At 30.5% G+C, this 119736-nt stretch overlaps 2 protein-coding genes and 1 non-coding gene across 5 annotated transcripts; 2 read left to right on the top strand and 1 right to left on the bottom strand.

Annotated features, from left to right (window-relative positions):
* Positions 1-3679: 3679 nt before the first annotated feature.
* LOC129968898 (arylsulfatase B-like) lies at positions 3680-31852 on the bottom strand. The gene is made up of 10 exons (XM_056083233.1): positions 31762-31852; positions 25895-26030; positions 24639-24798; positions 20514-20626; positions 15661-15792; positions 12578-12700; positions 10709-10835; positions 9097-9393; positions 7604-8055; positions 3680-4063 (listed from the first exon to the last, which is right to left on the bottom strand). The coding sequence occupies exons 2-10, from the start codon at positions 26000-26002 to the stop codon at positions 3878-3880; spliced, it is 1698 nt and encodes a 565-aa protein (XP_055939208.1). The 5' UTR covers positions 26003-26030; positions 31762-31852; the 3' UTR covers positions 3680-3877.
* A 13785-nt stretch (positions 31853-45637) lies between these two features.
* Positions 45638-45709, top strand: Trnaa-ugc (transfer RNA alanine (anticodon UGC)). Its single transcript has one exon. It is a non-coding gene; the product is annotated as a tRNA-Ala (tRNA).
* Positions 45710-58659: 12950 nt separating this feature from the next.
* LOC129968573 (arylsulfatase B-like) lies at positions 58660-119526 on the top strand. 3 transcript variants are annotated; one of them, XM_056082593.1, is made up of 10 exons: positions 58660-59077; positions 89963-90115; positions 93360-93519; positions 96509-96621; positions 102873-103007; positions 107951-108073; positions 110035-110161; positions 110235-110531; positions 113368-113819; positions 118215-119526. In XM_056082593.1, exons 1-10 carry the CDS (start codon positions 59003-59005, stop codon positions 118371-118373), a joined length of 1794 nt encoding a protein of 597 aa, XP_055938568.1. In that variant the 5' UTR covers positions 58660-59002; the 3' UTR covers positions 118374-119526. The 3 variants fall into 3 exon arrangements, with proteins under 3 accessions (XP_055938568.1, XP_055938570.1, XP_055938571.1); XM_056082595.1 differs by lacking the exon at positions 58660-59077 and adding an exon at positions 65465-65706; XM_056082596.1 differs by lacking the exon at positions 58660-59077 and adding an exon at positions 71641-71658.
* Positions 119527-119736: the final 210 nt, after the last annotated feature.

Raw genomic sequence — 119736 nt, 5'->3', positions numbered from 1 at the left:
AAATATTTTAAAACTTCAAATTTTGATTATCATATAATTCATTCATAATATTATAAAGGCCTTCAGTCATAACGTAATATGTATCTCTCTCATTTTCTGTTAGCAAACGTAGAATTTATGCTTTAAATTAAAGTGGAAAGAATTTATCTTCAATTAATATAATAATATTTTTTACTGAAACAAAGCATTTTTTTATAATCTGATTACTGAAAATAGAGTCACTCAGCGTTTAAACTTTATGGGCACTAAAGAATATCTTTTTTAGTTTATGTAATATCTCAAGAGTTGGTCAACAAAATTTTCTTAGATTCATTATGAGCAGATCGATTAATTAACAATGTTTAAATTTAAATGCATCAAACACTAAGAAAATAAAACGAATCGTTTAAAATAAACGGTTGAAAACAGGTTTTAAAAAACTACTTAAAAAACGATGTACTTAAAACTATAAGCATATACAAAAAATATATAACTAACATAAATACAATTTACTTACAAAAGCATGCAACTAACCCAAAAATTATTTAAATCATCCATTGATAACGTTGCCATGGCAACAATCAGAACAGAATGCGCATGCGTGAATTTTCTTCGCCGGTTACGTAACGCAAATACGTGATTTTTTCTACGCCAGTTGGGGTAACGCTATGCGGATTAGAAATTTTTAATTTCCTTTATTCTGTTTTATTTTAATTCAAAAGTACTTCAGAATGAATCTGAAAGATTGATTCATTAACAATGTTTAATTTTAAATGCATCAAACATTAAGAAAATAAACAGAACCGATTGAAATAATCCGCCGAAAAATTTTAACCCTAGCCTCATTACTGTTGGGAGAAAAAAAACTGAAGCCTTTCTCGTTTGGCGCTGTGGATAATGGAAGATTTTTTTGGCGAAAAAGTTGGTGGTGGGGAAAATGGAAGATTTTTTTGGCGGGAAAATTAGTTTTTAATTAATAATTAAAATTCTAATTAAAAATTCGAAAAAAGAAACCCCAGGTGCACATTCCCAACCTCCAAGGTATGCATGTACCAAATTTGGTAGCTGTATGTCAAACGGTCTGGCCTGTAGAGCGCCAACACACACACACACACACACACACACACACACACACACACACACACACACACACACACACACACACATTGAGCTTTATTATAAGTATAGATTACTATATTTTCTCTGCATTACGTATACAAGAAAATAATAACAATAAAAAAACATAATGTCTGCCAGCTTTTGTTGAGGCTTTTGCTGCCAGCTTAACACAGAACAGATTTTAAAACTCTGTATGAAAGCTATTTATCAGGAGTTAAATGGAAATAGGTCGTGATCCTTTATGAAGCAACTGTTTACCAAAATGATTGTAATATAAGTAGATCTTTTGGCTCTTGATTGAAGAAGAAAAAAAACCCGGTTCCATCAATGCAAAGAAAATTTCAGAAAAGAGTTTCTGAATATTGTAGAGATCTCTTTCAACGAAATATAAAAAAAGTGAAAAGATGTTAAAATCTACTCAACGTATTATCAAGAAAAATTTTACGTTCGATATTTACAGAAGAAATCCCGTTTCTTTTTCTTAATGACTTTCAATAAGTGAAATTTTATAAGAACAAAATTACAAATCATACTTCGAAAAGTACCATTACATTCCTTGAAAACATGAAAAAGGATATATGTATCGCATACATATCTTTTCAATATATTCCTGCTATGTCTCCCGACATTTTACCTCTAGAAAATAGCTTTTTTTTTGCCCAAATCCACTAACATTGATGAACTCTAGAAAGTAGCAGAATAGGAATGGAAATTTTATGAAAAGCGATTTTATACTGGAAATAGCAACACAAACTTATAGTTTAAGCAGGGAGAGTGGTTTCTCCGAAACAGTCTCGCATTCGTTCCAATAAAGTTCTTATCTCCCCTTCTTCTAGATCGCGGCCTTGGGCAAGGCCGCGAATATCTTTCATGGCATTGGTGAACAATAGTTTAGAAATATAGATTTTTGGCGTGAATCTAGCATTTTTACTGAATCTATTGGGAGAATATAAGTTGTGGACACTTTTTGACGACCGATTGTCATCACAATTTGACAGATAACCAAGGTTATTGTTATAAGATAACATACAGAATTTCAATGATTTAATTCATTACGCTTAAGAGATATTATGTTTACATCATTCGAATGCATAGATGAACAGGCGGTCAATTATTCGATGAACTTTGTGTAAAATTTGATAAGAAACTATATTTTATATGTTAGACCTACATACCAAATTTTATCTGTCTAGCGTCTTGAAGTTTTCCAGTACACTCGAATAGTTAAGCAGACAGATTTCTTGCGAATGTTGAAAATTGAATTGATTGAATTGAATTGAATTGAAATTGAATTGATTTCTTGTGAATTGAAAATTTGAAAGAAATATACAAATTGGGTCGTTATTCCTTATACCTAATTTCAGTTGTCTAAGCGAAAGTAGTTTTAGTTATCTCTTTCCCAGACAGACAGACATAATGTTAAAAAGTATTTTGCGGAATTGGGAATGTCTCATATGTAAAGATTTGTCAAAAACTCAAATTCTGAATTTTTAGCAATTACAATACGTCTTTTATACTTCGAAAAAAAGTAAAAGCACTTAAAATAGTAGGAGAAAGTTTTAAAAAAAGGCTATCATACTGAAACAAAAAATAGTCTCTAAATTTTAAATATTAATTTAATGACTTCAGAATCGCTTCTAAAATGTGTATAAAAAGCTGCGTGACAAAAACAAAAGTTAAAAAAATATTGAAATCAACCCATTTTAAGTTATCATGTTGAGAACATTACTTTTTCAAGTCACGTGATATCAATCCGACAGAAAAACATCATGTTCTTACAGGAATCCTATTTCGCAATCACCGACATCTAGAAAAGCGATGGCTTTTTTTTCATTTCAAAGTAGTTCGAACTCCTAACCAAAACAACATCATGTCTCACATAATAAAAAAAAAATAGGTTAAATGCTCATTTTCAGCATTCAAAGTGATTATTTGGAAAACTTCGCATATTTAAATGATTTCTGTATATCAAACACATTACCATGCTATTACTATTAGAATTATTGGAAATTTGCACACTCAAAAGTTTTCGATGTGTATATTTTATGCTTTTTACAATTGTTGTTGTTGTTTCTTATGGCACTGGCCACGGAAAAGCCCGCTGCTACGAAGACGGCCGATTTAAGCCGGAGGGGGAGGGTCTCTTGTTTTTATAGTAGCGGCAACTAGGGGCAAGAGTACGACTTTGCTACTCACGCATCACTCATTCGCTTGCACAACCCCTTTTTATAGGAGAGCACATTCACACATCTCACAGATAGAACAACCATGCCCAAACCGGGAAGCCCAGATCACGGGGAAGAAGCGCTACCCCTATGCCAGGACGCCGGCTGCTTTTTACAGTTAAAGGATTTTTTGTTGATATCTTCTTGAGTACCTGTATCGAGTTTGAGCATGTGTCACTAAATAAACAAGCTTACAAATAAGGTAGATATTGCTGAGCCCAACTTAAAATTTATTTCTAAGAAAATATTGCAATAAATAATTAAAGACTGATTAAAAAGTGTACGAAAGAAAAAGATTGTTAATGATTGTGACTCATTTATTGTATTCAACGACAAATAAATCAGGAAAAAATTATAAAAAAGGTTTTTATTTTAGCATTGAGCATTACATGATTTTAAACAATTTCATTTGTATAGATTAAATCCTATTCTTTTTATAAGCGTTTTTAACAATATGAAGAAGTCATGTTTTTAGACATAAAATTCTTCAACAAAAATCGAGGATCCAAGAGAATTTTGCTGGATTCTGTAACATATTGCTGATGGGAATGCCATCAGTATGTCATCACAGACTCGTCATCATACAAAAAATCGCATTCTTGACTGTGATCTGGATCCATCCATGGCACATATTGGAAGTGATGGCACATAGGGTTAGCTGCAGGATCAATTTCCTTTGATTGGGGCCACATCTCTTCTGATTTGTACTTAAGGATCTTATCCAGCATTTCCTCCACAACCTAGATGAGGAGGAAAAGAAAATTAATAGTTTTATTTACGAATTTACGATACATGCGAAGAACATCGAAATACCTAGAATATCCCTTTACGAATTCATGGTATTGTTAGGAATATGTAATGCAGTTTTTCTATTAAGTTAATCTTACATTAAGACTATGGGGAACAATAGTTTCCGACATTGTCAACTATTTGGCGGTTATTTGACAAATTGGCGATAAATTTGGCACGATTGGTGGCAAAAAAGATTTTGCCTAATGGAAGAATTTTGGCTTTAACTCTACTGGGAACACAGATATAAAGAAAATTCTGGAAAATTCCACATTTTTCAGAAGACTATAAAAAGCAAAGCGTTGAAACAAGTGCCAATGCTTTATATGGAGATCCATTTGTGGCGTGAGCTCTTTTGCTGTTTTCTAATTAGTTATTTGCTGTCTACTTGTTCTTGAGTTCCTGCATGTGCTGTTCTTTATGCGTTGTATGCCTAGTCTTTGTTTTGCAACATGTTTTATCCTGTTTTCATATAAAATAAAGCTTCGCCTTGTCCAACTAAATTGATTCTTATGCCCAACGGAGGACTTTCCGATGACTCATTCTGTGTAATAGTGATTCGTAATCTTTCTCCTTTTGTTTCCGCCACCCTAAGCAACTTAAATGGTTGCTAGACCTTAAGCCCCTTAAGATATGGTCGTAAATCTGTCATCTGACCCATTGTAGGACCACCCCTGCCAATGGATGTCGATCGAGAGCTTCCCACAAACTATCGTTAAAATGAACAGGCATCAAAGAACCCCGAAAAACCTGAAGTGAGGGGAAAGAGGGCAAAATGCGCCTGTCTCAAGACGCGCACAAATGAGTTTAGCTAACTGCATATTAAACTGTTGGTTAATCGCATTCTAGAACTCTAGATAAAAAGAGAAAAACCTTTTATTACTGCATGAAACATTGAGGCGTATCGAATTAAAATCATGTGCTATCTGATTTCCAGTTTTGAAATAACCTTATCTGTGCCAAATATGCATTATGAAACAATGATATCATAAGGAAAAATGTAAGGTAAATGGTCATTAAGGTGCTGCTTCGAGACGAGACTATTTTCTAATTTAAAACAAGGTTAAAACTGCTTATATAATTCAGCTAAAAGACCAAAACTTCCAATGTTTTCAATTGAATTTAATAATTTTTATTTTATTAAAAGTTAATAATAATTTTTACTATCTCAATATGAAGAAAAATTGCAATCTTCAGCAAAATTCTATTTTGAGATTTTGATGATTCGGCAAATTTTTATGTTTTTCCTGAGTAATAAAAAAAAAAGAAGCTTATAATGAGCATGATAATGCAGAACACCTACGTTAGTACTATAACTCAAAAACACAATGAGCAATACCCGTGAAATGTGGCATGTGTTTTTATCACTAAATTTTAGATTTTTATCAATATAGTGGCTTTTTGAGATGGCGATCAATCGGGTTTACCTGTTTATCTATTCGTTCACATGTAAATGCAATAACTTATTCGGCGACGAACTAGATGTGTGAATTTTGGTAAATGATGCTGTATTTTAGAATTCAAACTATCTCTAATGTTCTCCTATATCCATCAATTGAACAGATTACCTGTTGTGTATATGATGCTGGTAATTCCGAAGCGCAATGATTATGTAAAGGATATACATATGTAAACATAATTTTGCAGGTGCTTGGACGAAAAAAAATGTTTGAAATTATAACTTCGATTTATTTTACCACAGGACATCGCTATATAAGAGCAAAGGAGCAGAAAATGTTCCCTCCAATGATTTAACCGTGAAGTTTTACAATGATTTCTTTGCCACATGTCGGTTTAGGAAAGGGAATCTTAGGTATTTTTTTAGATATTTATGAGTGACAGGGATTTGTGTCCTTTCACTCGGAGGGTGAGAAAATGTATAAATCACCAATCAATATATTTCTAGAGCGCTTGTTAAAAACAATTAAATAAAAAGTGGGAATTGGAGCAAGAAATAAGAAAACATTAAAGAATAAATTGAAGCAAAAATTAAGGAATTAATTGGTATTTAAATTAGATTTAAAAATATCACTACACACGCACAAACAGTTGCGTCATCAGTGTCGGATTCTTATTTTCTACAAATTTTTAACTTAACCCGCATGTAATTATTCTATAATTTTTTTAAATCTAATAATTTAATAGTTTTTATACATTTTGTTTATTTATTTCTTTAATATAAAAAGAATGACTCAAATAATAAAGTTCCAGAAAAATTAGTGAATTAAATAAACAAATAAATTTATTTACTTAACTAATAAAAAACATTTAATTACTAAGACAAATTGTAAGGAATTAATAAACTTCATGCAAATATAATATTAAAAAAAATATTATTTCAGAGGTCGTCAAATAGAATATAACAATAAAAAAAAGGCTAATTAACATTCCGCTGTATTATAAATAATAAATAATATTTCAAATTAATATTTTACTATCGATTTTAATAATTCAAAGTAATACATTGCGTAAGTTTAATATATTATAATTCAAAGAAATCGTTCTGTTAACAAATTTGTTTATTTGAAAACTATGCCAACAACAATTTTTTATCTATTTTCTAGTGGTCGTTTATCAACCCAGAGCTTCTAAGTAATTAAGTTGGAAATTACAAAATTTCTGCTAAAAGGTGAACAGTTTATATCCTTCAACTTATTTTTTCACTAATAAATTCTTGAAACAGGTTGTGCAACAAACTTTCTTTTTTAATTCGGCACGTTACCTGGAACGAACGCTTCTATGATTCATCGGGCCGCGGCCGCGCATACGTTCTGCGTGGCTTGAGGTAAATGGAGGTCTTAGTACTCAATAAGAAATGAGAAAATACGTGTTATAACACTGGTTGTGAGTTTTAGTGGCGCAAGAGCCAACCTTGGCTAAACTGCGCCAGTCGTATGGTTAGAATATTGACGATCGTGGAATAGAAACAACGTTAAAATAATTGTATCAAAAGATTTTAAAAAGAATTACATTAAAAGCTTGAATTCCACACGGTAGTTATAACAGTGAGTTTTGGTATAAAAACTTTGTCTTCTGTTATTGTTGGACAAAGAAATAGAACTCCGATAGAAATAGAACTTCATAGAACTCCGGCCTATCCGGGTTTTTTTGTTATCCAGTTTGCCTTTTCGCCACTTTAGGCCGGATATTCGGAAGTGTACTGTATTTATTATATATAATGTATTATTACCACCTAAGTAACTCTTTCTCCCTTGAATGCATATGTGTCCCATTCCTGTCGCATCTATTTGTTGACAATTTATCGGTTGTTTTACTTTAATATTCCTGTTTAAATTACATATTTGCTATTAAGAAATTCATAATTGCTAAGACGATTATGCTAATGAGATGCATATTCCAGTTGGTTTAAATAAAGAATGAAACAAATTGTTAACGTATGAATTTGGGGACATTAATTTAAGAATCAGTCAATTGAATCAGCTGATTCATCTACAATATGTATTCTGTTCATACTCTATCGAAATACTTACATCTGGATTTTGGTCTGCTATATCATAGTATTCACAGGGGTCTGCAGTTACGTTGAAAAGGCACGGTTTGACTAGTGGATCGCACTCGAATGCCTCTTTGGGAGGGGGTTGCTCGCACGTAATTCGAAGATTCTCATAGACGTCATCCGGATCTTCAACAATCCACAATCCCATTTCCTGCAAGACATCCCTCACAACACTTCCATTTTTAAAAACCCATTCATAAGTAGTAGGTCCATTGAAGTTTTCAAGTCCAGAAGGTCCTAGCCAGACGTTGAAATCTGAAGGAATTGTACCATTGGTGACCTTCAAGTGTCCTTGTCGGAAAGCCGATGTTCCAGCAATAGGATCTAAATTTTGTAGCATGTCAGTTCTTGGAGAAGGAGAATCATCTACGAGGGATTGCCACATATCGATGCCATCGATGGGGCCAAGGTCATCGATGCTTCCTCCTGAAAAATAAAAATAACCTTGTGACCTTGTTTGATCTGTGATTATTAATTCTTTGACTTGCGCTCTAGTGAACTGGCGTAGTAGTATAAAAGTAATTAATTCTCCCGTTTGAAAATACCTCTTAATTATTTTTAATTAATTGATATCTAGTAAAAAATATTGGAACCCCTGATGATTGTATTTTGCCTAATTTTGATGTTTATTGCTTTCTTTAAAAACATTTTTATTATCTAATATAGTCATAGAAGATCTAAATCCTGTGTAAGACGAAGTCAAACAGGTAAAGATAGACAGGGAGGCATTAAATATTTACTGCAAAACAAAATTGACAATCTGTATAAATGCAGCATGGTTTTAAGACAACTTTCTTAATGCCTAACTGTATAAAACTGCAGGAAATATTAAGCTGTTTGTATTATAATGTATGAACATACATTTAAAAAATAAATTAAATATTAACTATAAACGTATGCTTCATTTTTTTTCCAGAAATTCTCAGTATAGATTCAATAAAAATCCAAACTCGTGCCAAATGTTAACATTTCGTAACTATTGTACGCCACTTGCTAAGCAAAAGGTTCTCAAGGATAACATTTTTATTAGAGAATATGCGAGAAAGTTTTGAGGAAGCCATTATCATTAGTTAACTCTTTCATTACTGAACCGGCCCAATCGGCCGTGAAAATAGCAGGTTCTGTTTGAAAAGAAGGATGCAAGATGTAAAGTGAGAGCATTCTTGGTGATACTCATTTTACATTTTACACCCCTCATTTGCAGTAGAAAACTGGCCTGCTCAGATAAAACTTTCACGGCTGGTTAGAACGATTCTGTAGTGAAAGGGTTAATCCTTCAAGAGAACTATTCTTATCAACAGCTATTTCAGAAAGCTTCATTTGCTCTGTTTAGTTTGTGACACTAACTACATTTGCATCGACAAAAGAGCATTCGCAATCAGTCGCATGCGTTTTTTGCGCTATATATTTGGCACATATTTAATCCCACACATAAAGTCATAGTATTGGCGATAAATGCCGACTTACCTGCCAATTTGTATAAAGTTGGCAGCCAATCGGAAACGTGCATGAGCTGATTCGAGATTTGAGGCTTCTTGAGATTCAACAAAGGACTCCACATGATGGCGGGAAGATGGATGCCGCCTTCCCAATAAGTGTATTTGTTACCCCTCAGCGGATAGTTGGTCCCAAAGCCTCCATGCATCGGGTTTACTTGACCACCGTTATCGGAAATGAAGAGAAAAATGGTATTTTCAAGCATATTCTTCTCATGCAAAGCCCTGAATACAGATCCCACGCTATCGTCCATCACTTTTACAATGCCTGAAAAAACAATACTTATTCTGTATATCGGAATCTCAACGCTGGATTTTCAACCTTTATTAGAAAGGATAGGATAATAAAATAAAGAACAATTGAAAAATATTAGAATGGTATCGCAACAAAATATATCAAATAAATAGAAATTATTTTAAAAGATGAATTGAAATTGTGAAAATAAGAATCCTGAGTAGATGCTTTCAATCAACACACCTAATCCAACAATTATTATCAAATCAATGAAGGAACTATTATCAAATTATGAGGGAAAATTTAGAAGTTAAATTAGCCAATAATATAAATTTTTATAATGCTACAAGGAAACAATGTAGTATATTTTGTCATTGCTATCTAATATTCTTTCAAAACAAATGAAGGCCTCAGATTTTAATTACTGCCAGAGAACTTTCTCTCAAATATTCGGACTCACATAGAAATATTTCCTTCGAATCTGAATACAAATACACTCTCATTTACTGCTGATTGATTCCATTGACTCCACTTTTTATAGCTTCTGTGACAGGACATTGAATGTTCTAGAACAAATGTTGGAACTCGAGTTTTAATGATACTATCGCTTAGATTCTCGAATATTCTGGGTTCATTTTTATCCCCAATGTCACTGCCAAGGCTAGGGGGTCATTTATCCTGCATCCACCGAGCAACCTTTCGAGTTAACTGTAAAACATTTTTCCTTCCCAAGAAACCTATTGCGCAGGAAAACAATATTATAGATCCGTTATACCATGTTACAATTCTTTTTTATGTAAAATATAATAATATAAGTAGGCGATAAGTATTTAATAATATAAGTAGAATATAATTCTCGTTCAGTCAAATGAAAGTCTATTGGAACAAACTAATTCTGCATTGCAGTGATGGAATGACATCAATATTCGTCGATTTCTATAAATCTTCACTCCAACATCGATGCATTGGCACTAAACAAAGTGTCCTAGAGAATTATTACGGGTAATAACTCAAGACGACTCCTCGTGCGTAAATACTTCACACGCTTGTTTATGACTGAGTGCTTGGTTTGTTCTTTAACTCTGCGGCTAATTGTGATTGAAATGTAATTAAACAGCAATGTTCTCTGTTTGCATAATCTGAAAAGGAAAAACCTCCAAGTAAAAAGTTTGAAGAGAATGGACCTGAATTTCCTTAAATCTTTATAAGACGTGAAGATATTATAATGATAAAATTCTTGATAAAAATCACAATGAAAATGATCACGACTGCATGACAGACAGTTGGAAATAAAATTCTTTGTTATATCACAGGTTGGTAAAGATTACATCAATTGATAAAATTTTACCTGCATGAATTCTTCGGTTAAGATCTTTCACGTATTTGAAATTTTCAACGACATCTGGTGGAGCTTGCATTCTCTGGTATCCATTGCCAGCATGGGCTGCCAATTGAGCAAAATACATAAAGAGAGGCTGAAAAAAAAAAAAATAAATGAACAATGTACAACATGTCACTCGATTAATTATCATTCGATTAACTGGATCAGGGGTGATCGTTCTCTGATTGAGGTCTAAATTGCGATCTGTGGATGAGTGAATGAAATGCATGAATGAAGTCCACCCCGTAAAAAGGGTTGTGACGTGTGTGTAACTAAGTCGTACTGTTGGCCCTAGATGGCGCTACTGAAAAACATGAGATGCACCATTGGCTTAAAATCACTGATTTCTAAAAACAGTGGGCTTGTTTATGACAAATGTCATTAGAAACAACAACATATTAAGAAAAAAGACAGTTGAAGTTTCTTCAGATCTAGGAGATGGATAAAATAACCACCATCGACTTTCGCCAGTGCCCCCACAGCATAGGAGATAGAAAAGATTAAATACTTGTATGGCGTAATGTTTTCCGAGGAAAAGGTTCGTGTTCATTATCTAGCCATAAAAAATCACTATAAATTTCAATTAAAATCAATGATCAAAGTTGATATTGATTTAATGATAATTCAGCATCAGTTTCGCATATTATTATTTATAAGCATATAAAAACTGAGAGAGGGGTATAAAGTCAGTGAAAAAAATCCATCCGGGAATGGTCTTCCCAAAACATTCTCGCATGCTCTCTAATAAACTTCTCATGCCAGAGAACGCCTTGCATGGCACTGGCATACAACAGTTACGAAATGTTAACTTTTGACATTAATTTTTCCTTTTTATCGAATCTATCGTGTCCTTCTTGGAGATTTTTATAGCAATTCATTACTGACATACGATTAATAGTATTCTAACGTCGAATTTGTGCTTTACATGGGGTTTTCTTCATCGATTGAAACAAAAATTTGACGCAAAACTTCACTTGTAATCACAGAATGACATACCATAAATTTACATATGAATGACTTAAATATGAATTTGATATATTTAATTCATTGCGCCTATGAATCATCACGTTTACATGTTTCTGAAAGTACAAACAGACAGACAGTCAACGCACGGTTGATCTTGGCTCAAAATTTGACAGGTGTCTACATTATAGACTGATGTACACTGGTACACTGTAGACTAGTGTACTGATTCTTATTTATCCAGCTCCCTCTGTTTTATAATTATCATGTTAATTTATATTCGAATAGCTGACTTCCTCTCAACAGATTTTATTCAAACTTGATAGGAACCAGCAAATGAGGTGTAAAGACCGTATACGAAATTTCAACTTTCTAGCTCAAGGCATTTTTGAGTTATCATTATCACAGACAGACAGAAAAAAGGTTTTTTTGCGAACTCAAAGAGGTTTAAAACATAAAGATTCGCCAAAATCTCAATTTCGAATTCCATACTACATATACGAGAAAGTAAAGTAGGATTAGCAAATATTGACAACCCCCGGGGGGCACCTCGAAATGAGGATGAGATGCTTCCGGCATGGTGGTTGGATCTCGCCACCCTGGAGGGTACAAAAATAGGTGGGGGATCTGACTCCTCCCATCGATGACGTTACGTACTTCCTTCGGGGAGGGTTGTACCATGGCCGGTGATGGCCCTTAAGACTCAACCACAGTTCCCGCCAGTGTTGCTGTTGCGGCGGTCCGGTCATTCAGCCTTATGGTTTAAACCCCTGTGCCTTCGTGGCGGGTCGGAGAGTCAGTTGGTTGACTTACCAAATATTGACTTCGATATGGACTCGAAACTTTTGAGAGTATTCGAACGCCATTTCTTACCTTCGAAGTGTCGTGCTTCTTGATGACTTCCTCTGCTTTTTCCGTGAAAAAGTGGGTCGCGTATTTGCCCTGTTCTGATTTAACAGTATCCATGCCGTCGTGCAAATCCAGGCCGAAATAGGGCTAAGAATAAAATATCAGACATGTTTATTTTTTAAAAAAATTAAAGAAAGGAAAGGAAAGAAGCACATAACATTCTTATAGATCGAAGTAAAGTTTATATTTAGCATTGTTAAACACATAAGAAAAAGACCGAAAAAAATAAAAGAAATATATTTTTTTTTCGATACTTGCTTTAGTATCTTTTTTATATAAATAATCTATTACCCTGAAAAATACAGGGGGACTTGGTCTCCCTAAAGCTTTCTCGCACACTCCTTAGTAAATTTGTCATGCCAAAGAAAATCCAGCATGGCACTAGCGTACAATAATCATAAAATTTTAACTTTTGGCCTGAATTTAACATTTTTACTGAATTTACCATGTGATCTTTGTTGATTAATCCTTGCCGTGCTCTTAATAGTCTCAGAAAATTGAATCTGTGTTTTAACCACGTTTTTCACAAACCGGTTAGAACATAAATTTGACACAAGACTGCACTTGTAGTTATTCCAAAATCACATAGCGTATTTGATATGTTTAAGTCATTGGATTTTTTGTGTTATTGTGTTTACATGTTTCTGAAAGTGCGGACTGACTGGTGGTCAACCCATTGTTGGATTTTGTTCAAAATTTGATAGATATCTATAGAGTAGTTGTTAAATTTATGTACCGAATTTCATTCATCTTGCTCTTTTTTTGTTGTGTAGTTATCGTGTTAATTTATATTCAAACAGCCGGACAGACCTATTCTCTGTACAGAACTCAAAATTTGATAGCAATTTACAAATTTGGTGTAAATACCGTATACCAAATTTCGTTCGTGTAACTCCAGTCGTTTTGAGTTATTTTTGTCACAGGCAGACAGACGAATATTTTCCAAAAATATGTCTTTCGAACTCAAACAGGTCTGAAACGTGGAGATTCGTCAAAATTTCCAGTTCGAATTTTTGACAATTACCATACCTTATCTATACTACGTATGTGAGAAAACCATAATGTGTTTAATTGTGCTTTTCTCCTGTGTCCAAATGAATCTGTTACATTTAAAATAAGTCTGTTTATTTATATGATATCCAGACGAATATATTCAAAATATTTGAGACGATCACTCAATGCACCTGGAAGACTGGCTTTAAAAATTTAATGGAGAATTCTTTTTATTTCATATTTTGTAATGTTTGGGTAATTCTCACACTGATTTGTCCTTGACCTCAATTCAAATTACCACAAAAAAAATTGATTAATCATTTGATATAACAAGCAATTGTTGTTCTAATGAAATTGGTTTTGAGTTTCTAATGTAACAAATTGAATATAGAGCTATTTTTAAATACAGTCACTATTTTGGGATAAAAGGTTAAAAATCAAAACTTGCGTCTTTTATTGTTTTTTAATTATCTTTAATAAATATTTTTAATATAAAAAACGGAACATTCTCCTCCAATTTAAAAGAATAGTAGAAATACTTTTTTATTGATTTCTAATTAATTGTTGGAATAAAAAACGCATAAAATATTTATCGTTTGCTGGATTATTACTGGCTTAATATGTCACATGTTTTTCTAATTTGATATGAAAACTAGCCAATTGAAGATTATTGTTTCAAGTATCATGCCATGAGCAATGCAATGGTAATACTTTTTTTTTAATTTACATTCGGTCCCTCCGTTACAAAGAACTAAGCCATATAAACAGGGATTATTGTGAAGCAATGATGGTACTACTGGTGTTAAATAAATTATCTATCAAATTATCAAACAAAAGACAGATTATTTAATTTAAAACATACAAAACTATTAAACTCTATTATCTGATACAAATAATTTTTCAGAAAATCTTGAGTACATTTACAGGTGTCTACCACTATACGTTCTATACATTTACAGAATAATAGAGTTATATCTTATATTGCTCGTTTCTGGCAATTATCAATCTCATAATGGGTATTTGCTAAGGAAGGAAAAGAGCTAAACGGAGAACAAATTGCGAGAAAATAACTGGGTTATAAAAATATAAAGGCAATGACTACAAAACACCCAAATTCGATATTTCCCTCATGCTTAACTTCTCAACAGTCTATTCATGCATGAGTTTTAATACTTTAAAACAGTTTACTTTAACAGTTTTTTAATACTTTAAAACAGTTTACTTTAACAGTTTTTTAATACTTTAAAACAGTTTACTTTAACAGTTTTTTAATACTTTTAAACAATACCAGTTTTAATACTTTAAAACTGGCATTCCTTCTATTAATTCCGTGAGGTAAAAAATGCTACAAACTCAAAACAACAGCTATAATACTGCCGTAAGTTCCAAAAAATAGATTTGAAAATCAATTTAAAAAGAAATGCTCTAGAAGCATATCGTTTGCGGCCTTAGTCTCGGGAAACTAGTGAATTTTCTCTTCCCAAATTGCAAATTTAGCTAACATTGCCATTGATAAGTGGCGCTGCAAAATAGGAAAAATAAAAACCTGTAAAAAAATGCCACAAAAACTATTGCAAAAAAAAATTAAACTATGAGATTTTCAGTGTAGCTCCGATTTGCAGCAACAACGGGATGAGTCAGAATCAAAATTTCTTGATGCCAAGTACTTTATTTTAACGACTACTGCTGCAGATCGCTTGTAGCTCCATCTGTCAGTGACAATTTTAACTAAATTTGCAATTTGGCGGGATGAAATTCCTTGACTTTCCAAGCATAATCCCGCAAACGATACATTTCTATCGCATTCCGTCATTTTTTAAAATGATTTTTAAAACCCATTAGTCATTTTTGAGACACTGGTATCAAACTGGAAGAAAACAAGAAAGAAGCGAAGATTATGTTAAAAAGCGAAACATTATCTTGCTTCTATGTTGCGGTTTATAGAATCGAACCTCATTCAATGCTTTTATTATTAGCTAACCAAATTAAGAAAACATTTTTCGTTTTCTGTAAAATAAATAATGAAAAAATAAAAAGTAAAATAAATTTCTTACTTGTCCGAAGGACGCGTTGAACTCTTGGTAAGTATGGTCATAATAATCAATCAATCCATTCCAATATCCAAAAAATGTATCAAATCCTCTGTAAGTAGGAGTGTATTCCTTGGTTTGGTATCCTAGATGCCACTGAAAGAGCAAAAAATAAAATAAAAAACATTAACAATATTATTAAATTCAGAAAATAATAACTAATTTTAAATTTCTTTGAATTTGAAATTTGGAAATTAATAATTAATAAATTAATAATTAATTTTGAAATTTGGATATTCGTGGTAGACAGCTTTTGGTTATGAAGTATTTTAAAAATCAAAATCGAAACAGTAGTCTCTAATTTTTAAATAAATCAAAATAATTAAGCCAATTAATTTAAGCTAATGCATAAGAATAAAAAGTGGAGATTAAACGCTAGATAACGCGTTTTCTTAGTACTTTTTGAATACCATTCTGCCAGCTGTGAAGTAATGAGATTAAAGGATCAAAACAAAGGAAAGAGTCAAAAGTCAACAAATGCAAAATGATTATTCCCAACATAACGAATTTCTTCTTTTAAAACTATGCATATTTTTTTTTTACTGTCGAATAAAACATTAAATTTTAATTTTTAATTGAAACTAAAGGGTGTTCCAAAATGAACACAAGATTTGAATTTTCCACCATTCGTGCAGTAAAGTGTTGGAAACCCTATTAAAAAAACCTTTTGGCAGCTGATAGTTTAGGATTAGTAAATATGGAGCGTTACACGATTTGAATTAAATAAAAAACACAGTTTCTTCTTTAAATTGTGATAGTTTTATTGAATCGTAAAGTACACAGGATAGGGTTGTGCATCGAAAAACAATAGGGCAATTGACCTCCACGTCTTTGCTGGCACATATGCACTCTTTTGTCGAATTTTCCATGACCATTTTGCATAAATGTGGTTGAATTTCGTTGATGCAGCGTTGAATTTCTTCCTCCAATGCACGCGTGCATGTGGGCTTATTGTCATAGACCTTTTTCTTCAAATAACCAAATAAAAAGAAATCCAGTGGTGTTACATTACACAATCTAGGTGACCAATTCTCAAATTTTCGAACTGTGGCTACCAGACTTTCATAATTTTTAAAATATTGTTCTACAATAAAAACACGTTGTTCTGTAGTATAACGATCCATTTTTATAAACCCTAAACTATCAGCTGTCAAATGGCTTTTTAAATAGGGTTGCCAACACTTAACAGCACTAACCCTTAACTGCGGACGTGCGGTCTGTGAGACCGCTAGCGATGGATTTTCTATCACCCCTATTCTATTTTTAGCTCCATTGAATGGATTGACCCTGCAGCTTCCTGTTTTGTGACCTTCAATACACGTGCACTTTTTCAACCGATTTCAGCAGATGCTTTTTACAATAATTCAGTTATTTCCTCGAGCGCGGTCTCTATGACCGCATCTCCCTGTTAGTGTCCCAGTGATTAACAAGGCTTAGTAAATGGCTAAAACTTGGGGCCCGAAATGCCACCCAGTTTACTGATCCTATTATGAAGCAGTGCTCCAAACACTTTTAAATGAAGCAGAAAGTGATTTTAGTGATAAGGATAATTGTACAGAAGAGTTTTTCGATGAAAGTTCGCATTGATATGTATGTTCAAACATAATCAATTTTTCTAGTGATAATGTATTTTGAAAAAAATTATAAAATGTATTAATATACCAAGATATATATATACAGAATTTATAGATTGATTTTTATACTAGTTCTTAACCTGTATGTTTAAAATGCCCTAGGAAACCGAGCTATGAAAGTCACACAAGCCGATAAAAAAAGGGCCAATTTTACCCATTGTCATTTTTTTTATTTTTCATATAATTTTTGAATTTTAAATTATATTGTCTTCTATATACCTTCATATACTGTGAATATAAATATGATTTAAAAAGTAAAAAGCAATATGCTTTTTCAAGAATATTATTTATTGTAACATGTCATTTGAGAAGAAAATGTATGCTCCAACGCATTTACTTTTTTCAATGACAATATATTTTGAAAAATTTCTAAAACATATCTATATATCAAGAAAAATTTCTGCAAAATATAATGGCAGTTTTTCATATTAATACATTCATTAGAAAATTTAATTTGAGTCTAAATAATATGCGTTCTCGTAGACCGCACCTCCCCAGTTAAGTCCTAAAATTTCACCTCCCCAGTTACGGGCTAATTGTGGTGAATCCAAATCTTGCATTAATTTTCGGACACACTAAAACTTTTATAAACGACATTACATCTTCTGAAAAACTGTCTACTTGTATTAAGGATTCCAATCTGCATTTCTTTTTGTCTTAATATTTCTTTCCCCTTCATTCATTATTCAAAATGAGCTGAATTGTTATTCTAACTTATTCTAATGAGTGAGCGAAAAGTTTAAACAAAAAGAATTATGGCAATTATTTGAAACTTCCGAAATAGTTATTCGAGAATTCCATTTCCTGTACAGTTTCACCTTCATTTTTGATTATCATGATGATCGCATGAATTATTTTAATATCATTTGCTAAGGAGCGAACGAAATAATGCTGAATAAACCGAAATAATCATAATTTATTCTCGAAATGTATGCTGATTTTAAAAGATAAATGAAACGAAATTTTAAAAATGACGCTAAATTTTTAAAAATAACAAACAACCATTTTTTTGCTTCGATCCAGCCGTTAATGGATGTCATCTTATTATTGATGACAAAGCAGTTAATTAACTAGAAAATTATTATTATATCACCATCATTATTAACATTATCATTATTATGAAATAGATAATGACAATGACAAGTAAGTTCCTCTATAACTAAAAAAGCGGCAATGATTTCAAGCAAAGCTAAATAAAATGAATGCAGTGCATCATATGGTTTGAGTTTAATAAAGTAGAGGTAAGTGACTGTCTTTGATTAAAGGCATAGGGAAATTGCTATTAAGAAATCAATAGGGAAATTGCTATTAGGAAATCAATAGGGAAATTGCTATTAATAGAAGAATTGTTTTTGTATCTCTATTCATAATAAAATAATATTTATTATAGCTAGTTGTAGATTTACAGAAAGTTTTCCACATATCAAGAGATTCAAACATTCTCACTGGTGGCCGATTTATGCATTTTATAACCCTTGTCACTGCATATTGTTGTACTTATGGAGAGATTCACGTATTCACAGCAATGGTATAATGTGCACTGCCTAGATTTGCCTCATGCGAATCTAAGCAGTGCACATTATGGAGCTTCTCTGTTAATAAAATATTCAATTTTGTCCAAAATTTCAATATATTTTAATGCAATGAATGAATAATGATTCATAATAATTGATTCTTCCCATGGGAAGGACTGTATCGTGGCCTGTGATGACCTTTACGAATTACTCCCTGCCAGTGTTACAGTCGCTGTCAATCAATCAGATAAATGTATGTGCCTTAGTGCCCGATCGGAGTAGCAGGTTAAGGTTAAAGTTATGATAATTAATCATAGACATATATATTTGGTTAATTTTTTTATTCTGTTGATTTTACTAAAATGAATGTTTTTATTTATTTATTACATATCAAGACTGCTCAACATCCATTTTTTAATGAAATATTATTGAAATAAAATTCAGTTATTAAAAATACTGTATCAAACAATTATTAATTTATCTTATCACAACCTAATCGTTGTACTTTGCATAAAAAATATTAATAATTGATATTTTATAATTAACAGAATATATATATATATATATATATATTATAAATTTATTTATTTAGAAACTGAGAAGTTTTTAATCGACGTTTTTAATCTCAGACTAATGCCCTAGATAGCTAGTTGCCTATTTCTAAATCCGTTATAGATCCACATAGTTTGAGTCCAGCATAATCGACAGATGGTTATATTTGATTGAAATCATTAAAATCCTTTTCATAGAAGAAACTACTTTTCTAAGTACCTTTCTCTGTTTTATCGATGGCATAAAAGTGTTATAGTGCATGGAATTAATAACTTTGTGGTGGTAACTTCATAAGTCAGACAACAATCTCCGGACAGGAGCGCTCACTTTTGTATAGTGGCTATGTGACTCAGCTATGAACGCTAACGTTGCTAGATCGAACCTCAAACAAGCACACCTTTATGTGTATGTGTCCAAAACCACCAGCCTCTTTGAATAGAAGAATCTATTTTTCCCAGTAAGAAAAGTCTCTATTTCTCTGGTGGCATAAAAATGATGTAGAAGTGAATTAATTTCTTTATGCGTGTGCGATTGAAGTCACGAAAGCTCTCTGCATAGAAAAAACTACCTTTCCCAGTAAGAAAATTCTCTGTTTCATTGGAGGCATGAAAATGATGCTGTAGCGAATTATTTTTTTTAAACATCATTAACAAGATGCATTTCACTTATGGAAAGATCGAAGCACAAAATGTTCGCAATAGATTTGCAAATATATTTTTTAATTTAATGATATTTTTGGAATTTACTTTCTTTTATTGTTTAAAATCAATATAGATGTAGAAAGTAAATCCTTTAACTCGTAATTTTGTGCTATCATTTAGTTACTGTTTAGGAAATAACATTACATAACATTTCACGAGAAGTTATAGTCAACAATATGAATGATTATTGCAATAATTCTTTGGGACTGAAATTTTTTTATCACCCATTGGAAATTTCTAGATAAGATTTGTAATCAAAAAATATAAAAAAATTTATTTCCATATCGTATTTCAAACATTATTTTCCCATAAAAATGAATTCACGAGATTGTTTCTGAAAGTGGAAACAATATTCAGAACGTAATTATATTCTTTACACATATTTTGAATTTAATAAAAGGAAATGAAGAACTTACTTTTCCTATCATATGTGTTGCATAACCAAGTTTTTTCAAACGCTGGGCCATTGTGGTTTCATTCAAAGGCAATCCCGAAGCCTCTCCACCCCTGATGACAAAATGTTGAAGACCTGAAATATTATTAAAACTTGTTGACACAGAAAATTGTTTCCAGTAAAAAAGAGCCTTGTCAAGGGAATTTTTTTCTAATAAAGAATTCCTTATCAATGAAACTTTTTTCCATTAGAGAATGTCTTATCAATGCAAATGTTTTCTAATAAAAATGGCTTATCAATGCACATTTTTCTAATAAAAAGGACTTATCAATGCAAATTTTATCCAATAAAGAATGACTTATGATTGCAAATTTTTTCCAATAAAGAATGATCCAATGAAGAATGACTTATCAATGCCAATTTTCTCCGATGAAGAATGACTTTTCAATGCGCATTTTTTCCAATAAAGAGCGACTTATCAATGCAAATTTTTCCAATAAAAAGCGACTTTTCAATGTGCATTTTTTCCAATAAAGAGCGACTTATCAATTCAAATTTTTCCAATAAAAAGCGACTTATCAATTCACATTTTTCCCAATAAAAAGTGACTTATCAATTCACATTTTTTTTCCAGTAAAGAATGCTTGAAATAATATTTCCTAAATAAAGTTTTGAAAATTGTTATATGATTTTGTCCTCTCCGGTCATGGCCTAATATCTAATTTTTAAATTTTTAATGATAAGCTTATATTAGAAATTGGAAAAAGATTTAAATGAAGTTGAAAATTGTGCTATATTTTTTGAATTAATAAATATACTGCTAAAAATTACAAGCTCTAAATTTTTATACAATTTTCTGTTATGTCCTATTCAAAATTTTTAATACCATACCATTTTAACTTCAAAAGCTTCAATACCATCGCGATTAAAATAGATTGATTTATGAAACTTTGAGATGGTTTTTATTACTATCCAAGATGTTTTAAGATCTTTTTAATGTTCACCTATCAATCAATCAGCCATTCATCAGTTACTCGTTGACTGATTTACATTGATTTAATTAAAACAGTCATAATAAGGAGGAAAGTAAGTTGAATGAAAACAGTCATAGTAAGTAAGAAAACGTTTTCTGCATTGTGGCCAGAAAATATTACAAAATATCACTTATGTGATTGAAGAATAATGCAAAAATTAAGACCTCGTAATTGTTAGCAGTAGCTTTAATTATTTAGATTATGTAAAATATTTTTCCATACGTTATTAAATTTTTCATAGGTAATTACCAGAATATTATGCCAAAAATGGCATCATCAATTTGAAATTATACTCTTCTGAAGGAATTGTTCCTGAACTATTTGTTCATGAAAAATGAACCGTCACTTTCAATTTCTCAAAATTTCTGACTATGAAATTCAGAATTTTAGAAATAAAAATAGCAAATCGAGGTGAATTCAAGGAGATATCCATTAAATATTATGATAAACTGAAAAATTTTAAATGCAAATTTATATATTATCGATCAGAGATTCAGGCAGACTCAGAGATTTTTTTAGTGGACAGCAATGGAAAAAAAACTTTAATGAAACTTAATATCGAAAATACCGTTTAATTGTTAAAAATCATATAAATTGGTATTCAAGTTCTTGATTCAGAGGGGGGGGATGTCATTTGATCACTGTTTGCACTTGATATGTAACACACTTATGCTGTGGAGGCTGCAGGGGTTGCAAATAGCCACATTACAAAGGGAGGCAAGAGAAGCAATTTGTTGCGTACATTCGTTAGCATAAACGTTAATATAGCGACCCAACTGTTATATCAGAGGCATCCTTCACTGCACCATACTTCCTTTCTCAAATTAATCCACAACTACAAGAAACAGCCATCTTCTGGCAATACCATCGTGATGCAGCAAAATCATATAATTTAAACAAATCTAAAATGGAAGAAATCGTACAAGATTCGATTTATTAATTTTCCGACAAATGTACAAGTGGTTGCAACTGAAATTTGAAAATAAAATGATTGCAACTGAAATTTGAAAATGCAATGATTGCAACTGAAAAATGAAACCTATATATAGGCTAGGCTATATATAGGTTTTAGAACGTTCTGCATAGTTGAAAGGCATAGTCTTTCTACATCAGACCATATTGTAACCGCGCTTCGGGGTTCATGTAGATTGAGAGTTGATAAAACAATCTCTCGAAAATCACAAGACGTTAATTCGTATAAATCTCTAGAAGATGCAGGCAATTACAGCAGTTACGAATCGCAATTACACAGCTCCAGTTCAGCTTATACAATAAGAAACAGCTTCCAAACACAAAGGTCACTAATACCGCAGGCAGATAACAGCTTCTGTGCACTAGACTAACACTCAAGTTTTCACTACTCTCTAATAATCATGGTCTACTGATGAATACTACGGAGCACCCGCCTTACGCAGGAAGGCTATCTTCAATGTCCTAATACATGAGTGTCCTGGCAGCGTAATTGCCCTGAGCTGTTGATGGTAATGAGAGCAGTAGTTCGGTGTTGTTACTTTCAAATCCAGAGGTTGGGGTGTGGGAGCAGGAGTGCGAGATGTTAGACAATGACGATCCGTCCTTCTGTAGAGGCGGTGGGGTGGGTGAAATCTGCTTGAAGAGCTGTGAAGCCCAAGAGAGCGTAGCTTGTGTACAATTTAGATGTTATTGCTGAGGCTAGACTATTGTTTTCTGTGGGCGAAGCAGGTTGCTTTCTCCAGGTGGTGGGTTGTGCGAGACAAGAGAACTTTGAGTAGCTTCATTGGATTTATTCTATGAGTAGTAGATTTCGGGGTCTTTTAGTTTTGATATTTGGGATGTAAGAATTAATTTCTTCTATTGCTTCATTATGGTAAAATTTAGTCCATATTATGATAAAATTTAGTTGAAAGCTTTTTAATGGTTTCTGTGAACGTGTTGTAATTGATTGCATTACATACGTCAACAGTTCTTATGAATCGCCTGGCTTTACAAATTTGCCTGAGGATCTGATTGTGTTGTTGTAGGATTATTTTAATCCAACAACAATTTTGCGGCATGACCCCATACCAGGCATGCGTATGTTAGCACTGGACACAAACGGGCTGTAAAAATAAGTATTTTCATGTCCCTATGAATTTTTGAGTTCCGGCCTATTAGGGATCTAATAATCATGGTCCGTGAGGCGGTGGTATTTATACCTGACTTGGCGTGAAAATCTTGGACTTTCGCCAATATTCTGGAGGGCTCTAGGCTATCTCGCTTAGTAATAGTCTCAGAGCTTAGGTGATGGAATTTTCCAGAACTATCTATTTTTCTCCAAGAATCTCGCCAAAAGGTCGCCAAGTCACTAAATCACTAGAAATGCCGTTTTTACGTAAAATACGCCTAAATTGCGTGATTTTTGCCCCAGAATCTGAGTATTTCAGATCTGTCTGAGATATTTCAAGAGGAATATAATTATTACAAAGTGGAACATTACGCTTTTTAACAAAATGCCTACCTCTGCTGTGCTCTTGTAGTTTAAACCTATTCCAGAATTTCTAATTCCCTGTTATCAGAATATACTGTTAGAAAACTTAATGCAAACTTAACTTAATTGAACTTAACAACAAGCGATGAATAATTCTGCTTAACGAGAAATGTTGTTAACTCATCGTGTATGGATGATCTTGAACCAAATTACAATTGTATAAATTTTTTTAAGATATAAGTTCCATAGTAGCAAACTGAAAATTATTATTAGGATGGAAATTCCATTAATTATTCTCTTGTATTTAAAATAAATGCAATTGAGACTAATAAAAAATTAGCATTGAGTTTAATTTGAAATACTCATTTTGATTCCAAGAAATTCGATTTTAGTTATTAGTGTAATATTTATTCGAAGAAACGAAAGAAGAAAAACCTCACCGAACACGGAATACCAAACTGTGAGTCTTCATCAAATGGACAAAGTCTGAACCTAAGTCAACATGTTCTTGTTTACCCTTCCCCAACATATTGTTGCTCTGTTTTGTAAGTCATAGGTAATGAAATAGGGTTTATTCAATACATTGATCAAAATGTCCAATTACGATCAGTAACAGATTTCAGAAACATCTGCGATATCAAAAAACAAATTGAGTTGTTAATCATACCTAGCCGCATAGGGTATTTTCCAGTGAGCAGTGACGCCCTGGACGGCGTACACAGCCATTCTCCGTAGTAATTCTGCAGAGTTATTCCGTTCAGTGCCAAGGCGTCAATATTGGGAGTGGGGATTTGTGGAGATCCATGATAGCTGATGTCATTCCAACCCTGTAATGAATTTCATTGGAAGAAAGGAATTGCTTTATATATATAAAAAAAAATCTCCGAAATCAGCAAAATAAAATTCTTGAACTTTCTTAAAGCATTCAAATTAACAAAACAAAAACTAAAGTAGATTGAGAGTATTATTTCAGGAAATCTCAATGTTCTTTGAGTGAACGGTGGAAAAATCCATTAAGTTTGTGATGAATAGCTTATAAGCCAGTTAACAGCTAAACTACCCGAGCAATCGCTTTTGTATCGTGGTCATGTTAGTAGGCTGCGAACCACAAGGCCCCAGGTTCTATCCTCGCTCACATCAATTCGCAACATTGGTGACCTCGGACGATGAAACTTCCACCTTCGTACAGTTGTTGTGGCGCCATCTACCTACAGCAAACCAAAGTCGTCAGATTCACTTGACGCAGCAACACAAAAAAGCCGTCAGACTCACTTGACGTAGCAACAGCAATCACTCACTCACACACGCTCGCCATAACGCTTGGCGCTACTCAAATGGGTACAGGCATATTAGACTCAAGAGAGTCTGTGGTGAATAGCTTATAAGCCAGTCAATAAATTATAGCGACGCTTCACTATACGAATACATAGTAGCAAAATACAACGAAAGCATACATAAGAATATCAACTTGTAATGAATAGCAACTTACAAATAGTAAGTGGTGTTAAAAAAGACTACGACATAAAGCGCTCAGATAGAACTCGCTGGAGATCACTGTTTCAAGAGATTCGCTCAACTACTTGATTGAGCTCAATTCAACTGGTTCCTATTTACCCTTGACTCACTCAAATGCAACATTTTTTACATCTCCTGTTACAGAGCATCGATTGCTCTAGAGTAAATGCCAAAACTCAAGTCATAATGAAGCGATCGCCAAGATTCTCGAATAATTTGGGTTGTTCCCGCTTGGCACCAGAGTCAACGATTACTGGAGTCATTGTTAGTAACCGTTCATTATCTGTTGGAATTACCTGTAAAAGTTCTTTCCTTATCGGGGAATTAATTTCGGAAAAAAGCATTATCACAAATTCGCAACACTATCAGTTTTAAAGAGGAAATATGAAAAGGCATTATATGAATTACCAGATCATCGGCATATATAATAACAATGTGAGGTTGTGGTGAGCCATCAGACGTTTGTAGGTATACTAGATGAACCAGTAAAATTATCCATCCGAAAAATAAATTCATAATCTCAGCATGTAGTCAAAGCAGTAATCTAAAATGAAAAAAAGAAAATATTACAGTTTATTTGATACAGATATTGATTCGTTGATTCTGTGTTTGATACAAATTTTTTATTATTAATACAAAGATACATTTGTATATCCTTATAATCTGATAGACATTTATTTAACGTGGATTTGGAAACTTCAATTCATTGACTAAAAACAATTAAATTAAAGTTTGAGTTAATAAGATTAATAAATTAAAAATCATTTCATTGTTTATATTTCCAAGTATTTCTGGAAAGGATTATATATTGTTCTATTTGTGTTAAAAAAATAGTAGATTAATATAATATTTTAAAATATCATCGGTGATTATATTCTGAAAAATTAAATCAATTTGTATTTATTGTTCTTTTGAATAAAATTTTTAATCTAGTACATATTATAAAAAATTCTTTGTTTTTAATTTTTATTTATTAATTTTTTTTGCCATTTTACCTTTTTTGTACGCAAAAACATAAAATGTTTTTAAGAACAAAAAAATTTAGCATCGACATTTTGGAGATTTTTTATGACCATGATGATATGGGCTAAATTTAGAATATACTTTTATTATGAAAATTCTTAATGAAAAGTTTCAATGGTCATTTTCTTAACCTTTTAAAAGGCCATTTTTTTTCTAGTCATGGTATATTAAAATATTTTTAGGATTGAGATTGGTTTAAGAAAAGTGATTAATTTAACTTATTAGATAAATTTAATTCAATTTTTTAATTAATTTGGTTAATTAATAATTAAGTAACAAATCAAAACTTGGCATTTTATGTGAGATAAGGAACTGAAGTATCTAAATTTCTGTCTTATTGAAAAATGCGTCAGAACTTATGCCAATCTGCAATCCAACTTCCTTTAAAGATTGATAAATTTGGTGGGAAGCATACTTCCCTTGGCCCTTCAAAGGGTTAAAGAAAGTTATAATAATTTTCGTAGTGCTTAGCATCGAATATAGGAAAGGAAAATCAATAAACCAAAATAAAATGAAATCATATTTGGTTAAAAACAAATCTTATAATATCAAACAGCTCTCAAAAATTTTCCCTAACTGTCATAAAAATGTTCTATTTGTGTTTTGCACTTTGCAGGTTTTTACTTATAGCCTCTATTGTAAAGCCAATTTAAGACATTCGAACTGGCATTCCAAAATATTGCAGAATTATTACGCATTAGATTTTATTTGTCTGGGTTGATGGCATCAACCGTTTGATGCTATGATTTATAGTTTTGAAATCATATAGAAAGCCAACATTAAAACATTAATAAACAGATTAATAAAATGGCAAAAATTTTCCATCGTGAATTCCAAAGTAGTTGCTTTAAAATTCAAGTACAAAAAAAAAGCAATTTCTTTGTTATAAATCGAATGTTGGAAGAAGAAAAGCAAAAAATTTTCATGAAACAAACAAACAAGAAAAAATATGAAATTCATAAAATTTTATGAATTTCATATAACAATGAAAAATATTATTACAAACTGAGTTTAAAACTAATTTTGAAAGGCTTATTTAAAATAGAGAAAAAATAAAATTCAATTTGTGTCAATGGAAAGCTAAAATTTAAGATGAAAGTAAAAACTTTTAATTTGACAATATGAAACGGAGATTTTGTAATAAAAACATTGAAATTTTGATTAATTAAAAAAAATAAATTTGAGTGGCTGATGCTGTTTTTTTAGGCAGTAACTAACACCGATAAACAAATTTTTGTTAAATTTTGTAGCTCTAGGTCTAGCAGTCTGTTTCATTGAAAAAGGAATTCTATGTGAGGAATTCATTTTTATGTCACGTGCTTTACAGAAAAGATATCAACTGAAAAATATTAAGATTTAGGGGGAAAAAAACCGACGCTTTTTCTTTTTTTAATCATCCAGGTTTATTTCAATAAAAGTTTCAAAAAAATTTGAGTAAGCTGGAATTCTTTGAATGTTTTGTGCTTTAGTCTAATAATTTATAGTTAATGCTGCAGCGAATTTATATTATTCTATGAAAAATTATGTATAAAGCATTAAATGAAGGTTCCAGTTTGCTCAAACTGTTTTAAAATAGCATTAAAAAATTTAATTAGACATTTTCAGAAACATTTTATGAAAAAGGCTTTCATTTATCTTGTTTTTTGTTGCATATTCAAATCAAGCAGAGGTCGGTCCCAGAGGAACAACATTATTGGATAATCATTTTGTAACCGGAAGTACGTTGTATTTCCGGATGAACTGTCATTGGATGTTTGTTCTTTTTAAGAAAAAAAGAACAGACACCGCCTGTGTGTATATACCGTAACTGTATACTCTGCAAGATGCAGACCTTTTAGTTTTCATTAAAAGAATTTGATTTTAATCTAAATGCATGGTCTTATTTATACTCTGCTATTTTTGTTGAGAAAAACTCCAACATTTTTATTAAAAATAAATTTTACTTTCCACGACAATCTATTCTAGTCTGCAAAAATAGGCTAACAAAAAATATCGTGAAAAAAACGTGAAAAATTTACTTTGCAATATCAAGATGCAGCCTTTATGACCAATCAGGATACTGTTTTTTTTAATGAAATGCCCACACCCCCCACCTTTCTCTTATCACGTTATTTTAAGAGAAACTGACTATTTTAAGATAAACTGCTCTATTTCTAAGGTATTTCGAGTTTAATAATTTTTTTTAAAGTACACATTTTTTTAAATTTATTGTTTCATATTACATATATTACGAAATGTTGCAATGAATTTATTTCTTATGTCTACAATGACTCCCAAGCTATGGAACCGAAATTTTGTTTATTCTTATAAATTATAATCAGCTTTTTTTTTTACTTCTACAAAAATTAAAATTTAAAAACTATGTAGTATAACGAAACAAATGAAGAATAAATTGTTAAATCCATTTTTACAAACATGAAGCAAATCAAAATTAACAAAAGTGAAACAATTAAAAAAATTTAATAGAAAATTATACGTATTTTAAAATAAGGAGATAGAGAAAATACGAATGTAACTTTAAGCTGAACAATGAGAAATAAATAACGAAAATTTTACATGAAAATGATTTTCTCTGCAACATTACAGCTAAAATCAATCAACTTTCATATAGTGAAATTCAATGTTAACAGCTTATTTAAATAAATCTTCAAAACTTGCTGACATTTTAAATAAAATTTAAAAATCGCTATGATTGAAAATCTGTTCACCTGTTGCAATATTGTCACCAATACCTGTTGTTCAAATTTCACCTGCAGCAATACATAATTAGGATTTCGAATCAAAATTCATATTCATGCTAAATAATTTGTTTTACAGACAGCAAAATGTGTAACACGATTTAAAAGAGAGTCATTCTCTGAAAATATGATGCTGAACAGGAAAGTGGAAGATGTTTAAACGAATCCAACAGAGAGGTGATAGCAGGTTAGGATTCTCTTCACTAGCTTTCATTTTTACACAATATATATATGTGTGTGTGTGTGTGTGTGTGTAGTGACGAACGCCTGATGACGAGCGCCATCTGCTGGCCAGCAGGTGTTCATGCTAATTAGACAGAGTGCAGATCAGACGGATCTGAACGAAAGTAAAGACGTGCGAGACGAGACGGGTCTCTGAACGAAAGACGCGACGTATTCGACGAAATCTATTTAATGTTCAATTCTTTTATGTTAATGTATATATATCCTAAATGTCCTAATCGTCCTAAATGTAATTAAATGTGCGTTCTAAAATAGTAGTGATTTCTGAGTCCTACAAATATATATATATATATATATATATATATATATATATATATATATATATATATATATATATATATATATATATATATATATATATATATATATATATATATATATATATATATATATATATATATATATATATATATATATATATATATATATATATATATACTGAATAAACGTTATTTGAACCTCTATGTTTTCTGGTAATTTTTCATCTACTTAATGCCTATTATCCTTGCTCTGAATTTGTCTTTCGAATTTGACAACGCTCTTCACGAACATCGGTACTGATATTGCAGCGATGTTTTCTGGTTCCCATTTTAGTTTTTCTTGAATATCTTTAAAACTTTCCAGTTCTCACACTACACATATCAAATTTGCAAATATGGGTCCTAAACTACTTTTACGTTTTCAGTAATTTACGACCTCCTAGGTAATCAAATCCGCATGTTACCAGCATGAAAAAAAAAACACTTTAAGAATGTGCTTTCATTTAAAAAAAAATCGTAGTTGAAACAGCATTTGTTATTTTCTTATTAATTTTTTACAGTTTCCAACAATTCCCCGACTCTCTATATTTTTGCGATTTTCACCAATTAAACGTCACTACTTTTTCGTTTTCAGTAATTTACGACCTCCTAGGTCATCAAATCCGCATGTTACCAGCATGAAAAAAAAACACTTTAAGAATGTGCTTTCATTTAAAAAAAATCGTAGTTGAAACAGCATTTGTTATTTTCTTATTAATTTTTTACAGTTTCCAACAGTTCCCCGACTCTCTATATTTTTGCGATTTTCACCAATTAAACGTCACTACTTTTTCGTTTTCAGTAATTTACGACCTCCTAGGTCATCAAATCCGCATGTTACCAGCATGAAAAAAAAACACTTTAGGAATGTGCTTTCATTTTAAAAAAATCGTAGTTGAAACAGCATTTGTTATTTTCTTATTAATTTTTTACAGTTTCCAACAATTCCCCGACTCTCTATATTTTTGCGATTTTCACCAATTAAACGTCACTACTTTTTCGTTTTCAGTAATTTACGACCTCCTAGGTCATCAAATCCGCATGTTACCAGCATGAAAAAAAACACTTTAAGAATGTGCTTTCATTTAAAAAAAATCGTAGTTGAAACAGCATTTGTTATTTTCTTATTAATTTTTACAGTTTCCAACAGTTCCCCAACTCTCTATATTTTTGCGATTTTCACCAATCGTAACGTTGCGATTTCAAGTTGCGAATTCACCTCGTAATTTTAAACCGCGGTCAGATAAAGAGGACGACACCTGAGCTGGCACCCCGTCTCCAAACCTCCACACCAGTAGGAGGACGTTTGGCTTCGACGGACTTAGCGTGCACCGGACCCACTTACAAGATGGTTCTTCGGTGGAATCGGGTTTCGAGCCTGCAACCCTCCGGTTCCGCAGCCGAGACCTTACCACCAGGCCACCGAGGCTTGAAAACGCGTGCTAAATCTTTTTAATCTAAATTTAAAAATCTTCCTGTGAATGTAATTTGTTCAAAATTTGAGACTAATCTATAAGTTTTGTGAATCGACCGCACATCAAATATTTGCTGTATAGTTCAAAACATTTTTGAACTGTAGTGCTCAACGGAAAAAAAAAATCATAATTCCAAAAATGGGTTTTTTGGATTTGGCAATATCTGGAGTTCCAGTGTTTCGACGAGTACAGTATTTTATCTTTGTATAAGCTGTATAAAAAAATTAAGCGATTGATTGAGAAATAAGCTCTGAAACAATTAAAGAAATGCCTTGTCATAGAATAAATATACAGTTGTTTCAAAACTCATATTCATCAGGAAATGAATGAAAAAAAAATCATTTACAAAATTCCAGCTACACAAACATGAAACGATCCAAGTTAAATAAATTAAAGTTTAAAAAATAGCTTTAAATTACCAAGCAAAAACTATAGATAAGGAAAGGAAGTTAAATTACGCATAAATCATTAAAAAAATATGGAGAAAAACAACCTACTTTTTTTCGGTAGCTCACTTGCGTTATCCAAGAGACACTATTTTTCGCGAGTACTCCCTTATATCTTCGCAGTAACTGAAGAATAATTTCAAGTAACAACAAAATAATACTGTTGATTGATTGACAAATATCATTGCGTTTTCAATTTTAAAGGATGACTCTCCTAAATTTAGAAAAAAATAAAACTTTTCCATCACCAAGTGATGTCATTGGATGATTCAAGGACATAAGTTCTAACAAATTTTTTTAGTAAGTCAGAAACTTAGATGCTTCAGTTCTTTATCTCAGACAAAATGATATGTCTTGATTTGTTGCTTAATTATTAATTTAGCAAATTAATTAACTAATCAAATTAAATTTATCTAATAAGCTAAATGAATCCCTTTTTTATTCTAATTGCAAGCCTAAAAATATTTTAACATAATATGACTAGAAAAAAAATACCCCTTTAAAGGGTTAAACAATTTCTTAACTTTTATATCAGTAAAATGTAAAATCAGAAACAAGACCACAGATGAAAAATATTGCTAGAAATGTTTTTTTTTTAGTTACAATAGCTAATTTAAATTATTTTTGATATTTTCTTTAACTAAGAATTTTTTATCTATTTTAATTAATTTAAGACCGTTATATAACTGCTTTATTTTATTTTAAAAGCAAGGCATTACTACAATGTATTGTCTCCATTTTAAACCACCGACAATTGTCGCCCTGAAGCTTTCTCGCATAGATAATAGATAATGACATTGCCAGAAGTATTTTTTTCAGTTACAAAAGCTTATTTGAATAATTTTCAAAATTTTCCTTAAACTAAGGGTTTATTTATCTATTTTAATTATTTTAAGACCTCTATACAACTGCATTCTTTTTTTAAAAAAATCAAATCATTGTTGCATTATTTTTTTTTAATTTCAAATCACCGAGCGTAGTCTCCCTGAAGCTTTCTCGCTTAAATAATGACATTGCCAGAAGTATTTTTTTCTGTTACAAAAGCTTATTTGAATTATTTTTGAAATTTTCCTTGAACCGAGGGTTTATTTATTTATTTTAATTAATTTAAGACCTCTATACAACTGCATTCTTTTATTTTAAAATCAAATCATTGTTACATTGTTTTGTTTGAATTTTAAACCACCGAGTGTAGTCTCTCTGAATGTTTCTTGCATAAATAATGACATTGCCAGAAGTATTTTTTTCTGTTACAAAAGCTTATTTGAACTATTTTCGAAATTTTCCTTGAACCGAGGGTTTATTTCTTTATTTTAATTAATTTAAGACCTCTATACAACTGCATTCTTTTATTTTAAAATCAAATCATTGTTACATTGTTTTGTTTGAATTTTAAACCACTGAGTATAGTCTCTCTGAAGCTTTCTTGCATAAATAATGAAGGTATTATGCTACTCTGTATAAAACAATGGAGATTTGAAAAGATCATGAGCGCTACGATTACTCAGAATTTTATTTTCTGATTCGCTCATATAAGCATTTTTTGCTACCTAGTGAAGAAAACCGACTGTGCACTTTAAACGTTTTTTTTTAGCTCGATTGAAACGAAAATTTGGTCCACAATTATAATGTCACATACAAAAATTCATTTATTTAAGTAGATTTAATTTTATTACTGCATTTATATATATGAGAATTTACAGAACGACAGACGGTCATTCTTTGACGGATTTGATTTGAAATTTTCTAAAAATTTACTGATTAGATGTTAAATCTGCGTAACAAGTTTTATTTATGTGAAATATTGAATTTTTGAGCTATTATATTTATACGAATCCGAAAGTACACACTGACAGACCGTCAACTTTTGGACCGATTTAATTATGCCAAAACAATATACTAAAATTCATTTATCTAAATCATACGGCCAATTTACAAACAGTACAATATAGCCGTTGCTTTTTTAATCCTTATTTGAACGTGCTTCCAATTTTAAAATGACATGGCATGAATACTTTCATTCCTTTTTTTTTTCCTTTTTTTTTCATATTCAATACAGTTCCAGCCTTTAAGTTCGAAAATAGCAGCTTAGAAAAATATGAATCTTGCAACAATAAATCGAATAACAACCATTAATGAATTTTCATGAAAATTCTCTTTGAATTTTATTTTTCTCGGATATGAAGTATATAAAAAGAAAGTACTGTAATCGTCAAAAAATTCAAACTCGAGATTTTGACGAATCTTATAATTCAGACAAAAAAAAAAAAAAAAAAAAAAAAAAAATACATTTTTGACATTATGTCTGTCTAATTGTTTTTAAATACGATGACTCGAAAATACTTTGAGCTAAACGAATGATATTTAGTGCATAGACTTCCGACCAAATGTATAGATTTCTATTAAATCTTGAGCTAAATTTATTTTCAAGAAGTCTATCTGTCTATCTGTTTGTGAAGTCTGCCTGTTTATTTGTTTGAGAATACAATTAGTTAGACAAATGATATTTAGTATATATACTTCCGACCTAATTTGTAGATTTCTATTAAATTTTGAATGAAATCCATTCTCAAGGAAGTCTGTGTTTATCTGCATGTGAATATAATAACTCAAAAATACTTTGAGTTAGACAAATGATATTTAGTATATATACTTCCGACCTAATTTGTAGATTTCTATTAAATTTTGAACGAAATCCATTCTCAAGGAAGTCTGTGTTTATCTGCATGTGAATATAATAACTCAAAAATACTTTGAGTTAGACAAATGATATTTAGTATATATACTTCCGACCTAATTTGTAGATTTCTATTAAATTTTGAACGAAATCCATTCTCAAGGAAGTCTGTGTTTATCTGCATGTGAATATAATAACTCAAAAATACTTTGAGTTAGACAAATGATATTTAGTATATATACTTCCGACCTAATTTGTAGATTTCTATTAAATTTTGAATGAAATCCATTCTCAAGGAAGTCTGTGTTTATCTGCATGTGAATACAATAACTCAAAAATACTTTGAGTTAGACAAATGATATTTAGTATATACTTCCGACCTAATTTGTAGATTTCTATTAAATTTTGAACGAAATATATTTTCAAGGAAGTCTGTCTGTCTTGCTGTTCAAGTATAAGAGAAACCGATAACTATAAAATGCATAAAGGTAGTTTAATAAAATTTGATACACTATTTTAGTATCTAAAATATATATACTTATCAAATTTTGAGCCAAATTCTTCAAACGTTTGATTATCTTGGTCTATACTTTCGCGTACATGTAAACATAGTAGCTCATAAACGGAATGGTTTATATCCATGACATTTGGTATCCTATCTTTCGTCTACAACTGTAGCTTTAAGTCAAATTTCGGTTACAATTGATCCAAAATATGCATCTGCACTATAGGTTCAGTAAAAATGTTAGATTCACACCAAAGATCTATATTTCACAACTGTTGTTCGCCAATGCCATTCAACCTTGCCCCAAATCCACAGTTTTATGCGGAAAAAGGGAGATAAGATTTTTATTGGGGAGCAGTCGAGAAAACTTTGAGGGTACCATTCACCAGTCCCGCTGTTTCTATATACACACTTCTATGAAAATAGCATTGTTATAAGAATATGAAAAAAAATAATTTATAAGTAATTTTTATAAACTTTACCTATGAGGAAAATAGCATTAGTATAATTCATTAATAGGTAGAATTTCTGAAAAAAAGTGTTTATATTCGATAAAATCTTCAGCTTGCAATTTATCGATAAAGTATTTCGGCGTTAACTTGTAATTTCTAAATCTTATTTATTGTTTCTAAAGTTGCAAACGTTTCTAAAGTTATTTTAACCAATTTAGTGTATTACAACGTATCACAATAAAAGTAACGCAATTTTGAGTTGCACTTGTACAATAAATATTGAGAATTCTGATTGGTTGGCTATTGGCGGAATTAATTCGGATGAATAACATTGGTGGAGCCGTTGCAGACAATTGAGCATGGAGGCCTTGCTAAAATGTTACTTTACATTATCTGTTGAGAATGGAGAGCAGTAGATACAGATGAACATTAATATTGAATCTAGGAACCCTGAGTTTAATTATGCAATAAAAATTGGCGAAATTAGAGAAATTGTTAGAGCTAGAGGGCTTTTTCACAGTTTTTTCCCCTATAGAAATTGTATAACAAAGTAGTGTTATTGAGATTTCTCTAAAAATGTATTTGGTGCTTGACAGGCTACTACTATTGATAGCATAGGGTTAAATTGCTAATTTTCAAATTAAAGCACTGACGAAATTGGTCCAGTGATTGGGGGAAGACGGACACATTGTTAATGTCCATTAAGAATGTGTAGTGAATTAGGGTTTTAGATATTTCTTCCGAAATGGAGAATACTTGAAAGCAAATAACAATCGATGACACATTTAGGGGTCGTAGGTTTTTATATGAAATAAAAATTGGTTATAACAGTAAAGTTATTGTTGCCAGGGTACTTTTTATTTGGTTTTCGTTAAATATTTTAAGTATATAAAATCTTAAGGAATGTTTTATAGGCTGAGAGACAAATTTTTTTGTCCATTTGATACAGTTTAAATGTACCAGCAAGTATATAGCTAATGAAAACCAAGACTTTATATCAACCCTAATAATTTTTGTTTGATCTTTCCTTTTTCAAACTGCATTCTAGAACTTTAAATAAACAACATCAAAACATCATTTTCTTGCCATTGCAAGTTTCAGTCAGTTTTTAAGGAAGCAATATGTTTATGTCAAAAAATTGCAATATTTTCTATTTATTATTTAGGTTATTCTCCTTAATATTTCAATATTTAAAAAACTTTTTTTACACATTTTTTGCATTATAGGATCTAATATTTTAGTACAGGTAAGTATTCCTTTACCCGGATATTATCTGCAGTGTACATACACAAGTTCAGAACTTTTAAACTGAATTGATATGTAAATAATTGCTTTTACTTATACAATATTTTTGTAAGTTAGAGTTGTTTACTTTAAACAAAAAATAACTCTGACTTGCAAAATAATCGAGTGTAGAGTGAAATTTGTGATCTCCAATAAAATTGCATGAATATCTATATTTTGTGAGCTTTAATGATAAGATATTTTTAGAAGATTAATGTAATAAATATTATTCTTCCTGATTTAATCCAAATTTATGAAATCGGCTTGTTTTTGAAAAGATATATTTCTGATAATATGACACATTATTAATGTCATTTCACACTCTCCAAAATAGATAATTTAATTACACATAATAGCATACATCACTATAGTCTTTATTCTTCATAGTATTTGAATAAAAATTTAAAAAAAAATATTCTGCGCTTTGGATTTCTAAAAAGTATGCATTGTTTATGTTTCATTTCTATAAATATTGTACTTAAATTTAAAAAAAAATGACTATCTTGCCATAGACAAAGACAAACTTCAGCAGATTTCATTATCGAAATTCATTTTCAAACATTTCCAGAATAACAACAGGGATTGCGGTGGTCAGGTAGTAAGGTCTCGACTCAATTTGGATTGGAGGGTTACAGATTCAAGACCCGATTCCACTGAAGAGCGTCTAAGCAGGTGTGGTTCACGTTAAATCCGATGGGGCCAAACGTCCTCCCATTAGTATGGTGAAGAAATTTTGAGAGGGCCTTTCCATCTCAGGTGTCGTCCTCATTATCTGCCCCCGGTTCAAAATTATGAGACCCATCCCTAAATAGCCCTAGTGTTGTTTTAAAAATGAGATATTAATGTAGCTAAAATAAACCAGAGTGAAAGAAAGTAGTATCCAACAGAAGGCGATTACTATCTCAAGAAATTTGGATTATCGAACACTGATCTATCTGTGCTCTTGCAGCGTGGGTGGAGTTCAAAATGTCGAACACTTGCTTTTTGATTGCTCCAAACTTACTGAAGGGAGAAGAGATTTTATTGTGGATCTCGATGCCTGTAATATTAAGTTTCCACCTCCGCTTCATGTTTTGGTCGACCACAAAATGGCTTTCTTCTCATTCTGTAAATTTATTGCCTTTGCTGCTTCCATTTTTAATTAGTTTGTTGTTTATTTTTCCTGTTGTTTTTATCCTTATTTTTATATTTACATATTTTTATCTATGTATGTAGTTGTTTCTACTTACTTCTTCTGTAAGCCTTGTGATGTACTTTGTGGTGCACAAGGACTGACTTATTATTATTATTATTATAAAAAAAACAGATGGCGAGACTGATAGTTATGTCCGTTGCAGATTTTGATTAATAAAATAATTGACTATTTCATTAATTATTACAAAACTTTCACTGAAACTACGCTTCATATCATTTATGAGAAAAATCTGCTCGGTGATTCAGATTTCTTTAGAGCACAAAATATTTATTGTTTCACTTTTACTTCTATAGATGAGCTATCTTTGGAAACTAACTGATTTGCCCAGCTTGTTATTTACTATTATTCATTTGTACAAATCAATCCTTATAAATTCTATTCACTACTGAAGACTAACTGGCTTACCGGAAATATAATTGTGTCTAATTTCAATTTCATTTCTTATGCATTACTTAATGTTCAATTCTTTTAACGAGTATTTAAGCATTAAATTATGATCAACATATAAGCTTTGTTATTTCCATGCCGTTATATCTATTTTGTTTATTATGGAAATGAACCTATTTATTGGGGTTGATTCCCACGACGTCATAATATCATTACAAACGTAACAAAGGTAATTTATTTCTTATTGCAGAATTCGCGAATTCGAATTCGGAATTGTATTACTTCAGTTTCTTATACCGCATATTAATCGCCTCAGGTGAACCATCTTGTCCTCCTGGAATATAGGTTACATTTAATTTCAGATAAATATAAATATACAGAGTGTTTCAAAATGATATAGATAGATGATATGATAAAATAATGATGGGAAAAATTAGTATATCGAATCATAGAATAAATTAACTTTAATACGAATACAACGATGTATCATTCTTTTATACATATTTTAAAAAATAAACTTCAAAAAGGCTGTTCCAAAAATATATATTGATAGATAATGAAAAGAGAACTTATTATAACCATCGTATCATAATGAAAATTGCATATTCTGTATTTTGTACACGTGCCATAACAATTTTTAAATACAAAATAACTACTCGTTATTTAATTCACAAATTGTTACAAAATCCCTCACAACATTCAATTCTCTGCAATTGATATAGTTAAATCTGACGTTTAAAAACACAGAAATATTAAAGAATCTGCTATTTCTATACAAATGTAGTAAACCTGAAATTAATGAAATTATATCGAAAGAAGAAAATGCAAATACAAAAGAGCGTTTTGGTCGATTATAAAGATATGGCAAGATACAGAGAATTTGGAAGCAGCTTCAATCCAAAATATGTCTGTTCGAGGAAATTACAAAGACTTTAGCATTTCCTATTTTATGATCTATTGTTCCTTGTAGTTTACATGCAAGCAAATTTATAAATGTTGCGGAATATGTCAGGTGGTGCCTATACTGAAATTGCACTTTAGAAATAATTTAAAAATCATGTATAGGAAGAAAGAATTATCAAATGTTTTTGTTTTTTAGAGTGATGTAAGAAAATTCAATTTGGATAGTCCTGGGTACTGAACATACTATTTAATGATCTAGAACGAGAATCTCGCGTATTCTTCAATCATCAACAAGGAGAGGGTTCTCTCAGTGAGAGGTGTTTTCTATTTAAATGGAACAACTTATATTGCTTTTCTTATTGTTTGATATTGCTCTGAGGATTATCAAAATATCAGTAAAAGTCATCGACTTCCAACTGGAAACATAGTAGGGAGGGAAAATTGAAAATTCCAACAGGATGATGCGTTTCTTCACATCTCTTATTTAACAAGAGATTGATTTATGCAGAATTATTAAGTAAATGTGATGGATTGTCCAACCAGCAATCCAAATATGAATCCAATTGGAAACCGTTGGGGAGTACTTGTAGGAGACGTGTATGCTCAAAATACTCAGTTTTTGACTGTTCAGAAATTAAAGCAGTGTGGTGAAAGCTTATAAGCCAGTTAACAACTACGCTACTCGAGCAATTGCTTTTGTATCGTGGTCATGTTACTGGGCTGCGAACCATAAGGTGCCAGGTTCTATCCTCGCAAAATTCAATCCGCTAAAGCAGCAAGTCCAGCAAAGTTGTTTCTTGTTACAGTTACATAGCACTATTACACCAAGCATGCTTGATAGGATTTTCATGATAATTTAAAGAAATGGATTCAAAATTTGAATTTAAATACGAAATACTCGAAATGTCCATATATTTTTGGGACAAACTTTTTTTCTATTTTCTTTTATTTACTGATTTTTTTTCCAACCATTTGTAAAACTTACGGTTATTTCTTGGGTTTTATATATTCATGTACTGATTCCAAATGTTTATAGTTTTTTTTCTCAAGCTGCTACATTTTAAAAAAAATGTTATTTCCGAAAGTTATGGATCCATATAATTTTGAGATGTACTGTAACTTCATGTCCATAATTTCTTTAAATTGGCAGACATTAAAGACTTGTGAGTTGAACTGTCTTTATTAAGTTATCTTTGTCAAGCATGGAATTATTAAAAACGTAATTGTTTGACATATCAATCCTCTGAATTCTGTGGCATTGTAACTTTTTTTTTTATTTGTCTTATACACTACACTATACGGATAATAAATACAATCCTTCTTCTTTAGTTTTCAACAATGAAAGAAAGTCACGTGATAAAAAATTTAATGAAACGACGGAAACGGTTTTGATTTCAGGGAAATAATGCAATCTGTTATTAAAAATTATGCAAAAAAATATTTTTAAAAAATTGTCAAACTTTAGGAGAAATTTATGTAACTATTTAAGTGACTTGTGTCTTTAAAAAAGACACTTTTTTAACTTTTGAAATGGTATCAAAGTTATTTTTATGCAGTGATATTTTTAGAAATTATCACGAAAAAACATGATTCCAACATATATATATATATATATATATATATATATATATATATATATATATATATATATATATTTAAATGATTCAAAATTCAGCAAAAATTTATGCTATTATTAAATTTAAATCATTGAAATATTTTTTAAATTATAAATTTATATATATAAATTTTTATAGATATAAAAAGTGATTTAAAAATATTTTAGTACATTAATGTCTTCGTGATATATGAAGGGAAAATACCAAAATTTCTTTTCATTTTTCAATAACTTCCTTAATAAAAATTAGAAAAAAAAAATCTTCAAACCCTTTTAACTGTGCCGAAATTAGTAGCTCACTGTCAAATTTTCTGATCTTTAGAACGCCAATAAACAGATACGCACACAAATTCTCGTTTATTATGAGTAGAGATTATTAAATTTATGAATCCGTATGTTGTAAACATTTTTTTTTCTTTTTTGTATTATTTAGTTTATTATACGAATGGTAATTTTTTTTTGTCATTTATGTTATGTAAATGCTTAAAAACTATGACAAAGATTTATTTTTATTATCTATTTATGGCATCAGCATCCTACTAAAGATAGAGACTTTAAAAGAAAGCATTTTATGAAGTAGTTCATTGCTCCATTATCAGATTTACTATGATGAAGGTTGTTCAGGTACGCTTCCTTGTTCTCATTTCACGAAGAACAAGGAATTAAATTATAGTTTACATTTTTAGAAAGCATCTAAAATATGAAATGAAACTTTAAGTGGGATTTTAGATAAAGAATCGAATTAAATTTTAATTTCAAACAAAATAAAGTGGAAAACACTCAAATATAAAACACTGTGGCGGATTGAGAAGTGCGAGGATAGAACTGATGACTTGTGGTTCGCAGTCCAGTAACATGACCATGATACAAAAGCAATTGCTCGTGCAGCGTAGTTGTTAAGTGGCTTATAAGCTTTCATCACAGACTCTCCCTCCAGCGAGTCGGAGGTGAGACGAACAATATGGCTGTTGAGTGGTGATGTATTAGCTGTTGATTCTAATGCGCCTGTATCCATTTGGTCATTTGAGTTGCGGCGAGCGTGTGTGGGTGAGTGGTTGTTGTTGCTGCGTGAAGTGAATCTGACGACTTTGGTTTGCTGTGGGTAGATGGCGCCACAACAGCTGTACGAAGGTTGAAGGTTCATCGTCCGAGGTCACCAATGTGGGGGATTGATATGAGCGAGGATAGAGCCTGGGACCTTGTGGTTCGCAGTAACATGACCATGATACAAAAGCAATTGCTCTTGCAGCGTAGTTGTTAACTAGCTTATAAGCTTTCACCACAACACATGTAAGAAAGCTTTCCTAATACTTCAGCATGATGTACTAAGGGGGATTGATCCCTACTTAGGAGGTAGAAAGAGGGTAAGGGATATAAAAATAATAAATGAAATTTTTTAGAATTCGATAAAATTTAATAGTTGAATTAATATAAAAAGAAACAAAAAGTGAAGAATAAGCTTTTAGTAGCCGATTAAAAAATACTGATAAATCATTAATTTTTTAGAAAATACATAAATTTGTAAATTATTCACTGCAGTGATGATTTGAATTTGTTATTTATTATATTTTTAACTAATTTAGTTAATTAGAGTATTATTTTTCAGAAATATAGGAGTTTGTCGACCCTACTTATAAAATTATAAAATTTGGTAATTTATGTAAAATAAAAATGAAAGAACGGTAATTTTCTTGAACGGATCATAGTATGAAAAGCTAACATGAATGCACCCCGTACTGGGACGGAACTTTAGTAGTTCTGCCAGGGCGCAAAATCACCTTGATACGACCTTGGCTCATAGTGTGAAAAATTAACATGAATGCACCCCGTACTGGAGCGGAGCTTTGGTAGTTCTCTAGGACGCAAAATCACCTTGATACAACCTTGAATCGTTCTAAGGTAAATTAAAAGTAAGCATCTAACAACCGGGAGATGCCCTCAAAACTTTGTCGCATATTCTCTGCTAAGTATACATTTCGTACTTATTATCTGCATGATATTGGCGAACAATAGTTATAAAAGAATCTATTAAAGTTGAATCTTGAAGACTGAAGTTGAAATTTGACACAGAATTACAATTATATTTATAAAATTGCACACTAGACAAAAATCATATACTTAAGCCATTACGATTTTAATTACCGCATTTACATGTTTGTGAAAATACTGAAAGACAGATAGTCATCTTGTTGATGGATTTGGTTCATAATTTTATGTAAATCTGTATTTTAAATGTTATATATATGTGTATAAAATTTTATCCAAATGTCTCACTTCGTTTTGTAGTTAACACGCTAATTTATAATCGAACAACCTGACAGACAAACTTCTGAATAGATTTCATTCAAAATTTGACGGAACTTTAAAATTAGGTGTAAAGAGCATATACCAAATTTCATCTGTGTAGCTCAAACCGCTTTTGAATTCTCATGTTCAACGAAACATGCATACATAATTCCGAAATGTGTTTTATACTTCCTTGTGTACTTTATATAGAGAAAGTATTATAATCGTTAAAAAAAATCGAATTAGAGATTTTGACGAATCTTCAGGTTTGAGAACTCCCTCAGATCGGGAAATATATTTTTGGTAAGTGTCTATCTGTCTCAAATCTGTGTGAAGATAACTCGAGAAAGCATTCCATTAGACGAATGAAATTTGGTACACGATCTTTTCATTAAATGTATAGATTTCTATTAAATTTGTGCAAACTCCATTCAAAGGAAGTCTGTCTGTCCAGCTATTCCAATATAAACTAACACTAGAACTACTAGATCTACAAAATACGGTGAACAGATTTAACATCTATAATGTAGACAGCTATAAAGTTTGAGCTAAATCCAATAAGAGATTGACCGTTTGTATTTTCCGAAATGCATGCACGACAACTCAAAATGAAATGACTCGAATTTATCAAATTTGGCATGGGATTTTCTGACTAAAAGTATAGTTTTTGCCTCAAATTTTAATTTCAATAGGTTGTAAAAACCCGTCTAGAATTCGATTTTCGGTGCTATTTACCACAAAACAGAGATTAATTGCCAAAAACTCGCCAAAGATGGCTCGATAGATTCAGTAAATGCTAAATTCCTATTAAAAAATTAATATTTTATGAATATTGTACGCCAATGCCATATGAGGAATTCGTTGTGATAACACTTTTATTAGAGAGAATGCGAGAAAATTTTAGGGAGATCACTTCCGGTAGTTGGATTTCGGAAGGCCTGAAACTTGGAGATTTGCCAACATCTTCAGTACGAATTTTCTGACGTTTACTATGTTTTCTCTGAATACTTCTTGCATCAAAAAGCAAATTTCAGTTTAAATAGTTTTTTTAAAATTTTAATTTAGTTATATTAACGTTCTGTTTTAAAGCAAACACTAGGGCTAATACACTAATTTGAGACGTGCATCGTCATTTTGAACCGCTATCAGATGACGAGAACGACACCTGGGCTGGCACTTTCTCTCCAAACCTTCACAGCGTGAGGATGTTTCGCGCCCACGGATTTAACGTGCACCAAACCCGTTTACGCGACAGTTCTTCGGTGGAATCAGGGGTTGAACCTGAACCTGACCTTGCCACCAGGCGACCGTCGCAAGAAAAAAAAAAAAAAAAACAGTGGAGAAAGCGATTTAGTCTAGAAAAACTGAGACATATTGTGTTTGTCAAAACCAATATGACTAAACATTTTCAAGTAAATACTTTCCATTTGCGACATCTCAAAGCATGCATGTCATGCAGTATATTGAAATTTTGACGCCTGTCGTGATGCATAGGTTACAATATTATAAACATGTTGAGTAAATACATAAAAAGTTACATCTGAAATTCGTAACACTTAATATCACAACCCTATTAAATCTGATTTTTTTAAAGTGACAAACGGATGGATAAGTGACGTCTCCATTTCAGTTCTAAATAGAATGTAACAATGGGACATAAAAACAGTTGACATCCCATGCCCTATTTTTATACAGATTTCTTAGGATGAATCGGCGTGTGAAATGTCAGTCAATCATCTAGACGAGATAAAAGATACTTTAAGATATCGAGATATAAGTAAATACATGTGTGTCCGTCTGCTTACCTGTGTTGTTACGGCTATGCAGGATATTTTATTAGACCTAGAGCTTCGAAATTCAGCTCAAATATACTATAGTATATGCCTTCAAAGTGAATATTTTTTAGATTTTATGTAATTAAAAATTAAGCAAAATTTCGTAGTTTGTCGGCCCTAACTTCCGAAATTACTAATCTAAATTTGGTTTTTAAGTTATTCTAAAATTTAAAAAATTGCCTTTGATATGAAATTAATTCAACAGATCTTCAATATATTTTTTTTATATTTTAACAATTGGTTTACATGGTTTTCACAGTTCGTAAACGCTACGAGAAATCATCAAACGTGAGTTTAATTTACCATCAAGGGCTTTATGTTTCATTATACTTCATTGTAAAGGAAATAAAAAAACTTTAATAACAAATATCATGAATTCATTTCGCATGAGAAAAAAGAAAGAAACTTATGAGGCACCTTAAGAACACACTTTTTTCCAAAGGAGCAACCATTGCGCAACTAATTTTTACCTTGAGTTTAATCGCCGCGTTCAGCAGGAGTCTGCTACGGGGAATTTATTTCAGCTTAAAATCCAAGCTGCGATTTAAAAGCAGACGATTCGGATGAATATTTTCTTTTCTTTTCTACTGTATCATTTATCGAAATAAAAGGTTGGTGATAGAAAGAAACAGTGTATTCATTTGCTGTGTCAGCAGCCTTCGCGTACTCGTGTTTGAATTCTAATAAACGTTTTTGGAAAAAGTAGGTCACTTCTCATCTACCGGTTAGGGTGAAGCGTTACAAGTAGAAAAACTTAGTGACACTGATTAGATGAATGCTTACCGGCAGGGGGTGTAGCTCAGTGGTAGAGCGTTCGCTTTGCATGTGAAAGGCCCGGGGTTCGATCCCCCGCACCTCCAGTAATTTTTACAGCTTTATGTGAAAGAAAGAGCACTGCTTTAAATTTTTAATTTAATAATTTTTCCTTGAATTTTGTAAATTATGTCAAGGAAATTTTTGATCAATCAATAAATTTGAATAATCATTGCCACTAAAGATAAATAATTAAAGAGGAAGGAGCTAGATTTTTTAATTGATAAATATGTTTAAAATTTTAATATCTTACGCATAAAAAAAATTAAAAATTTATGGCTTGTTTTGTTTTAACCCTTTAAAGGGCCATTTTTTTCTAGTCATATTATGTTAAAATATTTTTAGGCTTGAAATTAGAATAAGAAAAAGGATTCATTTAGCTTATTAGATAAATTTAATTTGATTCATTAATTAATTCGGTTAATTAATAATTAAGCAACAAATCAAGACACATCATTTTGTGTAAGATAAAGAACTGAAGCATCTAAGTTTCTGTCTTTCTAAAAAAATTTGTTAGAACTTATGCCAGCCTACATAATTTCTTACAAAGATTGATAAATTTGGTGGGAAGGATACTTCCCATGGCCCTAGAAAGGGTTAAAATATCCGATAATTGTATTTAGGTCCTCTTAACTGATAAATAATGTTTCATCCTTTTAGTTACTATCTAACATGTTCTTTTCTTTCGCACGCATAACATGACTTGAAAAGCCGCTCATTAATCACTGTCAAGAGTAGTGGACCCTCCCCTCTAGCGAGCATATGGTAGGCTAGTCACGAAATTCTGTCCACCCCTTAAATTCACCGAAATGTCCTAAAGGGCCCGAATCAGGCCTCTGTGGAACGGGACGATCTCGGGTGAGTTAGGGTTTATATGGTTAAATAATCCTTGTTATTATTTCATTTGTTGGAATATTATTCCATTTTAAAGATAAACAAAGGATTATCCAATGCAAACCATGTTCAAATTTTGATACAATTTTTGACCTGGGAAGAACTTTTTTCACTGGAAATTATTTTTAATAACTCTATTTTAATTTCAAAGTAAATACTTTTTTAGTAATTAATATTATTCCAAAATCGAACAACAGAAAATAGTATCGATTATATCGGTTTCATTTTTAAAGAGCATTTAATAGAATATGAAAGGTGATTTAGAATTAAATTAAATGCATTTTATTCAAATTAATATAAAACTTACTACAATAATCATAGCACGATATAAATTTTCTGTTTAATAATATACAATATAAAGTGCTTGTCATTTTACTTCTAAAGCTACACATTGTACAATTTACAATTAGTTTGGAAATCTGTTTTTGAACATTAAATTTCTCTGGGTGTTAATGAATTAAAATTTAGAAGTTACGGAGTTTAATAGAAAAATAATGCAATGTAAAATGATTTATATTCAGACATAAAATAAGGCTCTTAAAAATAAAGCAATTCCCGTGCAAAATTTTATAATTTTTTTCTTAAATTTGGGGCTGGGAAAATCTGGTATTCATAAACGATTGCCTTCTTTATTGATTTAATAACCCAATCCTGTAATTATCTTTTTTTCCAAAATTTTTATTTTTCCTTGAAAGTACTGAACCAAACACCCAAATTTCGATATATTAGAGTCTCACAAGTGAATTAATTTTTAAAATAATCAATTGTAAATATTACTATTCTCCACTTCCAAAGCTGTTATTCCCTAAGTTAGGTTGAATTTTTAAAAACATTTTATGGAATTTAATCTGTTTTGAATATTTAAACGCATATATCTGAGCAAGTTAGATTATGGTATATATGTTTACACGAATATAGAAAGTTAAGGGGCACTTGGGGCGATGTATTAGAACATGCCTACCCAATGTTTTAGTTTATCAACTTTTTTTGTTTCGAATTTATTGTTGTGAAATTTAAAAAATAAATTTTAAGCGAAATTGAGTTTATAAATTTTAATCAGCACAGGATAACAATGTTTTGGGTTTTCTTAGCTACATTCATCTAACTGAAATTTGAAATGTCTAGGTGTAATTTTACAAAAGCAAGATATTAGATGTTCGACGTTTCTAAGTGACGTCACTTTCAAACAGAGCTAAAAATTTTCATTTAATTTCTTACTTTTAATTTTAAAAAAATTTCAAATTTTGCTACTAATTTATCGGTTGGTTTCTTACTTTTAATTAATTAATTTTGAGCCACAAAAAAAAAAAATCGTAAAAATATCGTTTGGTGTATTCGAACTTGCTTTTATGCCGGGTTTACACTCGTCCAGTTAAAAGACGGGCAGTAGGCAACGCAGTTCGGTCGATGCTGTTCCGTCGATGGCAAGTAATTGTCCCGACGGGACATCAAAATGCTGCTAAAATATATTTATTTCTTACTGCGCATGCGTTTGCAGAATTTGGCGGGTTTTTTTTTTTGGCGTGAAAAAAAAATAATCACTTATCACTAATTAATTCCGATATTTTTTGCTCTTTGTTCTTTCTAATACGAAGTTGAGTTTTTTTTTTTCATTTTATTTGCCATTTTTTTCTACAGTTTTGTAAATTTAGGTATGTTGACCCTTTTTTTTAAAATTATACCATGTTTTTTTGTGTTAATATCCATCATTTTAATACGTGAAATCATTTTACAAAAATCAGTGAAAAAGAAAAATTCAGGGTCGCCGAAAAACGGCAACTTATAGCCAAATATGGAATGCATTTATCTCACGAAATTGTGGCCAACATGAATCAGTCCCTTCCTGCGCATGCGCTGTCTACTGGCAGAGTGTAAACCCTGCATTAGTTTTAATTATCACACTCTTGTAATACTCAACTTAAAACTTAAATAACATATTCATTTATGACTTTTTATATACTTTATAACCACACTTTTACGACTTTAATCCAGCTTTTAAAAATTATGTGTTTTTCTCCATAAATGTGTTGTAAATATTAGAATATAATTGTAAAATCAAGCTATATTATATGCATCAGATTTTACCACACATAAAATAAATGCCAGAATATTCAAGCAATAGTGAACGTTATAGAGTTACTTGACAGTACTTATTTCTTACTTTTAACTACAGCATCAAAAACGCATTATAAATGCTTAGTTTCTTGAAATTAGGATTTACTAATATCTTTTTTTAATACTGCGATCAATCTCAAGTTAAATTTTTCTCCAAAAATTTTGGCAGTATGTGTAAACAATTCTTCTAGAAAAAATTTTTAAATTTGCTGTCAAATATTCAAACTTTCTTTACAATATTACGTTCAAGACGGAGAAAAGTGATAATTTGGATACATTACTTCGTTGAAATTTTCTTGAACTTGTACTAGTTATTGCTAAGAATATCCTCAAGAATTACGTTAAGGCATAGTTTCCTTTTTTAGCATTTAAATCGAATCTTTATATATATATATATTTAAAAAAATTGCGATGATGTTTTAATTTAACAGGGTGCCCGAGAATTCTTGGAATTTAAATGTTGCAAAATTATTAAAATAGAAACTGTAATATACAGAAACAAAATGTCTACTTACGCTAGAGTAGCTAAAACTATAAACCTCAATGTGAGATTCTCGATTGCTCATAGCGATTGCGATGTGAGATTTTCGATTGCGATACTCAGCTTACATGCTAAATGTTATTACTAAATGTTATTATTAAAAGATTACTAAATGTTATTACTAAATGATTACTAAATGTTATTGCTAAATGATTACTAAATGTTATTGTCTTGTCATCAGGCCGCATCCAGCGCCATCTATCAGATTCTAGAAGGTTTCCATGGTATGAGGCAAAACCAAATTAAACGCACTAATAATAAGTAATTGTAATATCCAAAATTTCATAATTCGGTCCAATTTGATCATTAAAGATAGAAACGTTTTTAATTTAAATAGTTGGATTGAAAATATTTTGCAGAATATAATTAATTAGAAATAAAAGATTATATAAAATTTAAATTTTATAATTTTTGAAATAAATGTATTGGCTGAAACAAAATAAAATATTATTATTTATATCATTTTAATCATATAGAAAGTAAAACTAGAAACTGAATTTTATAATGAATCAGAGTATTTTTTTATTGAATAATTCATTCAAATATCATATACATTATGAAAATTATTCTATAGTACACGTAAGTCTTCATTGTCGAAAAATTCTGTTTTCTGTATAGCATATCCCCCCCCCCTTCCCAAAAAAAGGCATACTTGATTACAGCAAAAAATATTTTAATATTAAATTAAATTTAATAACTTGCACTTAAATTTGAGGTTCAAATTTTACCGGAGCTGACAGAAAATTACGCAGATACAGAATACAATGAACAATGAAAAGAAAGGCTGAAGGCTTCTATAATGGTATGAAGTATATGACTATTAAAATTTGAAGCTTACAAATATTATATTAAAGAAGCTATTAAGAGATCACTTTACATAAAATATTTAATTTAATATTTTAGAGAGCATTAATCCTGACCAGATGGTTGCCTAAGACAGCAAATAATAAATAATTTTGAAAAAGATGCCACCATTCCTAATTATATTTTATATAGTTTTGTAATATTTCAAAGAATTTCCGGATACCTTATATTTTCAAAAACGGAGTGGTATGGATTAAATCAATATGGAACAACTACTTATATCGCATGATTTAAAATAATGTCTTTATAATAATCTGTTAGATATCATCTGTCTGTATTATATTTGAATTTTTGTAGACAAAAATTGAAGTAGAAAATCGGTCGCCTTAGCAAAATCTGAGAAAAGTGGAAAGTTTAAAAAAGTGCATCTTAAAAGAAGAAAAAAGAAAAATTCAAGGATGATTCTATTTAAGTAAAACAGAATCTAGGTTAATTGAATGATATTTTTATAATAATATTTTTAATTAATTTTTTAATGTAATTTTATACATTACTTTTGTTTGAAGAAAAAGCATAACAGCTGCTTCTTGTTTCATTAAAGGTAAGAAAAAAATTTCACATGAATGTCATCAAAATAATAGCATTACAACGGTTATTTATTGTTCGACTTTATTACATGGAAGGAGCTTCCTAAAATTTTAAATAAATTATTATACATAATATTTTTTTTGATGTATTAAATGCAAAACAATCTATTCCAATTGGAAAAATATTTTAAGTGACGTAAAAATTTTCTTGAATCAATTGTAAATTTCTGAAAAAAATATAAAAATTAAGTTTCTACATAGTCACCTAGTCTATCAGTCATATTAAAATTTTTTTGGCATAACTATCATTAAAAATAAAAGGAAAAGAAACGCTCGCTGTTCTGAGACCCAAATCGACCAGTAAATCTAAGAACTTCATTATTTTAGTTCAATTATCTGCTACCACGAGATAACGCTATGGATTGATTGGAAGATTTTCCTTGTTGCTGATTTTGTAAAGACCTTAAATCGTCTAAAAAATGATATTCAAAACTTCACAATCCAGTCAGTTTCAGGTGTAGAAGTGTAAGTTCAGATGTAAAATACGACTAATAAGACGAGAAGACTGTATAATAGTTTAGATCTCTCAATTTTTCATCAGCTCAGTTATTGATATGCCCAACATGAACATGAATTCTTAAAAATTCGAAATATTTTATTAATATTATATATCTATCTCCAGCAGCCAAGAAATTACTGTCACACTACCATTAGAGAGAACAACTTTTATATTTTTAGGCCTGATAATTTATAAAAAAATTAAAAATTAGAGAGTGAGATAAATGATTTGAAATTTGAAACTTCCTCAATGAAGCCAACATAGAGAAAAATCAATCTGTAAAGTAAATTTTAAGGATTTAGGTATATATTTTACATACCCTTACACTCAAATTAATTATATTATAATTGAAATGTGTTTTACTATATAACTATTTAATCTTTATGCTCGACATCCTGGTTTTAAAATTATAAAATTTCGAAGTAGAAAAAATTAGGAAATTTTATATTAATATACCATATAAAAGATCAATCGAATATATTTTAAGTTTTTTAAGAGCCTGAAGTCTAATATATATATATATATTTATTTAAATTTTGAATTAACGACATACAGCATAAAGCATTCGGAGTAAAATTAAAAAACAGTAAATTTCTGAAAAAACATAGTCACATAGTCATAGTTTTACATAGTCACCTAGTCTATCAGGTAGTCTTTCTCAGTATTGTATAGCATAGGATATAAATTTCAATATCCTCTACAATTCCAGCGATCATCTTTAACTGGTTCAAGAATTCTTATTCATATAGGTTTAACTGTTTTTCTGGAAGTTTGCCGAAAAATATTATTCATATTATAAAGTTTTATTTAAATTCAAAAGTATCGTTCTTACTCCTAAAATTCTGCAATATTATTTTTCTGCACAATTAGTCTCATTGCAAAGACGACAGATTTATAGTTATTTTAAAGGATACTAAATGAATGCAGCCCCAATCACTATATCTGTATGGAAATTTAGCGACGGACTTGGGAACAAAAAATAAAAATCAGGAAAATTAAAGAATATTGGCTCTATAGCTATTAAGAATCGAGATTCAGAAATTCTTCTAGGGAATTCCATTCTACATAAACACATAAAACTCAAGCGAGTCAGTCAAATGAATTTTTTTCTTTGAAGTGTCATGCAGCCAGTTCTGTTCTATTGTCTCTCATGTTCAAATAATGATGTGATGTTTGTTCATGTATTGCTGATTTCTGAAAAGCTGCCTTAGTGTGCGTTTCGGCTGCGTTTTCCCACTAGTGTTTTATGTTTTTCGTGGAATAAAACGTCATTGTCCTGACTTTTTGCTCCATATATATCCATCAAATAATTTTCACTAAAAACCGCTTTAGAAATTTATTTTTTTAGCTTATACATATTAGTTTATGTTGGATGTTTCTTGGAAGAATGCTTTTGGGAATCTAAGGAACTTTTTTTTATAATATTGTCCTTTCCAAATTAAAAAAAAATCGATACAATGCTATTCTAGGGTATACACAGAAAATTTTACGAATTTCCTTCATTGCCAATGTGAGCTGATATTTTTCGAATTTTATTCATTGTAATAGGTAGAAAATAATTTTATACGATCTATATATAAGATCAAGAAAAGAAGAATTTTTTTTGAAACAGATCTCTTTCGAGAAACAAAGCAAAATTTTCTTTCAAAAAATAGCAGCTTTTGTGTAATTTGATCACAAAAATGTCATCTTAGAGCAGTCTTTTCCAGACAATATTGCAATCTTTTTTTTATTTTTGTCGCTTTGAACTTTTTCAGGGAAGAATAGCAAATATTTTGTGGCCCAAAAGGAACTATTATGAAGAAATCAATATGTATTTAATAATATATGTTTACGCAAATGATTAAGAGCCTCTCTGAAATTAATATGCAGATTCAATTAAACGATCATAGGAAAGAGAAGATTCTAATTAGACTGACAAGTTCGGAGATTTTGTATAGAAACATTTCTTCAAAGGAAACCCCAGAGTGAAGCAACAGACGCCTTGGTAGATGTATCTTGCGCAAAAATTAGTCGATTGTTTATATACGTCATTTATATACTGAAGTGACTCTTATTTAGTTTTATTTTATTATATTTGTTTATTTATTTGTCCTTTGACACAAGTCACTTGTTTGCGTATTGCACTATTTTTTGTCATGTTGTTACTATATGTGATTTAATGAATGTTTTAGGCCTGCATGACACTTTTGCAAGTTGTGTAAAAATGCATATACATTCATATATACAAGATATTATCACATGGTAGTAGACAATATTTTGAGGGATAAAAAGAGGAATTTTTTTGATCGTATCTTGAAAATTGGAATATTGAATCTTAGAATTTTCCAGATAATATGTTTAAAAAAAGAACGCATACGCGTTCAAGATATTATCAGATGTCAAATAATATCATAACCCACTTTAAAAATGACTCGTGACTCACTTTTTCGAAAATCTTCTTTATAGCATAAATTAATACAAATTTATGAGTAAAGCTTTTTCCAGATAATGGATCAACTATGAAAATCTTCCCTTTAATTAATAGTTTAATAACATGCACCGTATTTCTTCGAAAACAGTGCTTAATAAAAATAGGAAGTTCAGCTTGATTTTCAGGAACTCCCAATAAAATCCCTATTTGCAAAAGGAACCGTATTGGGGATCTTTAACTGTATACGTGCCATATTTATTGCCAAATGACAAATCAAATGCAAAACACACGTGCTTTTCTCTTGAACAGAGGTCATGGAAAATAATAATTGTAATCTTCAGTCTTTAGTAGATACAAAGACTTAACGAAAATAGTATTTTGGTCCTCGTTTAAAAGAGATGCCTAAAAACTGTTTTTGCACTATATTACAATTAAAAAAATTGACTTTTCTCAGACACAAATTTCATTTTCTTATAATTAGCTTTTATTTTAATAAATTTTATACTGAATTTATAATAATATTCTTTATTCTCAAAGAACAAGATGCAACAGAAGACAGTTTTCAGAACAAAATATAAAAAAATTCTGCAAGAAAACTATTAAAGAAGTTTAAAAATAGTTTTTTGACTTATATTGAAAATGACAATTGATTTGATTTGCTTTCGTGATTTTTTTTTATTTATGAAAAGTTTATTACTTTATTAATTGTCATAAAAAATTTTGTCATCTTATACGTTAGTTCATGCGAACAAAATTGAAAATTCTTAAAGAATTAATTATTTGCGAAGAAAATTATCAGCGACTAACTGATATTCTCATTAGAATTTTTTTTAAATGTTTCAGGCGATAAAAAGATTTTATTTATTGTAATATTTTATGCGAAAGAAATTTTTTACGTTTTAAATATTTAATATGAAAGTATTTTAATCTGAAACAACATCAGATATATCAGATGTGATGTCAATTAATCATTAATTTATTTTATAACCTGAACAGAAGAGAGAGAATTTGATGCTGCCATCTATCGGATCCTGTGCACACTACCCCACCCACCTCACCTCAGGAGGCCGTTCTTTTTGATTATTCGCTTCTGTTTTAATAAAGAGAAAAATATGCCTGCTTTGTTTTATAGTACTGTCATATTTCATTTTGCTTGTTCCATTTGCTATATTTCATTAGTTTCATTTTTCTAGTTTTACTTTTTATTCATTTGTTCAAGTTAAATAAAAACTTTTAGTTATGGATATGTAATATAATAAAGATGTGCAGAAGTTGTTCACCATAATTAAATAGTTATTTCACTATTGCTTTGAATTGTAATAAATATCCATAATTTGAATTAATACTTTTGGACTTTCATAGTAAGGTGATACGCCAACATGTAAAATTATTTATTATAATTCACATATCATACATGATTACTTGGAAGATAATTATTTACATATTATAATCTAAATTTTACTTCCAATATTTCAAAGTACAAAAGCTATATTTTATTATTTTCACATGCCAAAAAAGATTCTAATTTTGCAAGTTGAAAATAGTTTTCTAGAATTTTTACTGAAATAACCCACTTAAGATTTTCAGATTCCAGTGGTTTCTATAGACGTGACATACAAGTCACCAACCATCCAATTGCAAGTTGGATACCATGGTTACATACTTTACCCTCCAGCAAGAAGAAACATTATTCAAAAAGGAACGATGAAATAAAAATGCATCAAGTTTGTACGACGAAATGTATTGCTAAATTGTAACACGACGAAAAATATAGGTGAACAGTTTATGATTTCTGAAATGGAATCGAAACGAAATGATTGCGATTATCACATGGAATTTTCTAAAGGAAAACAGTTTCAGTTTATGAATACCATACTTATCAATAACTATTGTCATTACTTACCAATAACTATTTATCAACAATTAGTTATCAAATGAATTTTTACATTATTGTTTTTGCAAATGCTGTTCTAATATGTTTACTGTTGCTTAGTTTCAGCCTTGAAAAAGGTCCTTGATAATAGACGAAGATAAGAGATTGTATTCCTATGAAGTATTCTTGAACGTATACGTATACTCTATTTTTAAGCACTTTTAAACTTGTTTATAATGATGTAATGATGTTTTTATCATTTTCTTGTATGTAATGATGTTTTATTTGTAATGATGTTTGTAATAATTTTCATTTATTTTCTGATGTGTTTGAGGTTTGAAATTCTTGACAGTGGTGTATTTTCAGGAGACAATACATTGCATTAATATAATCATGATTAAATAATCACTAATTTGATTTAATTTTGATTTTGTACCATGGCGCCATCAAAAAGGATTTTCAAAATTAAGAGACCTAAAAATAAAAATGTAGTAACTCATTAAAGTCTTTAAAAATTTACTGTTTTCTACTAAATTTGTTTCATTTCAGTTTCAATAACGAAAACGCTTCAAAATAACTTGGATAGTAAGTTGAAATCTGCAAAATATATTCAATAAAATCGACCTCGATGCAATTCTTTAAAAAAAAAAACAGTTTATAGTAGGCTAAAAAACGGTACTTTTTGGTTATTAACTATTGTTAGTACATAATGATATCGTTAATATATGTTTATTAACAATAATTATTAATAAATAATAATTGTCTGTTGTTAACTTTATGAAGATTATAAATTAAGAATTCTTTCAGAATTTATGATTTCTGAATGAAATTTATTAGAGAATATGCAAATAAAGTGCCGGAGAAAAAAAAATCCCGCTTGTTTGATAAAAGATCTTCTCTTTTTATTGTATATGATTTTAGATAATAGTAAATCATGAAAAAAGTATTATCATGGTCAAATAATCAAAGCTTTTTTGAATGAAAATACTTGGAAATCAAAAAGCAGATAAAATGTTGCCTCTTTCACTTTCTCATATACTTATTTAATATGGCGGATTTCGTGTTTCCTTTCTTCCACTTATGAAGAGAATCGATTCACTTTGAGACTCATACCGTTGACTGACTGGATTCAAATTCCGAATCGATTCACTTTGAGACTCATACCGTTGACTGACTGGATTCAAATTCCGAATCGATTCACTTTGAGACTCATACCGTTGACTGACTGGATTCAAATTCCGAATCGATTCACTTTCAGATAACTTTTCATTGATTGGCTGGGCTCAAATTTTGAATCTTATCGACAGTTTTGATATCAATGTTATATATCAAATTTCATCCTCCTAGCTATTTGAATTTCCATAGTTATCGCTTTCATATACAAGAAGTTAAATAAGCAATTACTAAATCAGTTAGAAAATGTTGGATATTCAAATCAAATCAGTAGGTCCCAGAGGAATAACAATATTGGTTAGATCATTTTGTAACCGGAAGTGCGGTGTACTTCCGAATCAGTTGTGACGGGTTGTTATATTTGTGCTTAGAAATAAAAAGAACTGACACCGATTTGATGTATATTGTTTAGTCTGCAAGAGCAGACATTTTAATTCATGAAAGAATTTATTTTTAAATTTCCTGTCTGGTGTTTGCAGTCTGATCTTGTTATCCTGATTTACGCCAATAGAAGATAGATAAGAATTTGGCGCCAATCAGATTAGATTAGGCGCCAATTAGATCTGCCAATCAGATTAGAAAATTTCTCTCTGAATTTATGAATCCATCAATTTGTGCTTTTGAGTTATCTAGGTGAGTACACTAGAAAGAACAGACAGACTTCCCATTGTTCGATTTCGTCCGAAAATTTAACTATAGTCTATAGTTTTGGCGAAAAAAAGTAGCGAATTGTTCCCTAGAGTTATTATGTTCATATACAAACTATAATCTATATATGTCTTGGAGATATATCAACAACTCGAGGTCGAATTTTTCGACAGTCGTTGCTCTCTCTTTTTATACATATATGACCATGAAAAATATGATGAATATGTCACATCTGTAGGATATATATTTTTATCACTTTTGTGAAAACGTATTCATTCTCTAAAACTTTTTAAATCCATTTATAACAAAATGTCAACAGTTAACCAACAACATTTTGCTCCAAGCCGTAAATTATTCAAATCATTTAATGTCTGTGCTGCTCTTTTTACCCATACTGTGCGACATTGACCTGGATTATTTCCCTATAATATCATTAAGATTGTTGCCCTACATTATCATGATAACTTTTGCCTAAATTTGGGTTTCTAGTTTAAACTCAAGACTGATATTACAATGAATTGAAGCTTATCACTCGCTAATCTCATACCCAAACCTTGAATCTTTTGATTTAAAAAGGATCTTTTCGAGATAGAATACTATCGTATTAAACAGCAATTTTATGTAATGATATTTTTAACATCATGTTTTTGTTTGATACTAATCACACAGATAAGCTTTAAATCTTCTAATTTCGGAAACAAAATCTCGATGGGGTGATTTCAAACTAAACAGTATTTTTAAGCGTTTAAAAATAGTATTAGAAATAATTTAAATAAGTAACTACACTCCTTATTTCTGATGTGCGAAATATTTAGCTGTGAATTTTTTTCCTTTGGGGATCTGCATTATACAATGATACCAACAGATAATTTTCTTATATATATTGAGCAATTCTAAGAAGAAAAACTTCAGGATTCCCCTTAATTTCTAATTAATTAAAATTGCCCCGAATTACACATTTGAAGCACAATTGTGATATATCTGGCAGTTCTAGGTCTACTAGTTTGTCCCTTAGAGAGCCAATAAGCATGAAAAAGATACTGGAATAAAGATATTGGACTATAATTTAAGAAAAAAAATCTCAATTATTTAAATACTTGTATTACATATTAGATTCACAATATTTATTTTACATCTTATTACATCACTAAAAAAATTCCAATCATATCTTGTCATTATATAATCATTAAAATAAATTCAGCTCTAATGAAATTCAAAACGAAAACATCTGCGTCTCGACCAAGCAGGTGAATTCACACCGACGTTATTACAGTGACGTTACTGCTATGATATGCAGTAATCGATTTCGTAAACACGAATAACCTAGTTTCGGTCCACTACACGTATTCACTCCAAACTGATAATGATATTGTAAATACTCATAAAGGAAAGAAGTAGGTGTCAAATGGTGCTTCGATTTTGATATTTCTAATTTACCGATTTTGATTCAAAATATCTTACGAGGAATAACTGAACTCGTTCATCTTCGTTCAAGAACTCGTTCATAAATGTAGAGGTATTTACTTTAGCAGCTTTTGTTAATCAGATAAAAAAAAAGTGCTTGTAAATCCTTAATAAATCTGCTTAACTTGAGATAGAAAATTGTGCAAGTAGTGTATTTTAACGAATATGGATGTGACTCAACCAAAAATACTTGGTCAATTTTGTGAAAGGTGTAATTCTAATGTTATTTGATACTTTTTTCTACTAAAATTTTAAAATAAATATCTGTTATGGGTGTATCGAAGAGAACTGCATTAAAAAGAAGAAAAAAAGATGAACAACGTAGACCATTGGTTTCAAATGAAGTAAGATGTATTTATATTTATTAAAATTGCATATTGTTTTGTTTTCTAAGCTGTGGTTTTAAAAAAATAACAAATTTCTATAAAATGAAAATATTTTGTAGAAATTTGTTTCGAGCCATCAGATTATTCCTTTTGCATAAGAGATCTACATCTTTTCCCAAGACCCAAAACACGGGAAACTGTAACAACCCACTAACGTTTTTATGTTTCATACTAAATAGAATATTATGGGCTTGCCCAAACTAATATGTCTATTGAAATATGACTGCCAAAATAAAAATTTAGTAATTGTTCTCAGTAAGTAATAAACCTGTTCAGAATGATGAATCCGATTACTTTTAAGCCAGGCTTCTCGTTCTCATTCTTCATTAAGATTAATTAGGAGGATAGATGATCTAAGAATCTTACAGGGTCTGAATTGTCGTATTAATAAGTGTGTCACTGTTATGGTATAATTTAATTAAAATTAATCGATTCATTTCTCGATTAATCAATGAAAATATTAAACTGCATTTTCATAGAGCACTTACTACTATGCAGGATTTTCGAATTGTAGCACAACAAAGAGAGAAAAATAAAAATATTTTATTATCTCCACTACTATCTTATTATATCTCTTCTAAATTTAAGGAGCTATAGGACTTTTAGCAGCTAAAACATAGTTAGAAAGCTGGTCAAATACGACTCTCCCTAACAGATTTTTTAACGATAATTTCATAAAACATTTAATCATATTATTATAAGTCAGTGAAATTTTTTTTACTAATTAAAATATATATATATATATATATAAAAACATATATAACGTATAAAATACGTATAAAACAGAAGACAGAATTTTTTTGCGCGTAAAGTTTGTCAGAAAATAAGCAATTTATATTAACACATGGTGCACTAGTTTACTCCCGCAGAACATAACTTGATAATCCTGCAAAGTGATAAATATTTTCATAAATTATTTTACTTTTAATGTTAAAATATGATAATGCTTAAGAAAAACTTTTTTAGCATATTAACAAGCATTGGAAAAAAGTATGCATAGTAATGTTTTGAGTATGCATAGTAATAAGTATGCATTGTAATTTCTTTATTATGTGTGCATAAGTATACCTGAAAAATTTCTTTAATATATACGAGCAACCACTTTTCTTTAATCCCACTCACAAGCTCTGAAAATGTAGCATTGCGAAAAATGACTTTAAAGTAAACGTTCCTGAGCAAAAAGTCAACAGTGATGTTCAGGATTTTGAATAGATCTTTTAAAGTAAATAATCTACACACATGTGCAGCATCAAAAACTTTTTAGAAGCGTTTTAGCTACCAAATGAAATCATAAAAGAATTTAATAATAATTTTCATAAAGAATTAAAATGTCTTATAACCCCTTAAGAGCATGAAACAAATCGAGCTAAAAAATGAAATCATTCTTTGTTTTGAAATATTTTTACTTGGATATAAAATCGTGTATCGAAGTTTTGAAACCGAATGTAATCTCTTGACCTATAAATTTCTTTTACATCCTAATTGGCTGCGATGACTGGTGGTAAGGTCTCGGCTTCGGAACCGGAGGGTTTCAGGTTCGAGACCAGATTCCACCGAAAAAGGCGGTCTGTTGCCCGTCCGTCCGTTGCCTGTTGCCGTTCCGTGTAAGGGGGTCTGTTGCCCGTCAAATCCGTCCTGACCAAATGTCCTCCTGGGGTGGGGGGTGCCAGCTCAGGTGTCGTCCCGGTCGTCTGACCGCGTTTCAAAATGACGAGGTCCGTCCCAAAATAGCTCTAGTGTTGCTTCAAACTGGACGTTAATATAACTAAACTAAACAAACTTTTCCTCCTAATTAGACAATCCATTAGGAGTGTTTATAGCATTTCATTCCTTATAAAAATATTAGGATCATCGGATATGTTAAGGTGTGCTCAAGTAATTTTTCTCTGTTAAATTAGTTATTATTTTAGTTTAATTGCAGATTAAAATATCAGAATTTTGTAATTCCATGTGCAGATTAAATATTTCATAAAAGGTGCAGGAATTAAGATCATTGGAAATATGCACGCAATGCAAAAAAAAAAAGTTTTTTTTTTATATCCAAGAATTTAAATAATTTCATTAATACTCAAACATAATTAAAAAATATTTGAAACAAAAAAAGTAATGTAAAAAATTCATTTTTTCAAATTTAACTGTAAAAAGTTCAAATTTTCATTTTTAAAAACTATTTAAAACAAATTCAAATATTTTCCATTATTGCTTTAAACATTTTTCCCCTACATTTTTTTTCCATTGTCAATTCTCAAAACATCAAGATTTAGCTTATTTTCTATACAATCAGCAAGTGCTTTTTGAAAGCATGCTTTTATTATTATTTTTCATACTTTTTATTTCTTTATTTTTTTTCCCACATCATGAAAATTTTCTAATAGTTCGTCCATTTTTAAATACCACTGCATTTTCCTATAAAATGCTTATATTTGAAAAAAATATCTTGTGGCTTTTTTAGCTTAAAATTTCATTTCCTGAATTTAATGCACTAACTTTTTATTAAACCCGAAAATAAAACTCTCTGAAAATATCATCTAAATTATGACAGATTTCGGCAATATATGTTAAACTTCATATACAATTATACAATTTAACCAGTTTTCTACTATCATACTATCATTATACTTACTATCTTTACTATCAGCACAGCATGCAAGTTATTGAATTGTTTAAAGTTAAATTCATTTTTCATTTTAAATTTAATTTAAATAATAAGTGAGATAACAGAGAGGCAATGTGGAGAATAACATAATGAGAAAAATATTATAAAATTTTATCGAATTTCAAATTAAATGTATATCTAAACTTTGATTTAAAGTTATGAAGGGCATTAAATAAAAAAAGATGATAATTTTTTAAAGATGATTTTAAAAAGCTAATATAATAAGTGTATTGGGATAAGGGAAGAATAGATGGAGCATGTTTTATGGCTATGACATTACTGATATATATGTTCGGTGGCCTTGTCAACTTACCAAGTTAACAAGGCCACAGCAGTAATTAAAGTCTAGGTTGTTTCACATAATGAAATAAAGAATGAAAATACAAGAAGAAATAAACTTAACTTTAACACTGCTATCAGTTAATTCGTTTAATATTACAGCGGAACGAAATGGAATTTATACTAATTTTGGAAGAATTAATATGAAAATTTTATTCAAAAGTGAATAAAATACATTCGGAAAAGGAGTTGACGTAATTGATAGGCTAATATTTTTTGAATGACAAAATGTTGTAAAAATAATATTTAAACAATGATTTATTCTGATGTTGTGGTGAAAAAAATTCAAAATCCTTTTAATCTCGTTTCACTTTCTTTAAAAGGATGTAGGAACTTCTTAACATTTAATCTAAGAAACATGAGCTGAACATGCCACGAAACATGCGCTAATTTTTTTTTTTTTTTCTCAATCCCGTAAGGAAATCTAGAATTATAAAAGGTTCAGACGACTGTCTGACATACACACGCACATACACACACACACACACACACATATATATATATATGTATGTGTCATACTCTACCCCCTTCTCTCCCCCCTCTCCCTCTCTCTCTCCTCCCCCCTCTCTCCTTCCCCCCTCTCCCCCTCTCTCTCTATATATATATGGGGTGACTTTAGGTATAGTGGAGAATAACTACTGTATAGAGGTTTCACTGTATTTATGAATATTTATTTCTACTACTTAATTTCTTTTATAATTAAATATTGAATTTTTGGTTCTAAATTTTAACGTGACAAAGTCTTTCGGCTCATAATTTGTCTTTAAATTACTTTTCACAGCACGCATGATTCAAATCGTTTTACAAGATTGGTCGTTGAACTTAGATCTTGCAACAAAATTGGTAGTCAACTTTTGGTGACAGGTGCTCGTTAAGAAAGAGATGTTCAATGTTATCATATTTTTGAATTCTAAGCCTTAATTAGTATTTTGAATTCTAAGCCTAATAACGTGTGCCTTAATTAGTAAATAATTAAACGAAATGTGAGAGCGTTTTACTGAGTAATTCTGGACATACTTTTCTGAATCTGTTATATTGCTTCCCCTGCTTAGTTACTGCGTTAAAAAGAAAATGGACAGAAAGCTATTTTTAATGGTGACTGAAATGGTGCAAATTCAATTACTCCCCATCCCTTGGCAATACTTGGTGACTTGGCGACAAAAGTGGAAGTTCCAAAAACAAAAGAAATACAGCGATATACTTATTAAGAGACGAGATCCTCAGAATCTTCTGGAAAATTCAGTTTGCTTCCTAATCATTGTATTTTTCGCTTTATGAATCTCTCTTTGTTACCTGTTACCGAGTGTTTATTTTAACTTCATTTCTTCGTACACCCATTACATGGAATTCCATGAAAATATTCCATTAAAGACAACAACTTACAAAGCAGCTTAAATAACTTTAAAAAAAAACACTTTTCGGATTTACTAACTTTTTTTCATACACTTCTTTTCCCAATTACCATTATTTTTATATCTTTAGTATCTTTTTTATGTTTCATCATTTTTTATATCTTATCTTTAGTATTCTTTAATATATTTTGAAATAACACTTTTTTACTTTCTCATATGTGTACTATAAAAAAGTGTAGTCGTCAAAAAATTCAAATTCCAGATTTTGACGAATCTGCTCGTTTTAGACCGCGCTGAGTTCGAAAAACGCATTTTTGGAAAATGTAAGTCTGTCTGCGACAAAGAAAATTCAAAAACGGTTTTAGCTAGTTGAAGAAAATTTCGTAAGCGGTCTTTATACCAAATTTGCAGATTTCTGTCAAATTTTGAGTAAAATCTGTTCTGAGGAAGTCCGTCTGTCTGGCTGTTCGCATATAATTTAATATAATAACTATAAAACGGGGAGAGCTAAAATTCGATAAACGAGAAATAGATAAAATTCGATATACATAATCAAAAATTGCAGTCTAGACACCCATCGGATTTTTAACCATATCTAATAAAGGATTGACTGTCTGTCGGTCTGTATTTTTAAAAACTTGTAAATGCGATAACTCAAAATTGCAATGACTTAAATACATCAAATTTGGTATGGGATTTTGTGACTACATGTCCAATTTTGTTTCAGTCGGTTGAGTAAAACTTGTCTAAAACACAAATTCGATTTTCGGATACTATCAACGTATGCCAAATAACTCGCCAAGGTTGCCAAATAACTCGCCAACAAGTTGCCAAATAACTCGCCAACAAGTTGCCAAATAACTCGCCAAGGTTGGCACGATAGATTTTGCTAAAAAATTCATCCCAAATATTAATATTACTTAACTATTGTACACTAATGACAAGTAATCCATTCTCTTGCATGTCAAGTTTATTAGAGTGTATGCGAGAAAATTTTTCGGAGATCACACGAGATATCAATAATTTATCTAATTATTGATATCTCGTGTGGTTTGCTACAATATTAATACCTCATCGCTGCTACAGAATTAAAAAAGATATTTTTAAAGCCATTTACATAAGTAAAATTAAGCCTAAAACATTTTCATATATGAAAATTAGAATTTTTATTTTAATTTAATAAAGTGAAATTAAGCCTGAAATACTTTCATAACGAAAACTCGAATTTTTATTTTAATTTAATAAAGTAAAATTAAGCCTGAAATATTTTCATATACGAAAATTCGAATTTTTATTTTAATTTAATAAAGTAAAATTAAGCCTAAAACATTTTCATATACGAAAATTCGAATTTTTATTTTAATTTAATAAAGTGAAATTAAGCCTGAAATATTTTCATATACGAAAATTCGAATTTCTATTTTAATTTAATAAAGTAAAATTAAGCCTGAAATATTTTCATATACGAAAATTCGAATTTTTATTTTAATTTAATAAAGTAAAATTAAGCCTAAAACATTTTCATATACGAAAATTCGAATTTTTATTTTAATTTAATAAAGTGAAATTAAGCCTGAAATATTTTCATATACGAAAATTCGAATTTTTATTTTAATTTAATAAAGTAAAATTAAGCCTGAAATATTTTCATATAGGAAAATTCGAATTTTTTTAATCTGATATATATTATAATTTTTTTTTTATTTTTAGAATTCTAATTATTATCCTTTATCTTTCTACTCCCAGTCAGAAGCACGGATGGAATAACAAGAAATATTGCCTATTTTACGAATACGAAAGAAACAAATCGAAAGAGTTCCAATAAATTGTGTTAAGCCTAATTTCAAGCTCTTCATACTTTTACTTATAATGTTTAACCAGGGTCTATTCTTCGTAAAGGTATCAAGGAAATAAAAACTTAAATAACAAACAGGGAATTTGATTCTGACATAGTAAAAGGAATCCGTCGTGGCATTCGCTTTATTGGCCAGATGGTATTCTTAGATAATGCCGAACTCGTGAAATCCAGCAACTATCAGTATAAATGATAAACGAGACAGAAATTTATTGCTATCATAGATAAGCAGTCAAATGCTTTTACTTAATTCGAATGAAATGAATGTTATTACTGTCCAATAACTTTTCCATCTTCAAAATGTGTTTCCAATGATTAACTAAATGTGAATATTGCAGATATTTAAGGTTTCGATAAGGAAAACATAATCTAATTAAAAAAAATGGTGAGTGCTTTGATTTTTTTTTTATTTCATTGGAATTTATGTACTAAATATTTATATAAATCATGCTGATGTGAATTTCGAAATTCTTGAATTTCCATTGTTTAAATATCAATGAACAGGGAAACATTGTTTAAATATTAATTACAGGGAAATTCGATTAATTAGAAAGTTTTTAATTCAAATTCGTCAATAATTCGATTTTTCATTTATCTTTTAATTAATTTATTTATTTAATTCGGGCGTGCATTTTTATTGATGTTAATTAAAAATTTTTAAAAATATAAACCAATAGCTCTTGTTTCTGTCTGTTAAATACAATTGTTTCTCATGACCTCATTGATCGAAATTATTAATTTTTAAGATTCCGCATATCTTAGTAAATTAAATAAATAAAAAAAGGCCAATCTTTAAACAAACATATCATATGTAGAAATATTGTTTATTTTCTAGTTTCCTTGATATATTTTCAAAGTGGTATATAGTGTTTATTGATTGAAATTATTATCTTCTTGGTACTCTTTATTTGCATACCACATTTTATTTATAAAATATAAAAAAATTATTACTATCTTAAATCAAGCAAATATTATTTTCTCCTACTCTACTCATTTTGAGACTTAATTTATCTTAATTTTAATTCTATTTTATTTTAAATCTATTCTGTCAATAAATGATATTTTTTTTACTGCGGTGTTGTTGTAGATAGTCAAGTTCTGTTGTATACAGAATTAGTAAAAATATTTCAAAAATGATTCATTTGATATTATCAGGATTAATTGGGGTCGGTTATAGTCTGAAAAATCAAATATCCGGATAATAAAATAACTGATGAAAGCAAAAGTTATTTCTTAGAGAAAAATAAACAAGATTTGCTCATAAAGTATTCATTTAGTGACAACAGAAAATGTTAGTTACCATTTTATATGCCCTCATTTTGTATTAAAATATCAGTGATTGAATATATCTTTCAAACACGATGCCCTAAGAAATCTCTTTTGAGTTTTTCAGTTCTCTATCTTGTCTGATTTTTACACGAAAAGATTTTGTTTGTGGATTTCTTTTTTTTTCCTATTCTCAAAGCGATTCATATAGCGGAGTTCGGATAGTTAGAATTCTTCGATGCATTCCTGACTTGACGAATATTAAATATCAGCATTAATTCAATGAATTTCGATGAAGTTACTATTATTACATAAGTTTGGAAAATCAATGGTTTAAGACTATTTAAATTAGCCTAAGGTATTTTGAACAATTAGTTTTAAATACAGAATACTCTTTGAATTCAATATTCTTAATTTCTAGACGCCTTTTTTATATAAAACTGCTTGAATTTAATTTCTGCGTTCATGCTTTGTTCTGTGGATTTTCATTTTCAAATTTGCATAATCTGCATTAATGCTATTTATTTGCTTTCAAATGTTGGTTTTCAGATTCTAAATTTCGGCGGAATTACTTGCAAAAAATCTTCGAAGAAAGAATCTGATTCATATCTATCTATATACTTATAATAAAGCTCAATGTGTGTGTGTGTGTGTGTGTTGGCGCTCTACAGGCCAGGTCATTTGACATACAGCTACCAAATTTGGTACATGTATACCTTAGAGGTCGGGAATGTGCACCTGGGGTCAATTTTTTTGAAATTTTAATTAGAATTTTAATTATTAATTAAAAACTAACTTTCCCGCCAAAAAAATCTTCCATTTTCTCCACCGCCAACTTTTCCGCCAAAATAATCTTAATTTTCCCCAACGCCAAATGACTTAGGCTTTAGTTCTTTTTTTCTCCCAACAGTAATGAGGCTAGGGTTAAGATTTTTCGGCGGATTATTTCAAACGATTCTGTTTATTTTCTTAATGTTTTATGCATTTAAAATGAAACCTTGTTAATTAATCGATCCTTCAGATTCATTCTGAAGTACTTTTGAATTAAAATAAAACAGAATAAAGGAAATTAAAAATTTCTAATCCGCATAGCGTTACCCCAACTGGCGTAGAAAAAAAATCACGTATTTGCGTTACGTAACTGGCGTTGAAATTTCACGCATGCGCTTTGTGTTCAGAATTCCGCATTGTGTTGACGAATTATTATCATCGGATGCGGACTGGATTTAAATTTTTTTTAGGTTCGTTGCATGTTTTTGTAATTAAAATGTATTTATGTTAGTTATATATTTTTTGTATATGCTTATAGTTTTAAGTGCATCGTTTTTTAAGTAGTTTTTTTAAAACCTGTTTTAAACCGTCTATTTTAAACGATTCGTTTCATTTTCTTAGTTTGATGCATTTAAAAGTAAACATTGTTAATGAATCGATCTGCTCATGATGAATCTAAGAAAATTTTGTTGACAAATTCTTGAGATAATACGTAAATTGAAAAAGATATTCTTTAGTGCCCATAAAGTTTAAACACTGAGTGACTCTATTTTCATTAATCAGATTATAAAAAAATTCTTTGTTTCAGTAAAAAATATTATTATATTAATTGCAGATTAATTCTTTCCACTTTAATTTAAAACATAAATTCTACGGGTGCTAACAGAAAATGAGAGAGATACATATTACGTTATGACTGAAGGCCTTTATAATATTATGAGTGAATTATATGACTATCAAAATTTGAAGTTTTAAAATATTTTGATGAAGAAGCTATTAAAGTAGGAATTGCATAAAATATTTAAATATAAAAATTTTAGCGAACATTAAGATTGGCGAACCGGTTGGTCGACAAATTCTTGAGATATTACATAAATTAAGAAAGATATTTTTTAGTTCCCATAAGGTTTAAATGCTCAGTGACTCTGTTTTCGTTAATCATGTTATTAAAAAAATTAACATTTATTGACGAACACGAACACACTGATATTCACCGTTACTCTGATTAGATGTTATAAAATCTGAATAGATAAACATAAACGTGTAAACAGCTGTGCGCCGGTTTCTATGGCAACACAGCTGGAAAAGGAAAAGAAGTTTCCGAAGAAAATTCACGCATGCGCATTGTTCTGATTGTTGTCATGGCAACCACTTTCAACAGATGATTTAAATTATTTTTAGGTTAGTTACATGCTTTTGTAAGTAAATTGTATTTATGTTAGTTATATATTTTTTGTATATGCTTATAGTTTTAAGTACATCGTTTTTTAAGTAGTTTTTTTAAACCTGTTTTAGACCGATTATTTTAAACGATTCATTTTATTTTCTTAGTGTTTAATGCATTTAAAATGAAACATTGTTCATTAATCGATCTGTTCATGATGAATCTGAGAAAATTTTGTTGACAAATTCTTGAGATATTACATAAATTAAGAAATATATTCTTTAGTGCCCATAAAGTTTAAACGCTCAGTGACTCTATTATCAGTAATCATATTATTTAAAAAAATGCTTTGTTTCAGTAAAAAATATTATTATATTAATTGCAGATGAATCATTTACACTTTAATTTAAAGCATAAATTCTACGAGGGGTAACAGAAAATTAGAGAAATACATATCACGTTATGACTGAAGGCCTTTATAATATTATGAGTGAATTATATGACTATCAAAATTTGAAGTTTTAAAATATTTTGCTGAAGAATCTGTTAAAGTTGGAATTGCATAAAATATTTAATTATTAAAATTTTAACGAACATTAAGATTGGCGAACCGGCTGGTCGCCAAAGGCGGCTAGTACTTATAATAAAGCTCAATGTGTGTGTGTGTGTGTGTGTGTGTGTGTGTGTGTGTGTGTGTGTTGGCGCTCTACAGGCCAGGTCATTTGACATACAGCTATCAAATTTGGTACATGTATACCTTAGAGGTCGGGAATGTGCACCTGGGGTCCCTTTTTTTGAAATTTTAATTATTAATTAAAAACTAACTTTCCCGCCAAAAAAATCTTCCATTTTCCCCACCGCCAACTTTTCCGCCAAAAAAATCTTCCATTTCCCCAGCGCCAAATAAGTAAGGCATCAGTTGTTTTTTTTCTCCCAACAGTAATGAGGCTAGGGTTAACATTTTTCGACGGATTATTTCAAGCGATTCTGTTTATTTTCTTAATGTTTGATGCATTTAAAATTAAACATTGTTAATTAATCCATGTTTCCGATTCATTCTGAAGTACTTTTGAATTAAAATAACACAGAATAAAGGAAATTAAAAATGTCTAATCTGCATAGCGTTACCCCAACTGGCGTAGAAAAATTTACGCATTTGCGTTACCGGAACTGGCGAAGGAAATCCACGCATGCGCATTGTTCTGATTGTTGGCATGACAACCAACGGACGATTTAAATTATTTTTAGGTTAGTTGCATGCTTTTGTAAGTAAAATGTATTTATGTTAGTTATATATTTTTTGTATATGCTTATAGTTTTAAGTACATCGTTTTTTAAGTAGTTTTTTTTAAACCTGTTTTCGACCTATTATTTTAAACGATTCATTTTATTTTCTTAGTGTTTGATACATTTAAAATAAAACATTGTTAATGAATCGATCTGTTCATGATGAATCTGAAAAATTTTTGTTGACAAATTCTTGAGATATTACATAAATTAAGAAAGATATTCTTTAGTGCCCATAAACTTTAAACGCTCAGTGACTCTATTATCAGTAATCATATTATTAAAAAAATGCTTTGTTTCAGTAAAAAATATTATTATATTAATTGCAGATTAATCATTTACACTTTAATTTAAAGCATAATTTCTACGAGTGGTAACAGAAAATTAGAGAGATACATATCACGCTGTAACTGAAGGCCTTTATAATATTATGAGTGAATTATATGACTATCAAAATTTGAAGTTTTAAAATATTTTGCTGAAGAATCTATTAAAGTTGGAATTGCGTAAAATATTTAATGGTACGACCGGAGTTTTATCCCCTGCTTGGCGAAATTTTTAAAAATCGCAATCAACGGCCTTGCGAAATGTTCAAAAGCAAAGAAGCAGATGTTAAATTATAGTGCATAATAAAGATTGCCAGCTTTGGTGCGTTATCGCAATTTGGCGAAGAAGGGGGTTAAACTTCGGTTCAACCTATTTAATTATTAAAATTTAAACGAACATTAGGATTGGCGAACTTCTGGTCGCCAAAGGCGGCTAGTATATATATAAATTTATCAATGGGGATAAAAAATTTAAATACTGTATATAAATATATGTTATTTTTTCAGTTCATTAAATAAGTAACATATTTCTTATCAATAAACTTCTAATAGCTGATTTCAGAAACTTATAAGTAGAAGGTTTTTGTTTTATGTTTCGTTTTTGCCTATATAACATTATTTTGGTTGAAGCAGAGTTCAGGTTTGAGGAGATACACGAGACGTTGTATTTCTAATTTCGTTTTATTCTCTCTTTAATATCCATCTCGGGAAAACAATTTATTTACAAGCAGACGCAGCGCGCCACAAAAGTATAAGTAAGAAAGAAGCGCGAAAAAGGAGCCGAAACAAATGATCACTCGTCTTATATAACAGGATTTCCGGCCACGCGCCAATTCAATACACGTGATGACCTTTAACACCTTTTCAAGGGATCACTTTCATTTGATACGTAAATTGATTGCGCAGTAATTTTTAAATAGCTTCATACGTGGAATGAGATCAGAAAATACGAGAATATTTTACTATGGGCCAAATTAAAATAAAGTTTTGGAAATTAATTTGGTTAAATTAAGAGCTTAAAATATTATTACACATATATATGTATATATGTATGTGTGTGTAATGATATTTTAAAGTCTAAATTGAATTAATTTTTTTTGAGAGAGAGAGAGAGAGAGAGAGAGAGGTTTCAGGTATTTTTTAAAATCTGCTTTAAGCCGGAAATTCAGAAGTACAAGTAATTTACAAAATTATTCATAAGATTTATTTCGAACTTAGTTGCATTTTTTTTGAGAGAGTGTGAGAGTCAGGATGTCTGTCCTCCCGATTGTCCGAGTAGAAGTGAATACGAAAACTACAAAGGGTAAATAGTTAGATAAAATCTGGTACATATGTTTAACGTTTAAAATGTTCATTGGTATAAAATTTGGAACCAAAATTTTCAAGAACTTCACAGTCAAATCTGAAAATTTTCTATCTATCGGTTTGTCGATGGTAAAACCAAAACATAAAAGCTTAGGTAAAGGAAATTTGGTTCACAGTTTTAACATTTAAAGTATTGATTCATATCAAATTTTCAACTAAATCTGACTAATTAAACTTTTAACTAAATTTAACTTTTCAACTAAAGCGTTGATCTGTCTTTATTTTTGTATGCATGTAACCATATCTTAACCCCCCCCATGATTTATATAAATGAAATTTGGTGGGTATTCTTAGTAATTAGAATTGTAATTCTATGGCAAAATTTGGTTTTTATCACCAAAAAAAGGTAACCAAAATTCTACATTTAATATTTTTGGTTTCTAAGGTTATCTATATCGGTGTCTTTTCTGAAAAAACGGGATTTTACGCACAAAAAATGTTTTTTATAACTAAATATTAAAGTCTTTTCTATCTGCTCTCATGTTGACGATATCATATAGCGCCATCACGGATCCAATTTTACCATGGTAAAATTGAGTTTAAATTCAAAAATATAAGTAAAGATAGATAAACTATGAAATGAATATTGTAAAATAGCAATGTAAACTAAGTGCATTCAGGATTTTTTTAAATTTAAATTACCTGTTCATACGTAGGTAAGATTGAAAAACATTCTTATGTAATCAATAAGTGATTCATATCTTGCTACTTTCTCTGAAAAAACACGATTTTACAAAAAAAAAAAAAAAAAAAAAAAAAAACTTAGTTTTTTTTATATATTTATACCAATTTTGAACAAAAAAAAATTAACAATACATTATAATTTATAAGGTTTTTATCAGAAAATTCTGTTAAAATTTAGAGAAATTCTATTGTATTAGAAATAGAATTTAAGGATTTGTTATGCAAATATATAAAATAATGAAATTAGAAACAAAATTCAAACGGTTTTATGAAAAAGGCTGTTCAGAAGTTAAGAATATGGGATTAAAAAGACGATATTTAGGCAAAAAAAATTACTTTTTTACGATAGGTTTCTCTTTCCTTTTCATAATATTTTCGGATGCAAATTTATAGGTATGTTTCAATCGTCGTCTCAACAATTTAAGGAGACAGCGGACTTACAAATAATCAAAAAAAAAAAAAAAAAAATAAGAAGAATGTTTTTCTTTTTTTCGTTCCATCATAAAATGTACTTTTATATTCAACTAAAATAGCATTGTAAAATATAATGTGCAATAAAATGAACATTAAAATGGCTTTGAGAAATAAATATAACGACTGTTTCGGAAAACGATTTCCTAATTATATCAAAATAACTTGTCTTAAATTTTGAAGAAATTTCATAAAAGTGGGATTGAAAATTCCAGTTAAGCATTTATTATTCGAATTTTTTTTTTATTTTTATTTTCTTTTATTAGCATTTTATTATTCGAAATTTTTTGAGATAGTTAAAAGACAATTTTAGTTCAGAAAAATGTAATGAAAATTTAGTGCGTGTGCATAAAATTATTTCTAAAAACATAACTTTTAATTGGAATTACGAAATCATTTCCAGTTTTGTTCCAAATAAACTTATATAGAATAATAAAGAAAAAATAATTAAAAATTAAAAAAAATGAAATTGCAGAAAATATTTAGAAGTTTTTATGCATTTTTTAAAATTTATATATATTTATAAAATGTATATATATTTAAAATTTATATATATCGTTTAAAAAAGAATTTTAAAGATATTTTATCTATGTAAATATATATAGATAGAAAGTTTCATAATTCTTAAATGAATGATTCGGAAAAATGTCTAATGGAATCCACTTAATAAATGTATATATGACGTGTTATGGATGGAGTCCCCTTAAACCAATAAAATTCCTGTTATATATTTTTTACCATGTCATAGTACATTTCAACTGTACTAAGTAGACTTTCAATCATGTTGTTGTTGTTTCTTATGACACTTCTCATGGACAAGCCCGCTGACGAAGTCAGTGATTTTAAGCCAAGAGAGCGTCTCTTGTTTCAGTAGAGCCATCTGGTGCCAAGAGTGCGATTTAGCTACTCATGCGTCACAATCCTTTTTATGGGACGAACTTCATTCATACATTTCATTCACTCAACCGTCAATCGTAATTTAGACCTGATTCAGAGAACTATCACATCTTAATCCAGTGTCTCCAGTGCACTAGCCATTACACACACGGGGAGTCTTCGTCCGGCTGAGTTCGAACTTACAAACCAAGTAATGCGAATCCAAGCCCTACTAACCAGGTTATGCCTGCCTCCTTTTAGATCATACTTGACCTATTACCTTCCACATAAACTTGTAACCGAAAATGTCGGTAATTGTTTCTCCATTTTAATTAATATCTTAAATTTTGCTTTCCCCCATTATCATATTACTCCTCGTGTCTTTAGCGAACACAATGCAAAACGCCAAGGAGAGTTGTAAAAAAGTTATCACCATTCTGCCAAGGCATGTGTGGTTATCTGTTTGGTTTTCTCATGACAGTATAGGTGGAAATTAAGAGTCGAATACTAATGGAAAATAGACTACAATCCAATATAAGAATATGGACTGCGAGAGTTCCTCCATCAGAATGAGGGTAAATCAGCCCCACACCATTTCTATAAAGATCAAGAAAGTAAAGACATTCTTACTTTTTCGGCAATCCATTTACTAGCGGTGTTACTCCGCAGCAAAAGCCCTCTCAAGAATATGCGTATCAAAAATTTAGAGCTTCTGATACATCATAGTGAACGCTTTCACATGCATGCTGATGACATTCCATTAAAGAACTTTATTCAAAATCCATTCTATAATACAGATCCTCTATTTTGATGAATGGACCATATGTTAAATTCCATTCATCTAGCTTGCTTTGTTTTCAAATCATTATGTATACAAAAATATTTGTTTTAAAAATTATGTATACATAATTTCAAAATTTCTTCTTTAAGATTTAGAAAAGTCTATAACATGAATATTAATTTAAATCTCGATGTCCATTTCTTTATTTGCGATTAGAATTTGTTTTCTTTATATATTCGAGAAAAAGAAATGTATGAAACAGATTCCGGAGAAAAAGTTCTTTTTTTTCCTTGTTTGTAGATTTTCTTCGCGTAGTTGTCAATACAAGAATTAATACATTTTCTTCCTGTACAATTTGAACAATCTGATTCATATCTTATTCAACAAATATCTTTGATGTAAAATAAAAGAAAAGTTTCTAGTTTCTGTTAGATATTTTTTTTTTTATCTTATCTCCTTTTTTTCCAAAAATTACTACTTTTATCATTTATGAAACTGGAAATGAAGCAGATATCGTTAAAGAGATAAAGTAGCAGATATCACGAAGGGTGTGAGTTAATATACTTTCTAAATATAGTTTATCAATTAATATTTATCAAAAGTTTATTCGTCCTTACATAATGATAGTTTATCTGATAAAATAAAAAGCGCGGAAGTTTGCAGAAAATTTCCTTTTGTGACCAAAAACTTATCTATTTTTTCTTTATATATAAAAACAATGAGTTGCATTTTTGCTTAGTAATGAGATAAGTGACATCTTTTCTGTGAAATTTCCTCAGTTTCAAAACTTGAAAATACATCAAAGCATTGGGAAAATAACTGAAAAAGTGCAATTACACCACATCTTTAGAAATCTGGAAAAACGACAGAGTTTCGAATCAATTCGAATATTTCGTTTATTCACTAATTTCTTCTAATTGTTATTATTCCCCTGGAAGGGAACTAACTTTGTAAGATATGCAGCTAAATAATACTCTCTAGAAACAAATAAAATGTCTTAAATAGAGGGATATAATTAAAATTAGAAAGAATGATACATAAGATGTTCCAAAATAATTTATGATGAATGCCATAATGATTGATATCTACGTGTTTTCGAGTGGAATCTTCATAATATTTATGCCTTAATGGCTAATATCTACATATAAAGACTTCTTTACAGAATTATAATGTCATTCTCGTTTTCGAGTAGTATGGCAACATAATTCATTATGAGGCCATCAGCATGGCATAATAATTCTTGCTTTCGAGTATTATTCATATGGAACAGTTTACACTGCATGCCTTAATGTTTAATATCCACATTTAAAAACATCCCTGCTGGGTTATGATGCCATGCTTGCTTTCTAGTAGAATCTTCCTACTAACATTCATTATCTGAAATAGTTTACAGTCCATGCCCTAATGGTAAAGATCCAAGTTTCCTTCCTAAATTATGATACCATGCTTTTTTTTGGATACAATTTATGATGAATGCCGTAATGATTGATATCCACTTACTTTCGAGTAAAATCTTCATAATATTGATGCCTTAATGATTAATATCTACATTTAAAGACTTCTTTACAGAATTGTAATGCCATTCTCGTTTTCGAGTAGTATGGTATCATAATTCAGTATGTGGTCATCAACATGGCATAATAATTCTTGCTTTCGAGTAGTATTCATATGGAACAGTTTACACTGCATGCCTTAATGTTTAATATCCACATTTAAAAACGACCTTGCTGAATTTTGATGCCCTGCTTGTTTTCTAGTAGAATCTTCCTACTAATATTCATTATCTGAAATAGTTTACAGTCCATGCCTTAATGGTTAATATCCACGTTTAAAGGCTTCCTTGCTAAATTCTGATGCTATGATTGCGTTCGAGTAGAATTTTCATAATATGAATAGTATACAGTGCATGTTTTAAGGGTTCATATCTACATTTGAAGACTTCCTTATTAAATTATGATACCATGCTTTCTTTCGAGTAGAATTTTCATAATATTCATTATTTGGAATAGTTTACAGTGCATGCCTTAATGGATAATATCAAAGTTTAAAGACTTCCTTGCTGAATTATGATGCCATGCTTGCTGTCGTGTAGAATCTTTATAACATTCATTATCTGGAATAGTTCACAGAGCATGCCGTAATGGATAATATTAACATTTAAAGACTTCCCTGATGAATTATGATGCTATGCTTACTGCCGAATAGAATCTTCATAATATTTGTAAGATGGAGCAGTTTACAGTGCATGTATTAGTCCTTAATATCCACATTTTAAGACTTCTTTGTTGAACGATGATACGATGCTTATATTTTAGTATAATCTTCATAATATTCACAATCTGGAAGAGTTAATAGCTCATGTCTTAATGGATAATATCCAGATTTAAAGACTTCTTTAATGAATTATGATGCCATGTTTACTGTCGAGTAGAATCTTTATAATATTTATAATATGGAGTAATTGACAGTACATGTTTTAATTTTTAATATCTACATTTAAAAACGTCCTTGCTGAAAGATGATACAATCTTTACTATCGAAGAGATCTTTCTTAATATTTTTAATTTGGAATCTGTTTCTTTTTCATTTTTATACCGGATCAAAAAAGTAGGTTTGGCGATTGAAAAATAGCATAAAACAGTTGATAGAATGTGGTTAAAATCTGCATGCATGAACCAAATGGAGTGGTCTCTCTTATTAAGATGTTATTATCCCCACGTAAAATCTGCACCTTAAATAAAGGTCATGAAGCGATGAGTGCAAAGCTTCCCATGTATGAAATTTTTATTCATTGTAATATAGCAAATATGTTATCTATGAGGTGACAGATACTGAAATAGATTCAAAACTGTAATTTTAGTAACGATATCACATACAAAGTTTCATTTATTCAGGTTCTTCGTTTTATTATCGCTTTTATATCCATGCAATATTTTAGAACGAAATAGAACAAATCCCAGATGGATTTAGTTCAAAATTCACTACGGATTTACATTTTAGAATGCAGAGTCTATATATCGAATTTCAACCATCTCTCTTTTCTACGTTACTTAGTGTTGGTGCCTTCTAATGCTCAAAAATTTCGATATATAAGCTTTCTGGGACCTATTTCATTCAAAATATGATGTAAAAGCCAGATACCAAATTCCATCCATCTAGCTGAAAAGGGTTTTTAGTTATCATGCTCACAGCCTTTATGAGAAATCGTATTTACATATTTGCGAAATTACTGAGAGACAGATGGTGAATTGTTTGACGTATTTAGTTTAAAATAAATATCTTTATTTTAGATGTAAAAACTATGCAATAAATTTTATCTCCCAAGAATTTTCCATTTTCTAATTATCAAGTCCGCTCGAACTTCCTATGAATGGATTTCATTGGAAATTTGATAGAAATCTGAAAATGTGATTGTAATTCCTTGTGTCAAATTTCAGACGTCTCGTTCAAAGTCTTTAAATCTATAGCATTAACAGACAGACAGACATAATGCCAAAAATGTGATTTTCGGAGTCGGAGAGATCTGAAATGTTGGAGAAACTTCAAAATTCCATGCTCACATTTTTCGACAATTATAAACACGAAAAAAGTAAAAAAATCAGATATCGCGGTCTAGACAGGAACGGTGCAAAATTAGGCTTAGTTACCAACGTTTTATTATTACGTATTTCTTGGAATTCTTTGAGATCAAGCTCTTTGTTGTTCGGGCACTGATTATTGTCAATATTTGGATGTAATCACTTCAAGTGCCGCTAATTATGTTTGACGCATGACTTGTGACAAACATAACTGCCAACGTCATCTGAATCTGATTGCATATTCTTTTGTGCATTTGAGTCAAGAAATTTAAGATTTTCTAGAGGAAAAGGCTTGGCAAATTTGAATCGGCGTGGCAACATGTAACATTAATTTATCCTTTTGTAATAATTTAACAAAAGCATAGTGTTCTGTCGTAAAAACTTACCACTCATCACAAGAACCTAAAAGTAAATTCATATTGTTTCTGGTTTTGTTAGATAAGTATCTAATTGTTGCCCTTCTATAAAGTACAGATGGGCCACTGTCGCCAAATGGTAAAGCTACGTTCTGGGGGACTCTAGAACTCAATTCCATTAAAGATCAGTCGTCCACGGAGGCCAAGTGCACATCAAACCGACATCGTACCGAAATGCCAAGTTCTGAGGGGAGTACCAGCTCGAGTGTCGTTCTTGCCATTTGACCATTACACAAAATTGCCCCAAAACAGCCCCAATGAGGCTCTGAAACGAGACGTTAATATACCATAAGTTAAAATAAAGATATGAAAAGATTCCATATTTAAAATGGCGTGCTAACCTTTTGCACTCGGGTATCATTTCTCAGGCCTCATTCAAGGCAATGAGTAATTTTGAGGTTTTTTTAAAATTTATTTTTTAATTTCGACAGTTAAAAATATCTACAGTAAATTAAGTAGTAAAATATCTGCAGCAAATTAAGCTGAAGATATGAAAAGATTCCATATTTGAAATGGCGTGTTACCCTTTTGCACTTGGATATCTTTTCTCAGGCACCATTCAAGATAATACATAATTTTGAGATTTTGTTTATTTATTTTTTAATTTCGACTGTTAAAAATATCTAATTTCAATTGTTAAAATTATCAACAGAGTAATTAGGAGAAATAGATTAATTTTTAGGGAAATTTAACTTAAAACAACTATATATATATATATATATAAGTTTTAAGGCAATAAACAAATCCTTGTATTAGGAGAATATTTATGCTACGAATTGTTCTTCCAAATACAAGAATTTTAACGTACCTTGTATCATATTGTAATTATTGGTCTTATTAACGTAACTCCATTGGCCCTTAAATTGATTCATTGCTGTAGTCTCATTGGCAATATTATATCCGGCTTTTTTAACGTGAAAAACGTGACTTAAGAACTTAAGGATGTGAAAAAAAAGCTAAAGTTTGCAAAATTTATTTTGAAACTACATGTTTCTACAATTTATGTATTATTTTATATGAGATAAGTACACACGAACCATTTAATTGCTCTATTTATCTAACTTCTATCAGTGTTTCAGCAGATGTACTCAAATATTTTTCTCAAATTCAGCCCTCCAAATAAAGAACATTTATCATAATATTATTCAACCATTGGTAAACAAGCCCTGGAATCAATGGAACCTTACTCGACTCAAGGATGAATAAGTCATAATTTTTAAGACTTTTGAATAAAAATATTTACGTTAGCTTTCCTGTTTGGAACTGAGTTTCCGTTCAAAGATAATAAAGTTAGTTGTGCTGCTTAAGAAAATAAAACAGAATGAAAGTTTAAAAATAGGTTTATTTTTATCCTAAAGTTCCATGTATAGTCTGCTTTTAGATGTAATTAATTACCTCAGTTATTTAAAGTTTGTCACAAATTTTACATAGGCACAAATTTTTTAATGTTTTCTACAAAGAAAACTCGTCTAGGCAAGCTTTGATTTCAAAATTTGAGCAGCTGATGGTTTTTCAATATTTGTGCATGCATTTTCCAGCATGTTGCAACATTTCGCTGTAGTCTGTAGTGGATTGCATGTTCACCATATGAAACTTTTCATTCATGAAACTTTTAATAAATTGTAATGCGGTGCACTTTTCTTTCACAAAAACTGGATCATTGTACAATAGGGAGGAGTAAAAAAAATATATTTTTGATTTTTAATTTGAAATAGCGCGGAAAACTTGCTTTTCGGTATAAATGTTTGGTATAGGTTAAATAAAAATTATAAAAAATAGTAGAGTACATCTTGAGGTGCCGCAAGGATGTCAAAGTTTCATAAAAACACACTTTTGGCAACTTTTTAAGGGTTTTTCTTGGTTTCAATTATGAAATAAAAAGCTTTAAATCGGCGTTGCCATGTGAATAAAAGTATAAAAGCTGTTTCACTATTGCTCTGGCATGGCACTGAGTCGCCGCCGAAGCGGCTGTTATTGAGGTAAGGTGGAGATTTGTCTGCGTCCTATGACAAGGACCGAGCTGGTTTCAAATCATTAGCTCAAATCATTAGTTCAATTGAGTTGGAGTCTCCGCTCCGTCTATTATGTAACCGATTAAAGTAACTGATTTGTTATTTTATGAGCTTATGTGCTATATTATAAATAAAAATAGTTCAGCATAAATTAGTGAAGGCAAGACAAATATCGAAGTGTTCGAATTTTCTATTTTTGGGAAATTTAGTGATTTGCTTGAAATTGAACTCACTAATGCTGCTGTGATATTTAGACATAACCTCAAAATTGCTTCAGAGGAGGATCCTTCTGTAAGCGGAATATGTGACACTTTAGTTCCATAATAGAAAACAAATATGGTCAAGAGCTTCTATTTCCATGGTTTTCAGCAAAAGAATTTCAGAAATGATAAAAGCTTATCATGCTAAATACAGGTATTAAAGTCTAAAAACAGAAAATGTTCAGATTTTGATTCCAATCTCACAGAATTTAGAGAAGAAGCTAAGCGTTAATTTGATACAGCTGACTTGCATAAAAGTGCCAGTTATGGAATAAAGGGTTCTAAACGATCAACGCTCTAACTGGAAAATAGTTATAGATAATATTGATATTTCTACCTCAAGAGCTCTGAGGAAGAATGAAGCAAGAAAGAGTAAAGAAATATAGAGAATAGTTAAGTTAAATCAAGAACGGACAAAAGATGCTAGTGCATCAGAAATGATTACTGGCGACAATGACAAAGAAAAAGAACAAAGCTCTTTACAAAAAGAGACAAACCAACCAGATCCATCAAATAGACAAGAAGAGATAAAACTACCAGGTGCCTGTGTGGTTTAATATTGTTAAAACTTTCATGTATTTATGGTTCCAAACATATTTTTAACCTTATCTCATATTCATGCTGTCTCTCTGACGATCTCAAGAACGTTATAGACCAGATTATTCAAAGAAATGGGTACTTTGCTGCTTCAGAAAATATCCTTTTGTCCATGCTAAGTGATGAATGTGAAATTCAAAGTGAACTTGGTTTACGATGTGTTTTAAAAGCAAGAACAGAAAGTAAAGACAGAATCAGGAAGTGTAAAGTTTCAAAGATAAACCTCGATGCAAATGATTACATCAATATTATCTCATGGTCTGAAAATGATGTAACTGAACCGTCCTTGCTAAAACATGTTTCCATTGACTCTCTTAAAGACTTTATACAGAAGGCAATTGGAGCTAAACCAAATAGTATAGGGGACTCGGTTATCGATTTTCTTCGGCTTCCTTCTCACATGCAAGCAGTGGAAAGAGCTGTGAAACTGGTGGCTGAATCGGCTCAAAATGTCTGTGGTTCAATCACAAGGAAAGGATACATAAGAGCAAAAATTGATTTACATGTGAATAGGCCAAAATTTAATTTAAAAAAACAGTTTAATGCGGCAAAGAAGTAGAAACAAACATTTTGCAGCTGTAACATTTGTAATCATTAAGAATGCAGAAATAAAAAACGCAAAATTTGACAAAAAATATTTTATTATTATTATATTTTGTAATTAATAATTTTTTTCCAATTGTAATGTTTATATATGTATTTAAAATCATCTTTTGTAACAATATATAAACGAAAATTTCACAAAAATATTTTATCAAAATTTATAATTTTTCAATTTTTTACAAACTTTAAACAGTTTGCAGCACCTTGAGATATTGATGTAATTCAACCAGATTTTTAAAAATTCTTTTTGAACCTAAAAGCTAACTTTTCCGCACTATTACCAAACCAAATTCTTAGAAAAAATTTTAAAGACCCTTTTTAAAAATTTCCATTTTTTTTCAACTTTTTTACAAATTTCAAAATTTTTGCGGCACCTCTAGGTAATGTAATATTGCAACCAAATTTTTAAAAATTGATTTTTAACCTAAAAGGCAGCATTTCCGCACTATTATCAAACTAAAATCTAAAAGAAAATTCTTAAGGCCATTTTGTTCCATCCTAATGCACATGTTTTTCATTGCCTTTAGCTAAGAAATCTCGTCCATGCAAGGGTCGATTTCAAAATTTGTTGTAGTTGATAGTTTTCTCTCGTACTCAATATCGCAACGTTCATTACCAAGCATATTGCATCATTTTGCGGTAGCTTGAGTGGATGTTGCATTTTTACTGTATACTTCATGCCATTATCAATAAATTTAATGCGGTTCACCTTTCCGTTTACAAAAAAAAAAAAAAAAAAAAAACGGAGTAATGCACGAATTTCCAATATGGACGGTTGTTCCTGAGTATTACACTCATATCATATACTTGCAGTTCCTGGGATATATTTAGGTTTGTTTAGTTTAGTTTAGTTATATTAGTCCCGTTTGAAGCAACACTAGGGCTATTTTATGACGACCTCGTAATTTTGAACCGCGGTCAGATGACGAGGGATATATTTAGGATTGATTATCAGTCGAACTAATATTACTGGGTGTGACCTCTACATCAATATGGATAAATATCTAAAGCTTTGTCATAAAATTTCATCAAAATAGCATTTTATCGAAACTTTTAACGAAAAATTGCAAATAACTTTTTGATTAACTTATATATCATCAATATTTTTATTTCTCAGGAGAAAGCTAGATTTTGATGGCGCTATTGTTTTTCCTCGAAAAGGAATATATAAGGTGTTACAAAAGAATATCCCAACCCCGCAGGTCAGTTAAAAGAAAACACAACAAAGTTGAGACTTGCTGTTCATCGAAAATCAAAAATAACTATTTAAAGTTTAAATTCAGCACAGTTAGAAGTGTGACTTCCTTTAGATATGCAAAGCATATCGAAGCTTTACGATAACTTATCGCACAAATATTTCTTCATGCCTGGTGTGAAGTTTTGAAAGGATGCAAATATTCATGCATGACAATATCTGATTTTCACTATATCGTATACATAGTAAAGAGGAAGTCTAGTAATCGTTAAAATATCTGACCACGAGATTTTGACGAATCTCCACTTTTTATACCTCTCTCAGTTAGAAAAACACATTTTTGGAAAATGTCCGTATGTCTGTCTGTGACAAAGACGACATAAATGCTTCGAGCCAGACAGATGAAATTTGGTGTACTGTCCTTAAATTAAATTCGTAGATTTCTATCATATTTTGAGAAAACTCCATTCAGGAGAAGTCTGGCCTTCCGGCTGTGCGAATATAAGCTAAAACAATAGATTCAAAACGAAGACAGCTAGATGGATAAAATTCGGCACATACATTTAATATCTATGGAGATACACCTATCAAATTCTGTTCCAAATCCAATGAGGGATTGACCTTCTATTTCAGAAACATGTCTGTACTTTCAGAAACATGTAAATGCGATGATTTAAAAACGGAAAGAGTTAAATATATTAAATTTGATATGGGATTTTGTGACTACAAGTGTAGCTTTTTAACAAATTTTTGTTTCAATCGTTTGGTAAAAAGCATGAAAAATACAGATTCTATATTCGGATGTTATCATTATTATATCCGGGATTAATCGCCAAATAATTCACCAAGAATATCACAATAGATTCAGTAAAATGACTGAATTCACGCCAAATGTTGATATTTCGTAACTATTGCACACCAATACCATGCAAGGCATTCTTTGTTATAACATCTTTATTAAGGAGTCTATGAGAAAGTTTTGGGGAGATGACTTTCGCTGGTTTTATTGGGCTAAATGAAACAACAGGTGTTTGTCTCACCGGTGACAATTGATGTTTATGGACTTAAACCATGCATATCTGCCGGTTTTCAAAGCGTGATATCAAAAATGCTGAGAACATATGGGATGACTTAATATTGTTCATATTGCCGCATTGAAAAGAGGCAGTCGACTCTACATGGCCGAATGGTCATAGCACTGGTCTCTTAATTAAGAGATTGCAAGTTCGAATTCCGCTAGAGACAATGCGATACACAGTTTGTGTAAATATTTAGTTCCTTGATTTTATGTTTTTCTTTATTTCATGTTCCAGAAAATTCTGGATCTTTCTTTAGTTTACCAGACAAGTGTTCTGGACTTTTCTTACTGTCTCCAGAAAAGTATTCTGGAACTTTCCCTGCTAGTATAAAAGCAGAAGATTTGTCAGTCACGGTGTTCTCAGTTCTTAGTTGAGTTAATAAATTGGTTTACCTCTACTTCTTGTATGTGTCATTGCGTTCCACACTAAAATATCTATGTGACAATATTTTTGGAGGGGCTTAGAATGATCACTTATAACTATGCTAAATTTAAACTTTCAATTATTATTTGTAATTATCGACGAACAACAAAGCTGTATTTTATTTTCTTTTTCTTTAATAGCCCTGCAAAATTCGGGGTATTCATTTATAATCACACTGTATTTTAAAACAAAAAAAATGTAATTTTACCAGCAAAAAATTTAATAATTATATGAATTTCATCGTAGAATGGGCTTCTTAGAATTTTCAGTTGATAAAAACTGTTGCATAACTAGACAACTTGCTCTTTCCTAACGACTTCCTCGTATTCTTACACAATGCGATGCCCTTTATGTTGAACTTTGTCTCACAATAATAATAATTAATAAAATAGAAGAGGAATTTCTGTACTCTTCTTTTTTAAATATTGGTTTCAAATTTTTATACAGATATACAATATTGGTGTCAGAAATAGGGTTCTGCCGGCATTCGAATTATAGAAGAAAAAAGTGAAATTTTCGATACCACTTTTAATCATAAAAAAAAATCGAATTCAAGGTACTGATATAGCCGCTCATAGTTCGGAAAAGAATTTTTTTTTTATAATAATATTTCTATCTGCTAAAATGGTAACTCACAATCGTTTTAAGTTAAATGGATGAAATGTAGTATATAACCTTTAGACTAGTTTTGTTTTTCTTTCACATTAAGAGAGAAATCCTTTCCTATTAAATCTGTCTTTCTGTTTTTCCAAATATAACTGTTGTTGTTCTTTATATTGGCACTTGCCATGGACAAGCTCGCTGGCGAAGTCAGCGATTTTAAGCCAAGGGAGCGTCTCTTGTTTTAGTAGCGCCAACTAAGGCTAAGAGTACGTCTTAGCTACTCAAGCATCACATTCACTTGCACAACACCTTTTTACAGGGGGGCACATTCACACATCTTACTGACAGAACAGATGAAGAACAACCATGCCCGAACCGGGACTAGAACCCAGCACGCCCAGATCACGGGGAAGACGCGCTACCCCTATGCCTGGACGCCGGCCCAAATATAACTGAACACGATAACTACAGTACATAAAGAGCCAGACAGATAAAATTTGGTGTGTAAATTTGTGATCAAAAGTACAGATTCGCAACAAATTTTACACCAAATCCGTGCAGATATTGACTGTCTGTCGGTTTGTACGTTCGCTTACTTGTAAGCACGGTAATTCAAAAACGAATTGATTTAAATAAATGAAATTTGGTATGGAATCGTGATATAGTAGATATGTTTCAAATTTTGTTTCAGTCTGTTGTAAAAAAGCGTCGAAAACAAATATTCTGTTTTCTGGTAGTTGTATATTAACAGCAACCCAGCTATTAACCGCTAAAACAACTTCCAGAGATCACATACTGATAGGCTCTTTCATTGTATACGTAGTAGTGAATGTATTATATACACAATAGCTAGAATACATGTGTGCATGCTTCCTTTAATGCACATTTGCATACTTACTTTGCCTTATTCTGAAGTATAGAACTTTCATGGGTAGGATTCAGAAAATAAAAATTTCAGCACTCGGGGTGTGTACGGCCTTGTCCGGGTTTACAATTTTATGAGGGAGTTGGAAGGATTATAGTTTAATTCATTAACCCCACACTTCAAAGAAACACTAGGACTTTTTGGGGATGGATCTCGTAATTTCGAGCTGTGGTCAGATGACGAAGACGAACTCCTCAATCCGACTTCCATACCAATACAGAGACATTTAGCCCCGAAGGATCTAAAGTGCACCAGAGTCGCTTACACGAAAGTTCTTCGATGTAATCGGGTCTTTAACTTGGAATCTTAGGGTCTCGAAGACTAGGCATTTGCAACAGCCTACCGACGGCCGGAATTGGAGAGAGATGCCAGTCTGAAAAGAAGAAGAATTCTTTAGAGAATATGTGAGAAAGTTTCGGAGAAATTGCTCTCTCTCTAGTGAAAACATTGATTTTCTGACATCTGAGTCCAACATCGATGAGTTGCTGACTATAATACATCAATAAATTGATACCATGACTAATAAAAGCCCAAGAAGGAATATCAATCATATTGAATTGAGACACACTATACTGTTAGATGAATTACATTTCCTATTAAATTCTATTTCTGAATTTCGAATATTCATCAATCAAATCTCAGTCTTGAAAGCCGAAAGCTAACCGATTATTGATGGCGTTTGATTGAAATTTGGTACCTAATTTGTGTCATTCTTACTTTTTGTTATCTCATATAATATTATATCATCGCACCCTTTTTTCTACATGCAGCAGCAGGTTTAAATATTTTTTTTTAATCTTTCAAAAGAAATTTTGAATCGCCAAACGTATGAAATCACAACTTAACCATATATATATATATATATATATATATATATATATATATATATATACAAAAGTATTAGAATCAAGTTAATAGGAAAAACAAAAATCAAATAAAAATTAAACCAAAAAAATTATTAAAAAAAGAATCCGGCCTGAAGACTTTTTCAAGGGTCACCCTCAGGCAGGGATTCAAATAAAGGGATTTTTTCTGTGAGGACATACAGACATTGTCTAATAATGATTCCTCGTGACCCGAAAATCCCCTGAAATTATGCTCAAGAGATATACCATTTTAACAGAAAGGAAATACAAAATAACAAATTAGAAAAAAATAACCACAACAAAGTAAAAATACAATAACAAAAATAACAAAAAAAAAACAGCATTAAAATTAAAATTAAAATTAAAAACGAAAAGGCCAGTACATACCATCCAACAGTCAAGGAAACTTTAAACAATCGATTGTGATTTCCTGTTTTTAAAAAAGTTAACGGTAAATTATGTAAACAGAGGTAGGCACCCAGCGCCATCTATTGAGTGATCCAATATGCAAGTAAAGTTCTATTTTTATTAAAGCCAAAGGATTAATCCCAAACCATACCTTGTTTAATTAAAAAATTGACATTACAGTAATTTCTAGGAAAATCATTTTTAATTAAATTTTTAAGGAGGATATTTGATGCTTCAATATAAGAATTTTTATTATTGCAAACCCTTTTGATCCTGTTAACTTGTGAGAAAATTAGATTTTTGAAAATTTTAGAGTTTAGATTGGAATGGTAGTTACATAGTTTTGTTATTTTAAAGTTGAAATCATCCCTTTTATCGTATATACCAACTATTGTTTTATCATTAGCAATTTCGATTTTTAAATCCAGAAAGGTAGCCTCAAGTTGATTTTTATTTGTATCTTTTAGAATTAAATCTTTTGGATAGCAATTAGTAATAATATTAGTATTGTCGAAGTTAATCAAAAGTAGGTCATCAATATATCTCCACCCGTTTATTAAATTATATTTAATTATTTTTTTCTCATAGTAATGCAGGAAAATATTAGCTAAAGCACTTGAGAAAGCTGTCCCCATTGGAATGCCCTTCACTTGTTTATAAAAATTAATACCATTAAACACGTAATTTTCAGTAATATTAAAATTACATAACTCAAGCCAGTTATTTTTAGGAATGATATTTTCATTTAAATGGTATTGATTCAATGGAATGGTATTGATGATTGATGATTTAAATGGTATTCATTTAATGGTATTAATTTTTATAAACAATATATATATATATATATATATATATATATATATATATATATATATATATATATATATATATATATATATATATATATATATATATATATATATATACACACAAAAGCAATCGACATCCAATGCTGTTAACCCTTAACTGGGGAGGTGAAATTTTAGGACTTAAATGGGGGGTGCGGTCTACGAGACCGCATTTTATTTACACTCAGATTAAATTTTCTAATGAATGTATTAGTATGAAAAACTGCCAATATATTGCGCAGATATTTTTCTTGATATATAGATATGTTTTAGAAAATTTTCAAAATATATTGTCATTGAAAAAAGTAAATGCATTGGAACATACATTTTCTTCTCAAATTACAGGTTACAATAAATAATAATCTTGAAAAGGCATATTACTTTTTACTTTTTAAATTATATTTATTTTTACAGTATATGAAGGTATATAGAAGACAATATAATGTAAAATTCAACATTTATACGAAAAAAATAAAAAATGACAGTGGGTAAAATTGACCCTTTTTTTATCGGCTTGTGTGACTTTCATATCACGGTTTTCTAGGGCATTTTAAACATACAGGTAAAGAACTAGTACAAAAATCAACCTATAAATTCTGTATATATATCTTTCGGCATATTAATATATTTTATAAATTTTTCAAAATACATTATGACTAGAAAAATTAATTATGTTTGAACATACATATCAAAATCAGTTGAATGCGAACTTTCATCGAAAAAACTCTTCTGTATAATTATTCTTATCACTAAAACCACTTTCTGCTTCATTTAAAAGTGTCTGGAGCACTTCTTCATAATAGAATCAGTAAACTGGATGATATTTCGGGGCCCAAGAATTAGCGCCCTCTGCTAAGCCTTGTTTATCACTGGGACACTAACAGGGAGATGCGGTCTTAGAGACCGCGCTCGAAGAGATAACTGAATTATTTTAAAAAGCATCTGCTGAAATCGGTTGAAAAAATACACGTGTATTCAAGGTCACAAAACAGGAAGCTACAGGGTCAATCCATTCAATTAAGCTAAAAATAGAATAGGGGGGACAGAAAATCCATCGCTAGCGGTCTCACAGACCGCACGTCCCCAGTTAAGGGTTAATATTTGAAGGCAAAATTCAATAAAATAATAATGTTTGACTTTTGCAAATGGTTGTAAATTAGGTTTCAAAACACTCGAAAATTGGCATTTTAAAATCAGTTCGATGCTTGATAATATTTTGGAAATCAATTATTTTCTCTAATGAAATGAAATAATAAATCGTGTATCTCACCCAGAATGACTCAAACTTTGGATTAGTTTTGATATTAATGGTTAACTATCATTAATTTTTCACGGTTTTTATTAAATTTATTTTCATCTAAAACTTCAGCATCAACTGCAGATTCTATCAAGTAAATTAAGCAAAAATAAAGGTCATTGACACTTTCCATTTGCCATTTTCTATTTTTGCTTCAGATGATATTTCACCATCCCCGGTTGCTAGCGCTTGCGGGAAAACGCGCCATCAAAAGAAAATTCTGGTTTAGAAGTGATGAAATGAGCAGATAGGTTGCATTCTTTTCTTGCTTAACTACCACTTGCTTTCAACTGAAATTTTCCTTTATCCGTTATTTCTAGGCGATTAAGGAGAAGACAGTGGCCATAATGCTCTTCTTCGGTATTTTCTTCTCCTTGGCTGCTGTCATCTGCTACGTTATAGTAGTCTCAACTGCCGACAAGCCTGTGAAATCTTCTAAACCACATGTCATCTTCGTCTTTGCTGATGATCTAGTAAGAATGCGTTTTTCTTATAATTTTATTTAATTATTTATTGTTTTTTATTTATTTATATTTTTTATTTTATTTATTATTTTATTTTTGCAAATGAATTGTATAAAGAGAATTCACGAAAATTCTACATTGAAACATTCAATCAATAAATCAAATCAACAGTCGAGATCATTTTCCTCTCGGATTTTTTTGTATATTAAAATTATGTGGCGTGTTTTGCGTTTCCTAATACAGAGAAAAACAGTAAACATAGATTTTTTGGGAGTTCTCTGTCGACTGACTGGAATCAAAATTCAATTCAGATCTGCATTTTTCAGGGAAACAAACACTGGTAGTGTTTCACTTATTTAATCAGTAAGGTTTTTTGTATTATTAATATTATTAGCCGCCTTTGGCGACTAGCTTATTCGCCTAGATCATTGACTGTTTAGATAATTAAGATTAAATGAAATGTATTTTTCTTTCTTTTTGTTATTTGATGCAATTGAGGTGAATTCAATTGGAATAATTTAATGCAAACTATAGATGTATATATAAAGCGGAAGTAAAAGTGAAAATCCTATTACTAAGTTGGCAAAATCACGTGATTGAATTGTTTGATGGGTGAGTTTGAATTCCACCATAATATTTCAGAACAAAATGTGTGAACAAATTGCATTAAAAACTGTTATTAAAAATTAAGGAAAAATCATACGAATTTTAAAAAAATCAAATTGATATTATTAAAAAGGTAATATTTTTGTGTCTTAAGACAATACAAAGATCAATTTTGTAAAATAATTGTGTTGGGAAAATAGAATTTCTTGATTTCATGATTGTTCATTTTAGGTTTTGTTAAATTTTATCTTAAAATAAATTTGAGTTTCATTTTTTTGTGTTAAATCCAACAACTTACGTTTTAAATCGCGAAAATAACTGAAGTCTCATTGAAATGCTGAAAGTAAATTTAAGTGCTTAGGATGTAAAAGAATTATTTTGTATTTACAAATCACAATTTCCCGAATAGAATATTTCCTAAATATGAGAAACAAAATAGAAGGCATTAAACATTAATAACAGCATCATTAGGCATTTTTAAGCCATGTAACAGCAAAACAATGCAACTAATTTCATTCTGAAAACTCAGTCACAGTTTATTTCAGAGAATAATCTTTTGTATTACAGCCAACACCAGTAACGTGCATGGTTCGAAAACTTATTGAATCTTCTGTTTTTTACTCTAATTATTAAGTCCAAGATTATTCGTAAAATCGTCTAAAACATATAATAATTGAATAAAATATAAAAAAATGCACACATGTGAAAAATTAAAAAGAAACACTAAAAAAAATTCCAGATAAGCTCAATTCAGTTACCATTTGATACACTTCAATATCAATTGTAATGTAGCATTAAATTAAAGGATTAATCAGCCTTAAAAAGTTCCACTTCGTTATTTTCCACCTTCCCTGCGCAGGATGTCAACCGATGAGCAAACAATAAGCTTGAATTCAATGAAACTTATCATGTTTCGGCAAGATGAAGCATAAATTCCTTACTCATTTTTTTCGATAGATATTTTTTACATTGCATCCAAGAGCGGCTGAAAAGCCAGAAATATATGTCCGCTCTTAAATTTAGCATGAGTTGTGTGAGTGACGAATAGTGTAACATAATGAGCATGAATTCAGTGGACTCAAAAGAAAGTGATTAATTGGTCGTCTAGAAAGGCAGTTATACTGAAAGGAAGAGCTCTTCAGTACGAAACCCATTCCGCCGTTGCTCCATATCGACAAAATACACACAATCCTGTTCTGAAAGCTTTTAGGGAAAAGTAATTGGAATACACGTCTAGACAAAAGCTCTGAAAGAAAATTCTTTACTAAATCATGCTTCATAGCTATGTGTTTGGCAAGGATAGATAGTTCAAGGTCATTATCTGCAAAACCTTGAGTGCGCGGCGTCAATTCCAGTGTACTTTCTATGCACTCGAGCAATGGTGTGTATTTGAGTGACATATTGATGGAACATGTATCGTAACGCATAAATATTTTACTATACTTCTAAGAAAATATGCACAGACATTATTATGTCTAAAATTAGTGAGCCACCGAAAACTGCTTTATGTTAACATGCACTCGGTTCCTTATAAATTTAGTTATAAATGTCGATTGCATTAGTACCTTCCGTCAAAAAAAATTAGTTTCAGAGAAATCCATTCTTCGGCGCTTATATTAATTACTACTGTTACACTCACAGGAACCACCGTCTAAAATTGCTCTATATCATACACAGCCATCTGCCATAGCCATCACTGCCATCACTCTCAAAATCTTATTACGATTTATTTTCAAAGTTCAGCTTTCTGTATTAAATGCATTGTACAATCAAATGCTACCCCTATTTTGGGAATAATAGTAACTTCAAAATTCTATATTTTAGATTCATTTTATGCACATCAAAAGCTAGTACACTCTACAAGATGCAAATACTATGTTGCATAAACAAATATGAATGTTACAAACTTCGTCACAGTAAAGAAGGGTAGATAAATGCTTGAAAGCGAATTGACACAGATAATTGTTTATTATAATTAATTTATTTTCCTTTCTGTTATATTCTTAGATATTCTATGCTATAATTACGCAATCATGGACTCCTCATATGTCAAAGATGAAACTTCCACCCAGGCTTTTTCGAACGAGCTTCTGTCTTGTTTCAGACAATCGTCTTACTCATAACCATTTTTACCAATTTTATGTTCGGGAAATTGCAAGGTTTTTTCTCTTAACGTCACATAATGCAAAAAGTTATCAATCTTTCGGATACATCATCAAATTTTATTGATGGTACATGGCCGACATATCTTAGTGTTAAAGAAATTGCTCTTATATTCAAATTTGTTGATCACTCATAAAAAAGTAGCATTTTTTTTTATCAGAATGTTTTCTTGTTCGTCTTAATTCCCCACTATAGAATTAAAATTTCCCGAAATTGATATTCCGATAAATTTTAAATTTGTTCATTGTTCATGTTTAATTGTTTTAATGTGTGGATTTCAAAAGTATCTACATTTATAGAGAAATCCATTTTTATCCGAGGAGACAAAGTACCCGAGGATATTTAAAATTCTTACGACAATTTCATTCGAAAGATCTTCTGTCTTGTTTAAGTGAAGGACAATAATTCATCGATTTACAAGACAATTTAAAGACATACATTACACGTTATTTATTTATTTGATTTTAATGTAATCTACGCTTAGGGATGGAATGACGTCAGTTTTCACGGATCACCACAAATTCCAACCCCCAACTTGGACGCTCTGGCAGCGTCAGGAATTCTACTCAACAACTACTACGTAGAACGTCTTTGTTCACCTTCCAGAGCTGCTCTGCTTACGGGAAAATATCCGATGCGTTTAGGTAAGTACAACTTGAGATTCGCAAATTTTACAATTCTTTTTTGTCAGTCTTATAAAAAATTCAAATTTCATATTCAAAGTAATCATCAGAATATGCTTTTTTGGATTTGCTAAAAAGAAGAAATACTTCCTTTGCAATGTATATTAAATTTTTTAAGCACAGTAACGATAGTTATTGAACATTCATGAAGAATCAGGAATTTTTTTAAAAGTTGTAATGACTATGAAATTATGGAATTGAAATTTTTGTAGGCATAATGAAGTGGATTATGAAGCCAGTTGAATCGTCGCTCTCATATTCTTCAATTAAGACTTAAAATTACCTGATATTTTGTACTAGCCACCTAACTTAGCTATTGAGTTTTTAGACTGTAAAACGCTTAATGTGGAATGTTCCTTCTTTATAACAGTTTCACCTTTTGACATGCTACGACTGAAAAATATCAATTTAATTGGATCAAAATGCTGTTAAATACTGAGTTTGAAAATTAAAAAAGTGTATAGACAACGAAATAAATTGAAAATTATGAGGTCAGTTCAATCGTCCTTTTCATATTCTTCAATTAAGATTTAAAATTACGATGTCTATTCCCTCATAAAATTGCCTGATATTTTGTACTAGTCACCTAACTTGCCTATTTGAGTTTTTAGACTGTAAAACGCTTAATGTGGAATGTTCCTTCTTTATAACAGTTTCACCTTTTGACATGCTACGACTGAAAAATATCAATTTAATTGGATCAAAATGCTGTTAAATACTGAGTTTGAAAATTAAAAAAGTGTATAGACAACGAAATAAATTGAAAATTATGAGGTCAGTTCAATCGTTATTTTCATATTCTTCAATTAAAATTTAAAATTACGATGTCTATTCCCTCATAAAATTGCCTGATATTTTGTACTAGTCACCTAACTTGCCTATTTGAGTTTTTAGACTGTAAAACGCTTAATGTGGAATGTTCCTTCTTTATAACAGTTTCACCTTTTGACATGCTACGACTGAAAAATATCAATTTAATTGGATCAAAATGCTGTTAAATACTGAGTTTGAAAATTAAAAAAGTGTATAGACAACGAAATAAATTGAAAATTATGATGTCAGTTCAATCGTCATTTTCATATTCTTCAATTAAGATTTAAAATTACGATGTCTATTCCCTCATAAAATTGCCTGATATTTTGTACTAGCCACCTAACTTGCCTATTTGAGTTTTTAGACTGTTAAACGCTTAATATGGAATGCCCCTTCTTTATAACAGTTTCACCTTTGACATGATACGACTGAAAAATATCAATTGAATTGGATCAAAATGCCTCAAAATACTTCATTTGAAAATTTAAAAAGTGTATAGACGACAAAATAAAAGCGGAAGAGACAATCCTATTTCGGAGTTAATTTTTAATAAAAGTAATTTTTTTATTTATATTTTAACATTGGAAAAAGCACGCGATTGAATTTTATGTTTAAATTGTAATAAATCTAATCATGGCATTAAAAATAATGCTACAGATTGTGTATCAAAATAGAATTTAAACATTTACTAATTATAATGAAAAAAAAGCAGTGAAACAAAACTGATATCACTAAAAATTGATTTGTTTTTCAGTTTTAAGGTAATGCAACAGCCATTTTTGTGGGATAAGAGTTTTGGGAGAATGGTTATCAATTTCCATTCTAAACCATAACTATTACCCACTCAACGTTTTTGTGCTCGATTAAGTTTTCTGTTTTCAATGCCTAATCTTATCACCTTCCTTCTTCTGGTTAAATGGCATTTTTGGTCATATGACGAAACCTCTTCCGACTATTTCTAACACTTGAATTATATGAAGGGTTATTGTTATATGAATGGTCATTTGACGCATTGAGCTATTTCTTCACAAATGATTATCGGCATTAGATGATAAGTAATAAGAGCAATTTCTTTGTCACATACATTAGCATTTTATATCGAGAGACAGATAGATATCAAGTGTAAATATTTTTAACTTAATTAAACAGTAATTCGAATTGAATTTAATCATCACATAAAATATATGATCATATATTAATAAACTTATTATAGCATACCGAATGTTTTAAATATATTTTTATCAAATCGTCTGTTTAATTTTGAAATTACTTATACGAAAAGTAGACATGACTTAATAGTACAGTGAAAATTACTGCGCTATTAAAGCTTAAATAATATACAAATTTGTACATAGCATGGCACATGATGTAACGTAAATGGATTTTTAATAGGTTTTCAATTAGAAATGTATTTGGGTAATTAACTACTTGAAATTGAGATATAAAATAAGAACATCAAAAAATTTATTGATAAGAGTTTTTTTAATCAAAAATAAGAGAAATTTTGTTTACCATTAATTAAATTAATTTATTAAAAATTCGTTTAAGCTTAAAGTAAAATCCTTCGTGTAATATACATACAAAAATTGCCTTTTAAAAGCGCTGAATATTTTAACATAATGGCAATTGCTACGTAGCATTAAGCATTTTAAAAGTAATCAGGAATTGTTTAATGTTAATATATGTAAGACATTATGCTAATGCTAATATATGCTAACATATGTGTCTAACAATTTTTAATATAGAATGAGTCCTAATTTATTAAAGTAATTTTCAATCTTCGAAGTTAGTAAATAATTAATTACTATCTTTAAATTGGAAATAAATGAATTTTTCCTTAAATAAATTTTAATAATGAGAAAAAAAATAGCAAAGCAATTTTAGGCAAAATCCAGACGCAACTTTTCTAAAAAAATTTTTCGACCCTAAATGCAATTTTTAACCTTTTGGTTTGATTTTTAAACAACACGACAGCTAATTATAAGCACGAGAATTCACAATGTTTGTGTAGAAGTTAATGTTTAGTTTATATAGGTATGTATTTATTTTTACTTTAAAACTAGTCTATTATATTACAAGACCAATTTTAAGAAAAAAATAAATGAAAACTTGAAGTTTCTCCATCTTTTTTCCCTAGGATTACAGCATCATGTCATCAGAGCCTGCGAACGTACGGCCCTTCCTGTAGAGGAGAAAATAATGCCTCAATATTTCAAAGAATTGGGATATGCTACTCACTTGGTGGGAAAGGTATATTAGCACTCGAAGACTTCTTTAATCAGCTTAAAAAAGCAAAGCAAGTTTTTGCAAAACAGTGTATTTATGACAATATGAAGCTCACAGCTAAATAGTAAAGTAGAGAAGTACTAATAGTAATAATTTTAAGAATTGGGAATTTTATCACATTTTCAATGTATTTTTGTTGTTGTTTCTTATGGCACTTGCCACTGTCAAGCCCGCTGTTACGAAAACCGCGATTTGAGCCGGAGAGGGAGCGTCTCTTGTTTTTATAGTAGCGCCAACTAGGGCCAAGAGTACGACTAGGGATTGCAATACCGGACCAAAATTTCAATACCGGTATTCGGTATTTTTTAAATCTTAATACCGGGATACCGGTTTTAATACAGGTATTAGAAATTTTAGAAAAAGAAAGAAAACACAGGTGTTTCTTTGTTTTATTTGTCAATTTTGTTAGAGAGTGTAAATATCACAAAAAATAATTTGTAACTTATAAATTATAACAGTATATAATCACAAAAAAAGTAAAGAAATACCTTATTTATTTAAGTCACAAAAAAAGTGTAAATATCACTATTCAGTCTGTGATACTATTACAAATTTTTGACATGTGATCTTAAAAAACATAATCATCAATTGTACTGTCATTAAGCCTGAAAAGTAATTTTGTGTAAAAATTACCAGCTGTCGAAAACGCTCTTTCGGCATCTACGCTAGTTGGTGGTGCTGTTAGCAATGCGCGATATACTTTTCTCAAGTATTTACCTCTAAATCCTTCATCTTCAAATAAATCGATTTCTCGTCTGATGGTTTTGGATGTAGCTGATTTCTGTATTGTGTTTTGGTTCGTTGAAATTTTTTTATTTATCGCTAATTCTAATTTTTGTTCAAGAGACAATTCCTTTTCACTATCGACATCATAAGTGACATCATAATCTTCGATAATTGAACCGAATTCTTCTGAATGTGGATAGGTTTGTGGGTGAAAAATTTTAAGAAAATTTACTCTACTTAATCAGATTTGAATTTGTTATATTCTTTTCTTCTTTTTCATTTTTAAAATCATTATAATTATGTAAATACCATAAGACATTTTCTATTTCGGTATGCCTATCTTCTGTGCAATTTTTCAATGTAATATATAATACTTCAGATAGTGATGTGTGCTGTTCTTTTAGTGACTGCAACATGAAATTTATTGCTGCATTAGCTGTTAATAAATTAGAATCTCTCCGACATAATGCCTCAATAGTCAATTTTATTGGAAGTAGAGCTGACTCTTACTCTCTTCAAAGTTGGAATCCGAAGTTTCTATATTCACAGTATTTGGATTCTTCTGTTCTTTATTTTTTTGGTATAATACATCTATTACTCCTAATTGAATTCCATGTGCACAGCGCAACTGCTGATTTCAATCAACTTTGCAACCAATCAACTTTCCAACTTTTTTCATAATTGTTGCCCCATCAGTTGTACAATATTTTCTTTCAGGGATAATCCATGTTTCGCTCATTTAGATTTAAGCCATTAATTGGCTAATTAATTTCGCACGTTAGGGAGACATAAATACAAAAACGTATACTATTTTGCAATGTTCGCAATACCTGAATATATAGTGGAGACAATTTTAAAAATTTCTAGTAAATACCGAAAAACCTGTATTTAAACTTGTGAATACTGGTATTACGAAATTGTACAAATGGCTCAAAATACCGGTATTCGGTGTCCCGGTATTGCAATTTCTAAGTACCACTTTGCTACTCCCACATCACTCATTCGCTTGCACAACCCCTTTTTACAGGAGGGCACATTCACACATCTCACAGATAGAACAACCATGCCCCAAACCGGGACTCGAACCCGTGACATCCAGATCACGGGGAAGACGCACTACCCCTAGGCCAGGATGGCGGCTAATGTTTTTTTTATTTTCTCATATACGAAGTATTGAGAAAGTACTATAATAGTCAAAAAATTCAAATTCGATATGTTGACGAGTCTCCACGTTCCAGATCGAAAAATGCATTTTGTCTGTCTGTTAACATGATAAACGCTTGAAGTGAGGTAGATGAAATTTGGCACATAAATTCTAAAGTAAATTTGTACATATCTAATTGCATTTTTGAAGGAAATCCCTTCGCAAGGAGTCTGTGTGTCTAGCTAGTTAAAGTACAAGTGAACTCCATAACGACAGAATACGAAAACATAGGTACACATAGATAAAATTTGTTACATAGGTTTAGCGTCTAAAGTATAAATACTTAACAAATTTTGAATTAAATAGATGGCTGAGCAACAATCGATCTATACGTTCACATGCACGAAGACGCAATAAATAATAAATGCAATGAGTTAAATCTCTGAAATTCGGTATCTGATCGTGACTACAAGTCACAGTTCCTCGGTATCGGTTGAAAAAGAAGCGTCTCAAATACATATTCGCACTATAGATCGAATAAAAATGTTAGATTCCCATTAGAAATCTATATTTTATTGCCAATATTCGTCAATGCCATGCATAGTATTGATGGCCTTACCCAAACTCTACAATTTTATGCGAGGGGAGAGAGACAAAATTTTTTACAGGGGAATATGCGAGAAAGTTTCAAAGAAATCTCTCCCGCTTGTTAATTTTGGCGAATAATTAAGAATTTTATGTTTCACGTTATTACTACGGATATTGTCCGGTGTAAGTACTGAAAAGAAAACTGACAAGTCGGATAATTGTAAAAAAAGTGACTTATTCCACAAGAAAATACAAAAATAGACAGGTAGCAAAAACACAGACTAAGAGTTCACAAGAAATAGCATGTACGAATATTTAAACAAGTAGTCAGCATATCGCTAAATAAATAACTGCAATAGTGCAATAGCGCTAAGAGTCAATGAATAGAGAGCTCGCATTGTGATCAACACTGAAAAAGAGAATCCACTAAATCACATAAGCATTCAAGTTTTTATATATTTTTCCCGATAGAGCAGGAAACTTTCTAGATGAACCTTCGAATCTCGGTTTCTATTGAGATATAGACGAAATTCTTCAATTTATTGGAACATTTAATTTTGTTGACGGAGTGGCCAAATTTGTCACCAAATGGCCATAAAAAAAGGGGATCATCGACCTGACATCTATTCAATATCCATTAAAAATCGATGTAAATATATTTTTCTTTTCTTATATTCATAACATAATTTTGGTAAGAAAATAATATTACAGATTCTTGATAATATTTGTAGTGGCTTATTTTCAAGGTCTAACATGTTTCGTCATTCATATTTCTTATAAAAATATATCTTCCTTTACAATTTATTAACAAAAACTTTTTCTTTCGCATTATTTTGGCCTTTGAATCATTAATATATTTATATATCCTCTATATTAAATAGAATGGAATCTTTTAAATTTTTAAAAATCTGATTTGCGACTAAATAATGCTTTCCTCGTAGGATAAAATTTCATTAAATTGCTATAAATTGATATTTAAATTCATAAACTAAATGATAAATTTATTCTATTGTCATTAGGAGTCCATAAATATATAAAACTTTAAAATTCCAACACATCAAGAAGCGATAGAAGAATCGATTACTTTTTCACAAAAATAAAGGAAATCAAGTCATATAAAACCATATAAAAATGTTGGTTTATTTTTTATAGAATTATCTTTCGTTAATCACATGTTGTACCATGCCTTGGTTGATTTATAAGGCTAAAAACCAAACTGGATTTTCAATATATCTATTATGAGGTATTTCTTGGGATTTTAAACTTTAATTAGAAAGCTAGAAAATCACAGGAGCCGGAAACAAACTATCCATAAATTGCTTTTTTTTAAAGTTATTGAGTTGGCATGCATCACATATAGATGACAATTCAAACCGCACTAGTCAACTCGGAACTATCAACGGACAGACTCACTGACAAATTTTGAACAAAATGTGATATAGATTTTCAACTTGAGGCACTTTCTATTTAAAAATTTCATTTAATGTTTTTAATTTTAAATCATCACGTTCGCAAACATACAAGATTTAAGAGGATCTTAAATGTATTCGTCAAAATCTCAAGATCTTCTGTTTTTGATGATAAAATTCATCCTATTTGCCATATGAGAAAGCAAAACAAGCTGTCGTTAATTGCTCATTAATTGCTCGTTGATTATTAATTTCTAATTCTTCTGTTTTCGTAAAGACGAATCTGACACATTTGTATTTACTTCACATATCTATTTATTTTGTGGGACAAACGACCCTTATGCTCTATATCTGAAATATTTGATACTTTATCAACTCAGAATTGAATGAAAAAAGAAAAAAACTCGCAGACTATCATCAGCGATGATTATTAAGAAACTCAAAGATAAAATGCGGACATGAATTGTCGATTCCTTGTTTATCTTATTCAGCTAAATATATATTACTTTATCATGAGATTAAATGATTCTTTGAAATAACTATTGATAATCACGACACAATCTGAAACATCCTGGAATAAAAATAAAAACACAATTTACACACATAAACACATTTTTTTTTTGTATTATGGTTATAAACCAGGGAGAGTGGTCTCTTCAAAACTTTCTCGCATACTGTCTAATGACTCTGCCATGCTAGAGAACGTCTTGCATGGCACTGGAGTACAATTGAAACGAAATTACGAATAATGATTTACGCATGATTGATTTTTGGCATGAATAAAGCATTTTTATTGAACCTGACGAGTCAGCCTTGCCTAGTTTTTCGGCGATGAGTCACTTGGCATGCAGTTAGTAGTATCCAAAAATCGAATTTGTATTTTAGACATGTTTCTCTCAACAGCAACAAAATTTGACACAAACCTGAACTTGCAGTCTCAAATTCTCATACCAAATTTGATATATTTAACTCATTGCGTTTTTGAATTACTTACTTATTTCTGAAAGTATAGACCGACCGACAGTCAACCCACAATTTGATTTGGCTCAAAATTTGTCTGGTGTCTACGCTTTAGATTTTAAATTTGTGTAGCGTATCTTGTTTATCTAGCTCCCTTCGTTTTGTAATTATCGAGTTAACTTGCATTCGAACAGCCGAACAGACGGACTTCCTCTGAAGAGAATTTACACAAAATTTAACAGAAATCTTCACATTTGGTGTAAAGAGCGTATACCAAATTTCATCTATCTAGCTCAAAGCGTTTTTCAGTTATCTTTGTCACAAGTAGATATTTTCCAATGGGGTTTTCGAACACAGGAATGTCTAAAGCGTGGATATTAGTTCAAATCTCGAGTTCTATACTTTCACTACACTACATATACGAGGAAGTAAAGGTTGGTGCGAGTGGTGTGGAGAGGGGGGTGCCAGCTCAGGTCTCGTCCTCGTCATCTGACCGAGGTTCAAAATTACGGGGTCCGTCCCAAAATAGCCCTATTGTTGCTTTAAACGGGACATTAATATAGCTAACTAACTAACTAACGAGAAAGTAAAGAAGTTGTTGCATAACTATCATGATCCTTGCAATATACAGCATGAATCAGTGTAATTGTGATGACTCCACCGATACAAATAAAAAAATACTACAAAATTAGCGAGAAGATGATTATTGTAAATGTTTTAATAGTTTGTTTTCTTCGTGAACTTACTTATTTATTTGGAAATAACGAATTTGGAAAACACAGTTACAGAGCCTCATGTTACAAAATAAACACAAAATATATTTTCACATCAAACAGCGATCAAATAAAAGAATAAATCAATAATTGATGCATTTTAAAATTGACGTCATTTGCCCTTACGTGTAGGGCAGTACTGTTTAGTTGCAGCCTAATTATTAAACACTCATTAAAAATTGAAAAGTGTCCTATACATATGAGTAATTTCCTATTTGTGTAGATAAATTCTAAGTGTTCTTAATGCTTGCTTTTATTTTGCATATTTTTGATAAGAAAAATTATACTTTATAATTTTAAATATATGAATAAAAGTTCACTTTATTTATTGTTTTTAGTGTAAATTATGTTCTTTTGATACATTAAATTATCACTTAATATCATCTATTCCATTTATCAAAATATTAACTTCAAATCCTGTCATAAATAAAATAATATTTACTTCATGTAATAGCTGTTTCACCATTAACAGACAGTTAGGAATTTTAATAAATGTTTAATAAATGAGAAAATTTATTTATTAAACATTCTAAAATTACTGGATGTGCATTACTTTTTTATCGTCTTGATTTTAAATAATTTATACAATTACAGAGTGTTCGTTTTTTTCCCTAGTGGCATTTAGGTTATAGAAAGAAAGAATATACACCTGCTTATAGAGGATTTGATAGTTTCTTCGGATATTACAATGGCTACATAGATCACTACGACTACACCCATTTTACTCATTCAAGAACAACATTCCCTAAGGTAAGAATCATAAAATGTTATTCGATTTTGAAATCCACTGAAATTTTTATCCTATCTCTGAATACAAAATTCTCTCTTCATTTTTGAAATAGTATATCTCTTTTGCTAAATCTGTTATGGATCAAAAATTTAAATAAAACTCAAATTGAAATTCAGAGTAAAAAGAAAAAAATTTAAAGGTAAGTTGTTGTTGTTACTCACCCCCCTGGAGAAAGAAAGCCTAGACCAGGTCCAGGAGGCCCTGTCGCGTCAGTTCCTCATAAATCTGCAGAAAGTCCCGTTCAACCAGCAGCTGCTTATAAGAAGAGCCAAGACAAAAAAAGAAAGTGAACAGGACTAGCAGGTTGGGTGCAGGAACAAGGTTCGAAAATCTTTTCCCCATTCTGAAACCTTAAACACTTAAGATGGCCACTACGAAATCTGGCCGTGGCCAATTGGAAATACCGAGGGTCACAGCATGTTATTAATAGGCCAGGGCAGTTACCAGCATACCACTGATGAGATGGAGTACGGCACCATGCTGAAAGCAAACGATGTTTTCCCAGGGAGTGGACTTCAGTGGGAGTAAGACGGTTCAAACAATCCATTGGAAGATCACAGCCATTCTTGGCAAGCACATCAGCTGTGCCATTGCCATGTATCCCGACATGCGATGGGATCCATTGGAGGTTTATAGGTGTCTTCAGGCCAATTTCGTACAGAAGCTTCATAATCTCCTGGTCAGGAATATCAAACATTTCTGACCAGTTTTTGAAATACTGTATAGCACTCCTACTATCAGTCAATATCCAAATGCAATTATTATCTGTTGTCTGGGCATAATTAAGGGCAGTTCCAATTGCTATGATCTCGGATCTAAAGACTGAACGATTGTCAGGGTTTCGGATAATGATCCTAACTTCGCTATCATTGCTGTTGATGAAAACATCACTCCCTGTTCTACCGTCTTCCAGCTTGCTACCGTCAGTTTAGATTACCAAGGCCCCAGAAGGGATATTAAAGGTAAGTAAATTTAAGTAACGAAATTTTTCTGTTACTCATATTGGAGCTGGAATCAAATATAACAGGAAAACATAAGAAGTATATGTATTGCAATGAAAAATGGTGCGGTGAATGTACGAAAAGAGCTGTTTGACTTATTAGATGATGGAACTAATGTAGTTCATGGATTCTAAACAAAAGCACGAAACACAGATAAAATACAAAGAAAAAACTTGCATGAAGAGCAATATATCTTTTCAGCTGAATCGGCTTCTAATTGATATTATCATAATTCCTGTATTTTCGAGAACTTTCATTTCTGATGGCAAATTGTCCCCAAGTTCGTAGATGACTGACAAGACAGCCGTTTAGCATCCTTTAAAATTGTCTTTAATTCCCGTTTCCTTATTTTGAGGTGGATTGTGCAGATAAACGATCTTAAAGATTCGTGACAATGTACAAGTTTATTTTAGATTCTACTTTTCTGGTGTCAAATTAACTCCAAGTTCGAGGGTGACTGACCAGGAATTCGTTCAACATTCTTTAAAAATATCTTTAAATCTCATTTCCTTACTATGAGATTAATCGTGAGAAAAACGATATTTCAGATTCGTAACAGTAAACAAGTCATATTTTAGATTCTATTTTAAGGATGGTATAGCAGTATTATGTAAATATTACTTTTAATTTCCGCCTTTACAAATCAGCAATATTTTTTTAAATGACAAATCTTAAATTCTATTTAATAATCAATGTCCAATTCTATAACATCTTAAAGGCTTTGCTTCTTTCATACTTTAAATAATTGAAGCTTCCCAAAGAGAAATGTTCTATTTTATTGATTCAATCAAGAATCCATAGAATATTTGAAGTGCTTGAGGATCATATGCAAGTTTTGTATGAAATTATAACGTAAATGAATGATTTAATTTCATCTTATATGCTTGAGCACTGATAATTCGAGATCCATATGATGGATTATAATATGGCATGAATGGGAGGGCTTGATTGAAACAGTTAAAATGTAAGAAAAAGGTTGCCAACAAACCATCTGTAACATATTTAACTCTTTAGGGGCCAAGCATCATTATGTTTATCTATACTTATAATAAAGCTCAATGTGTGTGTGTGTGTTGGCGCTCTACAGGCCAGGTCATTTGACATACAGCTATCAAATTTGGTACATGTATACCTTAGAGGTCGGGAATGTGCACCTGGGGTCCCTTTTTTTGAAATTTTAATTATTAATTAAAAACTAACTTTCCCGCAAAAAAATCTTCCATTTTCCCCACCGCCAACTTTTCCGCCAAAAAAAAATCTTCCATTTTCCCCACCGCCAAATGAGTAAGTCTTTAGTTTTTTTTTTTTTTTTCTCCCAACAGTAATGAGGCTAGGGATAACATTTTTCGGCAGATTATTTTATAAACAGGCGGATGTTAGTTATATATTTTTTGTATATGCTTATAGTTTTAAGTACATCGTTTTTAAGTAGTTTTTTTTAACCTGTTTTCAATGATTCAAATTATTTTTAGGCTAGTTGCATGCTTTTGTAAGTAAATTGTATTTATGTTAGTTATATATTTTTTGTATATGCTTATAGTTTTAAGTACATCGTTTTTTCAGTAGTTTTTTTTAACCTGTTTTCAATGATTCAAATTATTTTTAGGTTAGTTGCATGCTTTTGTAATTAAATTGTATTTATGTTAGTTATATATATTTTTTGTATATGCTTATAGTTTTAAGTACATCGTTTTTTAAGTAATTTTTTTAAACCTGTTTTCGACCGATTATTTTAAACGATTCATTTTATTTTCTTAGTGTTCGATGCATTTAAAATGAAACATTGTTAATTAATAGATCTGTTCATGATGAATCTGAGAAAATTTTGTTGACAAATTCTTGAGATATTACATAAATTAAGAAAGATATTCTTTAGTGCCCATAAAGTTTAAACGCTCAGTGACTCTATTATCAGTAATCATATTATTAAAAAAATGCTTTGTTTCAGTAAAAAATATTATTATATTAATTGCAGATTAATCATTTACACTTTAATTTAAAGCATAAACTCTACGAGGGGTAACAGAAAATTAGAGAGATACATATCACGTTATGACTGAAGGCCTTAATAATATTATGATTGAATTATATGACTTTTAAAATTTGAAGTTTTAAAATATTTTGCTGAAGAATCTATTAAAGTTGGAATTGCGTAAAATATTTAATGGTACGACCGGAGTTTAACCCCCTGCTTGGAGCAATTTTTAAAAATCATCAACAAAGGCCTTGCGAAATGTTCAAAAGCAAAGGAGCAGATGTTCAATTATAGTGCATAATAAAGATTGCCAGCTTTGGCGCGTTATCGCAACTTGGCGAAGAAGGTGGTTAAACTCCGGTTCAAGCTATTCAATTATTAAAATTTAAACGAACATTAAGATTGGCGAACCGACTGGTCGCCAAAGGCGGCTAGTTTATAATAAAAGAAAAAGGAATTCAATAAAAACTTCATTTTTAGAAAATCATATGTGCTCTGCTATTTTTTTCAGATGATATGAAAGATATATCTATTTAATTTCATGTAACATTTCAAAACTGTCATTTAAAAGAGTAAATTCTACTAGAAGAAAATAATTTAACTATGATAAAAACCACTTAAATGTCTATTTGCTATGAAACTACAATTTGATGGAAAACTTCTCGAAATTTCCTGGAGTTGATAAATAAAATGTTATATGGGAAATCCAAGTTATAAAATTTCATACCATTTTTCGTAAAATAATTGCAATATTAAGTGGAAAAAATATGTCTTAGAAACCCTCTTTGCATAATTTTCATCATTATTATGTATTTGTGAAGATTTCATGACCATTCATCCGTTTAGTAGCCACAATGGTTATGGACACAAGAAACGAAAATTCATTTTTCCAAGTCTGTCTGTCACTCTGTCTGTTTGCCTATTTAAGATTTCTCAAAACGCTCCAAATGAAGAAAGTGAAATTTGGTATATATCTTTATATCAAATTTTATATATTTCTATCAGATTTTAAATTAAATACATTCTAAGGAAATATTTTTGTCCAGCTGTAAAAATTTAACAATATATCAGCAAAACATGATGTCCCGAAGTATCTCTTAGAAACATAACGTTATCATCTTTTAATCATGGTAAAATATTTTACATTGGAAATTTTGTTTTAAAAATAAAACAATGCAGGACAACATCGATAGGACCGACACACAAAAAGAAAGTCGATAACATTGTCAATATTATTTTATAAACAAAATTATCTTAAATATGCAAATATAGATAAAATTCGTGGTCATCATAAAAAATACTCAACATTCTCTTTATTCCGTTACGCATTCTTGGAACAATTTGAATTGGGTTAATGTGGCAGATCGTATTCCTACATTTCAACAATGTTTGATCTACTGGTTCCAAGATCTAAGATTTATCCTATACAACGTGTTTTTTCATTGGTAACAATCCATAGCGGTGAAAATGGAAGATTATAATGGCAATTCGGCGATTCCATATTTTCTAATCCGCCAATACATCGTTGCAGCGAATTTTGCATCGGGCAATCTACCTTGAAATGGTTAAGACGACACATTGATTGGCAGCCGTCTATTTAGGAAATGCTTTTGATTTTATTGCATTTATACTCTCAATACCATAAACTTAATGTGTATTCTCCGTTTCTATATTCCTAACCGATCCTTCCTTTTACTGTAATAGTTTTACGAGAAACGATCTCGCTTCTTATTCTCCAACTGCTTGCAAAAATTGTTTTCTTGTGTTCGAAAACAACTGGACCCAGTTTTCTCTTTAAAAAGTTTACGTTAAGATCTGATGGAGGATAATTTTTTATTGACAATAATTTTTAATAATAATAATTTTCAATAATTTTTTATTGGCATGTTTACAGTTGGTATTTTTTTTTTTTTTTTTTTTTTTGCAGTTCTTTTATGGGGTCGACTTGCATAACGCAACGGGAGAAGTCAAAGACGTTCGAGGTCAATATGCAGCTGATTTGTTTACAGAAAAAGCAAAGAACATTATTCAAAACCATGACGTATCAAAGGTAACACTTTTCATTACTTTTTTCTATTACTAAAATAAATGAAGAATCAAAAAGAAAGATACCATTTCAGATTTATTTTAATGCAAACATTTTTTGAAAAAGGAATTCATCTTCCCATATCTTGCAAAAATTATTTATTACTGTGTAACTAAATACAGTTAAATCACCCATCTTTAAGTTATATGATGGGTTCAATGCCTAAGATGTCAGTAATGCCCCCTAATATGCTATAATCCCAAGCTGTGAATATTTTAATATCCCATTGATATATTCACTTTGATATCTTTTTCAATAATCCTCAAAAATGTTTCAATTCTAGCATGAAAATGGATTAGACTACAATTGTAATTTATTAATAATAATACGATAATAATTTATTTACACTACAATAATTTATTACACTTTATTTTTACTACAATAATAATTTATTTACACTACAATAATTTATTACACTTTACTTTTACTACACTAATAATTTATTACACTTTACTTTTACTACACTAATAATTTATTACACTTGACTTTTACTACACTAATAATTTATTACACTTGACTTTTACTACACTAATAATTTATTACACTTGACTTTTACTACACTAATAATTTATTACACTTGACTTTTACTAGAATAATAATTTATTACACTTGACTTTTACTACACTAATAATTTATTACACTGTATTTTTACTAGAATAATAATTTATTTACACTACAATAATTTATTACACTTTACTTTTACTACACTAATAATTTATTACACTTTACTTTTACTACACTAATAATTTATTACACTTTACTTTTACTACACTAATAATTTATTTACACTACAATAATTAATTACAATTTATTTTTACTACAAACATAGTTGATGATATATTTTCTTAAAATTTAATGAGAAATTACTTACATATATAATCTCATTCTTTGTTGTATATGCATAAGTCAGATAACTCAGCAGAATTTCGCTGTTACCAAAATCTTCAAATCTCTCTGTAAATGTTTATGTTATGTTTCAATAAAATTCTCTGATCTATGTAAAAAATAGATGTGGATGCCATTTTTATTCAAAATACTTTATGAAAATCAAATAGTTTTATGAATAGCGAGTATAAAAAGATCTTTCCTTCCTCATTTATACTTTGACAGTCTCGAAAAGCCTCAATTTAATTATAGGGTACTTTTTCAAATTCCATTTCTTATTAAGTTATATTGAAGCCAAGTTTACAAAATCATCAGCTATTTAGCATTTGAAATCCTCTGGCAAAAAAAAGGGACATTACTTTGTTTTATCTGAACAGAAAAAAACAATCAACTTCTGAAGAATATTATAAATTATTTGTTTAGCATTTTCAATATATTGAAAAGATTGTGGAAAGAAATGAATACATACGGCATAAATAGTCAGGTGTTAGTAATTACAGAAAAAAAAAGTTAAAAGAACTTTTTTGCATGATATTAATTCTAAAGGAATGTTACCAAAGGAGTGTAAAAATCTTCAGAGTATTCAAAAATTTTATTAACTACTATTTCTTCAACTTATCAATATGAATATAGGAATGCGGCATACAATGAGCCATTTATGAAATGCGTTATTAAATTTCTCAGAGGGCAGAAATTACATTTAAGAATTATTGTGTTCAAGAAATTGTCTAATTAAAACTATCGTAACATATATTAAATACAAAAGATACAAGCCAATCTTAAACTTATTTATACGGGTAAAATATTTAATTGCACCAAATTCACTGTATTTACAACAATGTACTCAATATTTAACAAGAATTTAACAAAGTTCTCTATCAAAACAATTTTACACTCTAACAAAATAAAAAATAATTATTTCAATCCTTTTTTTTTTTTGTCATCTTGCAAATATGAATAAAATAAAACGATAGCATTTTTATTGCATTTTAAAAAAGCAGTCAAACAGTACTTCTCACTTCAGTTAATCTTCTTTTCAGCCACTTTTCCTCTATCTTGCTCATTTAGCAGTGCACACAGGAAATGACCAAATGCCTCTGCAAGCCCCTCACGATCTAGTGAACCAGTTCGGCCATATCAAAAATGACTCGAGAAGAACTTTTGCAGGTGAGTTATGCTTTCTAATACTCTTACTGACAATAGGAAAGATATTCATTTCAATGCATATACGCTCTTTCAGGCATGGTCTCAGGGTTAGACAGATCAGTCGGCGATGTGTTCCAGGCCCTTCATGACAAAGACATGCTCTCCAACAGCATTTTTATTTTTTCCTCTGACAATGGTGGAGAAACAAATGAAACCATTGGTGGCTTCAGTTCCAACTATCCGTTGCGTGGCAAAAAATATCATGTTTGGGAAGGTGGTGTCAGAGTCCCTGGCTTCATCTGGAGTCCGCTATTCGAACTTCAAGAACCTCGAGTCTCAATGCAGCTGATGCATATAACAGATTGGCTTCCTACACTCTATTCTGCTGCTGGTAAGTTTTCGTTATTTCCTTTTAATGTGGTTTCATTAAGATTTTGTTTGTTTTATCAGCCCATAATAAAATTGCCCCTAAAAGTTAAGCTCCCACGTGCATTTTTGAGGTCCTGCACTCAAATCAGATCTACTTAATACTACTGAAAATTGATTGAAACTCACTTAATTCTCAGCTCTTATAATTACCATTCTTGTTACTAATTTTTATTATCATACTCTTGAAGTTAAGGATGCCCAAGACGAATAATGGTATATGTTTCTATGGTACTTCTATCAAGATTTTAGAAGCATTTTAAAATAAATATTCTTTTTTCAAAATCATTTTGGTTCCATTTGCAAGTGGTTTCCGGTAATCAGTTGTCCAATCATGTATGCCATTTTATCGACATCACGCATCCGACTCATCACTACTTTAGGCATCTATAATCTAAAAATTAAAGCCACTGCAGACATTAATTTAGATTTATTAGCAAACGGAATATCAAAAAATTGCAATTTGCGATATGGAGCCACTTTTTTTCCTTTTTATGGTTTTATTAATTTTTATCATTCAGGCATTCTAGTTCCTTGAAAATGCAGCAGCTAAAAAATACCCTTGCAACTTTGAGGATGGTATAAGTTTTTATATCTTTCATGGAAGATTAAACACAATAATGAGAATAATGTTATTTTAACCATACATCATCAAATAAAATATTAGTACAAATATTGAAGAAATAAATATATTTTGTGTCAATAGCAAATGTACTGAACTTCGAAGTAATCGAGTTTTCTTACTGTAGAAAATACTATCGCTTATATTTTTAGTTTCCAAGTTCGTAAGACGTGTTTCTACATATAAAAAATCTCTTAAATATTCCAGGGAATGTGTAACCAGTATTTTTAGTATTTTATGAGGTAGAGAAGATTTTGGGAAATTGGATCGATTTCTTCCAATTGAGCTACGCGATCGAGTGTAGTCCACTTTTGGCTGAGTTCAAAAACGAAACTAGAATGAAGCATGTAGACATGTTGTCTAAGCAACGTTAGAAAAAACTTAAAATTATGAATTTTTTTTCCCTTAGTGCTGGAGAATTAGAAATTTAATAAAAAATGATTCCATCTAAATCTGGAAGAAATAAATGACTTTTGAAAACAACATGACAAAAGTGACTTACACGTTTTCTCAGCCTGATCTTGCTTCCCGATTAGCATCAGGCATATATATAAATATATATATATATATATATATATATATATATATATATATATATATATATATATATATATATATATATTAAATTTTTGATGCTCTAATCTAGTTTTATTTAGACATTTATTATTCCATATTATAAATTTGGACTTATTTGCAAGAAACTGTTACAGAAATAGTTTCGTAGAAATCAAAAAACTTATTTTATTTGAACTTTTCAATTAGGAAATGATGTGCCATTTAATCGAAGAAGATACATTTTAGACTCGGAAGGGAAAACATCTAGGTCCCACATTAGGCTTATTTGCAAGGGCTTTCAGCTTTCTAATCCTATTTTTAGTTGTTTTGCTTCTCATTTATCAAAATCAAAATATTACTGTAATCTTCATATTGCGATCATTCTGAATAAAAACATTCATTTTGTTGCATTGTTTTTAATATTGTTTGCTATATCTTCCTGTTTCATTTAATATTGCAGCTATCTTCCAATATTGCTCCATTTTTGCTTTTTATATTTAACTTTTTTTTTCCTTTTCACGCATTTATTGTGCATATTCATTTCTGTCCCAATGTCTTGAGATTTATGGAAAAAAAAATAATAATAATAAACATAATAATATTAATTTTAGTTACAGAACAATCTATTGTCACTTCTATAGAATATCAGTTCCCATACTGTTCTCAAATTTACAATTAAGGAAATTGAAAATTCACCTGCTGTTTAAATAACTATTAATAAAAATTCTGGAAAAAAATGAAATAAATTATCTGTTATCACATTCAAAATTGGTATTCACCTGCTTTTAAAAATTTATTAATAAAAATTCTGAAAAAATGAAATAAATTATCTGTTATCACATTCAAAATTGGTATTCACCTGCTTTTAAATATTTATTAATAAAAATTCTGAAAAAATGAAGTAAATTATCTGTTAACATATTCAAAATTGGTATAGGTTTACATATATGTTGACATGTGTTTAGGTCTAAAAATATGTTGACTTTATCAATTTACCATTCATTTTTTTTTTGCCAGTGAATTTTTCGAACATGAAATAAAATTTTTATGTTTGCATAATAATTTAATAAAACACTTTTTATAGTTTTAGTAATAAACAAGACGTTGTGACTTTATCATTGTTACAAGACTCCTTCCATAAGATGGCGATAGGCCGTGTTGGAAGCTTTTATTTGTGATTTTTTTTCTCATGTAAGCAGTAGACAGTATAGCTCTAAGTTGAAATATAGCTAAGGTGGTGAACCAACCACCGCTGTCTTTATCGTTAAATTAAATGCTATTAACAACTGTTATCGCATCTTATTACAACCCTACATTGCCAAAATCATAATATAAAGAAACATAATCCTTTTTCACCGTTTTTTTTTTTCGAATAAATTTTAACATGAGGCAAATTTTTTTCATCTATTTCCAGAAAAAAAAATGTTTCTAAATAATAATAATAATAATAATAAAACTCTCTAAAGGACAAACTGATATTCAAATCCAAAATTTAAAATTTAAACCTTCTTTCTTTGACAAATTCGAAAGACTTTAATTTGATTATATAACTCCTAAAACAGAAATAAAACATGTAAAGCTATAAACCGTCAGATCTGTTTTAATTGTACATTTCATTTCACAGGAGGAGATGTAGAACGTCTGGGAAATATAGATGGTCAAAGCTTATGGAATACATTACTAAATAATACCCAATCTCCACGTCAGGAGATACTTCACAACATCGATCCCATAGATAACGTCTCTGCTCTCAGGAGAGGAGATTTCAAACTGATCTTTGGAAAGTTGCCGGCGGGAGTGGAAACCTGGACCGGCCGTCGAGTTCTTGAAGACATGAAGCAGCCAGAATCCATGGATGAGTGGGTTTTCAAGAACGGAAGTAAAACCAGGGATATCTTACTCCAGATAGGGTCCTATTTGCCAAAGGTTCCAGACAAATGGAGACATGGAAGTGAAGTTCGCTGTAAAGGCGGACCCGAGACCTCCAACGAATGCAAACCAGCCGAGACGCCTTGTCTCTTCAACATAGCTGAAGATCCATGTGAAACTACCAATGTTGCTGATTTGCATCCTGATGTAAGCTATTCGTTATAACTTGTATTTCTCTTGCTAAAATTGGTTGGCTTGAGTTAGATTCATATTGTCATAGAAAATGATTTAGTAATTTGAATTTTTAAAAGGAAATAATTTTCTTCAGTTAGACCAACTGTTCTAGACATTAAATCATTCTCTTCTGTATTAAGAAAAGCTAAGTTAATCTTTTTTCGAGAAATGTCATTTGTGAGAGTTTTGGTTGCTGGATTATTAGGGTAGTAGTGCCATAATGAAACCAGGCAGAGTGGTCTCTCCTAACCTTTCTAGCATACACTCTTATTTTTAAACGAGCAATTCTTTTATATATATGTTTATTTCGTGTATCTAGGAAACTATTCAAACGATTTGGATAAAATTTTATATTTAGATGAGGTGTGTCTTTTAGAAGTAAGTGTCTTTTCTGAAGAAAAGCGATTTCATATAATATATATATATATATATATATATATATATGTGTGTGTGTGTGTGTGTGTGTGTGTGTGTGTGTGTGTGTGTGTGTGTGTAATGATATTTTAACTCTAATTTCAATTTAATTAATTTTCATAGTAACTTCATCTTAATTTAACCCATAGTAACTTCATCTTAATTTAACCCATAGTAACTTCATTCTAAAATATTCTCTTATTTCGTGATCCAATTCCACTGTTTCTACTTAATTAATTCAAGAGAAGCTTTATTAAATTGTTGAATCAGCTAAAATCTAACTTTCCCACACTACGCGTGAAGAGATAACATACCGCTGATCAAGCAAATTCTTTTTTAAAATCTCCCTGTGTTTCCCCTACCTTGTCCACCCGTGTAATGAAAATCCCTATCGAAATCTCATAATACATTAGCACTGTAAAGAAATATTTTCCCTATCAAAATCATAGGTTATATAAGACCAGGGATAAAATGTCCAAGAGCTCTTCCCTCATTCCTTTCTGTGTCGTTCTGTGTGCTCGTCGCTTGTACATATGCTTGCTTCTTCAAAATGAAATAAAACGACGTCACGAAATTAAAAGTATCTTCATTGTCTTCAAACTGCAACATGCTTCACAACAAATAATGTTACATATTAAAAAGCCGACAGGATTCCGAATAATATTATATATATATATATATATAACCTATTTTATGACTAACTATTAGAGTCCAAGAGATGGCGCCACCAGTCCAAGCAGAATCTTGCCACATTTTTTAATAACTAACTATTTTTCGTTTCAGTATTCTGAGACGACCACTTTTCGACGATTCTATCTCATTAAGGGGAGAGACGCGGAAGGATGAGCGCCCCTCCGGAATTCTTCGCCATTCTTTGACCTTGATTTTCGCCCTATTAGATACTTTTTTGTTCATTTTTTTTCACGTATATGTGAATATCGTATCGTTTCTGACCGTATTATTTTAATTCAGTACGCGAGTAATTGGAGTTTATTTTGTTGCTAAATGTAAACATCTCTTCTCATCTTTCGTCTCACCCTTATTTTGACAAATTAAACCTATCCTAACACATGTGCAAAAAGGCGGGGGGTTTTAGAATCCGTTGTCAAACCATATTAGAACCTTTTTCTTTTTCCTGTCACGCTGACCATGTCACGCATCAATGTCTCGGACCCGATTTCATCATTATAAAACTGAGTGTTTCAAAAATCTAAGTAATGATAGATAAACTGTAAAATGAATACTGTAATATGGCAGTTTGTTTCGAATAACATGTTAAACTAAGTGCACATGAATTTTTTTTTAAATGACCTGTTCATATGTAGGTAATATTGAAAGATATTCATATGTAAACAGTACGTGATTCGTATCTAAATATTTTCTCCGAAAAAAAAACCCATAATTTTACAAAATAATAATAATAATAATAAAAACTGCTGAGTTAAGCTCGGTCTCCCGGGCACTCAACTCGTTATACCAGAGAACGCCTTACATGACTTTGTGTGTAATACTTGCGGAATAGTAACTTTTGTCGTGAATGGTTACGAAATATTAACTTTTGGCATTTCGCTGAATCTATCGTGTCATCCTTGGCGAGTTTTTCGATGATTCATTAAGGAAACATGGTTAATAATATCCAATAATCGAACTTGTGCTTTAAACAAGTTTTTCTCAACCGATTGAAACAAAAATTTAATACAAAGTTGCACTTGTAGTCATAAAATCCCATATCAAAATTGATTTATTTAAGTCACTGCGCTTTTGAATTATCGTGTTTACCGTTTGGGAATGTACAGACATTGGATTTGGCTCTAAATTTGTTAAGGGTCTGTATTATAGAAGTTAAATCTGTGTACAGAATTTTATATATCTCGTCCTCTTCGATTTGTAATTACCTGTTAACTTACATTCGAACAGGCGACCAGATGGACTTCCTCTGAACAGATTTTTCTGAAACTTGGATAGAAATCGGAAATTGCAGTGTAAAGATGGTGTGGCGAATTGATATGAGCGAGGATAGAACCTGTAGTACCTTGTGGTTCACTGTCCAGTAACATGACCACTATACAAAACCAATTGCTCAGGTAGCGTAGCTGTTAACTGGCTTATAAGCTTTCACCACAGACTCCCTCTAGTGAATCGGAGGTCAAACGAACGATATGGCTGTTGAGTGGTGATGTATTAGCTGTTGATTCTAGTGCTCTTGTACCCATTTGAGTAGCGCCAAGCGTTATGGTGGGCATGTGTGGTTGAGTGGTTGCTGTTGCTGCGTCAAGTGAGTCTGACGACTTTGGGTTGCTGCGGCCTTTTTGTGTTGCTGCTTCAAGTGAGTTTGACGACTTTGGTTTGCTGCGTCAAGTGAATCTGACGACTTTGGGTTGCTGTGGGTAGATGACGCCACAACAGCTGTACGAAGGTTAAAGGATTATCGTCCGAGGTCACCAATGTGGCGGGTTTGCGATGCACTCGGATAGAACCTGGGGCCTTGTGGTTCGTAGTCTAGTAACATGACCACGATACAAAAGCAATTGCTCGGGTAGCGTAGCTGTTAACTGGTTTATAAGCTTTCACCACAATGGCATGCCAAATTTCGGATAACTCAAAGCATTTGTGAGTTATATTTTTCACAGACAGACAGATGGTCATTTTCTAAAAAAAAATTTTTTTTCGAACTCGGGAAGGTTTAAAACGCAGAAATTCTTAAAAAATCTCGAATTAGATTTTTTTGACGGTTACTATGCTTTCTTTATACCACGTATACGAAAAAGTAAAAAAAAAAAAAAGCATACTTGTCTGTATTTACAGTGTATGAAATAATGCAGTGCATGATATCCTAAACTAAGAAATAGTGACGAAAACAATTCAATTGTTTATAACTACAAACTTGATCATTAGCAATTAAATACGAGAAATAATATTTGAGTCATTAACGTCACCCAATTCAGATTCTCGTCAGTATGTTTAATAGATTTTGTTAGTCTGAATTCAAAACCTGAATATTTCACAGTGGAAATGCTTTGAAAGTATTGATACAGTACAAACTAATAATTTCTTATATATCGATTCTAATAACACTCTTAAAATTAACTATAATCAAGCATCGGTTAACGAATGATTCGCATAACGCATTAAAAATGAGTCTCTTAACGAGCGATGGTCTCTAAACGAAGAAAAAGTGACATGATTACGTCACATTGAGAATCTTGTCTACATCTCCGTTGTCAGTCTGAGGATTCTTGTTGTTGCTTTTATTTTTCAAATAAAGTGCTTGACTGTTAAATATACAATGAAGCTCCAGTCAATAAATAAAAATGCAAGAGACTTCGGTAAGCGTCATAGTTCATATTTTAATAGGAGAGAATAAATATTTTAATAATATGCGAGCACAAATACAGCCATAGCTAAGAATTGCGCTTTGTGTCACAGCAAAAATATCTGCAGGAAATTTCGTCAGTAGAATAGGATATAACTCATTCAGTATAGCATCAACCTTTTGTGAAATAAAAGAAATGCTAAAAGCATGGTAAATTGTTGGTACTCTTACCATTACTTTATTGAGAAACATCAGCTTGATCAAGTAGTAGCTATGCAAGCTACAAATTTAATTAACGATGTCTCATTGTCTTTAATGTCTCATTTTTGCCAAATTTTTAAGGGTAGGTAAAAATAAATTTGATAATTTTCGTGTGAAAAAGCATATATAAGCAATATAATAATTGCCTTATTACAAATTCACGTGAATATTTTTAAGGAATGGAACGAATTATCATATTTCATATTGATCCTATTTGAAAACATTTTTTCGCTTACCCTGTGTTTCACATCATGAACAACATTCCAGAACGAATTATGCTAGTTATGCGAGATTTCGTTGCCTTTCTAATAAACAATGGGATAATCAATATAAAAAAAATTGGCAAAATTTAAGCCCGAATTTAATTTTTTTTTTTTCAGGTAGTGCAATCAATGCTTGATGCTTTAATAGATTATGAGAAGCTGGTTGTGAAGCCACAATTCCAAGATCCAGATCCATATGGAGATCCGATGTGCCATGGATTCACATATGTGCCGTGGATGGATCCTGAACACACTTCCGACTGTCCATTTCGGTGACACTGTTAAAGCTCTAAGTTTAACTTATTCCTTGTAAGAAAACGGGGAAACTGGAAACTTATCCACCAGGGATAAGTCATCGGTGCTTTATTTATTTATGAATGCGTTTGCCCTAAGTTTGGTGTGAACTTTGAAACCAAAATGGGATACAAAAAACAGAAATTTTTATACTAAGAATCAAATTGTACAAATTGTTTTTGGATTGTGTATGAAAACATTTCACTTTTCCCGACGCTACCTGAAATCCGCCAAATCACCAAGGTATTGGAAAAGAAGCTTCAGTCTGAAGATTTCTATCTCAATAAAATGCAAAAGAATACAAAAACAATATTGCCTGAAAACAATGATTTGAGTCCAGTTATTGTCTGAAATCCAATGATTTTTAGTTTTAAAAAAGCATATTATTTCTAGAGATATTATCAGCGTATAATCTTAATAAGATATGTAAACTGTGCTGAAACTCTCTCTCTCTCTCTTAAATTGTCTTACAATTGATTCATTTTTAAATTGAAGTATACATTGAAAAGATTAAACAGAATTTAAACTTCACAATGAAGAAAGACAGTGAAGCGATGGGACAGTGTTTTGAAAAATGAAGAGACGAAGTTCGCTTTGCTTTGTAGAAATGGTATGCATAAATAAGAATGGCAGGTAATCATCGTTGTTGTAAAACTTCTAACTGGTATTGCGTTCTAGGATTTATTGGCATAAAAGGATGTAGAGAATAAATAAGATAAATGGTCGGAATATTAAGCGATATAAATAGTCACAAATTCATAAATGAAACCCTTCAATCCAAATTGTAGTTTTCTTTATACGGTATTTTTAAAATCACGAAGTCTTTAATAAGGCGATTCTCCAAGCCGCTTTAAATACGGCCGAATGAAAGTTTCAAGATAGTCACATTCTACTGCTGGAAAGGCGCATTGCTTTCCTTAATGTAATATTTCAATAAACCAACCGAAGAACATACCGGTTACATAGAAATAAAATTCGATGGAGTTACAATTCTGTTATGGTTTCATTCGAAAGGTTGTATTTAACTTTATGGTTCCACAATTAAGTATCATCTTACATGGTAAAAATTTTTTGTTTATTTTTTATTTATATTGTTTTTGTATGAATGTTTTTTTTTATAAATGCTTTTTCTAATAAAAAAGTCTTAATAAAACTTTTTGTCTTGTTTAACCTATATTTTTTATTTATATTTCATGCAAAACAAATCATTGGAAACCCTTTTAATGCTACAAACTATTAAACCTCAAAAAAACATTTCCCAATTTTATCTTATATGAAATATAGTGTTACTGTTGTCAGAAAAATGTTACTTCAAGATTTTAATCTTAGATCTCTCCGAGTCTAA

The sequence above is a fragment of the Argiope bruennichi genome, chromosome 5 (assembly GCF_947563725.1).
Source record: "Argiope bruennichi chromosome 5, qqArgBrue1.1, whole genome shotgun sequence".
In the NCBI taxonomy this organism is placed as follows: Eukaryota; Metazoa; Arthropoda; class Arachnida; order Araneae; family Araneidae; genus Argiope; species Argiope bruennichi.
The sequence above is the reverse complement of the archived record's forward strand: the minus strand, read 5'-3'. Positions and strand labels throughout refer to the sequence as shown.

What these genes read in the sequence shown, in the direction of transcription:
- LOC129968898 (XM_056083233.1), bottom strand. Translation starts at nt 26,002, where the DNA reads ATGAATTTATTTTTCGGATGGATAATTTTACTGGTTCATCTAGTATAC. An exon ending in CAACACATATGATAGGAAAA is followed by an intron (nt 15,793 to 20,513) that starts GTAAGTTCTTCA and finishes TTGCTCTTTCAG; the next exon opens with TGGCATCTAGGATACCAAAC. An exon ending in TAACCGAAGAATTCATGCAG is followed by an intron (nt 9,394 to 10,708) that starts GTAAAATTTTAT and finishes TTGTTTTTTCAG; the next exon opens with GCATTGTAAAAGTGATGGAC.
- LOC129968573 (XM_056082593.1), top strand. Translation starts at nt 59,003, where the DNA reads ATGGGTGTATCGAAGAGAACTGCATTAAAAAGAAGAAAAAAAGATGAA. An exon ending in GACCATTGGTTTCAAATGAA is followed by an intron (nt 59,078 to 89,962) that starts GTAAGATGTATT and finishes CGTTATTTCTAG; the next exon opens with GCGATTAAGGAGAAGACAGT. An exon ending in CAAGAACAACATTCCCTAAG is followed by an intron (nt 103,008 to 107,950) that starts GTAAGAATCATA and finishes TTTTTTTTGCAG; the next exon opens with TTCTTTTATGGGGTCGACTT.